Genomic DNA, 120577 nt, shown 5'->3' on the forward strand with positions numbered 1-120577 from the left:
CAGCTAGCCAGCCCTGTGGGCCTTGCTGCTGCTGCAGCCAAAAAACAAAAGGTGGTGCTGCTGCTGCTTCTGCTGCTTCTGCTTCTGCTTGTGTCTGGCCGCTGTTGGAGCGTCCAGGCACAGGACTTCTGCTGCTGCTGACTAAATGGCCTCCTTAATTGGATCATTTGAGTAGCCAGCACACCTGTGCAGGTAGGGCATGACATGATAGGCAGCTGCCTTGATAGCGGGTGGGTGCTGAATGTTCCTAATTGACAAAATAAGATTAATGCTTATGAAGAAATATAAAATCTCATCCCTTCCCCAATATCGCGCCACACCCCTACCCCTTAATTCCCTGGTTGAACTTGATGGACATATGTCTTTTTTCGACCGTACTAACTATGTAACTATGTAACATAACATGGGGGGGGGGGGTGTCTCCTGGCTGTTCACACAGGTGTGTCATTGCTGTACATTGACCATGCATTGCTTCTGTGGTATTGCAAAGGCAAAGACAAATGCTTCCAGCCATCCATTGCACTAATGGATTGGTCATCAGCTGGCTGTCTATGTCCCGCATCAATATAGACCAAAGTACAGAGGGTTAGGCTATGCTATTGTGCACCTACCTGATGCATCAGAAGGTGCGAGGCCCTTGCTAAATTCTGTGCACAGACTTTGAGATCTATACTTTAGACTGTATCTAAACCTGCTCCAACATGGACTGACATTCTGGCCTACTTTCAGCCGATGCGACTTGTCTGTCGCTGAACAGTCGCTTTTTATGTATTCAGCACCTATGTATAATGTTGTAAAAATGCTCTAGAAGCTAAAGTCGCAGAAATGTCACACATATTTGGCCTGCAACTTTCTGTGCGACAAATTCAGACAGGAAAAATCAGTATAAATCCTTAGAAAATTATCCCCCAGTGTCTCCATCTGCTGGCGGTATTGAATAAGCATTGCTGCACTGATGGGGTATGCATTAGACGAAAAAAAAGAAGAAAAAGAAGAATAATACGCCCAGAAAAGAGGCGAAAAGGAGAAAAACGTAAAAAAACGTGAAAAAAAAGTAAGAGGAAGAGAAGGGAAAAAAAGGTGGAAATGGGTTTAAAAGTGATTTCGGCGGAGAAATATATATATATATATATATATATATATATATATATATATATATACGCGCACACACACACATATATATAAACGTATTCTCCGTTGAGATATTGCAGCCGCTGCTGTGTCCAGGCCCAGGAGCCTTAGCACTGTGCTGTGATGTCACTCAATACCACTGACATCACTAGGTGTAAACAACATCTCTCCTTTGCTGTGTATGTGACTATGGAGCTGTTTGGTGATGTCGTCTATTATGGCCTTCATAGAAGCAACAGGAGATTGTTGCATCCATCTAGAACCCTCAGAACTACAGTGCTATGATGTCACTCACTTCCACAGGCCTTGCAGAGTGTAAACAACAACAACCCAGCTTTGTTGTGTATGTAACCATAGGGATTTGTGATGTCACCTAGAACCTTCACAGCAGCGACAGCTTTATGAGGAGCATCAGCACTGCTCTGCCTGAGCAGAACCATCACCGCCATAGGTTGTCAAATAACCCGGGTTTAACCCACACAGGTAAGTCCAATGGGGTGCAGGCATGTCCTCTATGCTTACAGCTTCCCGTGGGTGTTGGTTTGATACCGTTTGGGGACAGCCAAGGAGGCATCTGCAGGCAACAAAGGTAGGTGTGTGCTTGTGTGTGTGTTTCCTATGCAGATCCTAAGCCCAGTGTCACATGCAAGTAGGAGGAGTAAGAAGGGTTCCTGGCAAATCCGGGTTATGGATTGCATTTAAAAAGGCCCCGTGGGAGTGCAATGGGCCCCTGTCTTGCTGCTTAGCAATAATGGTATGGGTTTAGGTTCTGCTGTGTGTACTGGTGGTTGACTGCCCCCCAGCCCAGAGTGTGCATGGAAAATTGTCTGGCAGCCTCCCTGACAGCAAGCAGTGATAGTGCCCATGAAGGGCACCTTGTTGGGCCCGCCCCTTTCACGGTTATCGCTTCTCGGCCTTTTGGCTAAGATCAAGTGTAGTATCTGTTCTTATCAGTTTAATATCTGATACGTCCCCTATCTGGGGACCATATATTAAATGGATTTTTGAGAACGGGGGCCGATTTCGAAGCTTGCTTCCGTCGCCCTATGCATTGACCCGATATGGCAGTATCTTCGGGTACAGTGCACCACCCCCTTACATGGTTAAAAAGAAAGATTCCTACTTTCATTGCTACCTGCTTGCTGGCTAGCCAGCTAGCCAGCCCTGTGGGCCTTGCTGCTGCTGCAGCCAAAAAACAAAAGGTGGTGCTGCTGCTGCTTCTGCTGCTTCTGCTTCTGCTTGTGTCTGGCCGCTGTTGGAGCGTCCAGGCACAGGACTTCTGCTGCTGCTGACTAAATGGCCTCCTTAATTGGATCATTTGAGTAGCCAGCACACCTGTGCAGGTAGGGCATGACATGATAGGCAGCTGCCTTGATAGCGGGTGGGTGCTGAATGTTCCTAATTGACAAAATAAGATTAATGCTTATGAAGAAATATAAAATCTCATCCCTTCCCCAATATCGCGCCACACCCCTACCCCTTAATTCCCTGGTTGAACTTGATGGACATATGTCTTTTTTCGACCGTACTAACTATGTAACTATGTAACATAACATGGGGGGGTCTCCTGGCTGTTCACACAGGTGTGTCATTGCTGTACATTGACCATGCATTGCTTCTGTGGTATTGCAAAGGCAAAGACAAATGCTTCCAGCCATCCATTGCACTAATGGATTGGTCATCAGCTGGCTGTCTATGTCCCGCATCAATATAGACCAAAGTACAGAGGGTTAGGCTATGCTATTGTGCACCTACCTGATGCATCAGAAGGTGCGAGGCCCTTGCTAAATTCTGTGCACAGACTTTGAGATCTATACTTTAGACTGTATCTAAACCTGCTCCAACATGGACTGACATTCTGGCCTACTTTCAGCCGATGCGACTTGTCTGTCGCTGAACAGTCGCTTTTTATGTATTCAGCACCTATGTATAATGTTGTAAAAATGCTCTAGAAGCTAAAGTCGCAGAAATGTCACACATATTTGGCCTGCAACTTTCTGTGCGACAAATTCAGACAGGAAAAATCAGTATAAATCCTTAGAAAATTATCCCCCAGTGTCTCCATCTGCTGGCGGTATTGAATAAGCATTGCTGCACTGATGGGGTATGCATTAGACGAAAAAAAAGAAGAAAAAGAAGAATAATACGCCCAGAAAAGAGGCGAAAAGGAGAAAAACGTAAAAAAACGTGAAAAAAAAGTAAGAGGAAGAGAAGGGAAAAAAAGGTGGAAATGGGTTTAAAAGTGATTTTGGCGGAGAATATATATATATATATATATATATATATATATATATATATATATACGCGCACACACACACATATATATAAACGTATTCTCCGTTGAGATATTGCAGCCGCTGCTGTGTCCAGGCCCAGGAGCCTTAGCACTGTGCTGTGATGTCACTCAATACCACTGACATCACTAGGTGTAAACAACATCTCTCCTTTGCTGTGTATGTGACTATGGAGCTGTTTGGTGATGTCGTCTATTATGGCCTTCATAGAAGCAACAGGAGATTGTTGCATCCATCTAGAACCCTCAGAACTACAGTGCTATGATGTCACTCACTTCCACAGGCCTTGCAGAGTGTAAACAACAACAACCCAGCTTTGTTGTGTATGTAACCATAGGGATTTGTGATGTCACCTAGAACCTTCACAGCAGCGACAGCTTTATGAGGAGCATCAGCACTGCTCTGCCTGAGCAGAACCATCACCGCCATAGGTTGTCAAATAACCCGGGTTTAACCCACACAGGTAAGTCCAATGGGGTGCAGGCATGTCCTCTATGCTTACAGCTTCCCGTGGGTGTTGGTTTGATACCGTTTGGGGACAGCCAAGGAGGCATCTGCAGGCAACAAAGGTAGGTGTGTGCTTGTGTGTGTGTTTCCTATGCAGATCCTAAGCCCAGTGTCACATGCAAGTAGGAGGAGTAAGAAGGGTTCCTGGCAAATCCGGGTTATGGATTGCATTTAAAAAGGCCCCGTGGGAGTGCAATGGGCCCCTGTCTTGCTGCTTAGCAATAATGGTATGGGTTTAGGTTCTGCTGTGTGTACTGGTGGTTGACTGCCCCCCAGCCCAGAGTGTGCATGGAAAATTGTCTGGCAGCCTCCCTGACAGCAAGCAGTGATAGTGCCCATGAAGGGCACCTTGTTGGGCCCGCCCCTTTCACGGTTATCGCTTCTCGGCCTTTTGGCTAAGATCAAGTGTAGTATCTGTTCTTATCAGTTTAATATCTGATACGTCCCCTATCTGGGGACCATATATTAAATGGATTTTTGAGAACGGGGGCCGATTTCGAAGCTTGCTTCCGTCGCCCTATGCATTGACCCGATATGGCAGTATCTTCGGGTACAGTGCACCACCCCCTTGCAGGGTTAAAAAGAAAGATTCCTACTTTCATTGCTACCTGCTTGCTGGCTAGCCAGCTAGCCAGCCCTGTGGGCCTTGCTGCTGCTGCAGCCAAAAAACAAAAGGTGGTGCTGCTGCTGCTTCTGCTGCTTCTGCTTCTGCTTGTGTCTGGCCGCTGTTGGAGCGTCCAGGCACAGGACTTCTGCTGCTGCTGACTAAATGGCCTCCTTAATTGGATCATTTGAGTAGCCAGCACACCTGTGCAGGTAGGGCATGACATGATAGGCAGCTGCCTTGATAGCGGGTGGGTGCTGAATGTTCCTAATTGACAAAATAAGATTAATGCTTATGAAGAAATATAAAATCTCATCCCTTCCCCAATATCGCGCCACACCCCTACCCCTTAATTCCCTGGTTGAACTTGATGGACATATGTCTTTTTTCGACCGTACTAACTATGTAACTATGTAACATAACATGGGGGGGGGGGGGTCTCCTGGCTGTTCACACAGGTGTGTCATTGCTGTACATTGACCATGCATTGCTTCTGTGGTATTGCAAAGGCAAAGACAAATGCTTCCAGCCATCCATTGCACTAATGGATTGGTCATCAGCTGGCTGTCTATGTCCCGCATCAATATAGACCAAAGTACAGAGGGTTAGGCTATGCTATTGTGCACCTACCTGATGCATCAGAAGGTGCGAGGCCCTTGCTAAATTCTGTGCACAGACTTTGAGATCTATACTTTAGACTGTATCTAAACCTGCTCCAACATGGACTGACATTCTGGCCTACTTTCAGCCGATGCGACTTGTCTGTCGCTGAACAGTCGCTTTTTATGTATTCAGCACCTATGTATAATGTTGTAAAAATGCTCTAGAAGCTAAAGTCGCAGAAATGTCACACATATTTGGCCTGCAACTTTCTGTGCGACAAATTCAGACAGGAAAAATCAGTATAAATCCTTAGAAAATTATCCCCCAGTGTCTCCATCTGCTGGCGGTATTGAATAAGCATTGCTGCACTGATGGGGTATGCATTAGACGAAAAAAAAGAAGAAAAAGAAGAATAATACGCCCAGAAAAGAGGCGAAAAGGAGAAAAACGTAAAAAAACGTGAAAAAAAAGTAAGAGGAAGAGAAGGGAAAAAAAGGTGGAAATGGGTTTAAAAGTGATTTCGGCGGAGAAATATATATATATATATATATATATATATATATATATATATATATACGCGCACACACACACATATATATAAACGTATTCTCCGTTGAGATATTGCAGCCGCTGCTGTGTCCAGGCCCAGGAGCCTTAGCACTGTGCTGTGATGTCACTCAATACCACTGACATCACTAGGTGTAAACAACATCTCTCCTTTGCTGTGTATGTGACTATGGAGCTGTTTGGTGATGTCGTCTATTATGGCCTTCATAGAAGCAACAGGAGATTGTTGCATCCATCTAGAACCCTCAGAACTACAGTGCTATGATGTCACTCACTTCCACAGGCCTTGCAGAGTGTAAACAACAACAACCCAGCTTTGTTGTGTATGTAACCATAGGGATTTGTGATGTCACCTAGAACCTTCACAGCAGCGACAGCTTTATGAGGAGCATCAGCACTGCTCTGCCTGAGCAGAACCATCACCGCCATAGGTTGTCAAATAACCCGGGTTTAACCCACACAGGTAAGTCCAATGGGGTGCAGGCATGTCCTCTATGCTTACAGCTTCCCGTGGGTGTTGGTTTGATACCGTTTGGGGACAGCCAAGGAGGCATCTGCAGGCAACAAAGGTAGGTGTGTGCTTGTGTGTGTGTTTCCTATGCAGATCCTAAGCCCAGTGTCACATGCAAGTAGGAGGAGTAAGAAGGGTTCCTGGCAAATCCGGGTTATGGATTGCATTTAAAAAGGCCCCGTGGGAGTGCAATGGGCCCCTGTCTTGCTGCTTAGCAATAATGGTATGGGTTTAGGTTCTGCTGTGTGTACTGGTGGTTGACTGCCCCCCAGCCCAGAGTGTGCATGGAAAATTGTCTGGCAGCCTCCCTGACAGCAAGCAGTGATAGTGCCCATGAAGGGCACCTTGTTGGGCCCGCCCCTTTCACGGTTATCGCTTCTCGGCCTTTTGGCTAAGATCAAGTGTAGTATCTGTTCTTATCAGTTTTTCATGCTGGTGGGGATGGGTGGTGCATGGAGGATGCAGGTGTACCAGGTGTACCAGGGCTTTCCGGGGCTGGTTCTGAGGAATCAGCTCGACGGCTGCCCCGATGTGACCTGTTCCCTCCGGGTCTCGCCATGAGGCTGAGAGGGTCTAGAGCCGAGGTACTTTTGTGCCTCGGGGAGTGGTGACCCCGAGGTGCCGAAACTCACTGGGAGGATAGACTCACTGAGTTGAAGCACGGGCACCATAATCTCTTCACCTTGTGGCACTCACCTCTTGATTCCCGGCCTTCTGGCTAGGATCAGAGAAATTTTTATAGATCCGGCCGGATGTCCGGGCAGTATATCTGCACACATTCACTTATTTATTTCTTTTTTGTCTCACTGTGTCACTTTTTGCGTGTTGTGTGTTCACAGGATTGGTCAGGATGCGGTAGCCCTTCTGGGTGTCCCTCCTGGCGGTCTAGGGGAGGTGTGTGTGGCCATTAGGTTCCGCACCTCCCTGCAAACACCCCGGGTACTCCTGCTTTGGCAGGGTACCTACCGTAATCGGCTCTGCGGGCAGATACCTTGGCTAACGCCAAGGGGGATGCCGGGAGCATTTGTGGTCCCCTAGTAGCTTCGGCGAAAAGGGACATCGAACCTGGAACCTCGCAGGTACCTTTTGGTCCGGAGGCGAAGGGTAAGGTTTGTTGGGGGGCCTCTCTCCTATCGGAGAAGGGCTTGCGATAGACCGCATCCTTTGTGCACGTTTTTTTAGTGTAACACGTTTGCACTTTTTCTTGCACTTTGGGTGAATCGAAAGCACGTTCCTCGGCTTTAAAAAAAAAAAAAAAAAAAAAATCTGTTCTTATCAGTTTAATATCTGATACGTCCCCTATCTGGGGACCATATATTAAATGGATTTTTGAGAACGGGGGCCGATTTCGAAGCTTGCTTCCGTCGCCCTATGCATTGACCCGATATGGCAGTATCTTCGGGTACAGTGCACCACCCCCTTACAGGGTTAAAAAGAAAGATTCCTACTTTCATTGCTACCTGCTTGCTGGCTAGCCAGCTAGCCAGCCCTGTGGGCCTTGCTGCTGCTGCAGCCAAAAAACAAAAGGTGGTGCTGCTGCTGCTTCTGCTGCTTCTGCTTCTGCTTGTGTCTGGCCGCTGTTGGAGCGTCCAGGCACAGGACTTCTGCTGCTGCTGACTAAATGGCCTCCTTAATTGGATCATTTGAGTAGCCAGCACACCTGTGCAGGTAGGGCATGACATGATAGGCAGCTGCCTTGATAGCGGGTGGGTGCTGAATGTTCCTAATTGACAAAATAAGATTAATGCTTATGAAGAAATATAAAATCTCATCCCTTCCCCAATATCGCGCCACACCCCTACCCCTTAATTCCCTGGTTGAACTTGATGGACATATGTCTTTTTTCGACCGTACTAACTATGTAACTATGTAACATAACATGGGGGGGGGGGGGTGTCTCCTGGCTGTTCACACAGGTGTGTCATTGCTGTACATTGACCATGCATTGCTTCTGTGGTATTGCAAAGGCAAAGACAAATGCTTCCAGCCATCCATTGCACTAATGGATTGGTCATCAGCTGGCTGTCTATGTCCCGCATCAATATAGACCAAAGTACAGAGGGTTAGGCTATGCTATTGTGCACCTACCTGATGCATCAGAAGGTGCGAGGCCCTTGCTAAATTCTGTGCACAGACTTTGAGATCTATACTTTAGACTGTATCTAAACCTGCTCCAACATGGACTGACATTCTGGCCTACTTTCAGCCGATGCGACTTGTCTGTCGCTGAACAGTCGCTTTTTATGTATTCAGCACCTATGTATAATGTTGTAAAAATGCTCTAGAAGCTAAAGTCGCAGAAATGTCACACATATTTGGCCTGCAACTTTCTGTGCGACAAATTCAGACAGGAAAAATCAGTATAAATCCTTAGAAAATTATCCCCCAGTGTCTCCATCTGCTGGCGGTATTGAATAAGCATTGCTGCACTGATGGGGTATGCATTAGACGAAAAAAAAGAAGAAAAAGAAGAATAATACGCCCAGAAAAGAGGCGAAAAGGAGAAAAACGTAAAAAAACGTGAAAAAAAAGTAAGAGGAAGAGAAGGGAAAAAAAGGTGGAAATGGGTTTAAAAGTGATTTCGGCGGAGAAATATATATATATATATATATATATATATATATATATATATATACGCGCACACACACACATATATATAAACGTATTCTCCGTTGAGATATTGCAGCCGCTGCTGTGTCCAGGCCCAGGAGCCTTAGCACTGTGCTGTGATGTCACTCAATACCACTGACATCACTAGGTGTAAACAACATCTCTCCTTTGCTGTGTATGTGACTATGGAGCTGTTTGGTGATGTCGTCTATTATGGCCTTCATAGAAGCAACAGGAGATTGTTGCATCCATCTAGAACCCTCAGAACTACAGTGCTATGATGTCACTCACTTCCACAGGCCTTGCAGAGTGTAAACAACAACAACCCAGCTTTGTTGTGTATGTAACCATAGGGATTTGTGATGTCACCTAGAACCTTCACAGCAGCGACAGCTTTATGAGGAGCATCAGCACTGCTCTGCCTGAGCAGAACCATCACCGCCATAGGTTGTCAAATAACCCGGGTTTAACCCACACAGGTAAGTCCAATGGGGTGCAGGCATGTCCTCTATGCTTACAGCTTCCCGTGGGTGTTGGTTTGATACCGTTTGGGGACAGCCAAGGAGGCATCTGCAGGCAACAAAGGTAGGTGTGTGCTTGTGTGTGTGTTTCCTATGCAGATCCTAAGCCCAGTGTCACATGCAAGTAGGAGGAGTAAGAAGGGTTCCTGGCAAATCCGGGTTATGGATTGCATTTAAAAAGGCCCCGTGGGAGTGCAATGGGCCCCTGTCTTGCTGCTTAGCAATAATGGTATGGGTTTAGGTTCTGCTGTGTGTACTGGTGGTTGACTGCCCCCCAGCCCAGAGTGTGCATGGAAAATTGTCTGGCAGCCTCCCTGACAGCAAGCAGTGATAGTGCCCATGAAGGGCACCTTGTTGGGCCCGCCCCTTTCACGGTTATCGCTTCTCGGCCTTTTGGCTAAGATCAAGTGTAGTATCTGTTCTTATCAGTTTAATATCTGATACGTCCCCTATCTGGGGACCATATATTAAATGGATTTTTGAGAACGGGGGCCGATTTCGAAGCTTGCTTCCGTCGCCCTATGCATTGACCCGATATGGCAGTATCTTCGGGTACAGTGCACCACCCCCTTACAGGGTTAAAAAGAAAGATTCCTACTTTCATTGCTACCTGCTTGCTGGCTAGCCAGCTAGCCAGCCCTGTGGGCCTTGCTGCTGCTGCAGCCAAAAAACAAAAGGTGGTGCTGCTGCTGCTTCTGCTGCTTCTGCTTCTGCTTGTGTCTGGCCGCTGTTGGAGCGTCCAGGCACAGGACTTCTGCTGCTGCTGACTAAATGGCCTCCTTAATTGGATCATTTGAGTAGCCAGCACACCTGTGCAGGTAGGGCATGACATGATAGGCAGCTGCCTTGATAGCGGGTGGGTGCTGAATGTTCCTAATTGACAAAATAAGATTAATGCTTATGAAGAAATATAAAATCTCATCCCTTCCCCAATATCGCGCCACACCCCTACCCCTTAATTCCCTGGTTGAACTTGATGGACATATGTCTTTTTTCGACCGTACTAACTATGTAACTATGTAACATAACATGGGGGGGGGGGGGTCTCCTGGCTGTTCACACAGGTGTGTCATTGCTGTACATTGACCATGCATTGCTTCTGTGGTATTGCAAAGGCAAAGACAAATGCTTCCAGCCATCCATTGCACTAATGGATTGGTCATCAGCTGGCTGTCTATGTCCCGCATCAATATAGACCAAAGTACAGAGGGTTAGGCTATGCTATTGTGCACCTACCTGATGCATCAGAAGGTGCGAGGCCCTTGCTAAATTCTGTGCACAGACTTTGAGATCTATACTTTAGACTGTATCTAAACCTGCTCCAACATGGACTGACATTCTGGCCTACTTTCAGCCGATGCGACTTGTCTGTCGCTGAACAGTCGCTTTTTATGTATTCAGCACCTATGTATAATGTTGTAAAAATGCTCTAGAAGCTAAAGTCGCAGAAATGTCACACATATTTGGCCTGCAACTTTCTGTGCGACAAATTCAGACAGGAAAAATCAGTATAAATCCTTAGAAAATTATCCCCCAGTGTCTCCATCTGCTGGCGGTATTGAATAAGCATTGCTGCACTGATGGGGTATGCATTAGACGAAAAAAAAGAAGAAAAAGAAGAATAATACGCCCAGAAAAGAGGCGAAAAGGAGAAAAACGTAAAAAAACGTGAAAAAAAAGTAAGAGGAAGAGAAGGGAAAAAAAGGTGGAAATGGGTTTAAAAGTGATTTCGGCGGAGAAATATATATATATATATATATATATATATATATATATATACGCGCACACACACACATATATATAAACGTATTCTCCGTTGAGATATTGCAGCCGCTGCTGTGTCCAGGCCCAGGAGCCTTAGCACTGTGCTGTGATGTCACTCAATACCACTGACATCACTAGGTGTAAACAACATCTCTCCTTTGCTGTGTATGTGACTATGGAGCTGTTTGGTGATGTCGTCTATTATGGCCTTCATAGAAGCAACAGGAGATTGTTGCATCCATCTAGAACCCTCAGAACTACAGTGCTATGATGTCACTCACTTCCACAGGCCTTGCAGAGTGTAAACAACAACAACCCAGCTTTGTTGTGTATGTAACCATAGGGATTTGTGATGTCACCTAGAACCTTCACAGCAGCGACAGCTTTATGAGGAGCATCAGCACTGCTCTGCCTGAGCAGAACCATCACCGCCATAGGTTGTCAAATAACCCGGGTTTAACCCACACAGGTAAGTCCAATGGGGTGCAGGCATGTCCTCTATGCTTACAGCTTCCCGTGGGTGTTGGTTTGATACCGTTTGGGGACAGCCAAGGAGGCATCTGCAGGCAACAAAGGTAGGTGTGTGCTTGTGTGTGTGTTTCCTATGCAGATCCTAAGCCCAGTGTCACATGCAAGTAGGAGGAGTAAGAAGGGTTCCTGGCAAATCCGGGTTATGGATTGCATTTAAAAAGGCCCCGTGGGAGTGCAATGGGCCCCTGTCTTGCTGCTTAGCAATAATGGTATGGGTTTAGGTTCTGCTGTGTGTACTGGTGGTTGACTGCCCCCCAGCCCAGAGTGTGCATGGAAAATTGTCTGGCAGCCTCCCTGACAGCAAGCAGTGATAGTGCCCATGAAGGGCACCTTGTTGGGCCCGCCCCTTTCACGGTTATCGCTTCTCGGCCTTTTGGCTAAGATCAAGTGTCTTGCCCTAAGGTATTCGGGTACCCCTCTCCTCGGCCTTGTGGGATCGCCCAGGTTTATTGCCTGGGCTTCACCCACCTGCTGCTATTGGGGAGAGGGCTTAGTCCCAGGATAACGGGAAGGTGATCATCGGAGGACGGGTCTGCCGGAGAGGATGGCTAATGCGCCGAACGCTCCTAATACAGTACGGCTGTTTATCGAGGAGGAAAAGAGGAGTGCCTACGGGATTTTGCATGTCCAGCAGAAGGTCGTGGAGGGAGTGCTGAGGATGCCGCATGCTTCCATCTTCTGTGTCCAGGTCTTTCCCAGCCAAGGATTCTTTGACGTGACCTTCTACAACCTGGATGATCTCCGTACCTGTCTCTACCGGAGTAAGGAGAATGCTTCTCACCCTGACCTACAAGGGATCCGATTCATTTCCTGCGAGGCTCGGCCTAAGAAAGTTCCAGTGGTAGTGCATATGTACAACCCTTTTGTGCGGGATGAGGAGATCCAGACCTTTCTAAGAAGGTATTGTGTGTCTGTTTCTGGTGCGGAGAGGAAAAATAACATCCTGGGGACTTTCACAGGCATGAGACGTTTTTGGGTGGAGTTTAGGCCTGCCCCCGAGGGTGGTGCTGAAGGTTTTTGTCACCCCCCGCAGAACTTTGCGATAGGGAACAACAGGGGGTTTCTGCACTACCCGGGGATGCCAAGTTTTTGCCGGGACTGTTTTTGCTTTGGTCATACCAGAGAGAACTGTACAACCGGGCAGGTTTGCAGGAACTGCCACAAGCCTGATCACCGCACTGCAGACTGTCCCGAGAAACGCAAGTGTCATTTCTGTGGTTCTTCGGATCACCTGGCTAGGAGTTGCCCCACTTACCAGTCCGGGGCACCCCGATCATATGCAATGGCTCTTCGAGGTGGGACAGTTCCTGAGGACTCCAATGCTGCCAGGGCAGGCGATGCAGAGGTTAGCGTGCTGACCAGTGAAGCAGAGTCTGCCCCTGTTTTTCCTTCCATTTCTAGGTCTGTTCCGGATGCTTTGGTGGCAGAGGGGGAGAAGGCGGAGTCTGTTTCGGGGGCATCTGTTTCGGAGGCCTCTGATCCCCCAGAGGAGATGACTGTGGACAAAGAATCCTTGAAGAGAAAGATGCCGGTGGAAGAATCGGAGGATGACTGTCCGACTCCTCAGAGTCAAAGGATTGAGGACTTTCCTAGCCCGGGAAGGGAGGAGGCAGGTGGAGGGTCGTCATGTCAGATTGATTCTGACTCCTCTTTATCCTCCCTGGGCACAGGTTATTTGGAGGAATGTTCAGTCAAAAAATTGACAAAGACTCTTAAGTTTAAGGAAGGGGAGGCAAAAAATAAGGGTAGAGGTCGGGGAAAGGCTAGGCCTCCTTTTGATAATGCTTGATTTTGTATTTCCTTTTTTTCCTTCAAATGTTTGAATGAGTTTAACAATTGGTTCTCTAAATGTCCGCAGTATTAGATCTTTAGAAAGGAGATCCGCCATTTTTGATTTACTTTCTAGATATTCTTTTGATGTTCTAGGTCTCCAGGAGTGCTGCTTGGATGGGGAGCCAAATATCTCCTGGCCTTATGGGCAATCGGTATGGTCTGGTTCAATGGAACGTAATTCGGGGGTGGGGATTTTGTTCAAAAGTAATGAGTTTGTTGTTAAAAAAGTTGTCCATATTGTTCCGGGTAGGGTATTATTAGTGCATTTTATTTTCAGGGGTTTCACATATAAAGTAATTAATGTTTATGCTCCAACTGGGAGGAAGGAAAGAGGGGAGGTGTTTGAGAAATTATATTTCTTTTTGAGTGGGAGGGATGATGTGTTCCTTATAGGGGATTTCAATTGTATAATAACAGAGGGGGATAGGAGTAGTACTACGGTGGGTGGTGGGTCTGGTTTAGACAGTACTAGTAAGCAGCTTAAAGAGATTGTAAATTTATTTGGGTTAAAGGATTCCTTTGTTGCCCATAATGATGGTACTATCGGTTATACATATTTTTCTAACAATACAAGTTCGCGTATTGATTTCATTTTTGTCTCAAAACTAATGTCTGTTTCTAATTTCAGACGGAGGAGGTTACCGTTCACGGATCATGCCTGGATTGAGTGTGTGGTAAAAGGTGGTGGTCTAAGTGAGTATGGAAAGGGTGTTTGGAAGTTGAATGTGTCTTTATTGGATAATGAATGTGTATTACAAGAATATAGGGAGCGTTTTGATGGATGGGTGTTGAGGAAGGATGCATTTTATAGTGTGGTTGAGTGGTGGGAGTGGGTGAAGTTAGAGACTAAAAGGTTTTTTATTAAAAAAGGGTGTGAGAAAGGGAGGAAAGATAGAGAAGAGTATGAGAGATGGCAAAGAAGGTTAGAGTATTTGTATGAATTGAGGCGTTTGGGGATGAGTGTTGAGAAGGAGATTGAGGAAGCTCGTGGAAGTGTGAATGAGTGTCTGGAGAGGAATGGAAGGAAGATTATTGCACAGGCTAGGGTTGAAGTGAAAGAGAAGGATGAGAAATGTAGCAAATTTTTCTTTAAAAAGGCATTCAGTAAAAAAACTGAGATGATGAGTGTTTTTACGAATGATGGGGTAGAGGTCTTTGGTAAGGATGAGGTGTTAGAGGAAGTGTGGAAGTTTTATTCTGATTTATTCACGGAGAAGGAGCGGGACGTGACTCTAGAGGAGGAATGTTTGGGATATGTGGATAAGCGTTTGGATGAAATTGATGGGTTCTTTATGGAAGAGGATGTGAGGAAGAGTGAGGTGGAGGATGCTGTGAATGGGATGAAGAAAGGAAAGGTGGCAGGGAGTGATGGTTTGCCTGTGGAATTTTATCTTGTGTTTTGGGATATGTTAGGGGATTATGTATGGGAGGTGTGTAAGGAAGTACTTAGGAGAGGGAAGTTATCTAAAAGTATGAGTGAGAGTGTGACTGTGTTATTGTTTAAAAAAGGGGATAAGAGGGATCTTAAAAATTGGAGGCCTATAGCGCTCTTGAATTGTGATTACAAAATTATTGCTAAAGTTATTGCGAATAGGTTAAAGGATGTGATTGATTGTATGGTAGGTGAGGAGCAAATGTGTGCAGTGCCTGATCGTAGGATTTCTGAATGTCTGTTAGGTCTGAGGGATGTATTGTGGGACTGTAAAACTAGGAAGCAAGGTGTGGCTGTTGTTACGGTGGATTTTGAAAAAGCGTATGATAGGGTGGTGCATGATTTATTGTTTAGGGTTTTGAGGAGGATGAATGTGCCGGACAGAATGGTGAAGTGGATTGAATGTTTGTATAGGGACATTTATAGTAAGATTCAGGTCAATGGTTTTCTGAGTAGGGAGGTGAGTATAAAATCTGGAGTGCGGCAGGGGTGTCCCCTGTCGCCAATTCTTTTTATTTGTATGATTGAGCCTTTGTTGGGGATGATTAGGAGAGATAAGGTGATGCGGGGTATAGAAATACCTGGTAGTCATGGGAAGGATATGCGAGTGATTGGTTACATGGATGATGTTACTGTTGTATGTAAGTCAATGGCAGGGGTAAGGCGTGCTAAGTTATTGATTGAGTGTTTCTGTTTAATGAGTGGGTTTAAGCTTAATGTTGGGAAGAGTGGTTGTAAATTTTTTGAGGGGTGGGGAGAGAGTGGGTTGTGCGAGTGGCCTGTGAGAGAGGGGGGTGTGGAAGTGCTTGGGGTGGTGTTTGATAATGATTTGTATGGGAAAGAAAGTTGGGAGAGGGTTTTGGGGAGGGTGGGGAATAAAATAAACTTCTGGTCTTTAAGGACTTTATCGATTGAGGGAAGGATTCTGGTTATTAAAGCTGTTATAATTCCTATTTTGCTTTATGTTAATTATGTGTTTCCTCCACCGGATAGGTGTCTGGCAAGAATTATCAGGGAGATCTTTGTTTTCTTATGGAATTCAAGGATGGAGAAATTGAGTCGTGGGAAGGTGGTGAAAAGCAGAATGCATGGTGGGAAAGGAATGATGAATGTGGAAGTGTTCCTGGCTGTGAAGTATGTCAGTTTTTGTCTCGCTGTAAGTAAGAAGGAATGTGTGTTTGGGTGCATGGTAAGGTATTTGGCTGGTAATGTGTTGTTGAAATATAAGCTAATGGAAAGGGACTTAAGGGTACCTGTAAGTTTTGAGGTTCCTTGGTTCTATCAGAGAATAGGGCGGTGTGTCAGGAAAAATAATCTGGAATGTGTGACTGAATGGAATGATAGTAAGAAGGTGATGAAAGTGTTGGAGCAGAGAGAAACAGTGGAATGTGTGGGAGGTCTGTCTGAGAAGGATTGTAAGGTAGTGTGGAAAAATGTCAGTCACAAGGAACTGACAAATAAACAAAAGGACTTGTCTTGGATGTTAGCTAATGGGTGTCTGCCAACAAGGGAATTTCAGAGGAGAAGGAGATTGGTAGACAGTGAAGTGTGTCCCAGGGATGGTTGCGGTGGATGTGAGAATTATGTACATGTGTTTTGGGAGTGTGGTTATGCGAAGTCTGTGTGGAGAAGAATGTCTGGTCTAATTAAAAATCTTACTGGAATTGAAATGTTATCCTTTAATATGATGATGTTTGGTTTGTGTGCAGTGGAGAGAGAGAAGGCAAGAGTGTTATGGTTCATAGTAAATTGTGTAAAAGAGGTTCTGTGGGATGTAAGGAATATTAGGATTTTCAATCAAACTGAAGTAAGTGTGAAGGAGTGTCTGGGCATGATCCGTGGTAAAATTTACCTTTACGTATTATGTGATAGGAAAAACTATGGTTCTGATGATGCAGAGGGGATCTGGAAACACAAAAAATGGAAGTACTGGTTATGATTGTATTCTTATTTGTCTTTCTTTTTCTTTTCTTACAGATTATATCCTGATATGAAGGGACAGTTGGAGGGACAGAATCCGCTGCAATTTATTTTTTCTGAGGGAAAGTCATGAAGGGAAAGCTTTTTGTTATATGTACATGTAAAGACATGCTTCCTGTATATATTGTATATGTCAAATATGTGTTATTCATGTGTTTTCAGATGAATATGTAATTTTTTGAATGATTTACTTGGTTATGTATTGTATATTTCCTTTTCAATAAAAAAAAAAAAAAAAAAAAAAAAATCTGTTCTTATCAGTTTAATATCTGATACGTCCCCTATCTGGGGACCATATATTAAATGGATTTTTGAGAACGGGGGCCGATTTCGAAGCTTGCTTCCGTCGCCCTATGCATTGACCCGATATGGCAGTATCTTCGGGTACAGTGCACCACCCCCTTACAGGGTTAAAAAGAAAGATTCCTACTTTCATTGCTACCTGCTTGCTGGCTAGCCAGCTAGCCAGCCCTGTGGGCCTTGCTGCTGCTGCAGCCAAAAAACAAAAGGTGGTGCTGCTGCTGCTTCTGCTGCTTCTGCTTCTGCTTGTGTCTGGCCGCTGTTGGAGCGTCCAGGCACAGGACTTCTGCTGCTGCTGCTGACTAAATGGCCTCCTTAATTGGATCATTTGAGTAGCCAGCACACCTGTGCAGGTAGGGCATGACATGATAGGCAGCTGCCTTGATAGCGGGTGGGTGCTGAATGTTCCTAATTGACAAAATAAGATTAATGCTTATGAAGAAATATAAAATCTCATCCCTTCCCCAATATCGCGCCACACCCCTACCCCTTAATTCCCTGGTTGAACTTGATGGACATATGTCTTTTTTCGACCGTACTAACTATGTAACTATGTAACATAACATGGGGGGGGGGGGGGGGTCTCCTGGCTGTTCACACAGGTGTGTCATTGCTGTACATTGACCATGCATTGCTTCTGTGGTATTGCAAAGGCAAAGACAAATGCTTCCAGCCATCCATTGCACTAATGGATTGGTCATCAGCTGGCTGTCTATGTCCCGCATCAATATAGACCAAAGTACAGAGGGTTAGGCTATGCTATTGTGCACCTACCTGATGCATCAGAAGGTGCGAGGCCCTTGCTAAATTCTGTGCACAGACTTTGAGATCTATACTTTAGACTGTATCTAAACCTGCTCCAACATGGACTGACATTCTGGCCTACTTTCAGCCGATGCGACTTGTCTGTCGCTGAACAGTCGCTTTTTATGTATTCAGCACCTATGTATAATGTTGTAAAAATGCTCTAGAAGCTAAAGTCGCAGAAATGTCACACATATTTGGCCTGCAACTTTCTGTGCGACAAATTCAGACAGGAAAAATCAGTATAAATCCTTAGAAAATTATCCCCCAGTGTCTCCATCTGCTGGCGGTATTGAATAAGCATTGCTGCACTGATGGGGTATGCATTAGACGAAAAAAAAGAAGAAAAAGAAGAATAATACGCCCAGAAAAGAGGCGAAAAGGAGAAAAACGTAAAAAAACGTGAAAAAAAAGTAAGAGGAAGAGAAGGGAAAAAAAGGTGGAAATGGGTTTAAAAGTGATTTCGGCGGAGAAATATATATATATATATATATATATATATATATACGCGCACACACACACATATATATAAACGTATTCTCCGTTGAGATATTGCAGCCGCTGCTGTGTCCAGGCCCAGGAGCCTTAGCACTGTGCTGTGATGTCACTCAATACCACTGACATCACTAGGTGTAAACAACATCTCTCCTTTGCTGTGTATGTGACTATGGAGCTGTTTGGTGATGTCGTCTATTATGGCCTTCATAGAAGCAACAGGAGATTGTTGCATCCATCTAGAACCCTCAGAACTACAGTGCTATGATGTCACTCACTTCCACAGGCCTTGCAGAGTGTAAACAACAACAACCCAGCTTTGTTGTGTATGTAACCATAGGGATTTGTGATGTCACCTAGAACCTTCACAGCAGCGACAGCTTTATGAGGAGCATCAGCACTGCTCTGCCTGAGCAGAACCATCACCGCCATAGGTTGTCAAATAACCCGGGTTTAACCCACACAGGTAAGTCCAATGGGGTGCAGGCATGTCCTCTATGCTTACAGCTTCCCGTGGGTGTTGGTTTGATACCGTTTGGGGACAGCCAAGGAGGCATCTGCAGGCAACAAAGGTAGGTGTGTGCTTGTGTGTGTGTTTCCTATGCAGATCCTAAGCCCAGTGTCACATGCAAGTAGGAGGAGTAAGAAGGGTTCCTGGCAAATCCGGGTTATGGATTGCATTTAAAAAGGCCCCGTGGGAGTGCAATGGGCCCCTGTCTTGCTGCTTAGCAATAATGGTATGGGTTTAGGTTCTGCTGTGTGTACTGGTGGTTGACTGCCCCCCAGCCCAGAGTGTGCATGGAAAATTGTCTGGCAGCCTCCCTGACAGCAAGCAGTGATAGTGCCCATGAAGGGCACCTTGTTGGGCCCGCCCCTTTCACGGTTATCGCTTCTCGGCCTTTTGGCTAAGATCAAGTGTAGTATCTGTTCTTATCAGTTTAATATCTGATACGTCCCCTATCTGGGGACCATATATTAAATGGATTTTTGAGAACGGGGGCCGATTTCGAAGCTTGCTTCCGTCGCCCTATGCATTGACCCGATATGGCAGTATCTTCGGGTACAGTGCACCACCCCCTTACAGGGTTAAAAAGAAAGATTCCTACTTTCATTGCTACCTGCTTGCTGGCTAGCCAGCTAGCCAGCCCTGTGGGCCTTGCTGCTGCTGCAGCCAAAAAACAAAAGGTGGTGCTGCTGCTGCTTCTGCTGCTTCTGCTTCTGCTTGTGTCTGGCCGCTGTTGGAGCGTCCAGGCACAGGACTTCTGCTGCTGCTGACTAAATGGCCTCCTTAATTGGATCATTTGAGTAGCCAGCACACCTGTGCAGGTAGGGCATGACATGATAGGCAGCTGCCTTGATAGCGGGTGGGTGCTGAATGTTCCTAATTGACAAAATAAGATTAATGCTTATGAAGAAATATAAAATCTCATCCCTTCCCCAATATCGCGCCACACCCCTACCCCTTAATTCCCTGGTTGAACTTGATGGACATATGTCTTTTTTCGACCGTACTAACTATGTAACTATGTAACATAACATGGGGGGGGGGGGGGGGGTCTCCTGGCTGTTCACACAGGTGTGTCATTGCTGTACATTGACCATGCATTGCTTCTGTGGTATTGCAAAGGCAAAGACAAATGCTTCCAGCCATCCATTGCACTAATGGATTGGTCATCAGCTGGCTGTCTATGTCCCGCATCAATATAGACCAAAGTACAGAGGGTTAGGCTATGCTATTGTGCACCTACCTGATGCATCAGAAGGTGCGAGGCCCTTGCTAAATTCTGTGCACAGACTTTGAGATCTATACTTTAGACTGTATCTAAACCTGCTCCAACATGGACTGACATTCTGGCCTACTTTCAGCCGATGCGACTTGTCTGTCGCTGAACAGTCGCTTTTTATGTATTCAGCACCTATGTATAATGTTGTAAAAATGCTCTAGAAGCTAAAGTCGCAGAAATGTCACACATATTTGGCCTGCAACTTTCTGTGCGACAAATTCAGACAGGAAAAATCAGTATAAATCCTTAGAAAATTATCCCCCAGTGTCTCCATCTGCTGGCGGTATTGAATAAGCATTGCTGCACTGATGGGGTATGCATTAGACGAAAAAAAAGAAGAAAAAGAAGAATAATACGCCCAGAAAAGAGGCGAAAAGGAGAAAAACGTAAAAAAACGTGAAAAAAAAGTAAGAGGAAGAGAAGGGAAAAAAAGGTGGAAATGGGTTTAAAAGTGATTTCGGCGGAGAAATATATATATATACATATATATATATATACGCGCACACACACACATATATATAAACGTATTCTCCGTTGAGATATTGCAGCCGCTGCTGTGTCCAGGCCCAGGAGCCTTAGCACTGTGCTGTGATGTCACTCAATACCACTGACATCACTAGGTGTAAACAACATCTCTCCTTTGCTGTGTATGTGACTATGGAGCTGTTTGGTGATGTCGTCTATTATGGCCTTCATAGAAGCAACAGGAGATTGTTGCATCCATCTAGAACCCTCAGAATTACAGTGCTATGATGTCACTCACTTCCACAGGCCTTGCAGAGTGTAAACAACAACAACCCAGCTTTGTTGTGTATGTAACCATAGGGATTTGTGATGTCACCTAGAACCTTCACAGCAGCGACAGCTTTATGAGGAGCATCAGCACTGCTCTGCCTGAGCAGAACCATCACCGCCATAGGTTGTCAAATAACCCGGGTTTAACCCACACAGGTAAGTCCAATGGGGTGCAGGCATGTCCTCTATGCTTACAGCTTCCCGTGGGTGTTGGTTTGATACCGTTTGGGGACAGCCAAGGAGGCATCTGCAGGCAACAAAGGTAGGTGTGTGCTTGTGTGTGTGTTTCCTATGCAGATCCTAAGCCCAGTGTCACATGCAAGTAGGAGGAGTAAGAAGGGTTCCTGGCAAATCCGGGTTATGGATTGCATTTAAAAAGGCCCCGTGGGAGTGCAATGGGCCCCTGTCTTGCTGCTTAGCAATAATGGTATGGGTTTAGGTTCTGCTGTGTGTACTGGTGGTTGACTGCCCCCCAGCCCAGAGTGTGCATGGAAAATTGTCTGGCAGCCTCCCTGACAGCAAGCAGTGATAGTGCCCATGAAGGGCACCTTGTTGGGCCCGCCCCTTTCACGGTTATCGCTTCTCGGCCTTTTGGCTAAGATCAAGTGTAGTATCTGTTCTTATCAGTTTAATATCTGATACGTCCCCTATCTGGGGACCATATATTAAATGGATTTTTGAGAACGGGGGCCGATTTCGAAGCTTGCTTCCGTCGCCCTATGCATTGACCCGATATGGCAGTATCTTCGGGTACAGTGCACCACCCCCTTACAGGGTTAAAAAGAAAGATTCCTACTTTCATTGCTACCTGCTTGCTGGCTAGCCAGCTAGCCAGCCCTGTGGGCCTTGCTGCTGCTGCTGCAGCCAAAAAACAAAAGGTGGTGCTGCTGCTGCTTCTGCTGCTTCTGCTTCTGCTTGTGTCTGGCCGCTGTTGGAGCGTCCAGGCACAGGACTTCTGCTGCTGCTGACTAAATGGCCTCCTTAATTGGATCATTTGAGTAGCCAGCACACCTGTGCAGGTAGGGCATGACATGATAGGCAGCTGCCTTGATAGCGGGTGGGTGCTGAATGTTCCTAATTGACAAAATAAGATTAATGCTTATGAAGAAATATAAAATCTCATCCCTTCCCCAATATCGCGCCACACCCCTACCCCTTAATTCCCTGGTTGAACTTGATGGACATATGTCTTTTTTCGACCGTACTAACTATGTAACTATGTAACATAACATGGGGGGGGGGGGGGGGTCTCCTGGCTGTTCACACAGGTGTGTCATTGCTGTACATTGACCATGCATTGCTTCTGTGGTATTGCAAAGGCAAAGACAAATGCTTCCAGCCATCCATTGCACTAATGGATTGGTCATCAGCTGGCTGTCTATGTCCCGCATCAATATAGACCAAAGTACAGAGGGTTAGGCTATGCTATTGTGCACCTACCTGATGCATCAGAAGGTGCGAGGCCCTTGCTAAATTCTGTGCACAGACTTTGAGATCTATACTTTAGACTGTATCTAAACCTGCTCCAACATGGACTGACATTCTGGCCTACTTTCAGCCGATGCGACTTGTCTGTCGCTGAACAGTCGCTTTTTATGTATTCAGCACCTATGTATAATGTTGTAAAAATGCTCTAGAAGCTAAAGTCGCAGAAATGTCACACATATTTGGCCTGCAACTTTCTGTGCGACAAATTCAGACAGGAAAAATCAGTATAAATCCTTAGAAAATTATCCCCCAGTGTCTCCATCTGCTGGCGGTATTGAATAAGCATTGCTGCACTGATGGGGTATGCATTAGACGAAAAAAAAGAAGAAAAAGAAGAATAATACGCCCAGAAAAGAGGCGAAAAGGAGAAAAACGTAAAAAAACGTGAAAAAAAAGTAAGAGGAAGAGAAGGGAAAAAAAGGTGGAAATGGGTTTAAAAGTGATTTTGGCGGAGAAATATATATATATATATATATATATATATATATATATATATATATACGCACACACACACACATATATATAAACGTATTCTCCGTTGAGATATTGCAGCCGCTGCTGTGTCCAGGCCCAGGAGCCTTAGCACTGTGCTGTGATGTCACTCAATACCACTGACATCACTAGGTGTAAACAACATCTCTCCTTTGCTGTGTATGTGACTATGGAGCTGTTTGGTGATGTTGTCTATTATGGCCTTCATAGAAGCAACAGGAGATTGTTGCATCCATCTAGAACCCTCAGAACTACAGTGCTATGATGTCACTCACTTCCACAGGCCTTGCAGAGTGTAAACAACAACAACCCAGCTTTGTTGTGTATGTAACCATAGGGATTTGTGATGTCACCTAGAACCTTCACAGCAGCGACAGCTTTATGAGGAGCATCAGCACTGCTCTGCCTGAGCAGAACCATCACCGCCATAGGTTGTCAAATAACCCGGGTTTAACCCACACAGGTAAGTCCAATGGGGTGCAGGCATGTCCTCTATGCTTACAGCTTCCCGTGGGTGTTGGTTTGATACCGTTTGGGGACAGCCAAGGAGGCATCTGCAGGCAACAAAGGTAGGTGTGTGCTTGTGTGTGTGTTTCCTATGCAGATCCTAAGCCCAGTGTCACATGCAAGTAGGAGGAGTAAGAAGGGTTCCTGGCAAATCCGGGTTATGGATTGCATTTAAAAAGGCCCCGTGGGAGTGCAATGGGCCCCTGTCTTGCTGCTTAGCAATAATGGTATGGGTTTAGGTTCTGCTGTGTGTACTGGTGGTTGACTGCCCCCCAGCCCAGAGTGTGCATGGAAAATTGTCTGGCAGCCTCCCTGACAGCAAGCAGTGATAGTGCCCATGAAGGGCACCTTGTTGGGCCCGCCCCTTTCACGGTTATCGCTTCTCGGCCTTTTGGCTAAGATCAAGTGTAGTATCTGTTCTTATCAGTTTAATATCTGATACGTCCCCTATCTGGGGACCATATATTAAATGGATTTTTGAGAACGGGGGCCGATTTCGAAGCTTGCTTCCGTCGCCCTATGCATTGACCCGATATGGCAGTATCTTCGGGTACAGTGCACCACCCCCTTACAGGGTTAAAAAGAAAGATTCCTACTTTCATTGCTACCTGCTTGCTGGCTAGCCAGCTAGCCAGCCCTGTGGGCCTTGCTGCTGCTGCAGCCAAAAAACAAAAGGTGGTGCTGCTTCTGCTGCTTCTGCTTCTGCTTGTGTCTGGCCGCTGTTGGAGCGTCCAGGCACAGGACTTCTGCTGCTGCTGACTAAATGGCCTCCTTAATTGGATCATTTGAGTAGCCAGCACACCTGTGCAGGTAGGGCATGACATGATAGGCAGCTGCCTTGATAGCGGGTGGGTGCTGAATGTTCCTAATTGACAAAATAAGATTAATGCTTATGAAGAAATATAAAATCTCATCCCTTCCCCAATATCGCGCCACACCCCTACCCCTTAATTCCCTGGTTGAACTTGATGGACATATGTCTTTTTTCGACCGTACTAACTATGTAACTATGTAACATAACATGGGGGGGGGGGGGTCTCCTGGCTGTTCACACAGGTGTGTCATTGCTGTACATTGACCATGCATTGCTTCTGTGGTATTGCAAAGGCAAAGACAAATGCTTCCAGCCATCCATTGCACTAATGGATTGGTCATCAGCTGGCTGTCTATGTCCCGCATCAATATAGACCAAAGTACAGAGGGTTAGGCTATGCTATTGTGCACCTACCTGATGCATCAGAAGGTGCGAGGCCCTTGCTAAATTCTGTGCACAGACTTTGAGATCTATACTTTAGACTGTATCTAAACCTGCTCCAACATGGACTGACATTCTGGCCTACTTTCAGCCGATGCGACTTGTCTGTCGCTGAACAGTCGCTTTTTATGTATTCAGCACCTATGTATAATGTTGTAAAAATGCTCTAGAAGCTAAAGTCGCAGAAATGTCACACATATTTGGCCTGCAACTTTCTGTGCGACAAATTCAGACAGGAAAAATCAGTATAAATCCTTAGAAAATTATCCCCCAGTGTCTCCATCTGCTGGCGGTATTGAATAAGCATTGCTGCACTGATGGGGTATGCATTAGACGAAAAAAAAGAAGAAAAAGAAGAATAATACGCCCAGAAAAGAGGCGAAAAGGAGAAAAACGTAAAAAACGTGAAAAAAAAGTAAGAGGAAGAGAAGGGAAAAAAAGGTGGAAATGGGTTTAAAAGTGATTTCGGCGGAGAAATATATATATATATATATATATATATATATATATATATATACGCGCACACACACACATATATATAAACGTATTCTCCGTTGAGATATTGCAGCCGCTGCTGTGTCCAGGCCCAGGAGCCTTAGCACTGTGCTGTGATGTCACTCAATACCACTGACATCACTAGGTGTAAACAACATCTCTCCTTTGCTGTGTATGTGACTATGGAGCTGTTTGGTGATGTCGTCTATTATGGCCTTCATAGAAGCAACAGGAGATTGTTGCATCCATCTAGAACCCTCAGAACTACAGTGCTATGATGTCACTCACTTCCACAGGCCTTGCAGAGTGTAAACAACAACAACCCAGCTTTGTTGTGTATGTAACCATAGGGATTTGTGATGTCACCTAGAACCTTCACAGCAGCGACAGCTTTATGAGGAGCATCAGCACTGCTCTGCCTGAGCAGAACCATCACCGCCATAGGTTGTCAAATAACCCGGGTTTAACCCACACAGGTAAGTCCAATGGGGTGCAGGCATGTCCTCTATGCTTATAGCTTCCCGTGGGTGTTGGTTTGATACCGTTTGGGGACAGCCAAGGAGGCATCTGCAGGCAACAAAGGTAGGTGTGTGCTTGTGTGTGTGTTTCCTATGCAGATCCTAAGCCCAGTGTCACATGCAAGTAGGAGGAGTAAGAAGGGTTCCTGGCAAATCCGGGTTATGGATTGCATTTAAAAAGGCCCCGTGGGAGTGCAATGGGCCCCTGTCTTGCTGCTTAGCAATAATGGTATGGGTTTAGGTTCTGCTGTGTGTACTGGTGGTTGACTGCCCCCCAGCCCAGAGTGTGCATGGAAAATTGTCTGGCAGCCTCCCTGACAGCAAGCAGTGATAGTGCCCATGAAGGGCACCTTGTTGGGCCCGCCCCTTTCACGGTTATCGCTTCTCGGCCTTTTGGCTAGATCAAGTGTCTGGTCAGGAGGATCCTGGGAGTTTGTCCTACCTTTTCCAAGGGGGGCTGCTACGAGGAACCGAAAAGGCGATCGACAAGATGGGTGTTCGCATCCGTTACCTTACATCCGGTGAAACGCGGATTCGTTTTTCCTTTCGCTTTGATGTTGATGAAGACAAGCAAGAACTCGTCCAACTTTCTTATTTTGTGAAAGAAACTCTCTACAAGCTTCTTGGGGTGAAGAAAGAGAACATCGTCTGTCTCAGAGATCCTCGGAAGGGCAGCTTCATCCTAACTCTGGACTCTGCTTATGCATGCCAGAATCTTTTTGAGAAGCTGAAAAGCAATCAAGACCTTGCTGAGCTTGATGGGATCACGGTCACAGTGTTGTATACTGGAGGCGATATTCCTCTAGTTGTGTGTATGCACAATCCCTTTGTGACTGTGTCCCATATTGAGCTCTTTTTGGGGAAATACTGCAGTTCTGTTAAGTATTCCCATAAGGTGATGAATTCAGAAGACCTATGGACGGGGAAACATAAGTTTTTTGTGAAAATGAAGGAGGATGCTACTGGCATTGGAGGGTTGTGTCATCCACCCTCCAACTTTTCTATCGGTCGGGATAAGGGCTATTTGTTTTATCCCGAGATGCCTACTTTTTGTAGGAAATGTAAGAAATTCGGACATACTATGGAAGTTTGCACGGACACTACAGTTCGCTGTGGTCGGTGCAATCAAGAAGGCCATGTTTCTAAGGACTGTGCTAAAATCGTCTGCAACATTTGTGGTGAAGAAGGCCATGCCTTTAAAGATTGCAGTCTCCGTTCCAGTGTAGCTAGATCGTGGGCTGACCGTGTAGCGGGGAGAGTGGGTGTAGTGCAAGCTGAAGTACCACCTGCGAAAGCACCCCAGCGGTCTGAGGCGCCTTCAGAAAAGCCGGCTGTAACTTCTCATGTCGTGGCGGAGCTTATGGACCTTTCTGCTGTGCCTGAGACAGAGGGGAGACCTTCTGTGGAGGGTTCTGGTGGTGGAGGGTCACTAGTGAGCAGTGAAGCCATGGAGGTTGGCGTGAAGGAGATCAAGCGGAAGAAGGAACTTGGAGATGAGCCACAACTTGGCATTAAACGGCCTGTCAAAAAAAGCTCAGACGAATGTGAGGACAGTCAACATGCATGGAGGCCTTCTATAAGATCAGCGTCCGATCCAAAAAATATCAAAGAGTTCGAAAGCCCGGAGTCACCTGTGGGTTTCATATCGGACTCAAACTCCAGTAGCGAATAGCTTCCTTAAAGTGCTCCTCTCTTAATGTGAGAGGTCTAAAGAGCCCTACGAGAAGGGCTGCTTTGTTTAGTTTTTTAGAGACCTTGGACTGTTCTCTGTTCTTTTTACAAGAATGTGGAATTGAACATAGTCCAAATTATGAGGACCTTTGTCGTAGCTGGACTTTGGGACCATCGGTCTGGTCGGGTGACAATCTGAACAGATCTTCAGGTGTTGGGATCTTGTTTAGAGGTTCAGATGTACAAGTTTTGTCCTTCTTAGAAATTATACCTGGTAGAGCGCTATTAGTTAATATTAAGTACAATGGCTCAGAGATTAAGCTTTTTAACATCTATGCTTCTCCTGAAAAAAATGAGAGAGCCGACTTGATTAATGATATTCAGGCTTTTATCCCAGGTTCAACACCTATTTTAATGGCTGGAGATTTTAATTGTTGTATGAGTGGTGATCATCGTGAGAGTGGAAGTGTGCATGTCAGAGTGGATAAAACAGAGAAACAGATTAAGAGTATGACTGAGGATTTTAACTTTACCGATGTCTGGAGGAGAAAATACCCAGACGACCCTGGTTACACATGGGAAAATAATGTCTGCAAATCCAGGATTGATTTTATTTTTTTATCGGAAAGTTTTAATCTAGTTGAGGTTTCTCTTTTATCGAATATTTTCTCTGATCATAAGTTATTACATGCACATGTCACTTTACCTGGCCTAGAGAAAGGCAGAGGCGTTTGGAAGCTCAACACTACTTTATTAGAGGACATGAAAACAAAAAATGATTTTATTGCTGCTTATAACAAATGGAGATTGCGTCAATCCCAATATAAAAATATTTTGGATTGGTGGGAGGATGTTAAAAAGTGGACTAAACTGTTTTTTATCCGTGTGGGCATCCAAAAGGCTAAGGAGAAAAAGTTATGGTTTAAAATGTTAAACACTAAAATCCAAACATATTATAAACTAAAGCAAGCCGGGCTTGAGATGGATGATGTTATTGCTCAGACAAAGAATGAAATAAAAAATGCCATTAGTCAAAAAGGAAAAGAAATGATTTTTAACAGCAAGGTGCAATGTCTGGAGAATGATGAAAAGTGTTCGAGATTCTTTTTTAAGAAGGTGGTGGGAAAGAAAGAAATGATATCTGTAATAGAAGGGAAGATAACTAATGAAGAGATGTTGCGAGAAGCACAAGTATTTTATCAGGAGCTTTTTAATAAAAAAGATATTGATATTTCCTTTACTAATGATGTTTTAGATACCTTGGATTCAAAACTTGACAAAACTGACCAAGAGAGCCTTTGTGATGAAATCTTTTTACCTGAACTTTTAAGCACTTTTAAGAGTTTTTTAAATGGTAAAACACCTGGTTCGGATGGGTTGCCAGTTGAATTTTATCTGTGTTTTTGGTCCATTTTAAAAGATGATCTTTTAGGTATTTTTAACTGTGCTTTTAAATCTGAGATTTTACCTGCGTCCTGGAGAGATGGTGTTGTTACTCTGATTTTTAAAAAAGGAGACATCTCTAAATTAGAAAATTGGAGGCCTATTACCCTGCTAAATACAGACTATAAGGTTTTAGCAAAAATTTTAGCAAATAGGCTCAAGCAGGTAATTTCTAAGGTTATACACAGTGACCAAGTATGCGGAGTACCTGGAAGGAAAATAAGTGATCATCTAAACCTTGTAAAAGATGTTTTATGGTATCAGAAACAATGTGATCAGAAATTGGCAATTTTATCCTTGGATTTTCAAAAGGCTTATGACCGTGTTTCTCATGATTTTTTATGGTTGGTTTTAAAGAAAATGAATTTTCCTGATTTTATTGTTGGAAAAATTGCACTTTTATATAAAAACTGTTTTAGTCGTATTTTAATTAACGGTTTTTTATCCCAAGAGGTATGTTTACAGTCTGGGGTGAAACAGGGGTGCCCCCTATCACCCATTCTTTTCATATGTGCAATAGAACCTCTGTTGAATGTTTTGAGAAAAGATAAGCTCATTAGAGGAGTGCCAATCCCTGGAAGTGGAGGACAGAGCGTAAAGACGATAGCATACATGGATGATGTTAATATTCTATGTCCAGATGAACCATCCCTGAAACGTGCTATCAGACAGACAGAATTTTTTTGTGAGGGCTCTGGCTTCAAATTAAATAAAAATAAATGTGATTGCTTTGCAATAGGGAATTGGGGCAATACGGAGGTGAATGTGCAATATGATAAAATCAAAATCTTGGGTGTCATCTTTGACAATGAAAATAATGGAGAGGAAAGCTGGTCCATCGTCAAAGAGAAAGTGCAAAAGAAAATAAGTTTTTGGAAAATGAGGAAATTAACAATAGAAGGAAAAGTACTGATAATGAAAGCTTTGTTGCTACCTATCATGCTATATTTAAGCTTGGTTTTCCCACCGAGTGAACGCACCTTAAAGTTTTTAAACAAGATTTGCTTTCATTTTTTATGGGGGTCTAAAATGGATAAACTCAGGAGAGATGTAATGATGAAGACAAAGAAATTGGGGGGTAAGGATGTGCCTGATTTAAAAAGGTTTTTATATATTCACTTTTTTTCTATGTGTTTTAATGGCTTGCAAAGAAACTGTTATTGGTCTTATTTTTTAAAATATGCTGCAGGTCACATTTTTAGAAAAAGAAAGTGGATAACCTTACCTTTAACGTCCCCAATCTTATTTATTCCCCCAGCGCACTATGTGGTTTTAGAAAAGATTATTCGTATTTATGGCATTGCTAATTTTAGTCAAGAAATTTGTAGTAATGCACGAAAATTAGTTCCTGAAATCAGGAAGATAGAACAGATTTGCTTAATATCTAATTATTCCACTGAGAAATCTCTAAGAGTTTGGAGGATGGTGAATATGGGATTCTTATCTAATGACTTAAAAGATCTGGCCTGGCAGATAGCACATCAATGTTTGCCTACCAGAGAATTCCAACACAGAAGAGGATTGTGTCGTAGTGCAAAGTGCCCGAGAATGGGGTGTCCTAGTGAGGAAACAGTTTTACACCTTTTTTGGAACTGTTTTTACGCCCAAGAGATATGGCATTTGATAGGACCCTTACTAAAATTCATTTCTGATCTTAATTTTTTAAATCATGAAGTTATTTTATATGGATTTTATAATGTTTTATCTGTGGAAAAGTCTCGGGTTTTGTGGATTAGTATAAATTGTATTAAAATTGCACTATGGAAGACGAGGAATATTCTTCTTTTTAAAAGAGACACTATTACCTCTAAAGATTGTGTTCGCCTAGCTCTTAGTGAGATGTATGTTTTCTATTTATTGGATAAAAAAAGATTAGGTCACAAAGTGGCTAAAAGTCTTTGGAATCTACATCTGTGGAATATGCTTTTAGCAGACTAAGTATAATCTGGACTGCGTAAGGTCTTTTAGTCTAAGAATATTATATCTAAAAGTAAAAAATCTGTTCTTATCAGTTTAATATCTGATACGTCCCCTATCTGGGGACCATATATTAAATGGATTTTTGAGAACGGGGGCCGATTTCGAAGCTTGCTTCCATCGCCCTATGCATTGACCCGATATGGCAGTATCTTCGGGTACAGTGCACCACCCCCTTACAGGGTTAAAAAGAAAGATTCCTACTTTCATTGCTACCTGCTTGCTGGCTAGCCAGCTAGCCAGCCCTGTGGGCCTTGCTGCTGCTGCAGCCAAAAAACAAAAGGTGGTGCTGCTGCTGCTTCTGCTGCTTCTGCTTCTGCTTGTGTCTGGCCGCTGTTGGAGCGTCCAGGCACAGGACTTCTGCTGCTGCTGACTAAATGGCCTCCTTAATTGGATCATTTGAGTAGCCAGCACACCTGTGCAGGTAGGGCATGACATGATAGGCAGCTGCCTTGATAGCGGGTGGGTGCTGAATGTTCCTAATTGACAAAATAAGATTAATGCTTATGAAGAAATATAAAATCTCATCCCTTCCCCAATATCGCGCCACACCCCTACCCCTTAATTCCCTGGTTGAACTTGATGGACATATGTCTTTTTTCGACCGTACTAACTATGTAACTATGTAACATAACATGGGGGGGGGGGGGTCTCCTGGCTGTTCACACAGGTGTGTCATTGCTGTACATTGACCATGCATTGCTTCTGTGGTATTGCAAAGGCAAAGACAAATGCTTCCAGCCATCCATTGCACTAATGGATTGGTCATCAGCTGGCTGTCTATGTCCCGCATCAATATAGACCAAAGTACAGAGGGTTAGGCTATGCTATTGTGCACCTACCTGATGCATCAGAAGGTGCGAGGCCCTTGCTAAATTCTGTGCACAGACTTTGAGATCTATATTTTAGACTGTATCTAAACCTGCTCCAACATGGACTGACATTCTGGCCTACTTTCAGCCGATGCGACTTGTCTGTCGCTGAACAGTCGCTTTTTATGTATTCAGCACCTATGTATAATGTTGTAAAAATGCTCTAGAAGCTAAAGTCGCAGAAATGTCACACATATTTGGCCTGCAACTTTCTGTGCGACAAATTCAGACAGGAAAAATCAGTATAAATCCTTAGAAAATTATCCCCCAGTGTCTCCATCTGCTGGCGGTATTGAATAAGCATTGCTGCACTGATGGGGTATGCATTAGACAAAAAAAAAGAAGAAAAAGAAGAATAATACGCCCAGAAAAGAGGCGAAAAGGAGAAAAACGTAAAAAAAACTTGAAAAAAAAGTAAGAGGAAGAGAAGGGAAAAAAAGGTGGAAATGGGTTTAAAAGTGATTTCGGCGGAGAAATATATATATATATATATATATATATATATACGCGCACACACACACACATATATATAAACGTATTCTCCGTTGAGATATTGCAGCCGCTGCTGTGTCCAGGCCCAGGAGCCTTAGCACTGTGCTGTGATGTCACTCAATACCACTGACATCACTAGGTGTAAACAACATCTCTCCTTTGCTGTGTATGTGACTATGGAGCTGTTTGGTGATGTCGTCTATTATGGCCTTCATAGAAGCAACAGGAGATTGTTGCATCCATCTAGAACCCTCAGAACTACAGTGCTATGATGTCACTCACTTCCACAGGCCTTGCAGAGTGTAAACAACAACAACCCAGCTTTGTTGTGTATGTAACCATAGGGATTTGTGATTTCACCTAGAACCTTCACAGCAGCGACAGCTTTATGAGGAGCATCAGCACTGCTCTGCCTGAGCAGAACCATCACCGCCATAGGTTGTCAAATAACCCGGGTTTAACCCACACAGGTAAGTCCAATGGGGTGCAGGCATGTCCTCTATGCTTACAGCTTCCCGTGGGTGTTGGTTTGATACCGTTTGGGGACAGCCAAGGAGGCATCTGCAGGCAACAAAGGTAGGTGTGTGCTTGTGTGTGTGTTTCCTATGCAGATCCTAAGCCCAGTGTCACATGCAAGTAGGAGGAGTAAGAAGGGTTCCTGGCAAATCCGGGTTATGGATTGCATTTAAAAAGGCCCCGTGGGAGTGCAATGGGCCCCTGTCTTGCTGCTTAGCAATAATGGTATGGGTTTAGGTTCTGCTGTGTGTACTGGTGGTTGACTGCCCCCCAGCCCAGAGTGTGCATGGAAAATTGTCTGGCAGCCTCCCTGACAGCAAGCAGTGATAGTGCCCATGAAGGGCACCTTGTTGGGCCCGCCCCTTTCACGGTTATCGCTTCTCGGCCTTTTGGCTAAGATCAAGTGTAGTATCTGTTCTTATCAGTTTAATATCTGATACGTCCCCTATCTGGGGACCATATATTAAATGGATTTTTGAGAACGGGGGCCGATTTCGAAGCTTGCTTCCGTCGCCCTATGCATTGACCCGATATGGCAGTATCTTCGGGTACAGTGCACCACCCCCTTACAGGGTTAAAAAGAAATATTCCTACTTTCATTGCTACCTGCTTGCTGGCTAGCCAGCTAGCCAGCCCTGTGGGCCTTGCTGCTGCTGCAGCCAAAAAACAAAAGGTGGTGCTGCTGCTGCTGCTTCTGCTGCTTCTGCTTCTGCTTGTGTCTGGCCGCTGTTGGAGCGTCCAGGCACAGGACTTCTGCTGCTGCTGACTAAATGGCCTCCTTAATTGGATCATTTGAGTAGCCAGCACACCTGTGCAGGTAGGGCATGACATGATAGGCAGCTGCCTTGATAGCGGGTGGGTGCTGAATGTTCCTAATTGACAAAATAAGATTAATGCTTATGAAGAAATATAAAATCTCATCCCTTCCCCAATATCGCGCCACACCCCTACCCCTTAATTCCCTGGTTGAACTTGATGGACATATGTCTTTTTTCGACCGTACTAACTATGTAACTATGTAACATAACATGGGGGGGGGGGGGGGGTCTCCTGGCTGTTCACACAGGTGTGTCATTGCTGTACATTGACCATGCATTGCTTCTGTGGTATTGCAAAGGCAAAGACAAATGCTTCCAGCCATCCATTGCACTAATGGATTGGTCATCAGCTGGCTGTCTATGTCCCGCATCAATATAGACCAAAGTACAGAGGGTTAGGCTATGCTATTGTGCACCTACCTGATGCATCAGAAGGTGCGAGGCCCTTGCTAAATTCTGTGCACAGACTTTGAGATCTATACTTTAGACTGTATCTAAACCTGCTCCAACATGGACTGACATTCTGGCCTACTTTCAGCCGATGCGACTTGTCTGTCGCTGAACAGTCGCTTTTTATGTATTCAGCACCTATGTATAATGTTGTAAAAATGCTCTAGAAGCTAAAGTCGCAGAAATGTCACACATATTTGGCCTGCAACTTTCTGTGCGACAAATTCAGACAGGAAAAATCAGTATAAATCCTTAGAAAATTATCCCCCAGTGTCTCCATCTGCTGGCGGTATTGAATAAGCATTGCTGCACTGATGGGGTATGCATTAGACGAAAAAAAAGAAGAAAAAGAAGAATAATACGCCCAGAAAAGAGGCGAATAGGAGAAAAACGTAAAAAAACGTGAAAAAAAAGTAAGAGGAAGAGAAGGGAAAAAAAGGTGGAAATGGGTTTAAAAGTGATTTCGGCGGAGAAATATATATATATATATATATATATATATATATATATATATACGCGCACACACACACATATATATAAACGTATTCTCCGTTGAGATATTGCAGCCGCTGCTGTGTCCAGGCCCAGGAGCCTTAGCACTGTGCTGTGATGTCACTCAATACCACTGACATCACTAGGTGTAAACAACATCTCTCCTTTGCTGTGTATGTGACTATGGAGCTGTTTGGTGATGTCGTCTATTATGGCCTTCATAGAAGCAACAGGAGATTGTTGCATCCATCTAGAACCCTCAGAACTACAGTGCTATGATGTCACTCACTTCCACAGGCCTTGCAGAGTGTAAACAACAACAACCCAGCTTTGTTGTGTATGTAACCATAGGGATTTGTGATGTCACCTAGAACCTTCACAGCAGCGACAGCTTTATGAGGAGCATCAGCACTGCTCTGCCTGAGCAGAACCATCACCGCCATAGGTTGTCAAATAACCCGGGTTTAACCCACACAGGTAAGTCCAATGGGGTGCAGGCATGTCCTCTATGCTTACAGCTTCCCGTGGGTGTTGGTTTGATACCGTTTGGGGACAGCCAAGGAGGCATCTGCAGGCAACAAAGGTAGGTGTGTGCTTGTGTGTGTGTTTCCTATGCAGATCCTAAGCCCAGTGTCACATGCAAGTAGGAGGAGTAAGAAGGGTTCCTGGCAAATCCGGGTTATGGATTGCATTTAAAAAGGCCCCGTGGGAGTGCAATGGGCCCCTGTCTTGCTGCTTAGCAATAATGGTATGGGTTTAGGTTCTGCTGTGTGTACTGGTGGTTGACTGCCCCCCAGCCCAGAGTGTGCATGGAAAATTGTCTGGCAGCCTCCCTGACAGCAAGCAGTGATAGTGCCCATGAAGGGCACCTTGTTGGGCCCGCCCCTTTCACGGTTATCGCTTCTCGGCCTTTTGGCTAAGATCGGGGTTTATTGCCTCGGTCGGCGCTGAGGGTGCGAGTGAACTGCGCCGCGACTAGCTGCGTAGGTGATCAAGACTGTGGTACTCGTTACCGACAGATTTGGAAAGATGGCTGGATCCAACATGTCTGCAGTGGAGAAGACCGTACGCATCAAGGTGCTAACCACGGATCGTCTAAGAAACAGCATTGAATACATCGGCCATACCATTGTTGAGCGACTGGCAGGATTTTCCTTGAGCGACCTCTTTTGTGTCCAGGAGAACAAGCGCCAAGGTATTTATGACGTGTCCTTCTTATATGATGCTGACTGCCAGAACTTTTATGAGTGCTTAAAACGGAACAGTGGAAGTGAGGTTTTGCGGGATGTGTCCTTTTATCCCCTTTTTGAAATGGGGACAAAGACTTTGTTTATCCACATGTACAATCCGTTTGTTGATGTCTCTATGATTAAGAACTTCTTGAGCATCTATTGTGAGTCTATTGCTGGTGGTACTAAGCAGACAAGCAGCATTGGTGTATTTAATGGCACGTATAAGTTCTTTGTGAAGTTGCGGCTTGATGGAGATTGCATTGGAGGCGTTAAGCACCCTCCGGCGAACTTTACCATTGCTGGTTTCAGAGGTTATCTCTATTACTACGGACAGCCATCTTTCTGTAGAAATTGTCTATTGTTTGGACATGTGAAGGAGGCCTGCCCTGGCAGTAAGAAATGCAGGAACTGTAAGCAACCGGGGCATGAGGCGGGTGCATGTCCACACCCGAGGACCTGTGACCTATGTGGGGAAGCTGGCCATGTGTACAAGAACTGTCCAGTGTTGAAGAGGAGGGAGGAGGAGAGGAGAATGGAAGAGGAAATGGTGGAGAGGAGGAGGGCAGCTGCAGCTGCGGCTGCAGTGGTTCCTGCAAGAGAGAGCGTTATTATTGGAGAGGTACAGAGTCCTGTGGTGGTAGAGGAGCAAGTGAAGGTGGTGGAGGAGCAAGTGGTGGTGGAGGAGGAGCAAATGGCGGTGCAAGTGGAAGAAGGGGAGATTGAGGATGCTCCCAGTCCCCCGGCTGAGGAGTCGCCGCAAATTGAAGAGTGGTCTTCTTCTGAGGGTGAAGACCGTGAGGAGAGACATAGAGAGAGAGAGGATGACTTTGATCTTTTTCGTCCCCCCAAGAAGACGGCCAGGAAGCTTTCTGGTGGACAGATGGAGTCGACGCTGGTGGCTACGGACAATCGGTATCAACCGCTATCTGAGAGCGACATGGATGCGTGCTCTGCGGGAGAAGCTTCTCCCACACCGCTGAGGAAAGCTACCTAAATAACTTTCTTCTTTTCTGTCAAATTCTTCCTTAGGGTTGTTAAGATGGTGGTATGTCTTTTTTAGTCGGTTCTATAAACGTTAGAGTCTTTAGAAGTAAAGTCAGAAGGACAGTAATTTTGGAGGACTTGGCAGGGAAAAAAGCGGACATTATTTGTTTGCAGGAATGTGGGCTAAATGATATTCCGGGGAAGGGAGAATGGGCTTATGGTCCTGCTGTTTGGTCGGTGTCTGGGCATAATAGGAATGATGGGGTAGGGGTGCTTTTTAAGAGCTTTAAGTTTGAAGTTTGTAGTTATGTGGTAATAGAGGAGGGGAGGTGTATCATGGTGGAGGTTAAGGTGCAGGGGGTTAAATTTAGGTTGATAAATGTGTATGCGCCGGTAAGGAGGGAGGAGCGGGTGGGGTTGTTGGAGGTAATTAAGAGGTTTCTGCCGGGTAAAATACCTTTGGTGTGGGTGGGGGATTTCAACTGTGAAATTAAGGGGAATGTGGATGTATCTGGGAATATTCTTAAAAGTATGGTGTGTGACTTTAAGTTAAAGGATGTGGCTGAAGCGTGTGGAGTGTGTCCTTTGTTAGATACATATTATTCCGATAGTGGAAGTCATAGTTCCAGACTAGATATGTGTTTTGTGTCTAAGGGTGTGTTATGTAAGAATTATATGCAAGAAAAAGTAGGATATTCAGATCATGAGTATGTGTGTTGTGAGTTAGTATTGGATGCAGATTGTGTGAGTGGGAGGGGTGTATGGAAATTAAATGTTAAATTGTTGGAAGTGGAAGGAGTGTATGATAGATATGTTAATAAGTATAGGGGTTGGTGTAAGAAAAAGAATGATTTTCCTGATATATTGTGTTGGTGGGAATGGGTTAAGGGTCAAACAAAAGTTTTCTTTAAAAGAGAGGGATATAAGCGGAATGCTGGGAGGAAGAAGAAGTATGAATGGTTGAATAAAAGATTGGTGTTTCTCAATAAGTTAAAGAAGTATGGCTGGAGTGTGGGTGAGCAGATTGAGGTTGTGAAGAGTGATCTAAAAAATTGGTTGAATGAGAAAGGTAAAGAGTTGATGTATCAAGCAAAACTTGATAAGTTAGAGAAAGATGAGAAATGTTCAAGATATTTCTTTAAAAAAGTTATTGGGAAGAGAGAGGATATGGTAAGAGTGTATGATGATGATGGCTGTCTGGTTAAAGGTAAAGCTGTGTTGGGAGTGGTTAAAAATTTTTATGAAGAGTTGTATGCGGTAAAAGATTGTGAAGAGGACTTGCAGGATGAAGTGTTGAGAGTGCTTGATAAGAGGGTGGATGGTAGTGAATATGGGACTCTGATGAGAGAGATTGGAGAGGAGGAAGTGAAGAGGACTGTGGATGGTATGTCAAGAAATAAAACGCCTGGAGAGGATGGGTTGCCTGTTGAATTTTATGCTTGGATTTGGGATGTTGTGAAGGATGATTTGGTGGAAGTGTATAGGTATATGTGGAGGAATGAGAGAATGGTGGAAAGTATGAAGAGTGGAGTGGTTGTGTTGATTTATAAGAAAGGTGATGTGAATGATGTGAGGAATTGGAGGCCGATAACTTTGTTGAATGTAGATTATAAGGTGTTTGCTAAAATAATTACAAATAGGATGAGAGATGTGGTTGAGCAGGTGATTGGAGAAGAACAAGTGTGTGGAGTGCCTGGGAGAAGAATAAATGAAAATTTGTGTTTGTTGAGAGATTTGTTATGGGATAGTATGAGTAGGAAACAGGAGGTTAGAGTGATGTCGATAGATTTTGAAAAGGCGTTTGATCGTCTGTCACATAGGTTTTTGTTTAGAGTATTAGTGAGAATGGGATTCCCGGGTGATTTTGTAAATGTTGTAAGGATGCTGTATGATGGAGTATATAGTAAGGTTTTGATAAATGGTTGGATGTCTGAGAAGGTGAAAGTATGTTCTGGTGTAAGGCAGGGTTGTCCGTTGTCCCCTATGGCTTTTATATGTGCTATGGAGCCATTATTAGAGATGTTGCGGCGGGATAAGTGTGTTAGAGGGTTAAAAATTCCAGGGAGTGGTGGGAGAGAAGTCAAAGTTTTGGCCTACATGGATGATGTGTGTATTTTGGGAGAGTCTGTGGCTGTTATGAGAAGGGCAAAGTTACTAGTTGGATTGTTTTGTGGAGCGTCTGGGTTTAAGGTGAATTGGGACAAAAGTGAGTATAAATGTTTTGGTAGTATGCAAGGAAGTGAGGATGTGGGTATGAATAATATTGAAGGTGGTATTCAGGTTTTAGGTGTTAAAATGGATGAAAGATTGGATGGGAGAGAAAGTTGGGATGATGTAGAGAAGAGAGTGTCCAAAAAATTGAGTCTTTGGAGGTTGAGAGATTTGTCTATGGTTGGGAAAGTGCTGGTTGTGAAAAGTGTAATATTGCCTATTTTATTGTATGTGGCAATAGTGTTTCCGCCAAGTTATATGGTTTTAAGGAAGTTAAAAAGAATTTTGTTTGTGTTTTTTTGGGGTACAAAAGTGGAAAGAGTGAGGAGAGAAGTTGTGATGAAGGATGGTAGTAAGGGTGGAATGGGATTTCCAAATCTAGATGTGTATTTGGGGGTGAATGTGGTGTTTGCGGTTAGAAGGATGATGAGAGGAGAAAAGAATTTTGCATGTATGTTGAGATATTTAGGTGGGCGTGTGTTATGCAAATTAGGTTGGCTGGAGAGAGATTTGAGAGTGCCTTATGCGTTTGTGTGCCCGAGTTGGTATTTGTATGTGGAAAAGTTTTTGGAGAGTTATAGGTTGATTGGTGTGAGAAAGGAGTTGTTTGAAAGTAAGAAGAATGTGTTTGGGTATGTCGCCGCAAGTGAGGTGGAGTGTCCGATTAATATGGTAAGAGGCCAGGATGTGTCTAAGGTGTGGAAGAGTTTAATGACAGATGGAATATCAAATAGACAGAGAGAGATAGGATGGCAGTGTTTGCATGGAGCCTTACCAGTAAGAGAGTTCCAAAGGAATAGAGGTATTGGAAGGAGTGAAATATGTCCGAGGGAAGATTGTAGTGGGGTTGAAAGTGTGATGCATGTGATTTGGAATTGTGACATGGCTCAGAATGTATGGAGAGGGATAGGTCCGTTGTGTAAGGAGTTGACTGGGATAAATAGGTTGTCATATGAGATTGTGATGTTTGGTCTTAGTATGATTGGAAGAAAGAATGAAAGAGTGTTGTTTGTGTTGTTGGCGATTGTGAAGGAAGTCTTGTGGGATGTTAGAAATTTATATGTGTTTAAGAGAAAAGATGTGACTGTGGAAGGAAGTTTAAGAATGATTCTGGATAGGTTGTACACCGTTTATTTACGTGATAAAAAGAAATTAGGTGAAATAGATGCAGAGGGGATATGGAAATTTTTGAAGTGGAGACATGTTGTAAGGGTGTAATGGTGATGGTATTTGAATTTGTTTTGAATTTGCTTTGAACAAATAAAGAATGACCTAATGATGAGTTAGACTTCACCATGAGTCAAAAATGACGCGTTATCTAAGTGGTGTTTAGTCTAAACCTGAAGGTTTATAAAAAAAAAAAAAAAAAAAAAAATCTGTTCTTATCAGTTTAATATCTGATACGTCCCCTATCTGGGGACCATATATTAAATGGATTTTTGAGAACGGGGGCCGATTTCGAAGCTTGCTTCCGTCGCCCTATGCATTGACCCGATATGGCAGTATCTTCGGGTATAGTGCACCACCCCCTTACAGGGTTAAAAAGAAAGATTCCTACTTTCATTGCTACCTGCTTGCTGGCTAGCCAGCTAGCCAGCCCTGTGGGCCTTGCTGCTGCTGCAGCCAAAAAACAAAAGGTGCTGCTTCTGCTGCTTCTGCTTCTGCTTGTGTCTGGCCGCTGTTGGAGCGTCCAGGCACAGGACTTCTGCTGCTGCTGACTAAATGGCCTCCTTAATTGGATCATTTGAGTAGCCAGCACACCTGTGCAGGTAGGGCATGACATGATAGGCAGCTGCCTTGATAGCGGGTGGGTGCTGAATGTTCCTAATTGACAAAATAAGATTAATGCTTATGAAGAAATATAAAATCTCATCCCTTCCCCAATATCGCGCCACACCCCTACCCCTTAATTCCCTGGTTGAACTTGATGGACATATGTCTTTTTTCGACCGTACTAACTATGTAACTATGTAACATAACATGGGGGGGGGGGGGGTCTCCTGGCTGTTCACACAGGTGTGTCATTGCTGTACATTGACCATGCATTGCTTCTGTGGTATTGCAAAGGCAAAGACAAATGCTTCCAGCCATCCATTGCACTAATGGATTGGTCATCAGCTGGCTGTCTATGTCCCGCATCAATATAGACCAAAGTACAGAGGGTTAGGCTATGCTATTGTGCACCTACCTGATGCATCAGAAGGTGCGAGGCCCTTGCTAAATTCTGTGCACAGACTTTGAGATCTATACTTTAGACTGTATCTAAACCTGCTCCAACATGGACTGACATTCTGGCCTACTTTCAGCCGATGCGACTTGTCTGTCGCTGAACAGTCGCTTTTTATGTATTCAGCACCTATGTATAATGTTGTAAAAATGCTCTAGAAGCTAAAGTCGCAGAAATGTCACACATATTTGGCCTGCAACTTTCTGTGCGACAAATTCAGACAGGAAAAATCAGTATAAATCCTTAGAAAATTATCCCCCAGTGTCTCCATCTGCTGGCGGTATTGATTAAGCATTGCTGCACTGATGGGGTATGCATTAGACGAAAAAAAAGAAGAAAAAGAAGAATAATACGCCCAGAAAAGAGGCGAAAAGGAGAAAAACGTAAAAAAACGTGAAAAAAAAGTAAGAGGAAGAGAAGGGAAAAAAAGGTGGAAATGGGTTTAAAAGTGATTTCGGCGGAGAAATATATATATATATATATATATATATATATATATATATATATATATATATATAAATATATATATATATATATACGCGCACACACACACATATATATAAACGTATTCTCCGTTGAGATATTGCAGCCGCTGCTGTGTCCAGGCCCAGGAGCCTTAGCACTGTGCTGTGATGTCACTCAATACCACTGACATCACTAGGTGTAAACAACATCTCTCCTTTGCTGTGTATGTGACTATGGAGCTGTTTGGTGATGTCGTCTATTATGGCCTTCATAGAAGCAACAGGAGATTGTTGCATCCATCTAGAACCCTCAGAACTACAGTGCTATGATGTCACTCACTTCCACAGGCCTTGCAGAGTGTAAACAACAACAACCCAGCTTTGTTGTGTATGTAACCATAGGGATTTGTGATGTCACCTAGAACCTTCACAGCAGCGACAGCTTTATGAGGAGCATCAGCACTGCTCTGCCTGAGCAGAACCATCACCGCCATAGGTTGTCAAATAACCCGGGTTTAACCCACACAGGTAAGTCCAATGGGGTGCAGGCATGTCCTCTATGCTTACAGCTTCCCGTGGGTGTTGGTTTGATACCGTTTGGGGACAGCCAAGGAGGCATCTGCAGGCAACAAAGGTAGGTGTGTGCTTGTGTGTGTGTTTCCTATGCAGATCCTAAGCCCAGTGTCACATGCAAGTAGGAGGAGTAAGAAGGGTTCCTGGCAAATCCGGGTTATGGATTGCATTTAAAAAGGCCCCGTGGGAGTGCAATGGGCCCCTGTCTTGCTGCTTAGCAATAATGGTATGGGTTTAGGTTCTGCTGTGTGTACTGGTGGTTGACTGCCCCCCAGCCCAGAGTGTGCATGGAAAATTGTCTGGCAGCCTCCCTGACAGCAAGCAGTGATAGTGCCCATGAAGGGCACCTTGTTGGGCCCGCCCCTTTCACGGTTATCGCTTCTCGGCCTTTTGGCTAAGATCAAGTGTAGTATCTGTTCTTATCAGTTTAATATCTGATACGTCCCCTATCTGGGGACCATATATTAAATGGATTTTTGAGAACGGGGGCCGATTTCGAAGCTTGCTTCCGTCGCCCTATGCATTGACCCGATATGGCAGTATCTTCGGGTACAGTGCACCACCCCCTTACAGGGTTAAAAAGAAAGATTCCTACTTTCATTGCTACCTGCTTGCTGGCTAGCCAGCTAGCCAGCCCTGTGGGCCTTGCTGCTGCTGCAGCCAAAAAACAAAAGGTGGTGCTGCTGCTGCTTCTGCTGCTTCTGCTTCTGCTTGTGTCTGGCCGCTGTTGGAGCGTCCAGGCACAGGACTTCTGCTGCTGCTGACTAAATGGCCTCCTTAATTGGATCATTTGAGTAGCCAGCACACCTGTGCAGGTAGGGCATGACATGATAGGCAGCTGCCTTGATAGCGGGTGGGTGCTGAATGTTCCTAATTGACAAAATAAGATTAATGCTTATGAAGAAATATAAAATCTCATCCCTTCCCCAATATCGCGCCACACCCCTACCCCTTAATTCCCTGGTTGAACTTGATGGACATATGTCTTTTTTCGACCGTACTAACTATGTAACTATGTAACATAACATGGGGGGGGGGGGGGGGTCTCCTGGCTGTTCACACAGGTGTGTCATTGCTGTACATTGACCATGCATTGCTTCTGTGGTATTGCAAAGGCAAAGACAAATGCTTCCAGCCATCCATTGCACTAATGGATTGGTCATCAGCTGGCTGTCTATGTCCCGCATCAATATAGACCAAAGTACAGAGGGTTAGGCTATGCTATTGTGCACCTACCTGATGCATCAGAAGGTGCGAGGCCCTTGCTAAATTCTGTGCACAGACTTTGAGATCTATACTTTAGACTGTATCTAAACCTGCTCCAACATGGACTGACATTCTGGCCTACTTTCAGCCGATGCGACTTGTCTGTCGCTGAACAGTCGCTTTTTATGTATTCAGCACCTATGTATAATGTTGTAAAAATGCTCTAGAAGCTAAAGTCGCAGAAATGTCACACATATTTGGCCTGCAACTTTCTGTGCGACAAATTCAGACAGGAAAAATCAGTATAAATCCTTAGAAAATTATCCCCCAGTGTCTCCATCTGCTGGCGGTATTGAATAAGCATTGCTGCACTGATGGGGTATGCATTAGACGAAAAAAAAGAAGAAAAAGAAGAATAATACGCCCAGAAAAGAGGCGAAAAGGAGAAAAACGTAAAAAAACGTGAAAAAAAAGTAAGAGGAAGAGAAGGGAAAAAAAGGTGGAAATGGGTTTAAAAGTGATTTCGGCGGAGAAATATATATATATATATATATATATATATATATACGCGCACACAAACACATATATATAAACGTATTCTCCGTTGAGATATTGCAGCCGCTGCTGTGTCCAGGCCCAGGAGCCTTAGCACTGTGCTGTGATGTCACTCAATACCACTGACATCACTAGGTGTAAACAACATCTCTCCTTTGCTGTGTATGTGACTATGGAGCTGTTTGGTGATGTCGTCTATTATGGCCTTCATAGAAGCAACAGGAGATTGTTGCATCCATCTAGAACCCTCAGAACTACAGTGCTATGATGTCACTCACTTCCACAGGCCTTGCAGAGTGTAAACAACAACAACCCAGCTTTGTTGTGTATGTAACCATAGGGATTTGTGATGTCACCTAGAACCTTCACAGCAGCGACAGCTTTATGAGGAGCATCAGCACTGCTCTGCCTGAGCAGAACCATCACCGCCATAGGTTGTCAAATAACCCGGGTTTAACCCACACAGGTAAGTCCAATGGGGTGCAGGCATGTCCTCTATGCTTACAGCTTCCCGTGGGTGTTGGTTTGATACCGTTTGGGGACAGCCAAGGAGGCATCTGCAGGCAACAAAGGTAGGTGTGTGCTTGTGTGTGTGTTTCCTATGCAGATCCTAAGCCCAGTGTCACATGCAAGTAGGAGGAGTAAGAAGGGTTCCTGGCAAATCCGGGTTATGGATTGCATTTAAAAAGGCCCCGTGGGAGTGCAATGGGCCCCTGTCTTGCTGCTTAGCAATAATGGTATGGGTTTAGGTTCTGCTGTGTGTACTGGTGGTTGACTGCCCCCCAGCCCAGAGTGTGCATGGAAAATTGTCTGGCAGCCTCCCTGACAGCAAGCAGTGATAGTGCCCATGAAGGGCACCTTGTTGGGCCCGCCCCTTTCACGGTTATCGCTTCTCGGCCTTTTGGCTAAGATCAAGTGTAGTATCTGTTCTTATCAGTTTAATATCTGATACGTCCCCTATCTGGGGACCATATATTAAATGGATTTTTGAGAACGGGGGCTGATTTCGAAGCTTGCTTCCGTCGCCCTATGCATTGACCCGATATGGCAGTATCTTCGGGTACAGTGCACCACCCCCTTACAGGGTTAAAAAGAAAGATTCCTACTTTCATTGCTACCTGCTTGCTGGCTAGCCAGCTAGCCAGCCCCGTGGGCCTTGCTGCTGCTGCAGCCAAAAAACAAAAGGTGGTGCTGCTGCTGCTTCTGCTGCTTCTGCTTCTGCTTGTGTCTGGCCGCTGTTGGAGCGTCCAGGCACAGGACTTCTGCTGCTGCTGACTAAATGGCCTCCTTAATTGGATCATTTGAGTAGCCAGCACACCTGTGCAGGTAGGGCATGACATGATAGGCAGCTGCCTTGATAGCGGGTGGGTGCTGAATGTTCCTAATTGACAAAATAAGATTAATGCTTATGAAGAAATATAAAATCTCATCCCTTCCCCAATATCGCGCCACACCCCTACCCCTTAATTCCCTGGTTGAACTTGATGGACATATGTCTTTTTTCGACCGTACTAACTATGTAACTATGTAACATAACATGGGGGGGGGGGGGGGTCTCCTGGCTGTTCACACAGGTGTGTCATTGCTGTACATTGACCATGCATTGCTTCTGTGGTATTGCAAAGGCAAAGACAAATGCTTCCAGCCATCCATTGCACTAATGGATTGGTCATCAGCTGGTTGTCTATGTCCCGCATCAATATAGACCAAAGTACAGAGGGTTAGGCTATGCTATTGTGCACCTACCTGATGCATCAGAAGGTGCGAGGCCCTTGCTAAATTCTGTGCACAGACTTTGAGATCTATACTTTAGACTGTATCTAAACCTGCTCCAACATGGACTGACATTCTGGCCTACTTTCAGCCGATGCGACTTGTCTGTCGCTGAACAGTCGCTTTTTATGTATTCAGCACCTATGTATAATGTTGTAAAAATGCTCTAGAAGCTAAAGTCGCAGAAATGTCACACATATTTGGCCTGCAACTTTCTGTGCGACAAATTCAGACAGGAAAAATCAGTATAAATCCTTAGAAAATTATCCCCCAGTGTCTCCATCTGCTGGCGGTATTGAATAAGCATTGCTGCACTGATGGGGTATGCATTAGACGAAAAAAAAGAAGAAAAAGAAGAATAATACGCCCAGAAAAGAGGCGAAAAGGAGAAAAACGTAAAAAAACGTGAAAAAAAGTAAGAGGAAGAGAAGGGAAAAAAAGGTGGAAATGGGTTTAAAAGTGATTTCGGCGGAGAAATATATATATATATATATATATATATATATATATATACGCGCACACACACACATATATATAAACGTATTCTCCGTTGAGATATTGCAGCCGCTGCTGTGTCCAGGCCCAGGAGCCTTAGCACTGTGCTGTGATGTCACTCAATACCACTGACATCACTAGGTGTAAACAACATCTCTCCTTTGCTGTGTATGTGACTATGGAGCTGTTTGGTGATGTCGTCTATTATGGCCTTCATAGAAGCAACAGGAGATTGTTGCATCCATCTAGAACCCTCAGAACTACAGTGCTATGATGTCACTCACTTCCACAGGCCTTGCAGAGTGTAAACAACAACAACCCAGCTTTGTTGTGTATGTAACCATAGGGATTTGTGATGTCACCTAGAACCTTCACAGCAGCGACAGCTTTATGAGGAGCATCAGCACTGCTCTGCCTGAGCAGAACCATCACCGCCATAGGTTGTCAAATAACCCGGGTTTAACCCACACAGGTAAGTCCAATGGGGTGCAGGCATGTCCTCTATGCTTACAGCTTCCCGTGGGTGTTGGTTTGATACCGTTTGGGGACAGCCAAGGAGGCATCTGCAGGCAACAAAGGTAGGTGTGTGCTTGTGTGTGTGTTTCCTATGCAGATCCTAAGCCCAGTGTCACATGCAAGTAGGAGGAGTAAGAAGGGTTCCTGGCAAATCCGGGTTATGGATTGCATTTAAAAAGGCCCCGTGGGAGTGCAATGGGCCCCTGTCTTGCTGCTTAGCAATAATGGTATGGGTTTAGGTTCTGCTGTGTGTACTGGTGGTTGACTGCCCCCCAGCCCAGAGTGTGCATGGAAAATTGTCTGGCAGCCTCCCTGACAGCAAGCAGTGATAGTGCCCATGAAGGGCACCTTGTTGGGCCCGCCCCTTTCACGGTTATCGCTTCTCGGCCTTTTGGCTAGATCAAGTGTCTGGTCAGGAGGATCCTGGGAGTTTGTCCTACCTTTTCCAAGGGGGGCTGCTACGAGGAACCGAAAAGGCGATCGACAAGATGGGTGTTCGCATCCGTTACCTTACATCCGGTGAAACGCGGATTCGTTTTTCCTTTCGCTTTGATGTTGATGAAGACAAGCAAGAACTCGTCCAACTTTCTTATTTTGTGAAAGAAACTCTCTACAAGCTTCTTGGGGTGAAGAAAGAGAACATCGTCTGTCTCAGAGATCCTCGGAAGGGCAGCTTCATCCTAACTCTGGACTCTGCTTATGCATGCCAGAATCTTTTTGAGAAGCTGAAAAGCAATCAAGACCTTGCTGAGCTTGATGGGATCACGGTCACAGTGTTGTATACTGGAGGCGATATTCCTCTAGTTGTGTGTATGCACAATCCCTTTGTGACTGTGTCCCATATTGAGCTCTTTTTGGGGAAATACTGCAGTTCTGTTAAGTATTCCCATAAGGTGATGAATTCAGAAGACCTATGGACGGGGAAACATAAGTTTTTTGTGAAAATGAAGGAGGATGCTACTGGCATTGGAGGGTTGTGTCATCCACCCTCCAACTTTTCTATCGGTCGGGATAAGGGCTATTTGTTTTATCCCGAGATGCCTACTTTTTGTAGGAAATGTAAGAAATTCGGACATACTATGGAAGTTTGCACGGACACTACAGTTCGCTGTGGTCGGTGCAATCAAGAAGGCCATGTTTCTAAGGACTGTGCTAAAATCGTCTGCAACATTTGTGGTGAAGAAGGCCATGCCTTTAAAGATTGCAGTCTCCGTTCCAGTGTAGCTAGATCGTGGGCTGACCGTGTAGCGGGGAGAGTGGGTGTAGTGCAAGCTGAAGTACCACCTGCGAAAGCACCCCAGCGGTCTGAGGCGCCTTCAGAAAAGCCGGCTGTAACTTCTCATGTCGTGGCGGAGCTTATGGACCTTTCTGCTGTGCCTGAGACAGAGGGGAGACCTTCTGTGGAGGGTTCTGGTGGTGGAGGGTCACTAGTGAGCAGTGAAGCCATGGAGGTTGGCGTGAAGGAGATCAAGCGGAAGAAGGAACTTGGAGATGAGCCACAACTTGGCATTAAACGGCCTGTCAAAAAAAGCTCAGACGAATGTGAGGACAGTCAACATGCATGGAGGCCTTCTATAAGATCAGCGTCCGATCCAAAAAATATCAAAGAGTTCGAAAGCCCGGAGTCACCTGTGGGTTTCATATCGGACTCAAACTCCAGTAGCGAATAGCTTCCTTAAAGTGCTCCTCTCTTAATGTGAGAGGTCTAAAGAGCCCTACGAGAAGGGCTGCTTTGTTTAGTTTTTTAGAGACCTTGGACTGTTCTCTGTTCTTTTTACAAGAATGTGGAATTGAACATAGTCCAAATTATGAGGACCTTTGTCGTAGCTGGACTTTGGGACCATCGGTCTGGTCGGGTGACAATCTGAACAGATCTTCAGGTGTTGGGATCTTGTTTAGAGGTTCAGATGTACAAGTTTTGTCCTTCTTAGAAATTATACCTGGTAGAGCGCTATTAGTTAATATTAAGTACAATGGCTCAGAGATTAAGCTTTTTAACATCTATGCTTCTCCTGAAAAAAATGAGAGAGCCGACTTGATTAATGATATTCAGGCTTTTATCCCAGGTTCAACACCTATTTTAATGGCTGGAGATTTTAATTGTTGTATGAGTGGTGATCATCGTGAGAGTGGAAGTGTGCATGTCAGAGTGGATAAAACAGAGAAACAGATTAAGAGTATGACTGAGGATTTTAACTTTACCGATGTCTGGAGGAGAAAATACCCAGACGACCCTGGTTACACATGGGAAAATAATGTCTGCAAATCCAGGATTGATTTTATTTTTTTATCGGAAAGTTTTAATCTAGTTGAGGTTTCTCTTTTATCGAATATTTTCTCTGATCATAAGTTATTACATGCACATGTCACTTTACCTGGCCTAGAGAAAGGCAGAGGCGTTTGGAAGCTCAACACTACTTTATTAGAGGACATGAAAACAAAAAATGATTTTATTGCTGCTTATAACAAATGGAGATTGCGTCAATCCCAATATAAAAATATTTTGGATTGGTGGGAGGATGTTAAAAAGTGGACTAAACTGTTTTTTATCCGTGTGGGCATCCAAAAGGCTAAGGAGAAAAAGTTATGGTTTAAAATGTTAAACACTAAAATCCAAACATATTATAAACTAAAGCAAGCCGGGCTTGAGATGGATGATGTTATTGCTCAGACAAAGAATGAAATAAAAAATGCCATTAGTCAAAAAGGAAAAGAAATGATTTTTAACAGCAAGGTGCAATGTCTGGAGAATGATGAAAAGTGTTCGAGATTCTTTTTTAAGAAGGTGGTGGGAAAGAAAGAAATGATATCTGTAATAGAAGGGAAGATAACTAATGAAGAGATGTTGCGAGAAGCACAAGTATTTTATCAGGAGCTTTTTAATAAAAAAGATATTGATATTTCCTTTACTAATGATGTTTTAGATACCTTGGATTCAAAACTTGACAAAACTGACCAAGAGAGCCTTTGTGATGAAATCTTTTTACCTGAACTTTTAAGCACTTTTAAGAGTTTTTTAAATGGTAAAACACCTGGTTCGGATGGGTTGCCAGTTGAATTTTATCTGTGTTTTTGGTCCATTTTAAAAGATGATCTTTTAGGTATTTTTAACTGTGCTTTTAAATCTGAGATTTTACCTGCGTCCTGGAGAGATGGTGTTGTTACTCTGATTTTTAAAAAAGGAGACATCTCTAAATTAGAAAATTGGAGGCCTATTACCCTGCTAAATACAGACTATAAGGTTTTAGCAAAAATTTTAGCAAATAGGCTCAAGCAGGTAATTTCTAAGGTTATACACAGTGACCAAGTATGCGGAGTACCTGGAAGGAAAATAAGTGATCATCTAAACCTTGTAAAAGATGTTTTATGGTATCAGAAACAATGTGATCAGAAATTGGCAATTTTATCCTTGGATTTTCAAAAGGCTTATGACCGTGTTTCTCATGATTTTTTATGGTTGGTTTTAAAGAAAATGAATTTTCCTGATTTTATTGTTGGAAAAATTGCACTTTTATATAAAAACTGTTTTAGTCGTATTTTAATTAACGGTTTTTTATCCCAAGAGGTATGTTTACAGTCTGGGGTGAAACAGGGGTGCCCCCTATCACCCATTCTTTTCATATGTGCAATAGAACCTCTGTTGAATGTTTTGAGAAAAGATAAGCTCATTAGAGGAGTGCCAATCCCTGGAAGTGGAGGACAGAGCGTAAAGACGATAGCATACATGGATGATGTTAATATTCTATGTCCAGATGAACCATCCCTGAAACGTGCTATCAGACAGACAGAATTTTTTTGTGAGGGCTCTGGCTTCAAATTAAATAAAAATAAATGTGATTGCTTTGCAATAGGGAATTGGGGCAATACGGAGGTGAATGTGCAATATGATAAAATCAAAATCTTGGGTGTCATCTTTGACAATGAAAATAATGGAGAGGAAAGCTGGTCCATCGTCAAAGAGAAAGTGCAAAAGAAAATAAGTTTTTGGAAAATGAGGAAATTAACAATAGAAGGAAAAGTACTGATAATGAAAGCTTTGTTGCTACCTATCATGCTATATTTAAGCTTGGTTTTCCCACCGAGTGAACGCACCTTAAAGTTTTTAAACAAGATTTGCTTTCATTTTTTATGGGGGTCTAAAATGGATAAACTCAGGAGAGATGTAATGATGAAGACAAAGAAATTGGGGGGTAAGGATGTGCCTGATTTAAAAAGGTTTTTATATATTCACTTTTTTTCTATGTGTTTTAATGGCTTGCAAAGAAACTGTTATTGGTCTTATTTTTTAAAATATGCTGCAGGTCACATTTTTAGAAAAAGAAAGTGGATAACCTTACCTTTAACGTCCCCAATCTTATTTATTCCCCCAGCGCACTATGTGGTTTTAGAAAAGATTATTCGTATTTATGGCATTGCTAATTTTAGTCAAGAAATTTGTAGTAATGCACGAAAATTAGTTCCTGAAATCAGGAAGATAGAACAGATTTGCTTAATATCTAATTATTCCACTGAGAAATCTCTAAGAGTTTGGAGGATGGTGAATATGGGATTCTTATCTAATGACTTAAAAGATCTGGCCTGGCAGATAGCACATCAATGTTTGCCTACCAGAGAATTCCAACACAGAAGAGGATTGTGTCGTAGTGCAAAGTGCCCGAGAATGGGGTGTCCTAGTGAGGAAACAGTTTTACACCTTTTTTGGAACTGTTTTTACGCCCAAGAGATATGGCATTTGATAGGACCCTTACTAAAATTCATTTCTGATCTTAATTTTTTAAATCATGAAGTTATTTTATATGGATTTTATAATGTTTTATCTGTGGAAAAGTCTCGGGTTTTGTGGATTAGTATAAATTGTATTAAAATTGCACTATGGAAGACGAGGAATATTCTTCTTTTTAAAAGAGACACTATTACCTCTAAAGATTGTGTTCGCCTAGCTCTTAGTGAGATGTATGTTTTCTATTTATTGGATAAAAAAAGATTAGGTCACAAAGTGGCTAAAAGTCTTTGGAATCTACATCTGTGGAATATGCTTTTAGCAGACTAAGTATAATCTGGACTGCGTAAGGTCTTTTAGTCTAAGAATATTATATCTAAAAGTAAAAAATCTGTTCTTATCAGTTTAATATCTGATACGTCCCCTATCTGGGGACCATATATTAAATGGATTTTTGAGAACGGGGGCCGATTTCGAAGCTTGCTTCCGTCGCCCTATGCATTGACCCGATATGGCAGTATCTTCGGGTACAGTGCACCACCCCCTTACAGGGTTAAAAAGAAAGATTCCTTCTTTCATTGCTACCTGCTTGCTGGCTAGCCAGCTAGCCAGCCCTGTGGGCCTTGCTGCTGCTGCAGCCAAAAAACAAAAGGTGGTGCTGCTGCTGCTTCTGCTGCTTCTGCTTCTGCTTGTGTCTGGCCGCTGTTGGAGCGTCCAGGCACAGGACTTCTGCTGCTGCTGACTAAATGGCCTCCTTAATTGGATCATTTGAGTAGCCAGCACACCTGTGCAGGTAGGGCATGACATGATAGGCAGCTGCCTTGATAGCGGGTGGGTGCTGAATGTTCCTAATTGACAAAATAAGATTAATGCTTATGAAGAAATATAAAATCTCATCCCTTCCCCAATATCGCGCCACACCCCTACCCCTTAATTCCCTGGTTGAACTTGATGGACATATGTCTTTTTTCGACCGTACTAACTATGTAACTATGTAACATAACATGGGGGGGGGGTCTCCTGGCTGTTCACACAGGTGTGTCATTGCTGTACATTGACCATGCATTGCTTCTGTGGTATTGCAAAGGCAAAGACAAATGCTTCCAGCCATCCATTGCACTAATGGATTGGTCATCAGCTGGCTGTCTATGTCCCGCATCAATATAGACCAAAGTACAGAGGGTTAGGCTATGCTATTGTGCACCTACCTGATGCATCAGAAGGTGCGAGGCCCTTGCTAAATTCTGTGCACAGACTTTGAGATCTATACTTTAGACTGTATCTAAACCTGCTCCAACATGGACTGACATTCTGGCCTACTTTCAGCCGATGCGACTTGTCTGTCGCTGAACAGTCGCTTTTTATGTATTCAGCACCTATGTATAATGTTGTAAAAATGCTCTAGAAGCTAAAGTCGCAGAAATGTCACACATATTTGGCCTGCAACTTTCTGTGCGACAAATTCAGACAGGAAAAATCAGTATAAATCCTTAGAAAATTATCCCCCAGTGTCTCCATCTGCTGGCGGTATTGAATAAGCATTGCTGCACTGATGGGGTATGCATTAGACGAAAAAAAAGAAGAAAAAGAAGAATAATACGCCCAGAAAAGAGGCGAAAAGGAGAAAAACGTAAAAAAACGTGAAAAAAAAGTAAGAGGAAGAGAAGGGAAAAAAAGGTGGAAATGGGTTTAAAAGTGATTTCGGCGGAGAAATATATATATATATATATATATATATATATATATATACGCGCACACACACACATATATATAAACGTATTCTCCGTTGAGATATTGCAGCCGCTGCTGTGTCCAGGCCCAGGAGCCTTAGCACTGTGCTGTGATGTCACTCAATACCACTGACATCACTAGGTGTAAACAACATCTCTCCTTTGCTGTGTATGTGACTATGGAGCTGTTTGGTGATGTCGTCTATTATGGCCTTCATAGAAGCAACAGGAGATTGTTGCATCCATTTAGAACCCTCAGAACTACAGTGCTATGATGTCACTCACTTCCACAGGCCTTGCAGAGTGTAAACAACAACAACCCAGCTTTGTTGTGTATGTAACCATAGGGATTTGTGATGTCACCTAGAACCTTCACAGCAGCGACAGCTTTATGAGGAGCATCAGCACTGCTCTGCCTGAGCAGAACCATCACCGCCATAGGTTGTCAAATAACCCGGGTTTAACCCACACAGGTAAGTCCAATGGGGTGCAGGCATGTCCTCTATGCTTACAGCTTCCCGTGGGTGTTGGTTTGATACCGTTTGGGGACAGCCAAGGAGGCATCTGCAGGCAACAAAGGTAGGTGTGTGCTTGTGTGTGTGTTTCCTATGCAGATCCTAAGCCCAGTGTCACATGCAAGTAGGAGGAGTAAGAAGGGTTCCTGGCAAATCCGGGTTATGGATTGCATTTAAAAAGGCCCCGTGGGAGTGCAATGGGCCCCTGTCTTGCTGCTTAGCAATAATGGTATGGGTTTAGGTTCTGCTGTGTGTACTGGTGGTTGACTGCCCCCCAGCCCAGAGTGTGCATGGAAAATTGTCTGGCAGCCTCCCTGACAGCAAGCAGTGATAGTGCCCATGAAGGGCACCTTGTTGGGCCCGCCCCTTTCACGGTTATCGCTTCTCGGCCTTTTGGCTAAGATCAAGTGTAGTATCTGTTCTTATCAGTTTTCATGCTGGTGGGGATGGGTGCTGCATGGAGGATGCAGGTGTACCAGGGCTTTCCGGGGCTGGTTCTGAGGAATCAGCTCGACGGCTGCCCCGATGTGACCTGTTCCCTCCGGGTCTCGCCATGAGGCTGAGAGGGTCTAGAGCCGAGGTACTTTTGTGCCTCGGGGAGTGGTGACCCCGAGGTGCCGAAACTCACTGGGAGAATAGGCTCACTGAGTTGAAGCACGGGCACCATAATCTCTTCACCTTGTGGCACTCACCTCTTGATTCCCGGCCTTCTGGCTAGGATCAGAGAAATTTTTATAGATCCGGCCGGATGTCCGGGCAGTATATCTGCACACATTCACTTATTTATTTCTTTTTTGTCTCACTGTGTCACTTTTTGCGTGTTGTGTGTTCACAGGATTTGTCAGGATGCGGTAGCCCTTCTGGGTGTCCCTCCTGGCGGTCTAGGGGAGGTGTGTGTGGCCATTAGGTTCCGCACCTCCCTGCAAACACCCCGGGTACTCCTGCTTTGGCAGGGTACCTACCGTAATCGGCTCTGCGGGCAGATACCTTGGCCAACGCCAAGGGGGATGCCGGGAGCATTTGTGGTCCCCTAGTAGCTTCGGCGAAAAGGGACATCGAACCTGGAACCTCGCAGGTACCTTTTGGTCCGGAGGTGAAGGGTAAGGTTTGTTGGGGGGCCTCTCTCCTATTGGAGAAGGGCTTGCGATAGACCGCATCCTTTGTGCACGTTTTTTTTAGTGTAACACGTTTGCACTTTTTCTTGCACTTTGGGTGAATCGAAAGCACGTTCCTCGGCTTTAGATAAAAAAAAAAAAAAAAAAAAAATCTGTTCTTATCAGTTTAATATCTGATACGTCCCCTATCTGGGGACCATATATTAAATGGATTTTTGAGAACGGGGGCCGATTTCGAAGCTTGCTTCCGTCGCCCTATGCATTGACCCGATATGGCAGTATCTTCGGGTACAGTGCACCACCCCCTTACAGGGTTAAAAAGAAAGATTCCTACTTTCATTGCTACCTGCTTGCTGGCTAGCCAGCTAGCCAGCCCTGTGGGCCTTGCTGCTGCTGCAGCCAAAAAACAAAAGGTGGTGCTGCTGCTGCTGCTTCTGCTGCTTCTGCTTCTGCTTGTGTCTGGCCGCTGTTGGAGCGTCCAGGCACAGGACTTCTGCTGCTGCTGACTAAATGGCCTCCTTAATTGGATCATTTGAGTAGCCAGCACACCTGTGCAGGTAGGGCATGACATGATAGGCAGCTGCCTTGATAGCGGGTGGGTGCTGAATGTTCCTAATTGACAAAATAAGATTAATGCTTATGAAGAAATATAAAATCTCATCCCTTCCCCAATATCGCGCCACACCCCTACCCCTTAATTCCCTGGTTGAACTTGATGGACATATGTCTTTTTTCGACCGTACTAACTATGTAACTATGTAACATAACATGGGGGGGGGGGGGTCTCCTGGCTGTTCACACAGGTGTGTCATTGCTGTACATTGACCATGCATTGCTTCTGTGGTATTGCAAAGGCAAAGACAAATGCTTCCAGCCATCCATTGCACTAATGGATTGGTCATCAGCTGGCTGTCTATGTCCCGCATCAATATAGACCAAAGTACAGAGGGTTAGGCTATGCTATTGTGCACCTACCTGATGCATCAGAAGGTGCGAGGCCCTTGCTAAATTCTGTGCACAGACTTTGAGATCTATACTTTAGACTGTATCTAAACCTGCTCCAACATGGACTGACATTCTGGCCTACTTTCAGCCGATGCGACTTGTCTGTCGCTGAACAGTCGCTTTTTATGTATTCAGCACCTATGTATAATGTTGTAAAAATGCTCTAGAAGCTAAAGTCGCAGAAATGTCACACATATTTGGCCTGCAACTTTCTGTGCGACAAATTCAGACAGGAAAAATCAGTATAAATCCTTAGAAAATTATCCCCCAGTGTCTCCATCTGCTGGCGGTATTGAATAAGCATTGCTGCACTGATGGGGTATGCATTAGACGAAAAAAAAGAAGAAAAAGAAGAATAATACGCCCAGAAAAGAGGCGAAAAGGAGAAAACCGTAAAAAAATGTGAAAAAAAAGTAAGAGGAAGAGAAGGGAAAAAAAGGTGGAAATGGGTTTAAAAGTGATTTCGGCGGAGAAATATATATATATATATATATATATATATATATATATATATACGCGCACACACACACATATATATAAACGTATTCTCCGTTGAGATATTGCAGCCGCTGCTGTGTCCAGGCCCAGGAGCCTTAGCACTGTGCTGTGATGTCACTCAATACCACTGACATCACTAGGTGTAAACAACATCTCTCCTTTGCTGTGTATGTGACTATGGAGCTGTTTGGTGATGTTGTCTATTATGGCCTTCATAGAAGCAACAGGAGATTGTTGCATCCATCTAGAACCCTCAGAACTACAGTGCTATGATGTCACTCACTTCCACAGGCCTTGCAGAGTGTAAACAACAACAACCCAGCTTTGTTGTGTATGTAACCATAGGGATTTGTGATGTCACCTAGAACCTTCACAGCAGCGACAGCTTTATGAGGAGCATCAGCACTGCTCTGCCTGAGCAGAACCATCACCGCCATAGGTTGTCAAATAACCCGGGTTTAACCCACACAGGTAAGTCCAATGGGGTGCAGGCATGTCCTCTATGCTTACAGCTTCCCGTGGGTGTTGGTTTGATACCGTTTGGGGACAGCCAAGGAGGCATCTGCAGGCAACAAAGGTAGGTGTGTGCTTGTGTGTGTGTTTCCTATGCAGATCCTAAGCCCAGTGTCACATGCAAGTAGGAGGAGTAAGAAGGGTTCCTGGCAAATCCGGGTTATGGATTGCATTTAAAAAGGCCCCGTGGGAGTGCAATGGGCCCCTGTCTTGCTGCTTAGCAATAATGGTATGGGTTTAGGTTCTGCTGTGTGTACTGGTGGTTGACTGCCCCCCAGCCCAGAGTGTGCATGGAAAATTGTCTGGCAGCCTCCCTGACAGCAAGCAGTGATAGTGCCCATGAAGGGCACCTTGTTGGGCCCGCCCCTTTCACGGTTATCGCTTCTCGGCCTTTTGGCTAAGATCAAGTGTAGTATCTGTTCTTATCAGTTTAATATCTGATACGTCCCCTATCTGGGGACCATATATTAAATGGATTTTTGAGAACGGGGGCCGATTTCGAAGCTTGCTTCCGTCGCCCTATGCATTGACCCGATATGGCAGTATCTTCGGGTACAGTGCACCACCCCCTTACAGGGTTAAAAAGAAAGATTCCTACTTTCATTGCTACCTGCTTGCTGGCTAGCCAGCTAGCCAGCCCTGTGGGCCTTGCTGCTGCTGCAGCCAAAAAACAAAAGGTGGTGCTGCTTCTGCTTCTGCTTGTGTCTGGCCGCTGTTGGAGCGTCCAGGCACAGGACTTCTGCTGCTGCTGACTAAATGGCCTCCTTAATTGGATCATTTGAGTAGCCAGCACACCTGTGCAGGTAGGGCATGACATGATAGGCAGCTGCCTTGATATTGGGTGGGTGCTGAATGTTCCTAATTGACAAAATAAGATTAATGCTTATGAAGAAATATAAAATCTCATCCCTTCCCCAATATCGCGCCACACCCCTACCCCTTAATTCCCTGGTTGAACTTGATGGACATATGTCTTTTTTCGACCGTACTAACTATGTAACTATGTAACATAACATGGGGGGGGGGGGGGGGGGTCTCCTGGCTGTTCACACAGGTGTGTCATTGCTGTACATTGACCATGCATTGCTTCTGTGGTATTGCAAAGGCAAAGACAAATGCTTCCAGCCATCCATTGCACTAATGGATTGGTCATCAGCTGGCTGTCTATGTCCCGCATCAATATAGACCAAAGTACAGAGGGTTAGGCTATGCTATTGTGCACCTACCTGATGCATCAGAAGGTGCGAGGCCCTTGCTAAATTCTGTGCACAGACTTTGAGATCTATACTTTAGACTGTATCTAAACCTGCTCCAACATGGACTGACATTCTGGCCTACTTTCAGCCGATGCGACTTGTCTGTCGCTGAACAGTCGCTTTTTATGTATTCAGCACCTATGTATAATGTTGTAAAAATGCTCTAGAAGCTAAAGTCGCAGAAATGTCACACATATTTGGCCTGCAACTTTCTGTGCGACAAATTCAGACAGGAAAAATCAGTATAAATCCTTAGAAAATTATCCCCCAGTGTCTCCATCTGCTGGCGGTATTGAATAAGCATTGCTGCACTGATGGGGTATGCATTAGACGAAAAAAAAGAAGAAAAAGAAGAATAATACGCCCAGAAAAGAGGCGAAAAGGAGAAAAACGTGAAAAAAAAGTAAGAGGAAGAGAAGGGAAAAAAAGGTGGAAATGGGTTTAAAAGTGATTTCGGCGGAGAAATATATATATATATATATATATATATATATATATATATATATATACGCGCGCACACACACATATATATAAACGTATTCTCCGTTGAGATATTGCAGCCGCTGCTGTGTCCAGGCCCAGGAGCCTTAGCACTGTGCTGTGATGTCACTCAATACCACTGACATCACTAGGTGTAAACAACATCTCTCCTTTGCTGTGTATGTGACTATGGAGCTGTTTGGTGATGTCGTCTATTATGGCCTTCATAGAAGCAACAGGAGATTGTTGCATCCATCTAGAACCCTCAGAACTACAGTGCTATGATGTCACTCACTTCCACAGGCCTTGCAGAGTGTAAACAACAACAACCCAGCTTTGTTGTGTATGTAACCATAGGGATTTGTGATGTCACCTAGAACCTTCACAGCAGCGACAGCTTTATGAGGAGCATCAGCACTGCTCTGCCTGAGCAGAACCATCACCGCCATAGGTTGTCAAATAACCCGGGTTTAACCCACACAGGTAAGTCCAATGGGGTGCAGGCATGTCCTCTATGCTTACAGCTTCCCGTGGGTGTTGGTTTGATACCGTTTGGGGACAGCCAAGGAGGCATCTGCAGGCAACAAAGGTAGGTGTGTGCTTGTGTGTGTGTGTTTCCTATGCAGATCCTAAGCCCAGTGTCACATGCAAGTAGGAGGAGTAAGAAGGGTTCCTGGCAAATCCGGGTTATGGATTGCATTTAAAAAGGCCCCGTGGGAGTGCAATGGGCCCCTGTCTTGCTGCTTAGCAATAATGGTATGGGTTTAGGTTCTGCTGTGTGTACTGGTGGTTGACTGCCCCCCAGCCCAGAGTGTGCATGGAAAATTGTCTGGCAGCCTCCCTGACAGCAAGCAGTGATAGTGCCCATGAAGGGCACCTTGTTGGGCCCGCCCCTTTCACGGTTATCGCTTCTCGGCCTTTTGGCTAAGATCAAGTGTAGTATCTGTTCTTATCAGTTTAATATCTGATACGTCCCCTATCTGGGGACCATATATTAAATGGATTTTTGAGAACGGGGGCCGATTTCGAAGCTTGCTTCCGTCACCCTATGCATTGACCCGATATGGCAGTATCTTCGGGTACAGTGCACCACCCCCTTACAGGGTTAAAAAGAAAGATTCCTACTTTCATTGCTACCTGCTTGCTGGCTAGCCAGCTAGCCAGCCCTGTGGGCCTTGCTGCTGCTGCAGCCAAAAAACATAAGGTGGTGCTGCTGCTGCTTCTGCTGCTTCTGCTTGTGTCTGGCCGCTGTTGGAGCGTCCAGGCACAGGACTTCTGCTGCTGCTGACTAAATGGCCTCCTTAATTGGATCATTTGAGTAGCCAGCACACCTGTGCAGGTAGGGCATGACATGATAGGCAGCTGCCTTGATAGCGGGTGGGTGCTGAATGTTCCTAATTGACAAAATAAGATTAATGCTTATGAAGAAATATAAAATCTCATCCCTTCCCCAATATCGCGCCACACCCCTACCCCTTAATTCCCTGGTTGAACTTGATGGACATATGTCTTTTTTCGACCGTACTAACTATGTAACTATGTAACATAACATGGGGGGGGGGGGGGGGTCTCCTGGCTGTTCACACAGGTGTGTCATTGCTGTACATTGACCATGCATTGCTTCTGTGGTATTGCAAAGGCAAAGACAAATGCTTCCAGCCATCCATTGCACTAATGGATTGGTCATCAGCTGGCTGTCTATGTCCCGCATCAATATAGACCAAAGTACAGAGGGTTAGGCTATGCTATTGTGCACCTACCTGATGCATCAGAAGGTGCGAGGCCCTTGCTAAATTCTGTGCACAGACTTTGAGATCTATACTTTAGACTGTATCTAAACCTGCTCCAACATGGACTGACATTCTGGCCTACTTTCAGCCGATGCGACTTGTCTGTCGCTGAACAGTCGCTTTTTATGTATTCAGCACCTATGTATAATGTTGTAAAAATGCTCTAGAAGCTAAAGTCGCAGAAATGTCACACATATTTGGCCTGCAACTTTCTGTGCGACAAATTCAGACAGGAAAAATCAGTATAAATCCTTAGAAAATTATCCCCCAGTGTCTCCATCTGCTGGCGGTATTGAATAAGCATTGCTGCACTGATGGGGTATGCATTAGACGAAAAAAAAGAAGAAAAAGAATAATAATACGCCCAGAAGAGAGGCGAAAAGGAGAAAAACGTAAAAAAACGTGAAAAAAAGTAAGAGGAAGAGAAGGGAAAAAAAGGTGGAAATGGGTTTAAAAGTGATTTCGGCGGAGAAATATATATATATATATATATATATATATATATATATACGCGCACACACACACATATATATAAACGTATTCTCCGTTGAGATATTGCAGCCGCTGCTGTGTCCAGGCCCAGGAGCCTTAGCACTGTGCTGTGATGTCACTCAATACCACTGACATCACTAGGTGTAAACAACATCTCTCCTTTGCTGTGTATGTGACTATGGAGCTGTTTGGTGATGTTGTCTATTATGGCCTTCATAGAAGCAACAGGAGATTGTTGCATCCATCTAGAACCCTCAGAACTACAGTGCTATGATGTCACTCACTTCCACAGGCCTTGCAGAGTGTAAACAACAACAACCCAGCTTTGTTGTATATGTAACCATAGGGATTTGTGATGTCACCTAGAACCTTCACAGCAGCGACAGCTTTATGAGGAGCATCAGCACTGCTCTGCCTGAGCAGAACCATCACCGCCATAGGTTGTCAAATAACCCGGGTTTAACCCACACAGGTAAGTCCAATGGGGTGCAGGCATGTCCTCTATGCTTACAGCTTCCCGTGGGTGTTGGTTTGATACCGTTTGGGGACAGCCAAGGAGGCATCTGCAGGCAACAAAGGTAGGTGTGTGCTTGTGTGTGTGTTTCCTATGCAGATCCTAAGCCCAGTGTCACATGCAAGTAGGAGGAGTAAGAAGGGTTCCTGGCAAATCCGGGTTATGGATTGCATTTAAAAAGGCCCCGTGGGAGTGCAATGGGCCCCTGTCTTGCTGCTTAGCAATAATGGTATGGTTTAGGTTCTGCTGTGTGTACTGGTGGTTGACTGCCCCCCAGCCCAGAGTGTGCATGGAAAATTGTCTGGCAGCCTCCCTGACAGCAAGCAGTGATAGTGCCCATGAAGGGCACCTTGTTGGGCCCGCCCCTTTCACGGTTATCGCTTCTCGGCCTTTTGGCTAAGATCAAGTGTAGTATCTGTTCTTATCAGTTTAATATCTGATACGTCCCCTATCTGGGGACCATATATTAAATGGATTTTTGAGAACGGGGGCCGATTTCGAAGCTTGCTTCCGTCACCCTATGCATTGACCCGATATGGCAGTATCTTCGGGTACAGTGCACCACCCCCTTACAGGGTTAAAAAGAAAGATTCCTACTTTCATTGCTACCTGCTTGCTGGCTAGCCCTGTGGGCCTTGCTGCTGCTGCAGCCAAAAAACAAAAGGTGGTGCTGCTGCTGCTTCTGCTGCTTCTGCTTCTGCTTGTGTCTGGCCGCTGTTGGAGCGTCCAGGCACAGGACTTCTGCTGCTGCTGACTAAATGGCCTCCTTAATTGGATCATTTGAGTAGCCAGCACACCTGTGCAGGTAGGGCATGACATGATAGGCAGCTGCCTTGATAGCGGGTGGGTGCTGAATGTTCCTAATTGACAAAATAAGATTAATGCTTATGAAGAAATATAAAATCTCATCCCTTCCCCAATATCGCGCCACACCCCTACCCCTTAATTCCCTGGTTGAACTTGATGGACATATGTCTTTTTTCGACCGTACTAACTATGTAACTATGTAACATAACATGGGGGGGGGGGGGGGGTCTCCTGGCTGTTCACACAGGTGTGTCATTGCTGTACATTGACCATGCATTGCTTCTGTGGTATTGCAAAGGCAAAGACAAATGCTTCCAGCCATCCATTGCACTAATGGATTGGTCATCAGCTGGCTGTCTATGTCCCGCATCAATATAGACCAAAGTACAGAGGGTTAGGCTATGCTATTGTGCACCTACCTGATGCATCAGAAGGTGCGAGGCCCTTGCTAAATTCTGTGCACAGACTTTGAGATCTATACTTTAGACTGTATCTAAACCTGCTCCAACATGGACTGACATTCTGGCCTACTTTCAGCCGATGCGACTTGTCTGTCGCTGAACAGTCGCTTTTTATGTATTCAGCACCTATGTATAATGTTGTAAAAATGCTCTAGAAGCTAAAGTCACAGAAATGTCACACATATTTGGCCTGCAACTTTCTGTGCGACAAATTCAGACAGGAAAAATCAGTATAAATCCTTAGAAAATTATCCCCCAGTGTCTCCATCTGCTGGCGGTATTGAATAAGCATTGCTGCACTGATGGGGTATGCATTAGACGAAAAAAAGAAGAAAAAGAATAATAATACGCCCAGAAGAGAGGCGAAAAGGAGAAAAACGTAAAAAAACGTGAAAAAAAGTAAGAGGAAGAGAAGGGAAAAAAAGGTGGAAATGGGTTTAAAAGTGATTTCGGCGGAGAAATATATATATATATATATATATATATATATATATATATATATACGCGCACACACACACATATATATAAACGTATTCTCCGTTGAGATATTGCAGCCGCTGCTGTGTCCAGGCCCAGGAGCCTTAGCACTGTGCTGTGATGTCACTCAATACCACTGACATCACTAGGTGTAAACAACATCTCTCCTTTGCTGTGTATGTGACTATGGAGCTGTTTGGTGATGTCGTCTATTATGGCCTTCATAGAAGCAACAGGAGATTGTTGCATCCATCTAGAACCCTCAGAACTACAGTGCTATGATGTCACTCACTTCCACAGGCCTTGCAGAGTGTAAACAACAACAACCCAGCTTTGTTGTGTATGTAACCATAGGGATTTGTGATGTCACCTAGAACCTTCACAGCAGCGACAGCTTTATGAGGAGCATCAGCACTGCTCTGCCTGAGCAGAACCATCACCGCCATAGGTTGTCAAATAACCCGGGTTTAACCCACACAGGTAAGTCCAATGGGGTGCAGGCATGTCCTCTATGCTTACAGCTTCCCGTGGGTGTTGGTTTGATACCGTTTGGGGACAGCCAAGGAGGCATCTGCAGGCAACAAAGGTAGGTGTGTGCTTGTGTGTGTGTTTCCTATGCAGATCCTAAGCCCAGTGTCACATGCAAGTAGGAGGAGTAAGAAGGGTTCCTGGCAAATCCGGGTTATGGATTGCATTTAAAAAGGCCCCGTGGGAGTGCAATGGGCCCCTGTCTTGCTGCTTAGCAATAATGGTATGGGTTTAGGTTCTGCTGTGTGTACTGGTGGTTGACTGCCCCCCAGCCCAGAGTGTGCATGGAAAATTGTCTGGCAGCCTCCCTGACAGCAAGCAGTGATAGTGCCCATGAAGGGCACCTTGTTGGGCCCGCCCCTTTCACGGTTATCGCTTCTCGGCCTTTTGGCTAAGATCAAGTGTAGTATCTGTTCTTATCAGTTTAATATCTGATACGTCCCCTATCTGGGGACCATATATTAAATGGATTTTTGAGAACGGGGGCCGATTTCGAAGCTTGCTTCCGTCGCCCTATGCATTGACCCGATATGGCAGTATCTTCGGGTACAGTGCACCACCCCCTTACAGGGTTAAAAAGAAAGATTCCTACTTTCATTGCTACCTGCTTGCTGGCTAGCCAGCTAGCCAGCCCTGTGGGCCTTGCTGCTGCTGCAGCCAAAAAACAAAAGGTGGTGCTGCTGCTGCTTCTGCTTCTGCTTGTGTCTGGCCGCTGTTGGAGCGTCCAGGCACAGGACTTCTGCTGCTGCTGACTAAATGGCCTCCTTAATTGGATCATTTGAGTAGCCAGCACACCTGTGCAGGTAGGGCATGACATGATAGGCAGCTGCCTTGATAGCGGGTGGGTGCTGAATGTTCCTAATTGACAAAATAAGATTAATGCTTATGAAGAAATATAAAATCTCATCCCTTCCCCAATATCACGCCACACCCCTACCCCTTAATTCCCTGGTTGAACTTGATGGACATATGTCTTTTTTCGACCGTACTAACTATGTAACTATGTAACATAACATGGGGGGGGGGGGGGGTCTCCTGGCTGTTCACACAGGTGTGTCATTGCTGTACATTGACCATGCATTGCTTCTGTGGTATTGCAAAGGCAAAGACAAATGCTTCCAGCCATCCATTGCACTAATGGATTGGTCATCAGCTGGCTGTCTATGTCCCGCATCAATATAGACCAAAGTACAGAGGGTTAGGCTATGCTATTGTGCACCTACCTGATGCATCAGAAGGTGCGAGGCCCTTGCTAAATTCTGTGCACAGACTTTGAGATCTATACTTTAGACTGTATCTAAACCTGCTCCAACATGGACTGACATTCTGGCCTACTTTCAGCCGATGCGACTTGTCTGTCGCTGAACAGTCGCTTTTTATGTATTCAGCACCTATGTATAATGTTGTAAAAATGCTCTAGAAGCTAAAGTCGCAGAAATGTCACACATATTTGGCCTGCAACTTTCTGTGCGACAAATTCAGACAGGAAAAATCAGTATAAATCCTTAGAAAATTATCCCCCAGTGTCTCCATCTGCTGGCGGTATTGAATAAGCATTGCCTCACTGATGGGGTATGCATTAGACGAAAAAAAAGAAGAAAAAGAAGAATAATACGCCCAGAAAAGAGGCGAAAAGGAGAAAAACGTAAAAAAACGTGAAAAAAAAGTAAGAGGAAGAGAAGGGAAAAAAAGGTGGAAATGGGTTTAAAAGTGATTTCGGCGGAGAAATATATATATATATATATATATATATATATATATATATAAATACGCGCACACACACACATATATATAAACGTATTCTCCATTGAGATATTGCAGCCGCTGCTGTGTCCAGGCCCAGGAGCCTTAGCACTGTGCTGTGATGTCACTCAATACCACTGACATCACTAGGTGTAAACAACATCTCTCCTTTGCTGTGTTTGTGACTATGGAGCTGTTTGGTGATGTCGTCTATTATGGCCTTCATAGAAGCAACAGGAGATTGTTGCATCCATCTAGAACCCTCAGAACTACAGTGCTATGATGTCACTCACTTCCACAGGCCTTGCAGAGTGTAAACAACAACAACCCAGCTTTGTTGTGTATGTAACCATAGGGATTTGTGATGTCACCTAGAACCTTCACAGCAGCGACAGCTTTATGAGGAGCATCAGCACTGCTCTGCCTGAGCAGAACCATCACCGCCATAGGTTGTCAAATAACCCGGGTTTAACCCACACAGGTAAGTCCAATGGGGTGCAGGCATGTCCTCTATGCTTACAGCTTCCCGTGGGTGTTGGTTTGATACCGTTTGGGGACAGCCAAGGAGGCATCTGCAGGCAACAAAGGTAGGTGTGTGCTTGTGTGTGTGTTTCCTATGCAGATCCTAAGCCCAGTGTCACATGCAAGTAGGAGGAGTAAGAAGGGTTCCTGGCAAATCCGGGTTATGGATTGCATTTAAAAAGGCCCCGTGGGAGTGCAATGGGCCCCTGTCTTGCTGCTTAGCAATAATGGTATGGGTTTAGGTTCTGCTGTGTGTACTGGTGGTTGACTGCCCCCCAGCCCAGAGTGTGCATGGAAAATTGTCTGGCAGCCTCCCTGACAGCAAGCAGTGATAGTGCCCATGAAGGGCACCTTGTTGGGCCCGCCCCTTTCACGGTTATCGCTTCTCGGCCTTTTGGCTAAGATCAAGTGTAGTATTTGTTCTTATCAGTTTAATATCTGATACGTCCCCTATCTGGGGACCATATATTAAATGGATTTTTGAGAACGGGGGCCGATTTCGAAGCTTGCTTCCGTCGCCCTATGCATTGACCCGATATGGCAGTATCTTCGGGTACAGTGCACCACCCCCTTACAGGGTTAAAAAGAAAGATTCCTACTTTCATTGCTACCTGCTTGCTGGCTAGCCAGCTAGCCAGCCCTGTGGGCCTTGCTGCTGCTGCAGCCAAAAAACAAAAGGTGGTGCTGCTGCTGCTTCTGCTGCTTCTGCTTCTGCTTGTGTCTGGCCGCTGTTGGAGCGTCCAGGCACAGGACTTCTGCTGCTGCTGACTAAATGGCCTCCTTAATTGGATCATTTGAGTAGCCAGCACACCTGTGCAGGTAGGGCATGACATGATAGGCAGCTGCCTTGATAGCGGGTGGGTGCTGAATGTTCCTAATTGACAAAATAAGATTAATGCTTATGAAGAAATATAAAATCTCATCCCTTCCCCAATATCGCGCCACACCCCTACCCCTTAATTCCCTGGTTGAACTTGATGGACATATGTCTTTTTTCGACCGTACTAACTATGTAACTATGTAACATAACATGGGGGGGGGGGGTCTCCTGGCTGTTCACACAGGTGTGTCATTGCTGTACATTGACCATGCATTGCTTCTGTGGTATTGCAAAGGCAAAGACAAATGCTTCCAGCCATCCATTGCACTAATGGATTGGTCATCAGCTGGCTGTCTATGTCCCGCATCAATATAGACCAAAGTACAGAGGGTTAGGCTATGCTATTGTGCACCTACCTGATGCATCAGAAGGTGCGAGGCCCTTGCTAAATTCTGTGCACAGACTTTGAGATCTATACTTTAGACTGTATCTAAACCTGCTCCAACATGGACTGACATTCTGGCCTACTTTCAGCCGATGCGACTTGTCTGTCGCTGAACAGTCGCTTTTTATGTATTCAGCACCTATGTATAATGTTGTAAAAATGCTCTAGAAGCTAAAGTCGCAGAAATGTCACACATATTTGGCCTGCAACTTTCTGTGCGACAAATTCAGACAGGAAAAATCAGTATAAATCCTTAGAAAATTATCCCCCAGTGTCTCCATCTGCTGGCGGTATTGAATAAGCATTGCTGCACTGATGGGGTATGCATTAGACGAAAAAAAAGAAGAAAAAGAAGAATAATACGCCCAGAAAAGAGGCGAAAAGGAGAAAAACGTAAAAAAACGTGAAAAAAAAGTAAGAGGAAGAGAAGGGAAAAAAAGGTGGAAATGGGTTTAAAAGTGATTTCGGCGGAGAAATATATATATATATATATATATATATATACGCGCACACACACACATATATATAAACGTATTCTCCGTTGAGATATTGCAGCCGCTGCTGTGTCCAGGCCCAGGAGCCTTAGCACTGTGCTGTGATGTCACTCAATACCACTGACATCACTAGGTGTAAACAACATCTCTCCTTTGCTGTGTATGTGACTATGGAGCTGTTTGGTGATGTCGTCTATTATGGCCTTCATAGAAGCAACAGGAGATTGTTGCATCCATCTAGAACCCTCAGAACTACAGTGCTATGATGTCACTCACTTCCACAGGCCTTGCAGAGTGTAAACAACAACAACCCAGCTTTGTTGTGTATGTAACCATAGGGATTTGTGATGTCACCTAGAACCTTCACAGCAGCGACAGCTTTATGAGGAGCATCAGCACTGCTCTGCCTGAGCAGAACCATCACCGCCATAGGTTGTCAAATAACCCGGGTTTAACCCACACAGGTAAGTCCAATGGGGTGCAGGCATGTCCTCTATGCTTACAGCTTCCCGTGGGTGTTGGTTTGATACCGTTTGGGGACAGCCAAGGAGGCATCTGCAGGCAACAAAGGTAGGTGTGTGCTTGTGTGTGTGTTTCCTATGCAGATCCTAAGCCCAGTGTCACATGCAAGTAGGAGGAGTAAGAAGGGTTCCTGGCAAATCCGGGTTATGGATTGCATTTAAAAAGGCCCCGTGGGAGTGCAATGGGCCCCTGTCTTGCTGCTTAGCAATAATGGTATGGGTTTAGGTTCTGCTGTGTGTACTGGTGGTTGACTGCCCCCCAGCCCAGAGTGTGCATGGAAAATTGTCTGGCAGCCTCCCTGACAGCAAGCAGTGATAGTGCCCATGAAGGGCACCTTGTTGGGCCCGCCCCTTTCACGGTTATCGCTTCTCGGCCTTTTGGCTAAGATCTTGTATCTTGTCAAGGGGCTCTGAGTTCGTCGAACCTTCGGCCTTGAGGCATCGGCGGTTTTTTAGCCGTCTTAAGCCTCATGCTGCTATAGGAGGAGGACTTACAAAGAACGGGAAGGCGATCCCCCATGGCGACCCTTAGGTTTGCTGCGCATACTGAAACTCGGATTAAGAACACCTTCCGTATTGAAGTGGATGAGGAGAAAAAGGAGAAGATGACTTTGGAATTTTTTGTCAAGAGAATTATGCTGGATTTATTGCACATTCAGAGAGAAGATGTGTTTTGCCTAAAAGACCCAGGTAAAGGACTTTTCATTCTTACCTTGACTTCCGCATCTGCATGTGACCATATGTTTGAGAAAGTTCGGGAGCTTGCCAATGAGGAGGATATGAAAGGACTTGTTTTCATTGCTCTATATTCTAATGGCGATGTTCCACTGGTGGTTACTATGCACGATCCATACGTGGATATAAGAGACATTGTCTTATTTTTAAACCAATATTGTGCGGAAGTCAAATACTCTCATAAAATAATGAATGCAATGGACTTTTGGACTGGAAAGCATAAGTTTGCTGTTAAGTTCAGAGAAGATGTGAGAGGAATTGGAGGTCTGTGTCGCCCACCTGCAAATTTTTTAATTGGGCGTAAACGTGGCTATTTATTCTACCCTGGGATGCCGTATTATTGCAGGAAATGCCATGAATATGGTCATACACAAGAATCTTGCAAAGAGGAAGTGGTTATTTGCAAAAGATGTGGCCAAAAAGGCCACACCACTTTGGACTGTCAAAATGAGATTCTGTGTAATGTGTGTAAGCAGAAAGGACACGCTTTTAAGGATTGTCCTCAACGCTCCTGGGCCAATATTGTGGCTACGTCGGCTGGTCCCTCGATGAGGAAGAGCTCCATGGATGCTGTGCCTGTGCCTAAGACCCACACCCTGAAAGTGATGCCTGAGTCTTCTGCTACCGGAATTCCTGTGATACCTGCTGTGGCTCATGTCTCCAAAAGCATTGTGTCCCCGGGGAAGGTCGTGGGACCTGAGACAGAAGTGAGGGGTTCTCCTCTCATGGAAGTTGAGGGTCCTGGACCGCCCAGAAGGGATACAGAGGAGATGGATGTAGAAGAACGGCGAAAGAGGAAAAGCAGAGACCGGAAAGAGGAAAAGGGCCTTAACATCAAAAGGAGTGGTCGAGTTAGTGCGGACGAGGGGAACGTGGAGATTGTCTGCCAAAAGGTTATAACAGCATCCGACCCTGTTAATATTGAGGAATTTGTGTCACCACCTACAGATTGGGGTTCTTTGTCTGAGGATAATGAATGACCCAGGAGCTACCAAGTGTTAATATCTCCTCCTTCAATGTGAGGAGTTTGAAGAGCCCAGAGAGGAGGGCTGCTTTATTTTCTTTCTTGTCTTCTTTGCCTACAGACATTTTATTTTTACAGGAATGTGCCATTGATTATGATATCAATTATTCATCTTTGAGATCTGAATGGACTCTTGGCCCGTCTGTGTGGTCAGGGGATAATGAGAGGAAAGTGACTGGTGTTGGCATACTGTTCAAGAGCAGTGAGTATAAAGTTACCTCCTTCACAGACATTGTACCCGGTAGAGCCCTGCTCGTTCATATTATTTATAATGACATGAATATGAGACTTTTAAATGTATATGCCTCTCCAGATAAGGATGAAAGATCTGATTTATTAGAGAAAATTCAGTTTTATTTACCGGGTTCATCCCCGCTTATCATCGCTGGTGATTTTAATTGTATAATGGCAGGAGAGGAGCGGGCTGGAGGATCTGAACAAAGGAAAGATAAGACTGAAAAACAACTAAAGGATTTTATAGTTGATTTTAATTTAAAAGATTTGTGGAGAACCTCTTTCCCTAATGACCCTGGGTATACCTGGGGGAATAGCCTTTATATGTCAAGGATTGATTATATTTTTGCTTCTGGATTTGCATTTTATGGGAATATGCAATTGACTTCTACCTTTTTTTCAGATCATAAGATTTTATCTGCTACATGTAAGTTTGATGGGGTTTGCAGAGCCAAAGGAGTCTGGCGTCTGAATGTCTCTTTGCTTGAAGATGAAGAAATTAAATGTAATTTTATCTATCTTTTTAAAAAATTGCAGAACTCAAGGACTAATTTTAATTCTCTTTTAGCATGGTGGGAATTCTGCAAGGTAAAATTTAAAGAGTATTTTATTAAGATGGGTGTTAAAAAAACAAAAGAGAAATTGAAATGGTATAGAGATCTTAACACAAAACTACAAACCTATTATCAACTCAAAGAGCTGGGTGTATATGTAGACGATCTGATTTTAAGTGTTAAAAGTGATATTCAGAAGGCTATAACTAACAAAGGGAAAGAAATAATTTTTAACTCCAAAGTTGAATGTAAAGAGAAGGATGAAAAGTGTACAAGATTCTTTTTTAAAAAGGTAATGGAAACAAAAAAGTTAATGATTAACATTGAGGATGAAACTACTAATGTAGGAATGTTATCCAAAGCTAAATCCTTTTATCAAGATCTGTTTAATGAGAAACCCATTGATATATCTGCTGCTAATTTTCTCCTAAGCACTTTAGATTGTGGTTTAAGTAAGGAGGACCAAGATGCACTTTGCACAGAAGTAAGATGCCAAGAATTAGAAATTGCTGCTAAAAGTTTATCCACAGGTAAAACACCAGGTTCTGATGGACTTCCTGTAGAGTTTTATAAAACCTTTTGGGAAATTTTTAAAGATGATTTGCTTAATATTTTTAAGGAGGCTTTTAATTCTGATGTTCTACCTTTATCTTGGAGGAGTGGTATAGTGTCTCTGATCCCCAAAAAGGGGGATAGGAACAGCTTAGAAAATTGGAGACCAATTACGCTTCTTAATGTTGATTATAAGATTATGTCAAAAATTTTTGTTAACAGAATGAAGCCATTTTTGCACAAGGTCATCCATGTGGATCAGGTATGTGGTGTCCCAGGAAGGAGTGTAGCTGAACCTTTAAATGCTATTAGGGACGTCATATGGTATCAGCAAGAGCGGAATCAAAATATAGCCATTCTATCTCTAGATTTTCATAAAGCGTTCGATAGAGTATCACATTGTTTTTTATGGATGGTTTTACAACGCATGGGTTTTCCTAACATACTTATTAAGCAAATTGCTCTCTTATATAAAGGTTCTTTTAGCAGGATTTTAATAAATGGTTTCCTTACAGATTTTATTAATTTATCATCAGGGGTAAAGCAAGGCTGCCCTTTGTCTCCTATACTGTTTATATGTGCAATAGAACCTCTGTTAAACTTAATAAGGAATGATAAAATAATAAAAGGAGTGCCAGTTCCTGGAGGTAATAATGCCACCCTTAAAGTGTGTGGCTATATGGATGATATTAATGTTTTTTGTGAAAGTTCCTTCTCTTTACAAAGAGTTGTTGATGTTACTGATTTCTTTTGTAAAGCTTCTGCTTTTAAACTTAATTTATCTAAATGTGACTGTTTTTATATAGGTAAATGGGAAAACGTGCAAATACCAAACCTAAAATTACAGTCAGAAAAAATAAAAATCCTTGGAGTCATCTTTGATAAAAATAACAATGGTGAGGAAAGTTGGCTAATGGTAAAAGAAAAGGTAAAGAAGAAAGTAGACTTTTGGTCCCTTAGGAAATTATCTTTAGAAGGTAAAATTTTGGTGATTAAGGCTATGCTAATACCCATTATGCTCTATTTAAATATGATTTATCCTCCTAATGAACTTATGTCTAGGCAACTTCAGAGGATTCTCTTTGAGTTTCTATGGAGTTCTAAAGCAGAAAAATTAAAAAGAGATATTATGTATAAGTCACAAAAAAATGGAGGAAAACAGGTTCCCTGTATTAGAAAATTTTTATACTTAAGGTTTTTTAGTTGGTGTTTTAGGGGACTTTTTATGAAAAGTGTATGGTCCTGTTTTTTAAAGTACTCTGCGGGACATATTTTTAGAAGAAGAAAATGGGTGTTTTTATCATTATCTTCTCCTGTACTTTTAACTCCGCCTAAACATTATGCCATCTTAGAAAAAATTATACGTATGTATAACCTTAAAGACTTTGACTTGTTAACCTTGAGGGATGCTCGCAAGATAGAAGTACAGTTAAATTTGCAAGAAGAAATATGTATGGTCTCTAATTTTTCTTATAATAGGTGTGTACAAATATGGAAAAAGGTAAACGAGCCATATCTTTTTAATGAGCACAAGGATTTAGCATGGATGATTATCCATGAGTGTCTTCCGGTAAGATTTTTCCAATATAGAAGAGGTCTAAATGCTGTATGTGTCTGTCCCCGGGAAAATTGCAATATAGATGAAACTGTTTTGCACCTTTTCTGGAATTGTTATTTTGCACAAAAGGTTTTTAGACTAATTGGTTCTTTATTGAAATTCCTAACAGGTCTAAAAGTTTTAAATCATGAAGTTGTTTTATATGGCAAAAGTGATGGAGTTACGAAAGAAAAAGAGAGAATTTTGTGGATTTTTATCAACTGTACAAAAAATGTATTATGGAAAGTTCGTAATATCCTTGTCTTCAAAAGAGATTTTATTTGTGAAAAAGAATGTTTGAAGATGATATACAGTGAAGTTTACTTGTACTATTTAATTGATAAAAAGAGATATGGGCAGAAAAAAGCATTAGCTATGTGGAATTTACATTTATGGAAAACAGTATTTGAAGTATTGTAAAAATTTTCTTGTGATGTATTTAAGTTTTTGAGTTTTTTCAATAAAAATGTAAAAAAAAAAAAAAAAATCTGTTCTTATCAGTTTAATATCTGATACGTCCCCTATCTGGGGACCATATATTAAATGGATTTTTGAGAACGGGGGCTGATTTCGAAGCTTGCTTCCGTCGCCCTATGCATTGACCCGATATGGCAGTATCTTCGGGTACAGTGCACCACCCCCTTACAGGGTTAAAAAGAAAGATTCCTACTTTCATTGCTACCTGCTTGCTGGCTAGCCAGCTAGCCAGCCCTGTGGGCCTTGCTGCTGCTGCAGCCAAAAAACAAAAGGTGGTGCTGCTGCTGCTTCTGCTGCTTCTGCTTCTGCTTGTGTCTGGCCGCTGTTGGAGCGTCCAAGCACAGGACTGCTGCTGCTGCTGACTAAATGGCCTCCTTAATTGGATCATTTGAGTAGCCAGCACACCTGTGCAGGTAGGGCATGACATGATAGGCAGCTGCCTTGATAGCGGGTGGGTGCTGAATGTTCCTAATTGACAAAATAAGATTAATGCTTATGAAGAAATATAAAATCTCATCCCTTCCCCAATATCGCGCCACACCCCTACCCCTTAATTCCCTGGTTGAACTTGATGGACATATGTCTTTTTTCGACCGTACTAACTATGTAACTATGTAACATAACATGGGGGGGGGGGTCTCCTGGCTGTTCACACAGGTGTGTCATTGCTGTACATTGACCATGCATTGCTTCTGTGGTATTGCAAAGGCAAAGACAAATGCTTCCAGCCATCCATTGCACTAATGGATTGGTCATCAGCTGGCTGTCTATGTCCCGCATCAATATAGACCAAAGTACAGAGGGTTAGGCTATGCTATTGTGCACCTACCTGATGCATCAGAAGGTGCGAGGCCCTTGCTAAATTCTGTGCACAGATTTTGAGATCTATACTTTAGACTGTATCTAAACCTGCTCCAACATGGACTGACATTCTGGCCTACTTTCAGCCGATGCGACTTGTCTGTCGCTGAACAGTCGCTTTTTATGTATTCAGCACCTATGTATAATGTTGTAAAAATGCTCTAGAAGCTAAAGTCGCAGAAATGTCACACATATTTGGCCTGCAACTTTCTGTGCGACAAATTCAGACAGGAAAAATCAGTATAAATCCTTAGAAAATTATCCCCCAGTGTCTCCATCTGCTGGCGGTATTGAATAAGCATTGCTGCACTGATGGGGTATGCATTAGACGAAAAAAAAGAAGAAAAAGAAGAATAATACGCCCAGAAAAGAGGCGAAAAGGAGAAAAACGTAAAAAAACGTGAAAAAAAAGTAAGAGGAAGAGAAGGGAAAAAAAGGTGGAAATGGGTTTAAAAGTGATTTCGGCGGAGAAATATATATATATATATATATATATATATATATATATATATATATATATACGCGCACACACACACATATATATAAACGTATTCTCCGTTGAGATATTGCAGCCGCTGCTGTGTCCAGGCCCAGGAGCCTTAGCACTGTGCTGTGATGTCACTCAATACCACTGACATCACTAGGTGTAAACAACATCTCTCCTTTGCTGTGTATGTGACTATGGAGCTGTTTGGTGATGTCGTCTATTATGGCCTTCATAGAAGCAACAGGAGATTGTTGCATCCATCTAGAACCCTCAGAACTACAGTGCTATGATGTCACTCACTTCCACAGGCCTTGCAGAGTGTAAACAACAACAACCCAGCTTTGTTGTGTATGTAACCATAGGGATTTGTGATGTCACCTAGAACCTTCACAGCAGCGACAGCTTTATGAGGAGCATCAGCACTGCTCTGCCTGAGCAGAACCATCACCGCCATAGGTTGTCAAATAACCCGGGTTTAACCCACACAGGTAAGTCCAATGGGGTGCAGGCATGTCCTCTATGCTTACAGCTTCCCGTGGGTGTTGGTTTGATACCGTTTGGGGACAGCCAAGGAGGCATCTGCAGGCAACAAAGGTAGGTGTGTGCTTGTGTGTGTGTTTCCTATGCAGATCCTAAGCCCACTGTCACATGCAAGTAGGAGGAGTAAGAAGGGTTCCTGGCAAATCCGGGTTATGGATTGCATTTAAAAAGGCCCCGTGGGAGTGCAATGGGCCCCTGTCTTGCTGCTTAGCAATAATGGTATGGGTTTAGGTTCTGCTGTGTGTACTGGTGGTTGACTGCCCCCCAGCCCAGAGTGTGCATGGAAAATTGTCTGGCAGCCTCCCTGACAGCAAGCAGTGATAGTGCCCATGAAGGGCACCTTGTTGGGCCCGCCCCTTTCACGGTTATCGCTTCTCGGCCTTTTGGCTAAGATCGGGGTTTATTGCCTCGGTCGGCGCTGAGGGTGCGAGTGAACTGCGCCGCGACTAGCTGCGTAGGTGATCAAGACTGTGGTACTCGTTACCGACAGATTTGGAAAGATGGCTGGATCCAACATGTCTGCAGTGGAGAAGACCGTACGCATCAAGGTGCTAACCACGGATCGTCTAAGAAACAGCATTGAATACATCGGCCATACCATTGTGGAGCGACTGGCAGGATTTTCCTTGAGCGACCTCTTTTGTGTCCAGGAGAACAAGCGCCAAGGTATTTATGACGTGTCCTTCTTATATGATGCTGACTGCCAGAACTTTTATGAGTGCTTAAAACGGAACAGTGGAAGTGAGGTTTTGCGGGATGTGTCCTTTTATCCCCTTTTTGAAATGGGGACAAAGACTTTGTTTATCCACATGTACAATCCGTTTGTTGATGTCTCTATGATTAAGAACTTCTTGAGCATCTATTGTGAGTCTATTGCTGGTGGTACTAAGCAGACAAGCAGCATTGGTGTATTTAATGGCACGTATAAGTTCTTTGTGAAGTTGCGGCTTGATGGAGATTGCATTGGAGGCGTTAAGCACCCTCCGGCGAACTTTACCATTGCTGGTTTCAGAGGTTATCTCTATTACTACGGACAGCCATCTTTCTGTAGAAATTGTCTATTGTTTGGACATGTGAAGGAGGCCTGCCCTGGCAGTAAGAAATGCAGGAACTGTAAGCAACCGGGGCATGAGGCGGGTGCATGTCCACACCCGAGGACCTGTGACCTATGTGGGGAAGCTGGCCATGTGTACAAGAACTGTCCAGTGTTGAAGAGGAGGGAGGAGGAGAGGAGAATGGAAGAGGAAATGGTGGAGAGGAGGAGGGCAGCTGCAGCTGCGGCTGCAGTGGTTCCTGCAAGAGAGAGCGTTATTATTGGAGAGGTACAGAGTCCTGTGGTGGTAGAGGAGCAAGTGAAGGTGGTGGAGGAGCAAGTGGTGGTGGAGGAGGAGCAAATGGCGGTGCAAGTGGAAGAAGGGGAGATTGAGGATGCTCCCAGTCCCCCGGCTGAGGAGTCGCCGCAAATTGAAGAGTGGTCTTCTTCTGAGGGTGAAGACCGTGAGGAGAGACATAGAGAGAGAGAGGATGACTTTGATCTTTTTCGTCCCCCCAAGAAGACGGCCAGGAAGCTTTCTGGTGGACAGATGGAGTCGACGCTGGTGGCTACGGACAATCGGTATCAACCGCTATCTGAGAGCGACATGGATGCGTGCTCTGCGGGAGAAGCTTCTCCCACACCGCTGAGGAAAGCTACTTAAATAACTTTCTTCTTTTCTGTCAAATTCTTCCTTAGGGTTGTTAAGATGGTGGTATGTCTTTTTTAGTCGGTTCTATAAACGTTAGAGTCTTTAGAAGTAAAGTAAGAAGGACAGTAATTTTGGAGGACTTGGCAGGGAAAAAAGCGGACATTATTTGTTTGCAGGAATGTGGGCTAAATGATATTCCGGGGAAGGGAGAATGGGCTTATGGTCCTGCTGTTTGGTCGGTGTCTGGGCATAATAGGAATGATGGGGTAGGGGTGCTTTTTAAGAGCTTTAAGTTTGAAGTTTGTAGTTATGTGGTAATAGAGGAGGGGAGGTGTATCATGGTGGAGGTTAAGGTGCAGGGGGTTAAATTTAGGTTGATAAATGTGTATGCGCCGGTAAGGAGGGAGGAGCGGGTGGGGTTGTTGGAGGTAATTAAGAGGTTTCTGCCGGGTAAAATACCTTTGGTGTGGGTGGGGGATTTCAATTGTGAAATTGAGGGGAATGTGGATGTATCTGGGAATATTCTTAAAAGTATGGTGTGTGACTTTAAGTTAAAGGATGTGGCTGAAGCGTGTGGAGTGTGTCCTTTGTTAGATACATATTATTCTGATAGTGGAAGTCATAGTTCCAGACTTGATATGTGTTTTGTGTCTAAGGGTGTGTTATGTAAGAATTATATGCAAGAAAAAGTAGGATATTCAGATCATGAGTATGTGTGTTGTGAGTTAGTATTGGATGCAGATTGTGTGAGTGGGAGGGGTGTATGGAAATTAAATGTTAAATTGTTGGAAGTGGAAGGAGTGTATGATAGATATGTTAATAAGTATAGGGGTTGGTGTAAGAAAAAGAATGATTTTCCTGATATATTGTGTTGGTGGGAATGGGTTAAGGGTCAAACAAAAGTTTTCTTTAAAAGAGAGGGATATAAGCGGAATGCTGGGAGGAAGAAGAAGTATGAATGGTTGAATAAAAGATTGGTGTTTCTCAATAAGTTAAAGAAGTATGGCTGGAGTGTGGGTGAGCAGATTGAGGTTGTGAAGAGTGATCTAAAAAATTGGTTGAATGAGAAAGGTAAAGAGTTGATGTATCAAGCAAAACTTGATAAGTTAGAGAAAGATGAGAAATGTTCGAGATATTTCTTTAAAAAAGTTATTGGGAAGAGAGAGGATATGGTAAGAGTGTATGATGATGATGGCTGTCTGGTTAAAGGTAAAGCTGTGTTGGGAGTGGTTAAAAATTTTTATGAAGAGTTGTATGCGGTAAAAGATTGTGAAGAGGACTTGCAGGATGAAGTGTTGAGAGTGCTTGATAAGAGGGTGGATGGTAGTGAATATGGGACTCTGATGAGAGAGATTGGAGAGGAGGAAGTGAAGAGGACTGCGGATAGTATGTCAAGAAATAAAACGCCTGGAGAGGATGGGTTACCTGTTGAATTTTATGCTTGGATTTGGGATGTTGTGAAGGATGATTTGGTGGAAGTGTATAGGTATATGTGGAGGAATGAGAGAATGGTGGAAAGTATGAAGAGTGGAGTGGTTGTGTTGATTTATAAGAAAGGTGATGTGAATGATGTGAGGAATTGGAGGCCGATAACTTTGTTGAATGTAGATTATAAGGTGTTTGCTAAAATAATTACAAATAGGATGAGAGATGTGGTTGAGCAGGTGATTGAAGAAGAACAAGTGTGTGGAGTGCCTGGGAGAAGAATAAATGAAAATTTGTGTTTGTTGAGAGATTTGTTATGGGATAGTATGAGTAGGAAACAGGAGGTTAGAGTGATGTCGATAGATTTTGAAAAGGCGTTTGATCGTCTGTCACATAGGTTTTTGTTTAGAGTATTAGTGAGAATGGGATTCCCGGGTGATTTTGTTAATGTTGTAAGGATGCTGTATGATGGAGTATATAGTAAGGTTTTGATAAATGGTTGGATGTCTGAGAAGGTGAAAGTATGTTCTGGTGTAAGGCAGGGTTGTCCGTTGTCCCCTATGGCTTTTATATGTGCTATGGAGCCATTATTAGAGATGTTGCGGCGGGATAAGTGTGTTAGAGGGTTAAAAATTCCAGGGAGTGGTGGGAGAGAAGTCAAAGTTTTGGCCTACATGGATGATGTGTGTATTTTGGGAGAGTCTGTGGCTGTTATGAGAAGGGCAAAGTTACTAGTTGGATTGTTTTGTGGAGCGTCTGGGTTTAAGGTGAATTGGGACAAAAGTGAGTATAAATGTTTTGGTAGTATGCAAGGAAGTGAGGATGTGGGTATGAAGAATATTGAAGGTGGTATTCAGGTTTTAGGTGTTAAAATGGATGAAAGATTGGATGGGAGAGAAAGTTGGGATGATGTAGAGAAGAGAGTGTCCAAAAAATTGAGTCTTTGGAGGTTGAGAGATTTGTCTATGGTTGGGAAAGTGCTGGTTGTGAAAAGTGTAATATTGCCTATTTTATTGTATGTGGCAATAGTGTTTCCGCCAAGTTATATGGTTTTAAGGAAGTTAAAAAGAATTTTGTTTGTGTTTTTTTGGGGTACAAAAGTGGAAAGAGTGAGGAGAGAAGTTGTGATGAAGGATGGTAGTAAGGGTGGAATGGGATTTCCAAATCTAGATGTGTATTTGGGGGTGAATGTGGTGTTTGCGGTTAGAAGGATGATGAGAGGAGAAAAGAATTTTGCATGTATGTTGAGATATTTAGGTGGGCGTGTGTTATGCAAATTAGGTTGGCTGGAGAGAGATTTGAGAGTGCCTTATGCGTTTGTGTGCCCGAGTTGGTATTTGTATGTGGAAAAGTTTTTGGAGAGTTATAGGTTGATTGGTGTGAGAAAGGAGTTGTTTGAAAGTAAGAAGAATGTGTTTGGGTATGTCGCCGCAAGTGAGGTGGAGTGTCCGATTAATATGGTAAGAGGCCAGGATGTGTCTAAGGTGTGGAAGAGTTTAATGACAGATGGAATATCAAATAGACAGAGAGAGATAGGATGGCAGTGTTTGCATGGAGCCCTACCAGTAAGAGAGTTCCAAAGGAATAGAGGTATTGGAAGGAGTGAAATATGTCCGAGGGAAGATTGTAGTGGGGTTGAAAGTGTGATGCATGTGATTTGGAATTGTGACATGGCTCAGAATGTATGGAGAGGGATAGGTCCGTTGTGTAAGGAGTTGACTGGGATAAATAGGTTCTCATATGAGGTTGTGATGTTTGGTCTTAGTATGATTGGAAGAAAGAATGAAAGGGTGTTGTTTGTGTTGTTGGCGATTGTGAAGGAAGTCTTGTGGGATGTTAGAAATTTATATGTGTTTAAGAGAAAAGATGTGACTGTGGAAGGAAGTTTAAGAATGATTCTGGATAGGTTGTACACCGTTTATTTACGTGATAAAAAGAAATTAGGTGAAATAGATGCAGAGGGGATATGGAAATTTTTGAAGTGGAGACATGTTGTAAGGGTGTAATGGTGATGGTATTTGAATTTGTTTTGAATTTGCTTTGAACAAATAAAGAATGACCTAATGATGAGTTAGACTTTACCATGAGTCAAAAATGACGCGTTATCTAAGTGGTGTTTAGTCTAAACCTGAAGGTTTATAAAAAAAAAAAAAAAAAAAAAAAAATCTGTTCTTATCAGTTTAATATCTGATACGTCCCCTATCTGGGGACCATATATTAAATGGATTTTTGAGAACGGGGGCTGATTTCGAAGCTTGCTTCCGTCGCCCTATGCATTGACCCGATATGGCAGTATCTTCGGGTACAGTGCACCACCCCCTTACAGGGTTAAAAAGAAAGATTCCTACTTTCATTGCTACCTGCTTGCTGGCTAGCCAGCTAGCCAGCCCCGTGGGCCTTGCTGCTGCTGCAGCCAAAAAACAAAAGGTGGTGCTGCTGCTGCTTCTGCTGCTTCTGCTTCTGCTTGTGTCTGGCCGCTGTTGGAGCGTCCAGGCACAGGACTTCTGCTGCTGCTGACTAAATGGCCTCCTTAATTGGATCATTTGAGTAGCCAGCACACCTGTGCAGGTAGGGCATGACATGATAGGCAGCTGCCTTGATAGCGGGTGGGTGCTGAATGTTCCTAATTGACAAAATAAGATTAATGCTTATGAAGAAATATAAAATCTCATCCCTTCCCCAATATCGCGCCACACCCCTACCCCTTAATTCCCTGGTTGAACTTGATGGACATATGTCTTTTTTCGACCGTACTAACTATGTAACTATGTAACATAACATGGGGGGGGGGGGGGTCTCCTGGCTGTTCACACAGGTGTGTCATTGCTGTACATTGACCATGCATTGCTTCTGTGGTATTGCAAAGGCAAAGACAAATGCTTCCAGCCATCCATTGCACTAATGGATTGGTCATCAGCTGGTTGTCTATGTCCCGCATCAATATAGACCAAAGTACAGAGGGTTAGGCTATGCTATTGTGCACCTACCTGATGCATCAGAAGGTGCGAGGCCCTTGCTAAATTCTGTGCACAGACTTTGAGATCTATACTTTAGACTGTATCTAAACCTGCTCCAACATGGACTGACATTCTGGCCTACTTTCAGCCGATGCGACTTGTCTGTCGCTGAACAGTCGCTTTTTATGTATTCAGCACCTATGTATAATGTTGTAAAAATGCTCTAGAAGCTAAAGTCGCAGAAATGTCACACATATTTGGCCTGCAACTTTCTGTGCGACAAATTCAGACAGGAAAAATCAGTATAAATCCTTAGAAAATTATCCCCCAGTGTCTCCATCTGCTGGCGGTATTGAATAAGCATTGCTGCACTGATGGGGTATGCATTAGACGAAAAAAAAGAAGAAAAAGAAGAATAATACGCCCAGAAAAGAGGCGAAAAGGAGAAAAACGTAAAAAAACGTGAAAAAAAGTAAGAGGAAGAGAAGGGAAAAAAAGGTGGAAATGGGTTTAAAAGTGATTTCGGCGGAGAAATATATATATATATATATATATATATATATATATACGCGCACACACACACATATATATAAACGTATTCTCCGTTGAGATATTGCAGCCGCTGCTGTGTCCAGGCCCAGGAGCCTTAGCACTGTGCTGTGATGTCACTCAATACCACTGACATCACTAGGTGTAAACAACATCTCTCCTTTGCTGTGTATGTGACTATGGAGCTGTTTGGTGATGTCGTCTATTATGGCCTTCATAGAAGCAACAGGAGATTGTTGCATCCATCTAGAACCCTCAGAACTACAGTGCTATGATGTCACTCACTTCCACAGGCCTTGCAGAGTGTAAACAACAACAACCCAGCTTTGTTGTGTATGTAACCATAGGGATTTGTGATGTCACCTAGAACCTTCACAGCAGCGACAGCTTTATGAGGAGCATCAGCACTGCTCTGCCTGAGCAGAACCATCACCGCCATAGGTTGTCAAATAACCCGGGTTTAACCCACACAGGTAAGTCCAATGGGGTGCAGGCATGTCCTCTATGCTTACAGCTTCCCGTGGGTGTTGGTTTGATACCGTTTGGGGACAGCCAAGGAGGCATCTGCAGGCAACAAAGGTAGGTGTGTGCTTGTGTGTGTGTTTCCTATGCAGATCCTAAGCCCAGTGTCACATGCAAGTAGGAGGAGTAAGAAGGGTTCCTGGCAAATCCGGGTTATGGATTGCATTTAAAAAGGCCCCGTGGGAGTGCAATGGGCCCCTGTCTTGCTGCTTAGCAATAATGGTATGGGTTTAGGTTCTGCTGTGTGTACTGGTGGTTGACTGCCCCCCAGCCCAGAGTGTGCATGGAAAATTGTCTGGCAGCCTCCCTGACAGCAAGCAGTGATAGTGCCCATGAAGGGCACCTTGTTGGGCCCGCCCCTTTCACGGTTATCGCTTCTCGGCCTTTTGGCTTCGATCCCGTGCGGTTTACCGGGCGGGTTAGGAGTTGAAGGGGGTGGTGATCGGGGCCCTCTTTGCGGGGGGCCCTGGGTTATTTCGGAGTTGCGATAGTGGGTTTCATCGCCTGCAAAAATGAGTGGAGGAGAGAGGATTCGCGGAATGGAAGACACGGTCAGGATTTTCGTCCCAACGGAACATCGGGGAACGGTTGGCCTGGACCAGATTGTGCTGGAGATTCTACGCAGGCTCCAGTACCTAAAGGTAACAGATGTATTTGCAATGCAAGATTTCCCTAGACAGGGTATTTATGATGTTACATTTGTTAATTCCGAGATTTGTCAGAGGGTCTACAAGGACCTGGAAGGAATGAAGAGAAAGAATGAGCCGGATATTATGAGGAAAGTTAAAGTAGAGCCTTTGTTTCTGAGTACAGAGAAAGTGGTCATCGTACATATGTACAATCCCAAAGTTACAGACTCAATGTTAACAAATTTTCTTTATCGTTATTGTGAAGAAGTGAAGTTTTTTGGAAAACTAAAGAACAGACATGGTTTTTTTAACTGTAAAAGGAAATATGTTGTGAAGTTCAAGAAGGATGAGTCTATGGAGGAGGGAATTAAGAGTATTCCTCAAGTTTTTTCCATTGGAGGAGAGCGTGGTTTTTGTTTTTATGAGGGGCAGCTTCAGTTTTGCCGCAAATGTCAAGCATATGGCCACGTGCAGGACGCATGTCCTGTGAAGGGTGTTGTTTGTAGGAACTGTGGCAAGACTGGGCATGAAACAAGTTTTTGCGTTGAGGAAAAGACTTGTGATATTTGTGGGAGTAATTCCCATTTGGCAAGAGGATGTCACTTATGGTACAAGAGAAGGAGTTATGCTGATGCGGCTGGAAGTAAAGGTGGACAGAGCAATGAACAGGGAATGGGAAGGAGGTCTTTTTCAGAAGCCACAGGTGTGGATGGAGGTGTGGATGGAGGTGAAAAATCTAATGTGGAGGGGGAATGTGAAGTCGGGAGGAGCGCAGGTGGTACGATTGTTAAAAATGTTGTTGCTCAGGTGGATGTGATTAAAGAGGCTTTTGTGGAGACAAGTGTGGTGGTTGAACAGGAGTATAAGAAAGTGGTCTCCACAAGTGAAATAACATGTGCAAAGGGGGTGGAGGTCAAGAAGATTGAAACTGTGTATGGAGATGTTTTTCCTTGTGGAAGCATGAGTGGTGATGTGGAATGTCCAGACCCTGTTGTGGGGGAGGAGGAGGGAATGGAATTCCAAGAAAATGTGCAGTCACCTGAGAAGTCCCTTACACCTGCTCAGAGATTTGTCAGCAGTGATGAGGAGGATGAGGTGGGGGTGGAAAGTAAAAGAAGTAAAAAAGGAAGTTGGACTGGGGATCAAGAGGACCCAGTGGTTGGAAGAGGAGTTGAAATGGACAGGGACTCTGATCCAGGGTCGCCTGATTGTTATGAAAATGTTTTAAGGAAAGTTGAGAGTCAGAGCAGTAATTTTTAACTATGATGGATATTAAAGTTTTGATTTTATTCATTTTAGTTATTATGACTCTTATCTTAACAACCCTTAATGTCAGGAGTATTGGATCAGAAGTAAGAAGAGCTGCTATTTTTGAGGTGTTGGAGAATGTGAGAGCTGATATAATATGTTTACAGGAGTGTGCAATTAAATCTGCACCTTATGCTGATGAGTGGAGGATGGGACAATCTTTTTGGTCAACTAGTACGGATAACAAGAATGAAGGAGTTGGTTTTTTAATCAAAAATAACAATATCAAAGTTTTAAATTGCCAGATTTTAATACCAGGCCGTTGCATGGTTTTAAACTTTGAGTTTTTAGACCAGAGGATTAGAGTTTTTAACGTATATGCCCCAGCAGAGAAGAAAGAGCGGTTGGTTTTTTTAGAGTCCTTGAAGTTTTTTATCCCTGGTCGGGAAAGTACTATAGTGGCTGGTGATTTTAACTGTATCCGTACTGTTAATGACCGTGAGAGTGCTGCTGAAGTCCGAACTGACATTACCTCTAATGCTTTAAATCAATTAGTACAAGACTTACACTATATAGATGCTGGACTGATGATTGACACTGATGATAGATATACATATGTATCGGATAGTGGTCACTGTAAATCCCGAATAGATTATATTTTTGTGTCTGAAGGGATGAAGGTGGCCCGGTGTAATCAGATGATGTCGATTTTCTCAGATCATAAAATTTTATCTGCTGAAATAAGCATCTCAGAGTCCATTGCCTTTGGTAGGGGACTCTAGAAGTTGAATGTGAGTTTACTTGAAGAAGAGGAGGTAATGGCAGGTTTTAAAAATATATTTTTATCCTGTGCTGCTAAACATGACTGTTTTAAAAATATTTTAGACTGGTGGGATTGGGCTAAAGTGAACTTTGCTGGTTATTTTAAGTCTGTTTGCATTAAGAGAGCACAGGAGAAGAGGCGGAGAGATGAGACTTTAGTTTCACAGTTGGAGACTCTCTTTAAGTTTAAGAACGCTGGTCTAGAGGTGGATGCTGAAATTTGTGAAATTAAGGAAGAGATGAAGACAAGGTTGAAGGAAAGAGGAAGGAATATTGTTTACAGGGCTAAGGTGCAACATTTGGAGGAGAATGAACAATGTAGTCGATATTTTTTTAAAAAGTGTTTTAAGCCAAAGGGGGTCTTTAAGTCGGTTTTAACCTCAAGTGGTGAGGTGGTTGGTAGGGAGATGGAGGAGGAGGTTTGTAAATTTTATGAAACACTTTTTAGTAATGAAAGTAAAGCTGCTATTAATGAAATGGAAGACTACTGTAACATTTTAGAGGATCAAATTCCAGATGAGGAGAAAGTTTTTTTGGTGGAAGATGTTAGTGAAAATGAAATTAGAATGGCGCTGAATGGAATGGCAAAAGGTAAAACCCCTGGTAGTGACGGCCTTCCAGCTGAGTTTTATGTTGTATTTTGGCCTCTTTTAAAAGATGTTTTTACTCGGGTTGTGCAATATGTTTTTAAGTTTGGGATTTTAGCTGATTCAATGAAGAAGGGAATTATCACACTAATACATAAGAAAGGTGACGAACGTGATATAAAAAATTGGAGACCAATTTTATTGTTAAACAGTGACTATAAAATTATTGCTAAAATTGTTGCAAACAGGCTTAGGAATATTATTGGCCATATGGTAGATAATTACCAAGTATGTGCTGTACCCGGGAGAAGAATTACTGATAATTTATTGATTTTAAGGGATGTTATTTATTATTGTAATTTTAATAAGGTGCCTCTTTTTGTCGAGTCAGTGGATTTCGAGAAGGCCTATGATAAAGTCGCACACAAATTTATGTTTATGGCCCTAAAACATATGGGGATCCCAATGAAGTTATTACATGTTATTAAAGGGTTATATAATGGTGTTACTGGACAAGTTTTAATGAATGGCCATGTTGGTCCTGCTTTTAAGATTTTATCAGGGGTTCGGCAGGGTTGCCCACTCTCCCCAATCCTTTTCATCTGTGTAATAGAGGCCTTGTTAAAGAATGTTCAGAAAGACAAATGTGTTAAAGGAGTTTTTATACCTGGCAGTGGTGGGAGTGATCTTAAGGTTTTAAGCTACATGGATGATGTTGTGTTTACATGTACTTCAAAAGCAGATTTGAATAGAGTGAATTTGCATATTCAAATTTTTTGCTGTGTGGCCGGAATGTGTGTAAACTGGGGCAAATGTCATTTGGTGAATTTTGGGAAATGCGAAGATGTGTTGGTGGATGGAGTAGAGATAAAGGAGAATGTGGAAGTTTTAGGGGTCATTTTTGAAAAGAATCTTAAAGGGACAGAGACTTACAACAAGCTGGACAGTAAAATTGAAAAGAAATTGAATTTTTGGAAATTGAGGAGTTTATCCCTTAAAGGGAAAGTACTTGTTATTAAGACTGTGATTTTACCTTTACTTTTATATACTGCGATGGTTTTTCCACCTGGTAAGCTTTGGATGAGGAAGACAACAAGAAGACTTTTTGTTTTCTTTTGGGGATCCAAAATGGAAAAAATGAAAAGAGAGAAGGTAATGAGTACTGTAAAGAATGGTGGATATGACTTTCCAAATATTGATTTGTTTTTAAAGTTACACTATTTTCTTTTAATTTTCAAGACGATCCAGTGCAATAGTAAAACAGCTGATATGTGTAAATATTTAGCAGGATGGTTGTTTTCTAAGTGGGGCTGGTGTGAGAGGGATCTGAGGAAACCAATGGCGCTGATTATACCTACCTTTTATGTGGTTCTTCGGTCTTTCAATGATCAGTTTAATTTGAGCTCCTTGGGGAAACCTGAAAAGAAGAAAATAGAATATGAGTTGAGAAAGAGTGAAAAATTTAATGAAGTACCATTCTGTAATATTGCACAGTCAGTTAAGATTTGGAGCCTTTTTAATTCCTTTGGTTTATCAAATAGACAAAAAGATGTGGTATGGATGTCTTACCATGGTTGCCTCCCAACTCGAGTGTTTTTAAGAGGAAGAGGAATAAGAGTGAGTGAACAGTGTCCAAGAGAGGGTTGTGGAGGTAAAGAAGATATTGTACATTTGTGGTGGGACTGTTTTTATGCCAAGGAAGTTTTTAGGCTTTTAACAAGATTTTTTATTGCACTTATGGGTTTTAATGATTTTACTTTTGAGAAAATTTTTATCGGTCAGGACTTTAACATGAAGAATGATGCACGTGTTACTTGGATAATTTTTTCTGTTTTTAAAGAAGTTTTATGGGACTCCAGGAATTTGCTTGTTTTTAAAAATGTTTCCATTTCTCCAAGTGAATGTAGGAGGTTGTTGCTCGGAAGACTTTTTATTGCATATTTATTAGATAGGAAGAGAATGGGAGAAGACAATGCTGAAAAGATCTGGAAATATACCCAATGGTGGAAACTGTAAGTCTGACCAGTTTATGTTTTGTTTTTTAAATGTTTTTGTTTTCCTTCAGCTTTCACCTTTTGGTTTTAAGTTCTTGACCCTCGGTTCCCTTTTTTTTGTCTTTCCGCATGATGTTTTTTCAGACATTGTTTTAAGTGACGAGTCCTGGTAGGAGACCTGATGATCGTTCAAACAATAGTCTGTAACTGAGGAAAAAAAAAAAAAAAAAAAAAAAAAAAAAAAATCTGTTCTTATCAGTTTAATATCTGATACGTCCCCTATCTGGGGACCATATATTAAATGGATTTTTGAGAACGGGGGCCGATTTCGAAGCTTGCTTCCGTCGCCCTATGCATTGACCCGATATGGCAGTATCTTCGGGTACAGTGCACCACCCCCTTACAGGGTTAAAAAGAAAGATTCCTACTTTCATTGCTACCTGCTTGCTGGCTAGCCAGCTAGCCAGCCCTGTGGGCCTTGCTGCTGCTGCAGCCAAAAAACAAAAGGTGGTGCTGCTGCTGCTTCTGCTGCTTCTGCTTCTGCTTGTGTCTGGCCGCTGTTGGAGCGTCCAGGCACAGGACTTCTGCTGCTGCTGACTAAATGGCCTCCTTAATTGGATCATTTGAGTAGCCAGCACACCTGTGCAGGTAGGGCATGACATGATAGGCAGCTGCCTTGATAGCGGGTGGGTGCTGAATGTTCCTAATTGACAAAATAAGATTAATGCTTATGAAGAAATATAAAATCTCATCCCTTCCCCAATATCGCGCCACACCCCTACCCCTTAATTCCCTGGTTGAACTTGATGGACATATGTCTTTTTTCGACCGTACTAACTATGTAACTATGTAACATAACATGGGGGGGGGGGGTCTCCTGGCTGTTCACACAGGTGTGTCATTGCTGTACATTGACCATGCATTGCTTCTGTGGTATTGCAAAGGCAAAGACAAATGCTTCCAGCCATCCATTGCACTAATGGATTGGTCATCAGCTGGCTGTCTATGTCCCGCATCAATATAGACCAAAGTACAGAGGGTTAGGCTATGCTATTGTGCACCTACCTGATGCATCAGAAGGTGCGAGGCCCTTGCTAAATTCTGTGCACAGACTTTGAGATCTATACTTTAGACTGTATCTAAACCTGCTCCAACATGGACTGACATTCTGGCCTACTTTCAGCCGATGCGACTTGTCTGTCGCTGAACAGTCGCTTTTTATGTATTCAGCACCTATGTATAATGTTGTAAAAATGCTCTAGAAGCTAAAGTCGCAGAAATGTCACACATATTTGGCCTGCAACTTTCTGTGCGACAAATTCAGACAGGAAAAATCAGTATAAATCCTTAGAAAATTATCCCCCAGTGTCTCCATCTGCTGGCGGTATTGAATAAGCATTGCTGCACTGATGGGGTATGCATTAGACGAAAAAAAAGAAGAAAAAGAAGAATAATACGCCCAGAAAAGAGGCGAAAAGGAGAAAAACGTTAAAAAACGTGAAAAAAAAGTAAGAGGAAGAGAAGGGAAAAAAAGGTGGAAATGGGTTTAAAAGTGATTTCGGCGGAGAAATATATATATATATATATATATATATATATATATATATATATATACGCGCACACACACACATATATATAAACGTATTCTCCGTTGAGATATTGCAGCCGCTGCTGTGTCCAGGCCCAGGAGCCTTAGCACTGTGCTGTGATGTCACTCAATACCACTGACATCACTAGGTGTAAACAACATCTCTCCTTTGCTGTGTATGTGACTATGGAGCTGTTTGGTGATGTCGTCTATTATGGCCTTCATAGAAGCAACAGGAGATTGTTGCATCCATCTAGAACCCTCAGAACTACAGTGCTATGATGTCACTCACTTCCACAGGCCTTGCAGAGTGTAAACAACAACAACCCAGCTTTGTTGTGTATGTAACCATAGGGATTTGTGATGTCACCTAGAACCTTCACAGCAGCGACAGCTTTATGAGGAGCATCAGCACTGCTCTGCCTGAGCAGAACCATCACCGCCATAGGTTGTCAAATAACCCGGGTTTAACCCACACAGGTAAGTCCAATGGGGTGCAGGCATGTCCTCTATGCTTACAGCTTCCCGTGGGTGTTGGTTTGATACCGTTTGGGGACAGCCAAGGAGGCATCTGCAGGCAACAAAGGTAGGTGTGTGCTTGTGTGTGTGTTTCCTATGCAGATCCTAAGCCCAGTGTCACATGCAAGTAGGAGGAGTAAGAAGGGTTCCTGGCAAATCCGGGTTATGGATTGCATTTAAAAAGGCCCCGTGGGAGTGCAATGGGCCCCTGTCTTGCTGCTTAGCAATAATGGTATGGGTTTAGGTTCTGCTGTGTGTACTGGTGGTTGACTGCCCCCCAGCCCAGAGTGTGCATGGAAAATTGTCTGGCAGCCTCCCTGACAGCAAGCAGTGATAGTGCCCATGAAGGGCACCTTGTTGGGCCCGCCCCTTTCACGGTTATCGCTTCTCGGCCTTTTGGCTAAGATCAAGTGTAGTATCTGTTCTTATCAGTTTAATATCTGATACGTCCCCTATCTGGGGACCATATATTAAATGGATTTTTGAGAACGGGGGCCGATTTCGAAGCTTGCTTCCGTCGCCCTATGCATTGACCCGATATGGCAGTATCTTCGGGTACAGTGCACCACCCCCTTACAGGGTTAAAAAGAAAGATTCCTACTTTCATTGCTACCTGCTTGCTGGCTAGCCAGCTAGCCAGCCCTGTGGGCCTTGCTGCTGCTGCAGCCAAAAAACAAAAGGTGGTGCTGCTGCTGCTTCTGCTGCTTCTGCTTCTGCTTGTGTCTGGCCGCTGTTGGAGCGTCCAGGCACAGGACTTCTGCTGCTGCTGACTAAATGGCCTCCTTAATTGGATCATTTGAGTAGCCAGCACACCTGTGCAGGTAGGGCATGACATGATAGGCAGCTGCCTTGATAGCGGGTGGGTGCTGAATGTTCCTAATTGACAAAATAAGATTAATGCTTATGAAGAAATATAAAATCTCATCCCTTCCCCAATATCGCGCCACACCCCTACCCCTTAATTCCCTGGTTGAACTTGATGGACATATGTCTTTTTTCGACCGTACTAACTATGTAACTATGTAACATAACATGGGGGGGGGGGGGGGGTCTCCTGGCTGTTCACACAGGTGTGTCATTGCTGTACATTGACCATGCATTGCTTCTGTGGTATTGCAAAGGCAAAGACAAATGCTTCCAGCCATCCATTGCACTAATGGATTGGTCATCAGCTGGCTGTCTATGTCCCGCATCAATATAGACCAAAGTACAGAGGGTTAGGCTATGCTATTGTGCACCTACCTGATGCATCAGAAGGTGCGAGGCCCTTGCTAAATTCTGTGCACAGACTTTGAGATCTATACTTTAGACTGTATCTAAACCTGCTCCAACATGGACTGACATTCTGGCCTACTTTCAGCCGATGCGACTTGTCTGTCGCTGAACAGTCGCTTTTTATGTATTCAGCACCTATGTATAATGTTGTAAAAATGCTCTAGAAGCTAAAGTCGCAGAAATGTCACACATATTTGGCCTGCAACTTTCTGTGCGACAAATTCAGACAGGAAAAATCAGTATAAATCCTTAGAAAATTATCCCCCAGTGTCTCCATCTGCTGGCGGTATTGAATAAGCATTGCTGCACTGATGGGGTATGCATTAGACGAAAAAAAAGAAGAAAAAGAAGAATAATACGCCCAGAAAAGAGGCGAAAAGGAGAAAAACGTAAAAAAACGTGAAAAAAAAGTAAGAGGAAGAGAAGTGAAAAAAAGGTGGAAATGGGTTTAAAAGTGATTTCGGCGGAGAAATATATATATATATATATATATATATATATATATATATATACGCGCACACACACACATATATATAAACGTATTCTCCGTTGAGATATTGCAGCCGCTGCTGTGTCCAGGCCCAGGAGCCTTAGCACTGTGCTGTGATGTCACTCAATACCACTGACATCACTAGGTGTAAACAACATCTCTCCTTTGCTGTGTATGTGACTATGGAGCTGTTTGGTGATGTCGTCTATTATGGCCTTCATAGAAGCAACAGGAGATTGTTGCATCCATCTAGAACCCTCAGAACTACAGTGCTATGATGTCACTCACTTCCACAGGCCTTGCAGAGTGTAAACAACAACAACCCAGCTTTGTTGTGTATGTAACCATAGGGATTTGTGATGTCACCTAGAACCTTCACAGCAGCGACAGCTTTATGAGGAGCATCAGCACTGCTCTGCCTGAGCAGAACCATCACCGCCATAGGTTGTCAAATAACCCGGGTTTAACCCACACAGGTAAGTCCAATGGGGTGCAGGCATGTCCTCTATGCTTACAGCTTCCCGTGGGTGTTGGTTTGATACCGTTTGGGGACAGCCAAGGAGGCATCTGCAGGCAACAAAGGTAGGTGTGTGCTTGTGTGTGTGTTTCCTATGCAGATCCTAAGCCCAGTGTCACATGCAAGTAGGAGGAGTAAGAAGGGTTCCTGGCAAATCCGGGTTATGGATTGCATTTAAAAAGGCCCCGTGGGAGTGCAATGGGCCCCTGTCTTGCTGCTTAGCAATAATGGTATGGGTTTAGGTTCTGCTGTTTGTACTGGTGGTTGACTGCCCCCCAGCCCAGAGTGTGCATGGAAAATTGTCTGGCAGCCTCCCTGACAGCAAGCAGTGATAGTGCCCATGAAGGGCACCTTGTTGGGCCCGCCCTTTCACGGTTATCGCTTCTCGGCCTTTTGGCTAAGATCAAGTGTAGTATCTGCATTTGGTCTGGTCGGAAGGTGTCTGTGGTACCCCGCTTCTCGGCCTTGGGGGATTGTCTCTCCTTACGGAGGGACTTCACCCCCTTGCTGCTATTGGGGAGCGGGCTTAGTCCACAGACAACGGGTTGCGATCCCCCTGTCTCTGGGACCTTGTGTCTCAGAAGGCATTTTCGGTACGTTGAGCGTTACCTGTAGCTTCGGAAGCACCTAGGGTACCCCCGACCTCTGCCTTGGGTAAGGGTTCCGCTTTTATAGCGGGATTCCGAGCCCCTGCTGCTATTGGGGAAGGGGCTTAGTCCCTGGGTGTGGAAGATGCCGTTCTCCTGGGCTTTCCCCTCTGGGGAAATGTCGATGCGAAATACCATCCGCATAGAGGTGTCGGAGAGCCATCGTCAGTTGAAGAACCTCCGCTTCATTGCGGAGGTGATTCTTCTTGACTACTTCCGCCTCAATAGGGAGGACATCCTGTGTCTAAATGACCAGGAAAGCCGTGGCCTGTATACCGTCACCTTCACGGCCACGGCGTGTTGCGATAACATCTATGCAACCTTGTCTGGTGCGGACCAGAGGGACGATCGACTCGACGGTCTTTCGTTCCAGTTCCTCTATGGTGAGGAACATATACCGTTGGTGGTGGCTATGCACAGCCCTCATGTGACCACGGAGGATATAGCCACTTTTCTTCGGCGATACTGCGAAGAGGTGCGATTCGCAAACAAAATATTGAACTCCGTGCGGTTCTGGAACGGCAAGAGGAAGTTCTGGGTCAAGCTCCGTAAGGATCCCGGTGGTATTGGGGGTCTTTGCCATCCGCCCCCAAATTTTGCCATCGGGAGAGTTCGGGGCTTCCTGTTCTATCCTCAAATGCCTATGTATTGCCGAAATTGCTTGAGGTTTGGCCACACCCAGGAGACCTGCGGCGCGGAGCGTGTGATTCGCTGCAATAGGTGTGGCCAAGAAGGTCACATAGCCTCAAGATGTAGCCATACGATAAGGTGTAACCTCTGCGGAGAGGAAAATCATGATTTTAATTCCTGTCCCCATAAAGCAAAAACTACGATGGGTGGGTCAAGGCTGGGCCCACCCAAAGAGGGGACAGGACAAAAGACGTCCTTTTTTAAGATGCCCAAACCCCAGAAGGCAGGTACTGATGGGTCCAGGCCCAAGACCTCTGGTGCTCCATCGGGGGGCCCACCGGTGGTAGTGCTGGGGGGAGGCCATGGGGATTCCACGAAGCCCGGGCGGGTGATCGAGTTTACTGCCCGGGAAATTGAAAGACGTCGATCGACTTCCTACCTGGCTCAAGAGCCCGCCGAAACTTCTGAAGGGGGCTCACCTGTGGCGGGTGGCAGCCGACGGGCCTCGGTGGGGGCAGAGGTGGACCCAAAATTGCAGCATAAGCCAGGTACTGGCTTGGCCCAGGGTCGCCCTGCTCCGGACGAAGAGGCCCCGGTGAAAGCCCGCCGGAAGGGGAGCCAGGTGGCCAGGTCTGAGCCCGGTCCTGTTACTCCGCCTATACAGGACAGGGCCAAGAAGACAAGTGGCGCCAAACCAGGGTTTGCTGCCCCGCCAGCAGTGGACCCGGTGGGTAAAACTGGCCATCGTCGATCGATGGGGAAGTTGGAGCAACAGTCCTCAGCAACGCTTGCTGGGGAACAAGCGATGAAAACTTCCCAAGGTAGCGGCAAAGGTTCCGGAAAAGAGGCCTCACAGGCCCCTGTGCAGCAGTTCCAGTCGTCAAAAGATGAAAGAAGACGCAGATCCATCAGCCGGGGGCCAGAGATTACATCGAGTGAGAGCAACACAGAGGATATGGACAGCAGTATGACATTTAAAAGACAAAGAGAAGAAGAAGAGGAAGACATTCAAAGGAAAGCGGCGTGCCGTAGTTCGGACGAGAGCGAGCTCAGGGTCGGGGCATCATCGATCTCAAGCTCCGACCCTCAGAACATTAAGGAGCTGATGACCCCGCAGGCGGGGGATGACGGTACGCAGCTTATTATTGACTTTGATTCTCCAAGCACGGACTCTCCATAAACTATGCCTATCCCTGTAAAAATTGCCTCACTCAATGTGAGGTCCTTAAAGAGCCCTGATCGCAGGGCTGCTTTATTTTCTTATCTAGAGACATGTGACTTTGACCTTTGCCTGCTACAAGAATGTGGAATCCCTAGTAAAATGGACTATAAAGACTTAAAAGAAGACTGGAAGCTGGGCCCATCCATATGGTCCGGTGCAAATGACTGTCGTTCTGTGGGTGTTGGGCTGCTCTGCCGAGGCCAGTCCTTTTCTATTCATACAGTAACTGAGATTGTGCCTGGCAGAGCTCTTTTAATTCATCTATATTTTAATGGACTTTTAATTCGTGTTTTAAATGTGTATGCCCCTCCTGATAAACAGGAGCGGGCAGAACTATTTGAAATTTTACCACTGTTTTGTGTTGGGTCTTCCCCCCTGCTGGTGGGAGGTGATTTTAACTGCATACGTGATGGGGAACACCGGCAGGGTGGGGATATTAATCGTAAAGACCGCACTTCTTACCTGCTTAAAAATTTTATTGATGATTTTAACTTGAAAGATTGCTGGAAGGATCTCTTGCCGGAGGACCCGGGCGCCACATGGTCCAATGGAAGAGTGAGCTCCAGAATCGATTTTAGTTTTTCCTCTAGAGCTTTTAAACCCCTGAAATGCACGCTCGAGCAGAATATCTTCTCTGATCATAAGCTCTTCTTGGTGGTCCTGGAGCTAGAGGGGGAGCAAAAAGCAAAAAGGGGCCTCTGGAGATTAAACACCACACTCCTAGAGGACCCTGAGATAAAAGAGGAGTTTGTGCGGACCTACCAATGCTGGCAATCACAAAGAAAACCCCACGAGCCTATGCTGCACTGGTGGGAGGGCACCAAATCTAAAATCAGGTTTTTTTTTATCAAAGCAGGTAAGAAGAAGGCAAAAATGGAAAAACAGTGGTTTTATGTTCTTAACATGCGTTTAAATGTACTTTTTAAATTGAAAGAAGCTGGTATGGATGTAGAAAATGATATTTTAAACCTTAAAACTGAAATAAAACATGCCATAGAAAAGAAAGGGAAACAAATCATTTTTAACTCACATGTGCAGCACCTGGAGGAGGGCGAGAAATGTTCCCGTTTCTTTTTTAAAAAAGTGATGAATAGGAGGGATATCATCCAAAACCTTGAGGGTGAATCCACTCCAAAAGGCATGTTAGATGCAGTTTTTAACTTCTACCAGCTTCTTTTTAATAAGAAAGATCTTAATCCATCCTTTTTAGAACATGTTCTTAATTCCCTTGATTTTAAGCTAGATGTTTTAGACCAGGAGGTTTTATCCCGTGATCTTAACTTAGATGAACTTTTATTTGTTTTTAAAAGTTTTTCTAGTGGGAAGGCCCCTGGGGAAGATGGTTTACCCATCGAATTTTATTTAGCTTTTTGGGATATTTTAAAGGATGATATGGTTTTATTGTATAAAGAAACTTTTATTGTTAATGAACTTCCCCCTTCCTGGAGGAGGGGGATTGTATCATTACTTTTTAAAAAGGGTGAAAAGGATATGCTAAAAAATTGGCGCCCCATCACACTTTTAAATGTCGATTATAAAGTTTTAGCCAAGTTATTAGCTGTCCGTTTTAAACCTTTTATTCATAAATTAATTCACCCAAATCAGGTTTGTGGGGTACCTGGAAGGTCTATAGCTGAATCCCTAAATATTTTAAGAGATGTTTTATGGTATTTTAAGGATAGAAATCAAACTGTAGCAATTTTATCCTTAGACTTTGAAAAAGCCTTTGATAGGGTCTCCCATGAATACCTGTTTTTAGTTCTTAAAAAGATGGCAGTGCCTGAAACGATTTTAAGCCGAATCATGCTTTTATACCGATCCTGTTTTAGTCAAGTCTCTGTTAATGGCTTTTTAACCAGCGGTGTTCCTCTTTTATCAGGTGTCAAACAGGGCTGCCCCCTGTCCCCACTCCTTTTTATTTGCGCAATCGAACCACTGATGGCCCTCCTCAGAAAAGACCGGGTAGTAAGAGGCGTACCGATACCTGGTGGAGGAGGGACCCATCTAAAGGTGTTGGGGTACATGGATGATGTCACCATACTGTGCCCGGACTCTCCATCCATGAGGGGGGCATTGAGGAACACCAGCTATTTCTGCGAGGTCTCTGGTTTTAAGCTAAACACAGATAAATGTGACTGTTTTTATATTGGCTCCTGGGATTCATCCATCACCCCAGGAGTCACAATGCAACAGGATCAAATTAAAGTTTTAGGTATTGTTTTTAACCAGGTCAATGATGGGAGCCCTAACTGGGATTCAGCTATAGCTAAGATGGAGAAGAAGATTTTAATGTGGAATCTTAGAAACCTTACCATGGAGGGGAAGATTTTAATAATAAAGATGGTTTTACTCCCTATTATGCTATACATTGCCATGGTATTTCCTCCATCTATTTTATACATTAAAAAAGTAACTAGAATTGTTTTTACTTTTTTATGGGGTTCAAAAATGGAGAAATTAAAGCGTGATTTTATGTACAAAAGTAAAGATAATGGCGGGAAAGATGTTCCTAACCTTTTTACTTTCTTTTACATAAAGTATTTCTGTTTCTGTTTTAAAATTATTAAATCCGATGGCATTTTTAGCTGCTTTTTAAGGTACGCTGCGGGCATGGTTTTTAAAAGATGGTTGCGCATCCCTCTGAACGCTCCGGTGCTTCTGTGTCCCCCAAAACATTATGTGGTGTTGGAAAAGACAGTCAGGCTCCTAGGTCTCCAAGATTTGGAGCCTGACATACTGGGGGACCAGAGAAAGGTATCAAAGGTCCTCAGGCGGAGTGAGGTTACCCTGGCAGTGTCCAATTTCACACAGGCAAGATCCAAAAAGGTATGGCGGAACGTGTACGGGAAGTTTCTGGCGAATGTACACAGGGATCTTGCCTGGGCAATCGTCCACCAGTGCCTCCCTACTCGTGAGTTCCAGCACAGGCGAGGACTGGTGGCGAGAGCCAAGTGCCCGAGAGATGGCTGCGGAGTGGACGAAACGGTGCTGCACATATTTTGGAACTGCCCTTTTGCACGGGAGCTTTGGAGGAAGGTAGGCCCACTTTTGAAGTGGGCCTGCGGCCTAAAAGATTTTAATCACGAATGTGTCTTTTACGGTCTTTTTAACTGCCCCAATTTTAAACAGCAGATGATCTGCTGGATGATTATTAATTGTTTTAAAAATGCCATCTGGAAAGTTAGGAACATCTTACTTTTTAAACATGATTTTATTGATGTTAAAAACTGTATAAAGCTGGCCCTGAGTGAGATGTACATCTATTACCTAAGAGACAAGAAACAGTTGGGGGCCAGCGAGGCAGCATCCATGTGGTGTCTGCCTCTATGGAACGAAATAACAATATAATCAGTTTTTATGACATTTGTATAATGTTTTATCCTGCCATTTTTATTTTTTCTCCTTTTATAACTGGTTTTATTATTTGTATTTTAAAACTTTTGTGAACCTTTTATTATTTTGCATTTTAAATTCTGTATGGTTTCTTATTTATTCAATAAAATTTTGTTGAAACCTTATCTGTTCTTATCAGTTTAATATCTGATACGTCCCCTATCTGGGGACCATATATTAAATGGATTTTTGAGAACGGGGGCCGATTTCGAAGCTTGCTTCCGTCGCCCTATGCATTGACCCGATATGGCAGTATCTTCGGGTACAGTGCACCACCCCCTTACAGGGTTAAAAAGAAAGATTCCTACTTTCATTGCTACCTGCTTGCTGGCTAGCCAGCTAGCCAGCCCTGTGGGCCTTGCTGCTGCTGCAGCCAAAAAACAAAAGGTGGTGCTGCTGCTGCTTCTGCTGCTTCTGCTTCTGCTTGTGTCTGGCCGCTGTTGGAGCGTCCAGGCACAGGACTTCTGCTGCTGCTGACTAAATGGCCTCCTTAATTGGATCATTTGAGTAGCCAGCACACCTGTGCAGGTAGGGCATGACATGATAGGCAGCTGCCTTGATAGCGGGTGGGTGCTGAATGTTCCTAATTGACAAAATAAGATTAATGCTTATGAAGAAATATAAAATCTCATCCCTTCCCCAATATCGCGCCACACCCCTACCCCTTAATTCCCTGGTTGAACTTGATGGACATATGTCTTTTTTCGACCGTACTAACTATGTAACTATGTAACATAACATGGGGGGGGGGGGTCTCCTGGCTGTTCACACAGGTGTGTCATTGCTGTACATTGACCATGCATTGCTTCTGTGGTATTGCAAAGGCAAAGACAAATGCTTCCAGCCATCCATTGCACTAATGGATTGGTCATCAGCTGGCTGTCTATGTCCCGCATCAATATAGACCAAAGTACAGAGGGTTAGGCTATGCTATTGTGCACCTACCTGATGCATCAGAAGGTGCGAGGCCCTTGCTAAATTCTGTGCACAGACTTTGAGATCTATACTTTAGACTGTATCTAAACCTGCTCCAACATGGACTGACATTCTGGCCTACTTTCAGCCGATGCGACTTGTCTGTCGCTGAACAGTCGCTTTTTATGTATTCAGCACCTATGTATAATGTTGTAAAAATGCTCTAGAAGCTAAAGTCGCAGAAATGTCACACATATTTGGCCTGCAACTTTCTGTGCGACAAATTCAGACAGGAAAAATCAGTATAAATCCTTAGAAAATTATCCCCCAGTGTCTCCATCTGCTGGCGGTATTGAATAAGCATTGCTGCACTGATGGGGTATGCATTAGACGAAAAAAAAGAAGAAAAAGAAGAATAATACGCCCAGAAAAGAGGCGAAAAGGAGAAAAACGTAAAAAAACGTGAAAAAAAAGTAAGAGGAAGAGAAGGGGAAAAAAAGGTGGAAATGGGTTTAAAAGTGATTTCGGCGGAGAAATATATATATATATATATATATATATATATACGCGCACACACACACATATATATAAACGTATTCTCCGTTGAGATATTGCAGCCGCTGCTGTGTCCAGGCCCAGGAGCCTTAGCACTGTGCTGTGATGTCACTCAATACCACTGACATCACTAGGTGTAAACAACATCTCTCCTTTGCTGTGTATGTGACTATGGAGCTGTTTGGTGATGTCGTCTATTATGGCCTTCATAGAAGCAACAGGAGATTGTTGCATCCATCTAGAACCCTCAGAACTACAGTGCTATGATGTCACTCACTTCCACAGGCCTTGCAGAGTGTAAACAACAACAACCCAGCTTTGTTGTGTATGTAACCATAGGGATTTGTGATGTCACCTAGAACCTTCACAGCAGCGACAGCTTTATGAGGAGCATCAGCACTGCTCTGCCTGAGCAGAACCATCACCGCCATAGGTTGTCAAATAACCCGGGTTTAACCCACACAGGTAAGTCCAATGGGGTGCAGGCATGTCCTCTATGCTTACAGCTTCCCGTGGGTGTTGGTTTGATACCGTTTGGGGACAGCCAAGGAGGCATCTGCAGGCAACAAAGGTAGGTGTGTGCTTGTGTGTGTGTTTCCTATGCAGATCCTAAGCCCAGTGTCACATGCAAGTAGGAGGAGTAAGAAGGGTTCCTGGCAAATCCGGGTTATGGATTGCATTTAAAAAGGCCCCGTGGGAGTGCAATGGGCCCCTGTCTTGCTGCTTAGCAATAATGGTATGGGTTTAGGTTCTGCTGTGTGTACTGGTGGTTGACTGCCCCCCAGCCCAGAGTGTGCATGGAAAATTGTCTGGCAGCCTCCCTGACAGCAAGCAGTGATAGTGCCCATGAAGGGCACCTTGTTGGGCCCGCCCCTTTCACGGTTATCGCTTCTCGGCCTTTTGGCTAAGATCAAGTGTAGTATCTGTTCTTATCAGTTTTCATGCTGGTGGGGATGGGTGCTGCATGGAGGATGCAGGTGTACCAGGGCTTTCCGGGGCTGGTTCTGAGGAATCAGCTCGACGGCTGCCCCGATGTGACCTGTTCCCTCCGGGTCTCGCCATGAGGCTGAGAGGGTCTAGAGCCGAGGTACTTTTGTGCCTCGGGGAGTGGTGACCCCGAGGTGCCGAAACTCACTGGGAGAATAGGCTCACTGAGTTGAAGCACGGGCACCATAATCTCTTCACCTTGTGGCACTCACCTCTTGATTCCCGGCCTTCTGGCTAGGATCAGAGAAATTTTTATAGATCCGGCCGGATGTCCGGGCAGTATATCTGCACACATTCACTTATTTATTTCTTTTTTTGTCTCACTGTGTCACTTTTTGCGTGTTGTGTGTTCACAGGATTTGTCAGGATGCGGTAGCCCTTCTGGGTGTCCCTCCTGGCGGTCTAGGGGAGGTGTGTGTGGCCATTAGGTTCCGCACCTCCCTGCAAACACCCCAGGTACTCCTGCTTTGGCAGGGTACCTACCGTAATCGGCTCTGCGGGCAGATACCTTGGCCAACGCCAAGGGGGATGCCGGGAGCATTTGTGGTCCCCTAGTAGCTTCGGCGAAAAGGGACATCGAACCTGGAACCTCGCAGGTACCTTTTGGTCCGGAGGCGAAGGGTAAGGTTTGTTGGGGGGCCTCTCTCCTATCGGAGAAGGGCTTGCGATAGACCGCATCCTTTGTGCACGTTTTTTTAGTGTAACACGTTTGCACTTTTTCTTGCACTTTGGGTGAATCGAAAGCACGTTCCTCGGCTTTAGAAAAAAAAAAAAAAAAAAAAAATCTGTTCTTATCAGTTTAATATCTGATACGTCCCCTATCTGGGGACCATATATTAAATGGATTTTTGAGAACGGGGGCCGATTTCGAAGCTTGCTTCCGTCGCCCTATGCATTGACCCGATATGGCAGTATCTTCGGGTACAGTGCACCACCCCCTTACAGGGTTAAAAAGAAAGATTCCTACTTTCATTGCTACCTGCTTGCTGGCTAGCCAGCTTTCCAGCCCTGTGGGCCTTGCTGCTGCTGCAGCCAAAAAACAAAAGGTGGTGCTGCTGCTGCTTCTGCTGCTTCTGCTGCTTCTGCTTCTGCTTGTGTCTGGCCGCTGTTGGAGCGTCCAGGCACAGGACTTCTGCTGCTGCTGACTAAATGGCCTCCTTAATTGGATCATTTGAGTAGCCAGCACACCTGTGCAGGTAGGGCATGACATGATAGGCAGCTGCCTTGATAGCGGGTGGGTGCTGAATGTTCCTAATTGACAAAATAAGATTAATGCTTATAAAGAAATATAAAATCTCATCCCTTCCCCAATATCGCGCCACACCCCTACCCCTTAATTCCCTGGTTGAACTTGATGGACATATGTCTTTTTTCGACCGTACTAACTATGTAACTATGTAACATAACATGGGGGGGGGGGGTCTCCTGGCTGTTCACACAGGTGTGTCATTGCTGTACATTGACCATGCATTGCTTCTGTGGTATTGCAAAGGCAAAGACAAATGCTTCCAGCCATCCATTGCACTAATGGATTGGTCATCAGCTGGCTGTCTATGTCCCGCATCAATATAGACCAAAGTACAGAGGGTTAGGCTATGCTATTGTGCACCTACCTGATGCATCAGAAGGTGCGAGGCCCTTGCTAAATTCTGTGCACAGACTTTGAGATCTATACTTTAGACTGTATCTAAACCTGCTCCAACATGGACTGACATTCTGGCCTACTTTCAGCCGATGCGACTTGTCTGTCGCTGAACAGTCGCTTTTTATGTATTCAGCACCTATGTATAATGTTGTAAAAATGCTCTAGAAGCTAAAGTCGCAGAAATGTCACACATATTTGGCCTGCAACTTTCTGTGCGACAAATTCAGACAGGAAAAATCAGTATAAATCCTTAGAAAATTATCCCCCAGTGTCTCCATCTGCTGGCGGTATTGAATAAGCATTGCTGCACTGATGGGGTATGCATTAGACGAAAAAAAAGAAGAAAAAGAAGAATAATACGCCCAGAAAAGAGGCGAAAAGGAGAAAAACGTAAAAAAACGTGAAAAAAAAGTAAGAGGAAGAGAAGGGGAAAAAAAGGTGGAAATGGGTTTAAAAGTGATTTCGGCGGAGAAATATATATATATATATATATATATATATATATATATATATATATACGCGCACACACACACATATATATAAACGTATTCTCCGTTGAGATATTGCAGCCGCTGCTGTGTCCAGGCCCAGGAGCCTTAGCACTGTGCTGTGATGTCACTCAATACCACTGACATCACTAGGTGTAAACAACATCTCTCCTTTGCTGTGTATGTGACTATGGAGCTGTTTGGTGATGTCGTCTATTATGGCCTTCATAGAAGCAACAGGAGATTGTTGCATCCATCTAGAACCCTCAGAACTACAGTGCTATGATGTCACTCACTTCCACAGGCCTTGCAGAGTGTAAACAACAACAACCCAGCTTTGTTGTGTATGTAACCATAGGGATTTGTGATGTCACCTAGAACCTTCACAGCAGCGACAGCTTTATGAGGAGCATCAGCACTGCTCTGCCTGAGCAGAACCATCACCGCCATAGGTTGTCAAATAACCCGGGTTTAACCCACACAGGTAAGTCCAATGGGGTGCAGGCATGTCCTCTATGCTTACAGCTTCCCGTGGGTGTTGGTTTGATACCGTTTGGGGACAGCCAAGGAGGCATCTGCAGGCAACAAAGGTAGGTGTGTGCTTGTGTGTGTGTTTCCTATGCAGATCCTAAGCCCAGTGTCACATGCAAGTAGGAGGAGTAAGAAGGGTTCCTGGCAAATCCGGGTTATGGATTGCATTTAAAAAGGCCCCGTGGGAGTGCAATGGGCCCCTGTCTTGCTGCTTAGCAATAATGGTATGGGTTTAGGTTCTGCTGTGTGTACTGGTGGTTGACTGCCCCCCAGCCCAGAGTGTGCATGGAAAATTGTCTGGCAGCCTCCCTGACAGCAAGCAGTGATAGTGCCCATGAAGGGCACCTTGTTGGGCCCGCCCCTTTCACGGTTATCGCTTCTCGGCCTTTTGGCTAAGATCAAGTGTAGTATCTGTTCTTATCCGGTTAATATCTGATACGTCCCCTATCTGGGGACCATATATTAAATGGATTTTTGAGAACGGGGGCCGATTTCGAAGCTTGCTTCCGTCGCCCTATGCATTGACCCGATATGGCAGTATCTTCGGGTACAGTGCACCACCCCCTTACAGGGTTAAAAAGAAAGATTCATACTTTCATTGCTACCTGCTTGCTGGCTAGCCAGCTTTCCAGCCCTGTGGGCCTTGCTGCTGCTGCAGCCAAAAAACAAAAGGTGGTGCTGCTGCTGCTTCTGCTGCTTCTGCTGCTTCTGCTTCTGCTTGTGTCTGGCCGCTGTTGGAGCGTCCAGGCACAGGACTTCTGCTGCTGCTGACTAAATGGCCTCCTTAATTGGATCATTTGAGTAGCCAGCACACCTGTGCAGGTAGGGCATGACATGATAGGCAGCTGCCTTGATAGCGGGTGGGTGCTGAATGTTCCTAATTGACAAAATAAGATTAATGCTTATGAAGAAATATAAAATCTCATCCCTTCCCCAATATCGCGCCACACCCCTACCCCTTAATTCCCTGGTTGAACTTGATGGACATATGTCTTTTTTCGACCGTACTAACTATGTAACTATGTAACATAACATGGGGGGGGGGGGGTCTCCTGGCTGTTCACACAGGTGTGTCATTGCTGTACATTGACCATGCATTGCTTCTGTGGTATTGCAAAGGCAAAGACAAATGCTTCCAGCCATCCATTGCACTAATGGATTGGTCATCAGCTGGCTGTCTATGTCCCGCATCAATATAGACCAAAGTACAGAGGGTTAGGCTATGCTATTGTGCACCTACCTGATGCATCAGAAGGTGCGAGGCCCTTGCTAAATTCTGTGCACAGACTTTGAGATCTATACTTTAGACTGTATCTAAACCTGCTCCAACATGGACTGACATTCTGGCCTACTTTCAGCCGATGCGACTTGTCTGTCGCTGAACAGTCGCTTTTTATGTATTCAGCACCTATGTATAATGTTGTAAAAATGCTCTAGAAGCTAAAGTCGCAGAAATGTCACACATATTTGGCCTGCAACTTTCTGTGCGACAAATTCAGACAGGAAAAATCAGTATAAATCCTTAGAAAATTATCCCCCAGTGTCTCCATCTGCTGGCGGTATTGAATAAGCATTGCTGCACTGATGGGGTATGCATTAGACGAAAAAAAAGAAGAAAAAGAAGAATAATACGCCCAGAAAAGAGGCGAAAAGGAGAAAAACGTAAAAAAACGTGAAAAAAAAGTAAGAGGAAGAGAAGGGAAAAAAAGGTGGAAATGGGTTTAAAAGTGATTTCGGCGGAGAAATATATATATATATATATATATATATATATATATATATACGCGCACACACACACATATATATAAACGTATTCTCCGTTGAGATATTGCAGCCGCTGCTGTGTCCAGGCCCAGGAGCCTTAGCACTGTGCTGTGATGTCACTCAATACCACTGACATCACTAGGTGTAAACAACATCTCTCCTTTGCTGTGTATGTGACTATGGAGCTGTTTGGTGATGTCGTCTATTATGGCCTTCATAGAAGCAACAGGAGATTGTTGCATCCATCTAGAACCCTCAGAACTACAGTGCTATGATGTCACTCACTTCCACAGGCCTTGCAGAGTGTAAACAACAACAACCCAGCTTTGTTGTGTATGTAACCATAGGGATTTGTGATGTCACCTAGAACCTTCACAGCAGCGACAGCTTTATGAGGAGCATCAGCACTGCTCTGCCTGAGCAGAACCATCACCGCCATAGGTTGTCAAATAACCCGGGTTTAACCCACACAGGTAAGTCCAATGGGGTGCAGGCATGTCCTCTATGCTTACAGCTTCCCGTGGGTGTTGGTTTGATACCGTTTGGGGACAGCCAAGGAGGCATCTGCAGGCAACAAAGGTAGGTGTGTGCTTGTGTGTGTGTTTCCTATGCAGATCCTAAGCCCAGTGTCACATGCAAGTAGGAGGAGTAAGAAGGGTTCCTGGCAAATCCGGGTTATGGATTGCATTTAAAAAGGCCCCGTGGGAGTGCAATGGGCCCCTGTCTTGCTGCTTAGCAATAATGGTATGGGTTTAGGTTCTGCTGTGTGTACTGGTGGTTGACTGCCCCCCAGCCCAGAGTGTGCATGGAAAATTGTCTGGCAGCCTCCCTGACAGCAAGCAGTGATAGTGCCCATGAAGGGCACCTTGTTGGGCCCGCCCCTTTCACGGTTATCGCTTCTCGGCCTTTTGGCTAAGATCAAGTGTAGTATCTGTTCTTATCAGTTTAATATCTGATACGTCCCCTATCTGGGGACCATATATTAAATGGATTTTTGAGAACGGGGGCCGATTTCGAAGCTTGCTTCCGTCGCCCTATGCATTGACCCGATATGGCAGTATCTTCGGGTACAGTGCACCACCCCCTTACAGGGTTAAAAAGAAAGATTCCTACTTTCATTGCTACCTGCTTGCTGGCTAGCCAGCTAGCCAGCCCTGTGGGCCTTGCTGCTGCTGCAGCCAAAAAACAAAAGGTGGTGCTGCTGCTGCTTCTGCTGCTTCTGCTTCTGCTTGTGTCTGGCCGCTGTTGGAGCGTCCAGGCACAGGACTTCTGCTGCTGCTGACTAAATGGCCTCCTTAATTGGATCATTTGAGTAGCCAGCACACCTGTGCAGGTAGGGCATGACATGATAGGCAGCTGCCTTGATAGCGGGTGGGTGCTGAATGTTCCTAATTGACAAAATAAGATTAATGCTTATGAAGAAATATAAAATCTCATCCCTTCCCCAATATCGCGCCACACCCCTACCCCTTAATTCCCTGGTTGAACTTGATGGACATATGTCTTTTTTCGACCGTACTAACTATGTAACTATGTAACATAACATGGGGGGGGGGGGGGGGGGTCTCCTGGCTGTTCACACAGGTGTGTCATTGCTGTACATTGACCATGCATTGCTTCTGTGGTATTGCAAAGGCAAAGACAAATGCTTCCAGCCATCCATTGCACTAATGGATTGGTCATCAGCTGGCTGTCTATGTCCCGCATCAATATAGACCAAAGTACAGAGGGTTAGGCTATGCTATTGTGCACCTACCTGATGCATCAGAAGGTGCGAGGCCCTTGCTAAATTCTGTGCACAGACTTTGAGATCTATACTTTAGACTGTATCTAAACCTGCTCCAACATGGACTGACATTCTGGCCTACTTTCAGCCGATGCGACTTGTCTGTCGCTGAACAGTCGCTTTTTATGTATTCAGCACCTATGTATAATGTTGTAAAAATGCTCTAGAAGCTAAAGTCGCAGAAATGTCACACATATTTGGCCTGCAACTTTCTGTGCGACAAATTCAGACAGGAAAAATCAGTATAAATCCTTAGAAAATTATCCCCCAGTGTCTCCATCTGCTGGCGGTATTGAATAAGCATTGCTGCACTGATGGGGTATGCATTAGACGAAAAAAAAGAAGAAAAAGAAGAATAATACGCCCAGAAAAGAGGCGAAAAGGAGAAAAACGTAAAAAAACGTGAAAAAAAAGTAAGAGGAAGAGAAGGGAAAAAAAGGTGGAAATGGGTTTAAAAGTGATTTCGGCGGAGAAATATATATATATATATATATATATATATATATATATATATATATATACGCGCACACACACACATATATATAAACGTATTCTCCGTTGAGATATTGCAGCCGCTGCTGTGTCCAGGCCCAGGAGCCTTAGCACTGTGCTGTGATGTCACTCAATACCACTGACATCACTAGGTGTAAACAACATCTCTCCTTTGCTGTGTATGTGACTATGGAGCTGTTTGGTGATGTCGTCTATTATGGCCTTCATAGAAGCAACAGGAGATTGTTGCATCCATCTAGAACCCTCAGAACTACAGTGCTATGATGTCACTCACTTCCACAGGCCTTGCAGAGTGTAAACAACAACAACCCAGCTTTGTTGTGTATGTAACCATAGGGATTTGTGATGTCACCTAGAACCTTCACAGCAGCGACAGCTTTATGAGGAGCATCAGCACTGCTCTGCCTGAGCAGAACCATCACCGCCATAGGTTGTCAAATAACCCGGGTTTAACCCACACAGGTAAGTCCAATGGGGTGCAGGCATGTCCTCTATGCTTACAGCTTCCCGTGGGTGTTGGTTTGATACCGTTTGGGGACAGCCAAGGAGGCATCTGCAGGCAACAAAGGTAGGTGTGTGCTTGTGTGTGTGTTTCCTATGCAGATCCTAAGCCCAGTGTCACATGCAAGTAGGAGGAGTAAGAAGGGTTCCTGGCAAATCCGGGTTATGGATTGCATTTAAAAAGGCCCCGTGGGAGTGCAATGGGCCCCTGTCTTGCTGCTTAGCAATAATGGTATGGGTTTAGGTTCTGCTGTGTGTACTGGTGGTTGACTGCCCCCCAGCCCAGAGTGTGCATGGAAAATTGTCTGGCAGCCTCCCTGACAGCAAGCAGTGATAGTGCCCATGAAGGGCACCTTGTTGGGCCCGCCCCTTTCACGGTTATCGCTTCTCGGCCTTTTGGCTAAGATCAAGTGTAGTATCTGTTCTTATCAGTTTAATATCTGATACGTCCCCTATCTGGGGACCATATATTAAATGGATTTTTGAGAACGGGGGCTGATTTCGAAGCTTGCTTCCGTCGCCCTATGCATTGACCCGATATGGCAGTATCTTCGGGTACAGTGCACCACCCCCTTACAGGGTTAAAAAGAAAGATTCCTACTTTCATTGCTACCTGCTTGCTGGCTAGCCAGCTAGCCAGCCCTGTGGGCCTTGCTGCTGCTGCAGCCAAAAAACAAAAGGTGGTGCTGCTGCTGCTTCTGCTGCTTCTGCTTCTGCTTGTGTCTGGCCGCTGTTGGAGCGTCCAGGCACAGGACTGCTGCTGCTGCTGACTAAATGGCCTCCTTAATTGGATCATTTGAGTAGCCAGCACACCTGTGCAGGTAGGGCATGACATGATAGGCAGCTGCCTTGATAGCGGGTGGGTGCTGAATGTTCCTAATTGACAAAATAAGATTAATGCTTATGAAGAAATATAAAATCTCATCCCTTCCCCAATATCGCGCCACACCCCTACCCCTTAATTCCCTGGTTGAACTTGATGGACATATGTCTTTTTTCGACCGTACTAACTATGTAACTATGTAACATAACATGGGGGGGGGGGGGGGGTCTCCTGGCTGTTCACACAGGTGTGTCATTGCTGTACATTGACCATGCATTGCTTCTGTGGTATTGCAAAGGCAAAGACAAATGCTTCCAGCCATCCATTGCACTAATGGATTGGTCATCAGCTGGCTGTCTATGTCCCGCATCAATATAGACCAAAGTACAGAGGGTTAGGCTATGCTATTGTGCACCTACCTGATGCATCAGAAGGTGCGAGGCCCTTGCTAAATTCTGTGCACAGACTTTGAGATCTATACTTTAGACTGTATCTAAACCTGCTCCAACATGGACTGACATTCTGGCCTACTTTCAGCCGATGCGACTTGTCTGTCGCTGAACAGTCGCTTTTTATGGTATTCAGCACCTATGTATAATGTTGTAAAAATGCTCTAGAAGCTAAAGTCGCAGAAATGTCACACATATTTGGCCTGCAACTTTCTGTGCGACAAATTCAGACAGGAAAAATCAGTATAAATCCTTAGAAAATTATCCCCCAGTGTCTCCATCTGCTGGCGGTATTGAATAAGCATTGCTGCACTGATGGGGTATGCATTAGACGAAAAAAAAGAAGAAAAAGAAGAATAATACGCCCAGAAAAGAGGCGAAAAGGAGAAAAACGTAAAAAAACGTGAAAAAAAAGTAAGAGGAAGAGAAGGGAAAAAAAGGTGGAAATGGGTTTAAAAGTGATTTCGGCGGAGAAATATATATATATATATATATATATATATATATATATATATATATATACGCGCACACACACACATATATATAAACGTATTCTCCGTTGAGATATTGCAGCCGCTGCTGTGTCCAGGCCCAGGAGCCTTAGCACTGTGCTGTGATGTCACTCAATACCACTGACATCACTAGGTGTAAACAACATCTCTCCTTTGCTGTGTATGTGACTATGGAGCTGTTTGGTGATGTCGTCTATTATGGCCTTCATAGAAGCAACAGGAGATTGTTGCATCCATCTAGAACCCTCAGAACTACAGTGCTATGATGTCACTCACTTCCACAGGCCTTGCAGAGTGTAAACAACAACAACCCAGCTTTGTTGTGTATGTAACCATAGGGATTTGTGATGTCACCTAGAACCTTCACAGCAGCGACAGCTTTATGAGGAGCATCAGCACTGCTCTGCCTGAGCAGAACCATCACCGCCATAGGTTGTCAAATAACCCGGGTTTAACCCACACAGGTAAGTCCAATGGGGTGCAGGCATGTCCTCTATGCTTACAGCTTCCCGTGGGTGTTGGTTTGATACCGTTTGGGGACAGCCAAGGAGGCATCTGCAGGCAACAAAGGTAGGTGTGTGCTTGTGTGTGTGTTTCCTATGCAGATCCTAAGCCCAGTGTCACATGCAAGTAGGAGGAGTAAGAAGGGTTCCTGGCAAATCCGGGTTATGGATTGCATTTAAAAAGGCCCCGTGGGAGTGCAATGGGCCCCTGTCTTGCTGCTTAGCAATAATGGTATGGGTTTAGGTTCTGCTGTGTGTACTGGTGGTTGACTGCCCCCCAGCCCAGAGTGTGCATGGAAAATTGTCTGGCAGCCTCCCTGACAGCAAGCAGTGATAGTGCCCATGAAGGGCACCTTGTTGGGCCCGCCCCTTTCACGGTTATCGCTTCTCGGCCTTTTGGCTAAGATCAAGTGTAGTATCTGTTCTTATCAGTTTAATATCTGATACGTCCCCTATCTGGGGACCATATATTAAATGGATTTTTGAGAACGGGGGCTGATTTCGAAGCTTGCTTCCGTCGCCCTATGCATTGACCCGATATGGCAGTATCTTCGGGTACAGTGCACCACCCCCTTACAGGGTTAAAAAGAAAGATTCCTACTTTCATTGCTACCTGCTTGCTGGCTAGCCAGCTAGCCAGCCCTGTGGGCCTTGCTGCTGCTGCAGCCAAAAAACAAAAGGTGGTGCTGCTGCTGCTTCTGCTGCTTCTGCTTCTGCTTGTGTCTGGCCGCTGTTGGAGCGTCCAGGCACAGGACTGCTGCTGCTGCTGACTAAATGGCCTCCTTAATTGGATCATTTGAGTAGCCAGCACACCTGTGCAGGTAGGGCATGACATGATAGGCAGCTGCCTTGATAGCGGGTGGGTGCTGAATGTTCCTAATTGACAAAATAAGATTAATGCTTATGAAGAAATATAAAATCTCATCCCTTCCCCAATATCGCGCCACACCCCTACCCCTTAATTCCCTGGTTGAACTTGATGGACATATGTCTTTTTTCGACCGTACTAACTATGTAACTATGTAACATAACATGGGGGGGGGGGGGTCTCCTGGCTGTTCACACAGGTGTGTCATTGCTGTACATTGACCATGCATTGCTTCTGTGGTATTGCAAAGGCAAAGACAAATGCTTCCAGCCATCCATTGCACTAATGGATTGGTCATCAGCTGGCTGTCTATGTCCCGCATCAATATAGACCAAAGTACAGAGGGTTAGGCTATGCTATTGTGCACCTACCTGATGCATCAGAAGGTGCGAGGCCCTTGCTAAATTCTGTGCACAGACTTTGAGATCTATACTTTAGACTGTATCTAAACCTGCTCCAACATGGACTGACATTCTGGCCTACTTTCAGCCGATGCGACTTGTCTGTCGCTGAACAGTCGCTTTTTATGTATTCAGCACCTATGTATAATGTTGTAAAAATGCTCTAGAAGCTAAAGTCGCAGAAATGTCACACATATTTGGCCTGCAACTTTCTGTGCGACAAATTCAGACAGGAAAAATCAGTATAAATCCTTAGAAAATTATCCCCCAGTGTCTCCATCTGCTGGCGGTATTGAATAAGCATTGCTGCACTGATGGGGTATGCATTAGACGAAAAAAAAGAAGAAAAAGAAGAATAATACGCCCAGAAAAGAGGCGAAAGGGAGAAAAACGTAAAAAAACGTGAAAAAAAAGTAAGAGGAAGAGAAGGGAAAAAAAGGTGGAAATGGGTTTAAAAGTGATTTCGGCGGAGAAATATATATATATATATATATATATATATATATATATATATATATACGCGCACACACACACATATATATAAACGTATTCTCCGTTGAGATATTGCAGCCGCTGCTGTGTCCAGGCCCAGGAGCCTTAGCACTGTGCTGTGATGTCACTCAATACCACTGACATCACTAGGTGTAAACAACATCTCTCCTTTGCTGTGTATGTGACTATGGAGCTGTTTGGTGATGTCGTCTATTATGGCCTTCATAGAAGCAACAGGAGATTGTTGCATCCATCTAGAACCCTCAGAACTACAGTGCTATGATGTCACTCACTTCCACAGGCCTTGCAGAGTGTAAACAACAACAACCCAGCTTTGTTGTGTATGTAACCATAGGGATTTGTGATGTCACCTAGAACCTTCACAGCAGCGACAGCTTTATGAGGAGCATCAGCACTGCTCTGCCTGAGCAGAACCATCACCGCCATAGGTTGTCAAATAACCCGGGTTTAACCCGCACAGGTAAGTCCAATGGGGTGCAGGCATGTCCTCTATGCTTACAGCTTCCCGTGGGTGTTGGTTTGATACCGTTTGGGGACAGCCAAGGAGGCATCTGCAGGCAACAAAGGTAGGTGTGTGCTTGTGTGTGTGTTTCCTATGCAGATCCTAAGCCCAGTGTCACATGCAAGTAGGAGGAGTAAGAAGGGTTCCTGGCAAATCCGGGTTATGGATTGCATTTAAAAAGGCCCCGTGGGAGTGCAATGGGCCCCTGTCTTGCTGCTTAGCAATAATGGTATGGGTTTAGGTTCTGCTGTGTGTACTGGTGGTTGACTGCCCCCCAGCCCAGAGTGTGCATGGAAAATTGTCTGGCAGCCTCCCTGACAGCAAGCAGTGATAGTGCCCATGAAGGGCACCTTGTTGGGCCCGCCCCTTTCACGGTTATCGCTTCTCGGCCTTTTGGCTAAGATCAAGTGTAGTATCTGTTCTTAGTTTAATATCTGATACGTCCCCTATCTGGGGACCATATATTAAATGGATTTTTGAGAACGGGGGCCGATTTCGAAGCTTGCTTCCGTCGCCCTATGCATTGACCCGATATGGCAGTATCTTCGGGTACAGTGCACCACCCCCTTACAGGGTTAAAAAGAAAGATTCCTACTTTCATTGCTACCTGCTTGCTGGCTAGCCAGCTAGCCAGCCCTGTGGGCCTTGCTGCTGCTGCAGCCAAAAAACAAAAGGTGGTGCTGCTGCTGCTTCTGCTGCTTCTGCTTCTGCTTGTGTCTGGCCGCTGTTGGAGCGTCCAGGCACAGGACTTCTGCTGCTGCTGACTAAATGGCCTCCTTAATTGGATCATTTGAGTAGCCAGCACACCTGTGCAGGTAGGGCATGACATGATAGGCAGCTGCCTTGATAGCGGGTGGGTGCTGAATGTTCCTAATTGACAAAATAAGATTAATGCTTATGAAGAAATATAAAATCTCATCCCTTCCCCAATATCGCGCCACACCCCTACCCCTTAATTCCCTGGTTGAACTTGATGGACATATGTCTTTTTTCGACCGTACTAACTATGTAACTATGTAACATAACATGGGGGGGGGGGGTCTCCTGGCTGTTCACACAGGTGTGTCATTGCTGTACATTGACCATGCATTGCTTCTGTGGTATTGCAAAGGCAAAGACAAATGCTTCCAGCCATCCATTGCACTAATGGATTGGTCATCAGCTGGCTGTCTATGTCCCGCATCAATATAGACCAAAGTACAGAGGGTTAGGCTATGCTATTGTGCACCTACCTGATGCATCAGAAGGTGCGAGGCCCTTGCTAAATTCTGTGCACAGACTTTGAGATCTATACTTTAGACTGTATCTAAACCTGCTCCAACATGGACTGACATTCTGGCCTACTTTCAGCCGATGCGACTTGTCTGTCGCTGAACAGTCGCTTTTTATGTATTCAGCACCTATGTATAATGTTGTAAAAATGCTCTAGAAGCTAAAGTCGCAGAAATGTCACACATATTTGGCCTGCAACTTTCTGTGCGACAAATTCAGACAGGAAAAATCAGTATAAATCCTTAGAAAATTATCCCCCAGTGTCTCCATCTGCTGGCGGTATTGAATAAGCATTGCTGCACTGATGGGGTATGCATTAGACGAAAAAAAAGAAGAAAAAGAAGAATAATACGCCCAGAAAAGAGGCGAAAAGGAGAAAAACGTAAAAAAACGTGAAAAAAAAGTAAGAGGAAGAGAAGGGAAAAAAAGGTGGAAATGGGTTTAAAAGTGATTTCGGCGGAGAAATATATATATATATATATATATATATATATATATATATATATATATATACGCGCACACACACACATATATATAAACGTATTCTCCGTTGAGATATTGCAGCCGCTGCTGTGTCCAGGCCCAGGAGCCTTAGCACTGTGCTGTGATGTCACTCAATACCACTGACATCACTAGGTGTAAACAACATCTCTCCTTTGCTGTGTATGTGACTATGGAGCTGTTTGGTGATGTCGTCTATTATGGCCTTCATAGAAGCAACAGGAGATTGTTGCATCCATCTAGAACCCTCAGAACTACAGTGCTATGATGTCACTCACTTCCACAGGCCTTGCAGAGTGTAAACAACAACAACCCAGCTTTGTTGTGTATGTAACCATAGGGATTTGTGATGTCACTTAGAACCTTCACAGCAGCGACAGCTTTATGAGGAGCATCAGCACTGCTCTGCCTGAGCAGAACCATCACCGCCATAGGTTGTCAAATAACCCGGGTTTAACCCACACAGGTAAGTCCAATGGGGTGCAGGCATGTCCTCTATGCTTACAGCTTCCCGTGGGTGTTGGTTTGATACCGTTTGGGGACAGCCAAGGAGGCATCTGCAGGCAACAAAGGTAGGTGTGTGCTTGTGTGTGTGTTTCCTATGCAGATCCTAAGCCCAGTGTCACATGCAAGTAGGAGGAGTAAGAAGGGTTCCTGGCAAATCCGGGTTATGGATTGCATTTAAAAAGGCCCCGTGGGAGTGCAATGGGCCCCTGTCTTGCTGCTTAGCAATAATGGTATGGGTTTAGGTTCTGCTGTGTGTACTGGTGGTTGACTGCCCCCCAGCCCAGAGTGTGCATGGAAAATTGTCTGGCAGCCTCCCTGACAGCAAGCAGTGATAGTGCCCATGAAGGGCACCTTGTTGGGCCCGCCCCTTTCACGGTTATCGCTTCTCGGCCTTTTGGCTAAGATCAAGTGTAGTATTTGCTTGCTTGATCTGGCTGGAAGGTGCCCGGGGTACCCGCTCCTTTTCCCTGGGGGATCGTTCCATCTTTTGGAGGGACTAAACCCCCTTGCTGACATCAGGGTAGCGGCTTAGTCCCCGGGCAACGAGGAGCGATCACCACCTACCTGCTTGCAGTAGGGGAGGTGTTTTGTTCTGCGATGGAGGAGGCTGGCAAGACAGAAGATCCTGCTGTAGGTGTACCTAGCTACGCCAGACTACGAAATGGAGTTCGTGTTACTCTTTTGGACCCTGAGAAGAAGGAGAGAGGCTTATTTTTCGTAGTGGAAGAGATTTTGTTCAAGCTCTTTGAGCTGAAGAAGGAACAGATTTTATCCATGCTGGAATTTCCAAGAAGTGGTATCTATGACGTGGTTCTGGTTTCGGAGGAGGACTGTGGTATGTTCTGCAATAAAGCATTGCTGTGGAAGTCGCACCCTGTGTTGGGAGGGGTAGAGATTACTCCCCATTTTCCGACGCAGGAAAGACTTCTAACTGTAAGGATGTACAGTCCGTATATCCCAGAAGAGGAGATTGTTTTGTTCCTTTCCAGATTCTGTGAGGAGGTGAAGCCAAAAGGCAAGATATATAATCAATTCGGTCTTTGGACGACGAAGTGGAAATTTCAAGTAAAGTTTCAGAAAGCACCTGATGGAAGGCTAATGTATCCGCCTGGTCGTTTTAAGATTGGTACAGTTAATGGGGACCTGTTCTTTTCTGGCATGGACGACTTTTGTCGAAAGTGTAAGAAGTACGGGCATAGGAAAGATTTCTGCGACATCTTGTGGTGCTATAAATGTCAAGGAGAAGGCCATGAACCAGAAGCATGTAAAGAAAAGAAAAAATGTCACCTATGTGGTGATGAGGGGCATCTGGTAGGCACGTGTCCTAAGAGGAAGAAGAAGAAGAAGGAGGGTATGAAAAGAAATAGAGAGGAGGAAATTGAGGTGAGTGAAGAACCGGAAGGGGAAGAAGCTCCAACTAGAAAAGTGGTGGAGGAGAAGAAAAGGAAAGAAAATGAAGAAGATGAATTTATACCGGTAAGGTATGGAGGCTCTCTTGATGTTGTTTTCGAGAGTGTGACAAATAAAGAGAAAAAGGCCTTTGACAAGGATTTGGGTAGTCTAAAAGAAAGATTGGGATACAAAATCAATGAAGCAAGGGATAAAGTTTATCGTTCGTTTCACGCAGATGTGGATAGATTTGTGGAAACATACAAAGTTCCGGCGTGGCTGGCGGTTCCAGCTAAAAGTGAGATGCAGAGAGGTGCAATAACTTGTGGTTTCCTAGAGTTCTTGATGGTTTTTGCATGGAGAAGAGGAATGACCTTTTGGTAAACCTCTTTGGTGAAATATTGCATGGTTAGTTTTGGTAAAATATTTTTTTATGTTTTAAATATGGTTTCTTTTATTGTTAAAAAAGATAAAGAAATAAAGAAAAACGGTTTTCCTGATGATGAACAAAAAAAAATCAAGCTCAAATAAGAACTTAGAGCTCTGATGGAGTTCTGAGGGTTAACTTAAAAATCTGTTCTTATCAGTTTAATATCTGATACGTCCCCTATCTGGGGACCATATATTAAATGGATTTTTGAGAACGGGGGCCGATTTCGAAGCTTGCTTCCGTCGCCCTATGCATTGACCCGATATGGCAGTATCTTCGGGTACAGTGCACCACCCCCTTACAGGGTTAAAAAGAAAGATTCCTACTTTCATTGCTACCTGCTTGCTGGCTAGCCAGCTAGCCAGCCCTGTGGGCCTTGCTGCTGCTGCAGCCAAAAAACAAAAGGTGGTGCTGCTTCTGCTGCTTCTGCTTCTGCTTGTGTCTGGCCGCTGTTGGAGCGTCCAGGCACAGGACTTCTGCTGCTGCTGACTAAATGGCCTCCTTAATTGGATCATTTGAGTAGCCAGCACACCTGTGCAGGTAGGGCATGACATGATAGGCAGCTGCCTTGATAGCGGGTGGGTGCTGAATGTTCCTAATTGACAAAATAAGATTAATGCTTATGAAGAAATATAAAATCTCATCCCTTCCCCAATATCGCGCCACACCCCTACCCCTTAATTCCCTGGTTGAACTTGATGGACATATGTCTTTTTTCGACCGTACTAACTATGTAACTATGTAACATAACATGGGGGGGGGGGGGGGTCTCCTGGCTGTTCACACAGGTGTGTCATTGCTGTACATTGACCATGCATTGCTTCTGTGGTATTGCAAAGGCAAAGACAAATGCTTCCAGCCATCCATTGCACTAATGGATTGGTCATCAGCTGGCTGTCTATGTCCCGCATCAATATAGACCAAAGTACAGAGGGTTAGGCTATGCTATTGTGCACCTACCTGATGCATCAGAAGGTGCGAGGCCCTTGCTAAATTCTGTGCACAGACTTTGAGATCTATACTTTAGGCTGTATCTAAACCTGCTCCAACATGGACTGACATTCTGGCCTACTTTCAGCCAATTGCGACTTGTCTGTCGCTGAACAGTCGCTTTTTATGTATTCAGCACCTATGTATAATGTTGTAAAAATGCTCTAGAAGCTAAAGTCGCAGAAATGTCACACATATTTGGCCTGCAACTTTCTGTGCGACAAATTCAGACAGGAAAAATCAGTATAAATCCTTAGAAAATTATCCCCCATGGTCTCCATCTGCTGGCGGTATTGAATAAGCATTGCTGCACTGATGGGGTATGCATTAGACGAAAAAAAAGAAGAAAAAGAAGAATAATACGCCCAGAAAAGAGGCGAAAAGGAGAAAAACGTAAAAAAACGTGAAAAAAAAGTAAGAGGAAGAGAAGGGAAAAAAAGGTGGAAATGGGTTTAAAAGTGATTTCGGCGGAGAAATATATATATATATATATATATATATATATATATATATATATATATATATATATACGCGCACACACACACATATATATAAACGTATTCTCCGTTGAGATATTGCAGCCGCTGCTGTGTCCAGGCCCAGGAGCCTTAGCACTGTGCTGTGATGTCACTCAATACCACTGACATCACTAGGTGTAAACAACATCTCTCCTTTGCTGTGTATGTGACTATGGAGCTGTTTGGTGATGTCGTCTATTATGGCCTTCATAGAAGCAACAGGAGATTGTTGCATCCATCTAGAACCCTCAGAACTACAGTGCTATGATGTCACTCACTTCCACAGGCCTTGCAGAGTGTAAACAACAACAACCCAGCTTTGTTGTGTATGTAACCATAGGGATTTGTGATGTCACCTAGAACCTTCACAGCAGCGACAGCTTTATGAGGAGCATCAGCACTGCTCTGCCTGAGCAGAACCATCACCGCCATAGGTTGTCAAATAACCCGGGTTTAACCCACACAGGTAAGTCCAATGGGGTGCAGGCATGTCCTCTATGCTTACAGCTTCCCGTGGGTGTTGGTTTGATACCGTTTGGGGACAGCCAAGGAGGCATCTGCAGGCAACAAAGGTAGGTGTGTGCTTGTGTGTGTGTTTCCTATGCAGATCCTAAGCCCAGTGTCACATGCAAGTAGGAGGAGTAAGAAGGGTTCCTGGCAAATCCGGGTTATGGATTGCATTTAAAAAGGCCCCGTGGGAGTGCAATGGGCCCCTGTCTTGCTGCTTAGCAATAATGGTATGGGTTTAGGTTCTGCTGTGTGTACTGGTGGTTGACTGCCCCCCAGCCCAGAGTGTGCATGGAAAATTGTCTGGCAGCCTCCCTGACAGCAAGCAGTGATAGTGCCCATGAAGGGCACCTTGTTGGGCCCGCCCCTTTCACGGTTATCGCTTCTCGGCCTTTTGGCTAAGATCAAGTGTAGTATCTGTTCTTATCAGTTTTCATGCTGGTGGGGATGGGTGCTGCATGGAGGATGCAGGCGTACCAGGGCTTTCCGGGGCTGGTTCTGAGGAATCAGCTCGACGGCTGCCCCGATGTGACCTGTTCCCTCCGGGTCTCGCCATGAGGCTGAGAGGGTCTAGAGCCGAGGTACTTTTGTGCCTCGGGGAGTGGTGACCCCGAGGTGCCGAAACTCACTGGGAGAATAGACTCACTGAGTTGAAGCACGGGCACCATAATCTCTTCACCTTGTGGCACTCACCTCTTGATTCCCGGCCTTCTGGCTAGGATCAGAGAAATTTTTATAGATCCGGCCGGATGTCCGGGCAGTATATCTGCACACATTCACTTATTTATTTCTTTTTTGTCTCACTGTGTCACTTTTTGCGTGTTGTGTGTTCACAGGATTTGTCAGGATGCGGTAGCCCTTCTGGGTGTCCCTCCTGGCGGTCTAGGGGAGGTGTGTGTGGCCATTAGGTTCCGCACCTCCCTGCAAACACCCCGGGTACTCCTGCTTTGGCAGGGTACCTACCGTAATCGGCTCTGCGGGCAGATACCTTGGCCAACGCCAAGGGGGATGCCGGGAGCATTTGTGGTCCCCTAGTAGCTTCGGCGAAAAGGGACATCGAACCTGGAACCTCGCAGGTACCTTTTGGTCCGGAGGCGAAGGGTAAGGTTTGTTGGGGGGCCTCTCTCCTATCGGAGAAGGGCTTGCGATAGACCGCATCCTTTGTGCACGTTTTTTTAGTGTAACACGTTTGCACTTTTTCTTGCACTTTGGGTGAATCGAAAGCACGTTCCTCGGCTTTAAAAAAAAAAAAAAAAAAAAAAAAAAAAAAAATCTGTTCTTATCAGTTTAATATCTGATACGTCCCCTATCTGGGGACCATATATTAAATGGATTTTTGAGAACGGGGGCCGATTTCGAAGCTTGCTTCCGTCGCCCTATGCATTGACCCGATATGGCAGTATCTTCGGGTACAGTGCACCACCCCCTTACAGGGTTAAAAAGAAAGATTCCTACTTTCATTGCTACCTGCTTGCTGGCTAGCCAGCTAGCCAGCCCTGTGGGCCTTGCTGCTGCTGCAGCCAAAAAACAAAAGGTGGTGCTGCTGCTGCTTCTGCTGCTTCTGCTTCTGCTTGTGTCTGGCCGCTGTTGGAGCGTCCAGGCACAGGACTTCTGCTGCTGCTGACTAAATGGCCTCCTTAATTGGATCATTTGAGTAGCCAGCACACCTGTGCAGGTAGGGCATGACATGATAGGCAGCTGCCTTGATAGCGGGTGGGTGCTGAATGTTCCTAATTGACAAAATAAGATTAATGCTTATGAAGAAATATAAAATCTCATCCCTTCCCCAATATCGCGCCACACCCCTACCCCTTAATTCCCTGGTTGAACTTGATGGACATATGTCTTTTTTCGACCGTACTAACTATGTAACTATGTAACATAACATGGGGGGGGGGTGGGGGGTCTCCTGGCTGTTCACACAGGTGTGTCATTGCTGTACATTGACCATGCATTGCTTCTGTGGTATTGCAAAGGCAAAGACAAATGCTTCCAGCCATCCATTGCACTAATGGATTGGTCATCAGCTGGCTGTCTATGTCCCGCATCAATATAGACCAAAGTACAGAGGGTTAGGCTATGCTATTGTGCACCTACCTGATGCATCAGAAGGTGCGAGGCCCTTGCTAAATTCTGTGCACAGACTTTGAGATCTATACTTTAGACTGTATCTAAACCTGCTCCAACATGGACTGACATTCTGGCCTACTTTC

At 44.4% G+C, this 120577-nt stretch overlaps 30 non-coding genes and 9 pseudogenes across 30 annotated transcripts; all 39 read left to right on the top strand.

The window, feature by feature from the left end:
- Positions 1-2033: 2033 nt before the first annotated feature.
- LOC130301149 (U2 spliceosomal RNA) lies at positions 2034-2224 on the top strand. Its single transcript, XR_008851838.1, has one exon. It is a non-coding gene; the product is annotated as a U2 spliceosomal RNA (small nuclear RNA).
- Positions 2225-4307: 2083 nt separating this feature from the next.
- Positions 4308-4498, top strand: LOC130301124 (U2 spliceosomal RNA). The gene has a single exon (XR_008851819.1). It is a non-coding gene; the product is annotated as a U2 spliceosomal RNA (small nuclear RNA).
- A 2090-nt stretch (positions 4499-6588) lies between these two features.
- Positions 6589-6693, top strand: LOC130301151 (U2 spliceosomal RNA; annotated as a pseudogene).
- Positions 6694-7451: 758 nt separating this feature from the next.
- Positions 7452-7635, top strand: LOC130301139 (U2 spliceosomal RNA). The gene has a single exon (XR_008851832.1). It is a non-coding gene; the product is annotated as a U2 spliceosomal RNA (small nuclear RNA).
- Positions 7636-9725: 2090 nt separating this feature from the next.
- On the top strand, positions 9726-9916 carry LOC130301154 (U2 spliceosomal RNA). Its single transcript, XR_008851839.1, has one exon. It is a non-coding gene; the product is annotated as a U2 spliceosomal RNA (small nuclear RNA).
- Positions 9917-17097: 7181 nt separating this feature from the next.
- Positions 17098-17288, top strand: LOC130301135 (U2 spliceosomal RNA). The gene has a single exon (XR_008851827.1). It is a non-coding gene; the product is annotated as a U2 spliceosomal RNA (small nuclear RNA).
- Positions 17289-19372: 2084 nt separating this feature from the next.
- On the top strand, positions 19373-19563 carry LOC130301115 (U2 spliceosomal RNA). Its single transcript, XR_008851810.1, has one exon. It is a non-coding gene; the product is annotated as a U2 spliceosomal RNA (small nuclear RNA).
- Positions 19564-21641: 2078 nt separating this feature from the next.
- LOC130301116 (U2 spliceosomal RNA) lies at positions 21642-21832 on the top strand. Its single transcript, XR_008851811.1, has one exon. It is a non-coding gene; the product is annotated as a U2 spliceosomal RNA (small nuclear RNA).
- Positions 21833-23928: 2096 nt separating this feature from the next.
- LOC130301117 (U2 spliceosomal RNA) lies at positions 23929-24119 on the top strand. Its single transcript, XR_008851812.1, has one exon. It is a non-coding gene; the product is annotated as a U2 spliceosomal RNA (small nuclear RNA).
- Positions 24120-30910: 6791 nt separating this feature from the next.
- LOC130301133 (U2 spliceosomal RNA) lies at positions 30911-31086 on the top strand (annotated as a pseudogene).
- A 2079-nt stretch (positions 31087-33165) lies between these two features.
- Positions 33166-33356, top strand: LOC130301118 (U2 spliceosomal RNA). Its single transcript, XR_008851813.1, has one exon. It is a non-coding gene; the product is annotated as a U2 spliceosomal RNA (small nuclear RNA).
- A 6966-nt stretch (positions 33357-40322) lies between these two features.
- Positions 40323-40507, top strand: LOC130301146 (U2 spliceosomal RNA). Its single transcript, XR_008851837.1, has one exon. It is a non-coding gene; the product is annotated as a U2 spliceosomal RNA (small nuclear RNA).
- Positions 40508-42617: 2110 nt separating this feature from the next.
- Positions 42618-42808, top strand: LOC130301119 (U2 spliceosomal RNA). The gene has a single exon (XR_008851814.1). It is a non-coding gene; the product is annotated as a U2 spliceosomal RNA (small nuclear RNA).
- Positions 42809-44889: 2081 nt separating this feature from the next.
- On the top strand, positions 44890-45080 carry LOC130301113 (U2 spliceosomal RNA). The gene has a single exon (XR_008851809.1). It is a non-coding gene; the product is annotated as a U2 spliceosomal RNA (small nuclear RNA).
- Positions 45081-51875: 6795 nt separating this feature from the next.
- LOC130301134 (U2 spliceosomal RNA) lies at positions 51876-52051 on the top strand (annotated as a pseudogene).
- A 2079-nt stretch (positions 52052-54130) lies between these two features.
- LOC130301147 (U2 spliceosomal RNA) lies at positions 54131-54290 on the top strand (annotated as a pseudogene).
- Positions 54291-54984: 694 nt separating this feature from the next.
- LOC130301142 (U2 spliceosomal RNA) lies at positions 54985-55172 on the top strand. The gene has a single exon (XR_008851834.1). It is a non-coding gene; the product is annotated as a U2 spliceosomal RNA (small nuclear RNA).
- A 2089-nt stretch (positions 55173-57261) lies between these two features.
- On the top strand, positions 57262-57452 carry LOC130301120 (U2 spliceosomal RNA). Its single transcript, XR_008851815.1, has one exon. It is a non-coding gene; the product is annotated as a U2 spliceosomal RNA (small nuclear RNA).
- Positions 57453-59524: 2072 nt separating this feature from the next.
- On the top strand, positions 59525-59715 carry LOC130301126 (U2 spliceosomal RNA). The gene has a single exon (XR_008851821.1). It is a non-coding gene; the product is annotated as a U2 spliceosomal RNA (small nuclear RNA).
- Positions 59716-61792: 2077 nt separating this feature from the next.
- Positions 61793-61983, top strand: LOC130301127 (U2 spliceosomal RNA). The gene has a single exon (XR_008851822.1). It is a non-coding gene; the product is annotated as a U2 spliceosomal RNA (small nuclear RNA).
- A 2077-nt stretch (positions 61984-64060) lies between these two features.
- Positions 64061-64251, top strand: LOC130301121 (U2 spliceosomal RNA). Its single transcript, XR_008851816.1, has one exon. It is a non-coding gene; the product is annotated as a U2 spliceosomal RNA (small nuclear RNA).
- Positions 64252-66332: 2081 nt separating this feature from the next.
- On the top strand, positions 66333-66523 carry LOC130301128 (U2 spliceosomal RNA). Its single transcript, XR_008851823.1, has one exon. It is a non-coding gene; the product is annotated as a U2 spliceosomal RNA (small nuclear RNA).
- Positions 66524-73378: 6855 nt separating this feature from the next.
- On the top strand, positions 73379-73570 carry LOC130301138 (U2 spliceosomal RNA). The gene has a single exon (XR_008851831.1). It is a non-coding gene; the product is annotated as a U2 spliceosomal RNA (small nuclear RNA).
- Positions 73571-80536: 6966 nt separating this feature from the next.
- LOC130301144 (U2 spliceosomal RNA) lies at positions 80537-80723 on the top strand. Its single transcript, XR_008851836.1, has one exon. It is a non-coding gene; the product is annotated as a U2 spliceosomal RNA (small nuclear RNA).
- A 7186-nt stretch (positions 80724-87909) lies between these two features.
- Positions 87910-88111, top strand: LOC130301145 (U2 spliceosomal RNA; annotated as a pseudogene).
- A 2089-nt stretch (positions 88112-90200) lies between these two features.
- Positions 90201-90391, top strand: LOC130301122 (U2 spliceosomal RNA). Its single transcript, XR_008851817.1, has one exon. It is a non-coding gene; the product is annotated as a U2 spliceosomal RNA (small nuclear RNA).
- A 2088-nt stretch (positions 90392-92479) lies between these two features.
- LOC130301152 (U2 spliceosomal RNA) lies at positions 92480-92697 on the top strand (annotated as a pseudogene).
- Positions 92698-98086: 5389 nt separating this feature from the next.
- Positions 98087-98272, top strand: LOC130301132 (U2 spliceosomal RNA). Its single transcript, XR_008851826.1, has one exon. It is a non-coding gene; the product is annotated as a U2 spliceosomal RNA (small nuclear RNA).
- Positions 98273-100348: 2076 nt separating this feature from the next.
- On the top strand, positions 100349-100508 carry LOC130301148 (U2 spliceosomal RNA; annotated as a pseudogene).
- Positions 100509-101202: 694 nt separating this feature from the next.
- On the top strand, positions 101203-101388 carry LOC130301140 (U2 spliceosomal RNA). Its single transcript, XR_008851833.1, has one exon. It is a non-coding gene; the product is annotated as a U2 spliceosomal RNA (small nuclear RNA).
- Positions 101389-103487: 2099 nt separating this feature from the next.
- LOC130301129 (U2 spliceosomal RNA) lies at positions 103488-103678 on the top strand. The gene has a single exon (XR_008851824.1). It is a non-coding gene; the product is annotated as a U2 spliceosomal RNA (small nuclear RNA).
- A 2093-nt stretch (positions 103679-105771) lies between these two features.
- LOC130301123 (U2 spliceosomal RNA) lies at positions 105772-105962 on the top strand. The gene has a single exon (XR_008851818.1). It is a non-coding gene; the product is annotated as a U2 spliceosomal RNA (small nuclear RNA).
- Positions 105963-108059: 2097 nt separating this feature from the next.
- On the top strand, positions 108060-108250 carry LOC130301125 (U2 spliceosomal RNA). The gene has a single exon (XR_008851820.1). It is a non-coding gene; the product is annotated as a U2 spliceosomal RNA (small nuclear RNA).
- Positions 108251-110346: 2096 nt separating this feature from the next.
- LOC130301137 (U2 spliceosomal RNA) lies at positions 110347-110537 on the top strand. The gene has a single exon (XR_008851830.1). It is a non-coding gene; the product is annotated as a U2 spliceosomal RNA (small nuclear RNA).
- Positions 110538-112627: 2090 nt separating this feature from the next.
- LOC130301131 (U2 spliceosomal RNA) lies at positions 112628-112815 on the top strand. The gene has a single exon (XR_008851825.1). It is a non-coding gene; the product is annotated as a U2 spliceosomal RNA (small nuclear RNA).
- Positions 112816-114908: 2093 nt separating this feature from the next.
- On the top strand, positions 114909-115037 carry LOC130301153 (U2 spliceosomal RNA; annotated as a pseudogene).
- A 1419-nt stretch (positions 115038-116456) lies between these two features.
- Positions 116457-116645, top strand: LOC130301136 (U2 spliceosomal RNA). The gene has a single exon (XR_008851829.1). It is a non-coding gene; the product is annotated as a U2 spliceosomal RNA (small nuclear RNA).
- A 2097-nt stretch (positions 116646-118742) lies between these two features.
- On the top strand, positions 118743-118902 carry LOC130301150 (U2 spliceosomal RNA; annotated as a pseudogene).
- A 693-nt stretch (positions 118903-119595) lies between these two features.
- On the top strand, positions 119596-119789 carry LOC130301143 (U2 spliceosomal RNA). The gene has a single exon (XR_008851835.1). It is a non-coding gene; the product is annotated as a U2 spliceosomal RNA (small nuclear RNA).
- Positions 119790-120577: the final 788 nt, after the last annotated feature.

The sequence above is a fragment of the Hyla sarda genome, unplaced genomic scaffold (assembly GCF_029499605.1).
Source record: "Hyla sarda isolate aHylSar1 unplaced genomic scaffold, aHylSar1.hap1 scaffold_1111, whole genome shotgun sequence".
Classification (NCBI taxonomy): Eukaryota; Metazoa; Chordata; class Amphibia; order Anura; family Hylidae; genus Hyla; species Hyla sarda.